We start from the raw sequence: 122,782 nt of genomic DNA on the forward strand, positions 1-122,782 counted from the left end.
ATAATTGCATTAATGTAGAACTCTCGGTAGCTTATTATTCAGAGGGTTGAAAATGAGAACTTATAAAGCTGGCATTGCTGCTATATATTCTTGTCATGGAAATGAGGCCACAGATGCTGACTGCAGGAAGAGAATTGAGCATGCTGTTTAGACAGAAATACAAAACAAAAAAAATCAAACAGCCTAATTGTAGGAGGTATGCAAGCACCTTCAGTTTTCTGGGACAACTGAGGTCTTGGCACTACCTAAGAAATGCTGGTTATGCAGGAAAATCTGACTTCAACTTAATACCAGTAATTTGATACAGATATATCCTATGCAGTGGTAAATCTTGAATTCTGTTAAACTATTGTATTCTGAACTGAGTACAATGTATTTGTTTTTTCTGCTATACAAGTTGTCTTTCAGGCGTCAAATACACTACAGTGCTAATAGAAGTCATCTGTGTTCCTCAAGAGGAACAAATGGCAGTCAAAGCAGAAAGGGACCAAGACAGCAAAGAAAGGTCAGGAATGAAATTAATCATGGCACTGCAGTAGCTGGTATATGTACTGCCATCCACTAGACCACCTGTGATATATGGCAATATGGGTGATTTCCTTTGGGGGGTGGCGGCAGGGATGGTAGAGAACCTCACACTCAGAGGAAGTGTTTAGTACAGTCACACTTACACGTTTTTAACTCTGACTCTTGGCATTTAAAATGTATGAATTCTCTCCTCTTCATATTAGTGTTCCTAAATGATATTTTGATAGCTGCAAATAACTGTCAAGGTAACTATTTATTTTGATTTTAGTTTGTTGTACTCTTTGTACAATTGTAACCTTGCCAGACAGGATTAAAAAATGAACCTCTTAAGTTTTTCATTTTTTCTTCATGCATCTTCATGCATCTTCAGATACCATGTTTAGCTTATCCTGTTCTAATGCTCTATAGAAATACGTATCATGCAGAAGTTTTAAAATCCTTTTCTCTATTTTTTATCTAAAGTAAATGAATGAAGGAAATTGTTCTTTTTGCAATGGTAGTGTTAACAGATGTGAAGTTATTCAGAAAATAGGAACTCTTGTATTATGGTCTGCTTATTTTTGAAGTTTGAGTACATGCTTCTGAACTTTAATTTTGAATTTTTGTTTACTCTTGAATTTTTGTGTGGGACTTTTTAACTTGAATTTTATTCTTCATTCAAATAGATACTGTTAGTATCAGCCTGTTACTTGTCTTTCCTTTTATTGGCATGATTATCTGGAATTCAAATGCTTTGTTAAACTGTCAAATATTGAAATGATGACAAGTTAGACAGCAGTTCCAAATCAGACATGAAAAGTGTAACTTGTATTTGATAACTTTGTTAACGTTTGTCTGGTTTTTGCTTGATATCACCGTAGTGACTACTTGTCATAAGCTTATTTAAAAATTGTAGTTTTCAAAATAAAAGATGATGTAGATTGGTATACATTGCTTCATCCTTTGAATAATTGTAGTAATACCTCTACAAGCAATAAAATTATAAGAACTTGCAAGCAATTAGACAACCATCTTCCTGTGCATTCACTGAACGGCTTTCTAGATGGAGTAGGCCTAGTCATTTAGGAAACTAGAAGAACTCCGAAATGTCTGTAAGGTATACTTTCTTCTCCAGTTGTTCTATCTTGCAGCATTTCATATTAACACTAGTAGCAAGTGAGGCTACTGATGTATTTTTACAATTTTAAATTACCCTAAAGTGATGCAAGTCAGCAACAGCAAGGGTTTTTTTATGATGTTCTGGAATATTTTTTTTAAACATCCATAATATGAAATCAAATTCATGTTTGTGATTGTTCTACTGTGGTTAGAAAGAACTCTGTATTTTGTAGCATTTGTTGCAAGTACTGATCAGGTGTTCATACATGCATTTTTTTTTTATAAGAGTTTAATTAAATTGCAAAATTAACTATAGCCTAAAGTTACAGGGGTTAAATGGATCACTGATATTTTCAGATAAATATTCGCAGTACAGGAATCTTTCATTATCAATAATATACTAGAACAAATTTACATACAGGGCCTATGAAAACATTGTTTTTAATTGAACACTTCTACCAGGATCTTAAACAGGTACAGAATTTGAGAGGTGGTATTTAGAACTTCTTGCAGGGATTTCATGTGAATCAATGGTTGAAAACATCCCCTTAATTGACATAATGTGAAGTATTGCTAGAACTGTCTTGAACCAATGGTTTAAATACAGTAGAAATGTATATCAAAACAGAGAAATGGGAGGCAGAGGGAGGCAGCCCTCCCTCCCCCTGAAAACAATAAATGAAAGCAGAAATAGATACTGATGAGTACACATGAAAGGCAAGTAAAAGAACCTTAATTTTTTTTTTTTTAAAAAGTTAACTATAAAAGCAACATAGCAGGATTTACTGGAAATAGGAGTTAGTGGTTCTCTAATCAACTGTACCTATCAGTGATTTTTTTTTTTTAAAATCTGGTTATGTAACCCATTGCTGCATCATTTGATGTGTTTCTGCTTAGAGGAAGAATGTGACATTTTTGTATTTTTCATTTATTTTTCTTCACAATGAACTGAAATAAAATGCAGTGATCTCATTATGCTAGTATTCTTTTATAATGCAGGCATATTTTAGATGAGTAGTTCTTAAATTTTGTGCTGTAATATGAATTCTAGCATCTATATACTTAACCTGCAATGGTATAATTATTTACTTTCTTGTATTATGGCAAAGAGTTGTCAAAAAGATGGAGACTAGAGATGATTAAGAAAATAAACCTCTATTCTGTACAGAGGTTAGCTGGTGCAGTCTGTGTTTGTCTATGCATATGCTTTTTATGTGGATTTTACAGTCTTTTCCTATCTGTACCATGAGGTGTTTTTGTGTGGGTTTTTTTGAGCTAAAATGTGACAAGAAACTAGTTGTTGGACCTCTTTAAATATAGAAGATTGGCTTTTAATATTTCTTCTTTTGAAAATGAAGAATAGCAGCATACTTGTATGGTTTCTTCTGCAAGGAACAGCAACTACCTGTATTTATTTAAAGAGACGTTGATGACGGTAGGTAAGCAAGAACGTGGTTATCTTGAAATGACATTGTCTCTCATGTGCTTGCCAAGGATATAAACCTGCTACTTCTGTGTTTTTTTGCGAATATTGTAGCTGTCTATTTAGAGAAGTAATTGCTGCCAGGATCTCTTCCTAATCTTTCTTTCCTAGAAAGACTTATTCTCTGCTTCTTTGATAATTTTTCCTGATGAAAGAATTATGAATGAGGTCAACTTAATGCTGGGATGCAGGTGTCACAATTATACTTTGATGTTAAGTTGGATAGCTTTTCATCTGAAGTACCTAAGCAGTATACTGCTGAGAAAGTCTGTCTTGAGATCTTACCTGGAAATTCAGATGTGCTCTAGGGAGTTAGCTATCTAAATCTATGCAAAAGATGATTTGATTCAGACAGCTTATTCATTATTTTAAAATTTTGACCTAATTATGTATTCAAGTAGGAATACATTTAGCAGAACTAAAGGGAGAGGCCGAAAGTATTTGCAAAGGAAATGCCTGTTCCTTCAATTGTTTGGGCCTCTGTTTAACATTTGTGCAATGAATAATCCCATTGAAGTGGAAAGGCAGTAGCACAAAAAATACTCTTCCAAACTCACTTTATGTGGATAGGTATTGTGTAAGAGTCATTGGCAGGAGAAATAATATGTATCTGTTGCCTTTTGGTTGCAAGTCACTTAAAAGGAAAAAATAGCAAAAAAGGGGGACTTTGGTTCTTATGTGGTTAGCTCGATAGGTTGAAACACATGAGCTTAGGGGTAGTTTATTACATCATCCAAATTGCTTTTGCAACTTGAGAAGCATCTTGAATATCAGTAGCCTGAAGGAAATGTTGTATTTCCAGCCTTTCTCCCAAAGGGAGTTCCTGTCAAGAATAGTTTTAATTTTGATTGAAAATGATGATTAAAATTTGTTGAAGATTAAAGTATGTAATTAAAAAATAATAAAGCCATTTGCCAAATAGAATTTTGCTAATGGAGAGCAGCTGTTTGTTATCATTATGCTAAATTACAGTATCTGAGGCAACATTAGACATAGTGAAATAATTCACCTGTTGAAGTTGGAGCAGATCTGAATTTGACTTCATATGTCCTTGCTGGGTTTGATGTTAGCAGACTATGGACATATTCCTTTAAGACTGCAATTGGTTAAAACTCATAGTTCTCTCTTACATAAGGTATAGCATTAACACTAGAATTAATATAACTGTTGATGCATTAATACAAGCCTTTTACATTGCCATCGATCTCTGTTCTCTTGAAGGGAACATGTTCTTCAGGAAACTCTTGGCACAATTGGTGTTTCAGAGTACTTTGGAGGAATGGAACTATACAGCATCTAAATTAATCTTAAAGGGAATTTTACTATTTTCCTAAGGAATTCTACAAAATCAGAACTTTCTAGATAAGCAATTTATGGATTAAATTTAGCTTTTACCTGTGTCACAGTTAGGAGTCCAGAGTGGTAATCCAGTAGAGCAAGACTAGTATAGTCACATGAAGCTGAGAATACTGTTAAAAGGCACTTTTAGTGAAAATATGTCTAGAAGGTATTCTTAAAGCATGTTATTTTATGTAGATCATGACTAGGGAGTTAGACTTAAGAGATAAGTGATAGTGCTCTCCAGTAATCCAAAAGACTGAAAATGACTGTTCACGTTGATTGTACAGACCTGAAGACTGATTTTTATTTTATTTATTTTTTTAGATCTATGATAAAAGTAGATCTGGTTATTTAACAAACACTTTCATAAAATTAAAGATCCTGTTTCCATTTTTTTTGAATCTTTTCTGAATAGAAAGATAGGAACACTTTTCCTTATGACATGCTGTATGTGTTTTATGGACATAACACTGCTTTGTTTCTTCATTTTTTGGTTTTATTTTGTTGGTTAATGTCTTGAAACTGTTAGAGGTTGTACCATTCTTATGATTTTTATTTTCACTTAAGAAAACAAGGTTAATGGGATCAAATTGTTAATCTGCCTTACTCCCTCCAAGTTTTAAATTCACTCCAGTGAACTCCAAAGCTAGATGATTCAGTGATAGTGGCTTCCTACAAGTTTGATTAAAATCAGGGGCTGAGTATAGGAGAAACATGATTAGTGCTCTCACTAAAGGAAAAGGAAGCAGAACTCTGCTCTCATCTAGTCTGTTTAATGGTTGGTTAGCTTATAATCAGCAGCTGGTTCAGAGCTACACGTGCTATCTTTATCACTGCCAGCAAGAGGTTGACACACAAGGTCCAAATTTTTAGCAGTGTAGGCTTCATTTGTTCCATCGCGCATAGATTTCTTAGAGTTTCACATCCTAGGACTCTAGCTAGACTTTCAAATCTCAAAAGTCTAGCAACAGAGCCTTTAGCACCACAGCTAGTTTGAAAAATATATTTTTTAAAATATAAAAAATAAACTGATTAGCAGACATTAATCTGAGAAATAAATGCAAGCAGTCATTTTTAAATGCACTTCCACAGTAGGACTTCACAAGCTTCACGGAAATGTTTTGAATGATTGTGTTTTGCACAATGGAGGCATTGTTCCTAGATTGGCTGTCAGGGCTCTGTCCAACTCCCACTAAAGTCAATGCAAATTTTCACATAAATTCTGTGGGAGATAACTGATCCCCCACTGAGCAGCTAGAGGAGGATGCTTGCCTGGGAGCCCTTATCACATCTCTTTCCAGCTGCCTACAGGGGAAGGTTTTTTGCCGTGTTCTTTGTTGTCTTGCACTTAGTTTCTTTCCCCACCTCCCAAGGTAACTTAGTGTCTAGATATGCAATCAGTTGGGGACTGTGTGGATAAAACCTGTCTCAGCAGCCTTTTGCAACAGATATGGAATAAAAAATGTTGTTAAGGCCTATGGAGTTGGACAAAGGAAAGTAATCCATGAGAAAATGCTTGACAAAGTACCGTGATGATTTAGCAACTCAGAACCAGACAAATTGTTTAAGTTTTTTCAACCAAGAATACATAGAATGCAGGGTGTTACCCTCAGATGTGTGCTGGTGACCCACCAAGAGAGCCTAAGAATAAGTCCAGAGTGTTTATCTCATTTCCTTTTCATATCAATGGATTGACTGATGTTTTTGGACATCAAAACAGACTCTTTTTTTTGCAAGAATTGGAAAAAGAATAAATTTGACATCAACTGTTTGATTATTTGTTGTTTTGTCCCTCATAGGCATTGCAGAAGTATTTGTGAATAACTTACTGAGGTTTTTTCCCCATTTTTATGCCTTAGTTGTAGAGGCTTGAAAGGAGAAATTTATTTGAAAAATATAATAAAATCATGGTGGTGTGGATAATGTGTGATAGAACAATGTGATAATAGAATGTACATGCTAATAGCAGGTGGAGAGAAGTTTCATTTTCAGGTCTCTCATCCCCCCTCCCCCCCCAATTAGAATTTATTTCTTTTATAGTAGCTAAGCTAAAATTATGTTGTGTTGCATTGTGCTCTCAGTTAGAAAACTAATTATATTAAATCAAATTTAAAAGTATGTGTTTTTTTTTTTCTGTGCACCTGCCTTGCAGTGACATCTGCTGGAAAAAGCTGGAAGCCTTTATTGCAACTCCTACCTTCTACACTACTGTAATCAACTTAGAGTGCAAGTATCTGTCCTTTTCCCAAGCATATGTATACTTTCCTAAATGTGCTTAAGTCTAGTACCAGTGATAAAAATAATATTGAAATGCTTTATATTACCTGATTTTTTTAACTAAACTTAAAAAAAAAAAAAAAAAAAAGTTAGAATTGCAGGTATTTTTTTTATAGCTACAGTCATATATGTATTGTTGATGTGTTAGGGAATAATTACGAAGTAACAGTGATGCTACCTTACAACTTAACAATTTTAAATATCATACTGATCTGTATATTAAAGCTGGAACAGATTTTTTTTGTCAACTGAAGACTTTCTCCACTGATACAAATGTGTCTTTCATCTTACTTTTTAGAACAACCACATCAAAACATAGGCAAGAAAGAATGTTTTATTTCTATCAGTCTATTTGAGCAGTTTCAAAGGGCTGCAAATGCTTATTTCTTTTTTTATTCTGATTTTAAGGTCATATACAGCTTCCATTTTCTCTAAAATGCATTTTGATGGTATTTTCCTTTTGGGAACAAATTCTTACCTACATTTTGTATCTATAGCTCATGCAGTGGCCTTAAATCAAGAGCAATAATTCTTTGTAATTAAAATATATAAGCATTCAAAGGTCTTTTAAAGATAACAAAGCACAGTACAAGGCGAGTCTTTATGGTATATGATAGTACTTATATCAAGATAACACTGAAAAGACATGAAAAGGAGGGAGAAATCTAAAAGTGATGTAGAAAAGAAACTGTTCTTTACTTGTGGAGCATTTCTGAAGTGGTAGAGACAGTCTGAGACTTGAATGAAAAACCTCAAACTAAATGCTTAGCTCTTTTTAATTTATTAAATTTAGTTAGAAAACTAAACCAGTGCTGGTTATCTCTGAGGGACATCCAGAATATGTGAGGTGGAATTAAAAAAAAAAAAAATCCTATTTTACAAGCAGTTCATGATTAGATCATTTCTTAAATATAGTTTGTTCTGAAATTCTGATTCCAAAATTTTTTTGAGCACTTGAAATCTAGAGTTAAATATCTAAGTGTCTTTTTGGATTTGTTTTCATATAAAATTACACTAGATAAATAGGCTTGCAGTTATCTCAATAAAAAATCTCAGTAATTTAAGGAGTTATAAACACTTTACAATTTCCTTTCGTATATGTGGATATCACTTATTTTCTGCCTCTGCTCTTTCTTACTTTTTTTTAATCTTTTGCTTGTCTTGCATTTGTACTTCTGGGTCATTTACCTGGGTTTTTACTTGCTGTTGTTTAGCTAATGCTCTGTATTTTCTTAGGTTTTATATTTTACTTTGCCTTGTGTTCTGCTTTTTTGTCATACCATATCAGTATTTCTTATTAGGTCACTGGTGTTATCTGTCCCACAGTGAGAAAAATTCTTCTACTCAAAATTGGAATCAAATTTTCTTTCATTTTCTATGCTTTTTCCCCTCCTCAGTTTGAGATTCTGATCCTTTTTCTTTCTGTGGGTTTCTCTGGTTGCCTCTTTCAATCTTATTTGCAGATCATTATATGCTTTTCTGCTTTATATCAGTTTTTCAGTCTCCTGTTTTATGCACATGATGTGTATGAAAATGTTGTGAACTTTCATAGCTATTGCTGATTTTATGGAATGAAACACTATTGCATGTTGTTGTTTTAAATAAGTGGATACATGTTCTCTTATAGGCTATCACAGAAATCTTCCTTGTCTTGGTTTACTACTTGTGTGACTTTAGCGCTAGTATTAGTGACTACTGCTGTCAAAGATACCAGAGATGACTATGAGTCTCTGTAATTTACTTTTTTATAAAACTTCCTGTCATCTGAAAGTATATCGCTGGAGAAGTTTTCCCTGTGTGTGGATTATTAACAAATTGTTAATGTCTAATTGCTTCTAGGGCCATATTAAACAGGCACTTGTTTTCACACAAAACCATTATATATACATGTATGTAATAAAAATAATGTTCTACAAGATGTAACATCCAGGAAGGTGCTTAATGTTATGCCATTAAGTGGAATATATCTAGAAGACACCTTCCTACTCGGTTATTTTGTTTGTTACAGTGTTGCAATGGTCTGCTCTTCAAAATGTATGTGACAGATCTGGTAATGATAAATGTCTTACTTGACGGTTGTATGGCCAAATTAAAATTCATAAATTCCAGAAAGATTAAGCACCACTTAAAAAAAAAAGTTTTTAAAGAGGCATTAAGTTATCCTATATATATCTTTGTCTTGCAACTTTTCTCATTTTAGACTATTTGAGGCTATGCAGATTGGGCCTGCAGATTGATTTTCCTTAGGTTGGTGGGAAAAGTTCCAGTTTTGTAATACACAGGACAGGCAGCATCTCTGTCAAACAATTAGAGTAGAAACATAGTACATATAGAGTGATAGTATAAATTCAAAAATTTTAAATACTGCTGTTATATATTTAGTTAGCAAAGACTTTTCCCATTTGAAATTTTGCCCCTTTAAGTCAATCAAATGAGGGTTTAACAATTCCCAATTTTTCTGTCCAATAGTTTCACGTAATAAGTGGAGAATACAGCATCCAGCAGAACTATTTGAAACTATCACATAAGTTTTACATTTGAGAGACAGTGCATTTATCTATAAAGAAGGAAAAATGTAGATTCAAGAACCTGAATTTACATATGCTAAATTTAAAAGTATTGCTACTGTGAAGTCTTTTGTAAACCTGGCTGTTACCTATAGCCCTTCAAAATGGATATTGAACTTAACATAATTCAATATTTTATTCTTCCTTGGTAACTCTTCTAACCTATGTGAAATGTTTTTATCATAGAAAGCACAACCCAAAAAACGGCAGATGGGAATTGCTTGTATGTATGATTCAACAAGAGGGAATTATGAAATGGATCTGTTGGACAGACTTCCCTCTACAACATTAGGAAACCTGTATAATAAAATAAACATATAAAAGTGAATGTTCTTTAAACTCAACATTGAGTTCTTTGGAACTTTAAGAATGAAAGTAGTCTCAGGATAAATAAAACCATTTTAAGTGCCAATATTTCAGTGTGGACTAGCACAGTCTTCTTGGTCAAGGCTTTTTTTTCTGGCAGCTCAGCTGCTCGGTACCGCAAAAGAAAGTGTTTGTTGGTGGTGGGTTTTTTTTTAATTTTTTTTTTTTTGTATCAATGATTAATTGTAAATGACTTTACTAAAGCATGATATGGATATGATTAAGAATTGTGGTATTCCAGTAAATTGATACAGGTTATTTCCTTATAGTAACTAAAGTATGAAATTAAGCTCTAGGTTAAATGTCTCTAAGGGTTAGGAAATTGATGGCAGAAAAATTGAAAACATGTTAAAGGGTAAAGAAGAGAGAAAAGACATTTTATTGTGAGGAAGTAGTCACTAGCTGCTTAGTTTTGCATGTTAAAATGATATTTAATAGATCATTTAGATGAAAAATCAGTAAGCTAGCATGATCCATCACACTTTAGGCTCATGAGAAGAGAGAGTGTCAGGAAGAAGAAAAAGAATATAAGAGTTTTGCTTTAAATCCTCAATGGATCCCTAAAATATGCAAGAAACAATTTCAGCCATGAAAATGCAAATCTGGAACAGTGAATTACTGAATGAGAGAAATGCTGTGTTAGATAGTCACACATAATGGTAGGCATTGTGCAGAGATGGAGACAGAGGACAAGTTACTGGTTTCTGTCCTCAGGTAACTCAGTGAAATGAAAGTGGTGTTACGAATGTTTAAAAAGAGAAGGTAAGTCTTATAAAAGAAATGAAAGTAGATGTTTTCAATAGTGTTAAGAGGTAACATTAAGAAGATACTTTGAACATGCCTACATTTATTCAAGCCTACCAAAGAGCTTTGCAGAGGCAAAACTAGATTTGGATTATTCAGTGGCTCAGTCAGAGCAACCACATGCTAGTCACATGATTTAGCCCCTTTATAAGAACTTCCCTTGAACTTCTTGAATGTTACACATGGCTCAAACCACAATTTGTTGTGCCTGGATTACTTGATAATCTAGACTTCTTTATTTATATCTACATATAAAAAAACTCCCCACCTTTCTTTTCTTGCTCTCGTTCTTAAAAAAAAAAAAAAAAAAATTTTAATTTTCTGTTTCCTCTTGAACTCCTCTGAAAGTCAGTCAAATGTGTAACAAAATGGAGGAAGATATAAGAAATTTTATACACAAGATACTGGAAAAAAATCTGTTTTACTTTCTCCCATGTTTATGGAGAATTCATGTTTTCTGTTCTGTAGGCAAAGTGTAGGCAAATCTAATTGTGGCCATAAGAGACAAAGTGGTTACTGTTGGTTGAAATACAACTAGTTAGGAACTGGGATCCTAAGGGTATGTTTACACTGAAGGGACTGCTTTGATTGCAGTGTAGTATAAACAAACTTAAGCTAGTTTTAATCTTAGATAAAATATGTATGAGTAGCAGGTTGGCCATGGCAGCACAAAGCAAAGCATTAATGTGCAAAATTAAACCCAGAAACAGCTCCGTGATGTGCTCAGATCATTCCATGTAGTGGAGACTCACATAAATTTCATCAGAAGAAATAAGACTTTTTTTTTGTCTCTGAAGTTGCAACTTGTTCTGAAAACTTTATTGTATATTATAGAAATTCAACTACTGTAGTTACCTAAACATCGTTCTGCTTCTACCAGTGCCAACTACATAAGTATTAGGTTGGCATAAAAAAGTCACTGATGCAACTTCCTTGACATGAAACTAAAATAAACGTGCTCTCTCTCTTCCAACTGCCTTTAATGTGGTGTCAGAGTACTATTTAGTCATTAATATATTTATCTGACATTACAAACCTCACCATCATAAAGCGTAATGTCTAACATGATTATTTCAGTGCAAAAGTTAAATAGAAAAGTACATCTGTACCATAGACTTCTCTTTAGCTAGGCAGGACCTTTTAATGTACGTGCTAGGGATCCATGTGGAAGTGGCAGCATTGTTTTTCATGTAATAGGGAGGAAAACTGTACACACATTGAAATTCTGCAGTTGGTTATGTCTTTTGCATCTATGGAGAGGCAATGTAAGTGCTGCTAAACAACTACAAATAACTAACATTGCTTCACAGAAAGAGCAGTCTTCTGAACTGACATTCATAAGGCTAGATTTGGAAAGAAATGCTGCAATAGTATTGATCTCTTGACTTGTCAATTTTCCAGTTCAAGACTTTGCTTAAAGCCACTAGTAAACAGGCTATCATTCTCATAACCATAGAACTTAAATATTTAAATGTTAGAATTATATAAAAGACAGGTTTTCTGACACTTCACATACAAAACAACACGTGGGGAATTTGAGTCACTGATGTTTGAGAAACATTTAAATGAAAAAGTAATAAATTTAAGGAAAGTGTTTTGTTCGTACTATTATATTTTAAGATGTCTGATTTGAAAAACTGTTGCTTTGCGTTTATTTAATGTGTAACAGTAATATAAAGTGATTGATGGTAATAGATCATTTTTGCAGGGGGGAAAACATGGTTTAACAAATGCTTTCTCAAAAATAAGTTATTTTACATGTCCCAGCTTCAAAGAAAGTCATAAAACATAATAGTTATTGAATGTTGGGCTGAGAATGATTGTTTTAATAAAATACGTATTGCCCATCTGTGTTTTAGAAATGGAAAGAGCCTGTTGTAGCCAAAGAGCTGAAAACCAAGAATGCTGGGCAAGATTCTTCAAACTTACATGGAGCAGTATTTAATCGGGGAAAATAGGCTTATAGCCTGAAAGTTACAGAAACTAGCTCTTTAACCTGTAACTGGACTGCTTGATCAGTGGAAAATGATTTCTGAGAAATGTCAAGATGTTCTTAAATAATAACTGTAAACTGTAGTTTGGGAAAGTACTTCAAAGTAGGTGTATTTTCCATAGGAAACTTATGCAAGGTGCATTTAAACACTTTGTAAATGGGGGTCATGGTTCAGGATGAAAAAAGTGTAGATGATTAGCTAATTAACATTTTTGGAGTTGGAAGCTAGATAAAGGCCTGTAAACAACTTATTAACCATAAGTGTAAGTACATTAAATTGTTGTCATTTGCAGTAGTATCTCTGAGACAGGTGGCAGGTTTATATACTACTTTGAACAATAGCTGATGATTCTTTTAAAAAGTTGGAGTTGTTTGCATGTTTATTCAAGTCAGCTGTATTTTTTAGTGAACTGACAAATGCTCATAACTTCATAGAACACTTAAGTTCATTTCAAATGTAAATCTAATGACATTCTTTGACCTCACGAAGGGTAGGATTTCATAAAGTGAGACTGTTGCTTTAATAAAAATTGTATCTACTCCCTAAGTGTTTTGCATGAGCATGTAGTGAATGCTCTTATGTTTAATATTGCAGTTTTGCCAGAGAAGTGATAACCAGGTGAACAACCAACAGTCTCAAGTGCTCGCTGGTGGTAAGTAAGAGAACAGTATCACAGTTGGTCACTTTAACTATGAGATTATTTTACCAAAGTCTAGCAACTTTTTATTTGCATTTTCATACTGAGTTTTGAGTTATGCGTTTGAAACACTCAGTTTTAGGTTTTTTTGACGAGATTAGAAAAAAATTGTATGAGAACTCTCTTGATAGGATTACATCTGAAGATCCAGTTTGGTTAATGATTCGTACTGCCACTGATACAGATAATTCTGGTAAAAAAAAAAAAATGTAGAATTCTGGTCCCTTCCAGATCATCTTTATATTCAGAAATTTTCAGAAATATTTTTAATTTAGATTATTGTTCGTCTGTATTTTCAAACTCCTTTGAAATTTTTTTCTTTAAACATTCATATGAGCAATATGAACAACAAGATTAATTTTGATTCTTCCGAGTAATCCTTTCTTGGTACTTTTTAGTCAAAGACTAAAACTGGGATTATAAATTTGTAGTAATATGTCTAAAAGCTCTGTTTTCATATCAGACTTGCCTTCTAAACATTTCAATATAATTTATGAACATGGGTAAGCTTAAAACATCAGAAATTATGAAGAATTCATTTTTTAAATTTTTATTTTCTCAGTACAAATTCAGCTGAAAGGAGCAGCAATTAGTTTATTTGCTGCTGAGTTTAAAGCTCTCACATTTTCAGGTAGCATACTATGTTTATCTTTCTGTTCATTGCTGTATCTCTTTTACACAACCTTTCAGAGCATTTCTGTAGACAGTTTGGTCCAGCTTTTATTCAGTCTTACATCCTGAATTAAGCTAATCTGTCAAAGCATAAAATGTTTTTGATATCCTGAATCTTATTTGTAAATTGATGCAGCCTGGCACATATTCATTATCACTCCTGAGGAGACAAAAAGTGACCTCTTTATTAAAGAGGCTGAATGTATTGCACATTATTTTTAGTTCTAGAAATATTCTTTATGGCCAAGTATTAGTTCAGGCTGATGCATAAAAGACTAGGTTTGGTGCTTAAATGAAGACAGGTGAGTATCTGTGAGTCAAACAGAATTGCGTTGTAAATACATATTTATATATTCTGTTAGCATTTCATCAGGTAATTTTCTCTAAGAAATGTCTAACTTCTGCAGAATACAACTTTGTTCCACTTGCAGAAAACAAGAGAGGTCACTTCCTAACCTGGCAATGAAAATTTTTTTTGTTTTTTGCTGACGAGTGTGTAATAATGGGTGCTAGTGCTGGCTGAAAGAAATCTGGTAAATAAAACACTGATACTAGCTGCTGTATTTTTGTGTGTTTATATACACACATGGTAAATAGAGGAGATTAAAACTCAGAGGATTGCAGCCTTAATTATACAGTTTTACAGTCGTAGAAGAGACAGCAAAGTATTCATTTTTATTCCTAAAGTCAGATAACTTCATAAATGTAAAAATAAAACAAAACACCAAAGCCTATTTTAATAAGTGACATTAAAGAAGCCTGTGCTTGAAACTGAAACTCTCGTTTTTGTCTTACTCTGTTTTAAGCGAAACAATGTACCTGTAGAGAATTCACAGACGTCTTAAATGTGCATTAGTGAGTAGAATTTGAAACTGCTTTTTAGATGACCCAACTGCTGAAGCAGACTAAAATTTGGCCACTTAGTTACTTGATGTATCTGATGATACTGTTGTATTGCCAAAGCACGTGGACTTCTTGATGCTCAGCAGTTTTTTTTCCTATCCTCTCTGATGTCTTGCCCTTAATCTTTCACCACTTGTACACCATGTGTGCTAGACAAAGCATCCATCAATGCTCTTAAGATAACAGTAAGGTCAGAACTCTGGAATTTTGGTATCTTCAGCTCTTCTCTAAAATAAAGATTTTGCAAATAAATGTGTACCAACAGTTCTCATTCAAATCTTTTCCAATGTTTTTGCGTAGCACACCATATTAAAATCATGCTGCTGTTATTAGTGACACATTAGTCACACACAGAGCAGTAATGAAAAGCAGTCCAGTCACTTGAATTTTGTATGCTGTCATAATTACAATTATATCCTTTGCATCATACAAGTAAAATTTGAATAAATAAGATCCTTACTGGGAAGGATATTATAGACAATCCCCATTCTTGTACTTCTTTCTCTGAGTGTTCTTCAAATGTCTCTTAATAGATCTGACGAAACTGGCAACACACTCACTTTTTCATTAGCAACAGATTGTGTTATTAAATTGTTTGAAAATTTAATAATACAGAGCATACATCTACTGTCCTTATTTAGTAACTATTGAGGGTAGTTCTCTATCTTCAAAAGCAATTCTATGTTTGAATGCCTGTCCATGTGCATCTCTGCTGTAAGTGCATGCTCAAGTATTTAAGACTGAATAACTTTTCCTTTATAGCTCTATTCCTTCTCATTCAATGCATGGAGGTAGAGTGATAATATTGCAGTTTTTCTACTGTCCAGTAGAGACAGATCACTCCATTGTTCAAATTTCTTAAATATTTTTAAATATTAAAAATATAGATTCTCAGGTATATGACGTTTATGACATCTCAGACATGGCTTAATTTTGGTTCTCTTCATCAATTTGGTATCTATTCTAGGATTATTCTACTACAAGATAATCTGACATGGAGTCTCCCTTTCTGATCCTCCTTTTGTCAGGAATGAGGTGGGTAACTGTATCTATGTTTGGAAGTTGAACTGAGGATTGCCTGTTATGATCAGAAATCTTACAAGAGCTCTTACAGTGTCATCCTGTTCCCCTCTGTATTTACAGGAAGTTTGAACCTGTTTATTCTTGGCAGGGCATTTTTACTGCCTTACTGGTAAAGGTGTCCATTTTCAGTGTGGCAACGCAGAACCAAAGCAATATGGCTGATGCTTAATGTTCCTGGTTCTCCAGAATCTCAAAGTCTAATGGTTTCCTGACAAGTATTTTACATAATGCCGAAGAGGTGACCATTCCTGGACTTAAACTGAGTGCCTGAGTTTGCATGTTAAAGTTCAAATTAATGATTTCTGGCTTCACTTCCTGTTTCTGAGCCATTTTGTTTTTTGTATCAGGGTAGCTTAGAAAAATTTTAATTTAATGATGGCCCAGCAAAACAACTAGGAAAGTACTTCTCTTGGGGAGCAAGAGGAGGCTTCATGAGGTTACTGTGAGTAGCAGCAGTTCATTTGGGCATTGGAGTTCATAGGAGACATGCTGGAAACTGTATTATATAATAATGTTTCTGCCTCAGGACTGTATTTGGACAGTCAGGCACCCTACACTCCAGAGGATGGGCTCAATCATTTTACCTCATTGAATAATGATTGAGGGGGTATGGTGTGATGCTCTGAAAAGGATCTCAAGATAGACTAGTTTGCCTGAGCTACCAAAAAGAACTATAGGACTATTTGTTCCTAGGCTATCTGGTATCCTTGAGTCCCTTTTGCTGTGTCCCTGGTTTTGCAGTTGGGAAGACTTGATGAATACTACTTCTGATCCCCTATGATTCTGATGGCTCAAGGTAAAAAAAGGAAGTGGTGCTAATGATATGATTTGCACTACATGACCAAAGCTATGTTGATATGAAGATTGTTCTTGACTGTTGGTGAGAAGTTCCAGTTTTGTGACCTTCTTGCTGGGCTTGCTGATGCAGAGTTCTGGGCTCAGTGCCACTCCTGCTATCCTGCTGTACCCCACAGAGTGCATGTCGGATGGATCTTTGATTCGTATGTCTGTCTTTTTGCTCAATCTTCATATTCCTGTGCCAAAACTTTCCTTATATTCTTGAAATCAAGAGGGCTTTGCATATTCTCAAAATCAGACCCTTCAGCTATTCCCTAGGGTTGATAGCTGAGAATCTCAAAAGCACAGCCACCTTTGTGCAGACACCATTGAACTTGATGACAGATTGCATCAAAACCTGTCATAAGACCATGAAATCCTCTGTAATCAGAATGGGCTCAAATAAAGCTAGGCTGCGTCAGTGACAATACCAAAGAGTGTGTGCATTGTTTGCATCTGAAGAAGAGCCTACTGGAGCTATATACGTGTTTTCATAAGGCATAATTGTTGCAGAGGTATACAGAAATACTGTTGTATTTGGCAAAGGAGTCTAGCAGTTTCTGTTTACATGGAGGACTCCAATACCATCTCAAATGATTTTGACAGTGGAGGAGGTTATTTCTTGGATGTCACAGTGTCTACGTACATTCCCTTAAAGATAGAAGTGAAACTTACTAGTAGCAGGAATCCTTGAAGATACGCATGTGTGTGTTCCACTTTTCATTTTCTTTTGGAGTCTTAGTCTTCCTCAGATCTTTTTGTTCCCAAATTTTGCTTTGGAGAGAGACCTGAGGTGGTGCATGGTTCACTTCACTGTAATATGCTCAACATGGGGAAATAATTTACTGAAGTGATTGGGCAGAGCATGTCTCTGAGAACCCCTGACTGGGGTACAGCTCTCTTTATGACTCAAGTTTTTTTGTTGACAGAGTAAGCTTTTTTGATATTCTTGGTTTGTGTTTTTGTGTTTCATTTTAATGTTGATCTAAAACCTCTGGGAAATATTTTTCTAAATGAAGCAGAAGATTTAGCATCAGTCATGTTTACATATTTTTTGGTGGACTTCATAACAAGGTAGGGAATTAAGTGAGAAATATATGAATATGTTTGTCAGAACAATAGCATGTTTTGCATAACTCTTTGCAATAAATACTATTTATATAATACTAAGGACAGAGACAGATTCTACAAAAAAGGATGTCATGCCAAAACAGTATCTAGGAAAGGTAAAGGAAATCTTTGCTACCACTCGTGCACTCAGAATTTTGTACTGCAGAGTGTGGAAGGCTAATACAGTATACTGCAGACACTGGAAGGCTAATGCAGTGCAGATACAGTGCCAAGTAATGCTTGTTTTGACTAAGTAATTTTGCAACATTTGACATCACATGTGATGCACGCTGGCAATATCTGGCATCCTTGCCATACTTAAAGGATACGAGGGTGATCGATGTACTGTATCTTCCTGCTCATTTCTGTAGTATTCCACTCAGTAGAACATACTGGAGCTTAGTAACAGCTACAGTTCTTTTCCTTACACATGACTTTCCTCATCTTTACATGATACCCAATAAACAAATTCACTGTACAGGGTTATGAGTTCTTTCAGTTCTTTCCAGTGTTCTCAGTAGCTTCATGGGGCTTGCCTAACAATCTGCATAGTGACGTCGTATATTGAACGAAGGGCCGAATTTGTATCAGTTTCCCCTGGATGTTTCTGGTGTTAAATTATAAACCAGAAATTTTTTAAAAATCACTTAAATCCCTCCAGGTTTTTGTCATGGTTTTCTATTGTTTGTTTTTCAGAACTCCAAAATATAAAAGGGAGTGAAGGGGCTATAACTTGTAAATATATTTGCTAGCCTTTAAGTTGATAATTCTTTTGTGCTTGTTAAAGTTAGTTTTTTTTAATTTTGTTTTGTATAGAACCACTGCACAGCTCAAAGTATTTGCTACCCTTTTTATTTGGATCTATCAGCTTTTATAAAAAATAATTTTGGCAGCTTTGAGAATACTGCTGCAGTTGTCTTTCACAGTTCTTCTGATAATATATGAGTAATTTTATATTGGAGTTATTTTGTTTTAAAGCAGAAATATTCAAAATATTGCCTTTTCAGTGTATATGCCATTAGAAATGAGTGTCATCTTAAAACAGAAATGTTCAGGCACATAACTTCCAAACTGATGATTTGAGTAACATATACAAGATAAGTAGCTAGAATTTTTCTGAACGTAAAAGCATGCCCAAAATAGGAAAACTGAAATAACATCCTGTTGATGAGCTGTCCCAAAAATCTTGTAAAAAATGCGTGTTAAATGGCATCTGGCATTAAAGAGAGATGAGGAAGGGTGAGAGGACTCAGTCTGGAATTGATTACTGAACTGGCAAAATGTAAATAGTCTTTTGAAGTATTTTATTCCACTCCTGGTTTGTAATTCCTCTAAATTTTTTTTTTCATGACTCAAAAATGACTATTTGCAAACCTGGGAAGTGTTGCACTCTTTGGCAGTTAGTACATATGGAATAGGTTCTCCAATACTAATACCTGATGCCAGTATTTTTCAGACTTGTCCACTTTCAGATTAAAAGGTCTGAATTGTTCAGCACTCATTTGTTTGCTCCCCCCCTTTTTTTGTATTCCTGTTATAGCAAGAATGTTTTGTTTTGTTTTACTCATATTACTATGACCTGGATGCCTGGTAGCACCAGTCCTGTTTTGATTGGCATTTATGCAATAAGGTATTTGGTTTGGCACACGTTTTTGCATATATTGGGAGAATTATTGCTGTATTTTTCTATATGACTATAGAAAGATAGTATTTTGGCGAAAGAGACTCATTGTATGTATCTGCTTGGTACACAGGATGAAATGTAGGGGGCAGATTCCCAGCTGAGAATCTGCATGTAGGAATCTTGATAATATACAGACAACTTTGCTGATACTTTTGAGTTCTCTTTGATCTGAATTCTTAGCTCATGAGATATCAACATTTATTTTTAATTTTCACATTAACTCTTATGTTTTAACTCATGGACTAACTCCCTGACAGCTTTAGACTGTCTGGACTTGCTATACGAGGAATGAAAAGAATAGCTTTATCATGGAGAGAATATCACTAGTACTGTCTCCTACTGCTTTTCCTGTTTCTTTTGGAATGGAGGACCTGCTTTAATGGCTTGTAGGAGGTTGATGGACCTCAGATATCTTTGGGAAATTAATAAGAAAACGTAGAGGAAAATATAGCCTGTCTTGGACACTGAGGAGAAAACTGTTTTGTTGTCTTATCAAAGTGATGCTTTCTCTTGTAAATTTGGATGCTGATATTGCTGTATTTGGTAGGTTTGTTCAAAGCAAGAGGAGGAACTGTATTTGTAATGTGAGTGAAAATAGACTAGTATAAAGTGCATTAAGCCTTTTTATTCCTTGACTAGAAAAGGAATTGGAGGTCATTCTGAGTCCTGTTAACTTTCTGCCTGTTTAGATACTGAAACATCACTTTGTAAGCATTCATGAAGTCTGCTTTGCTTACTGCTACTTTCTGGTGGAATCTCTGTTGGAATAAATAGTGTTGTCATTCATGCAGAAAGATAACTGCTGTAAACAGATGACTGATTTAGAAATTGGTTTGCTGTTTTTATTTAAGATGTATGGAGCTGGTTAAAATAAAACTATAAAGTTATTGGAAGTCATCAGGTGGTTATATTACAGATAACTTCTAAGTTTAATTTAGACATATTCTGCAAGTAGTGTAGACTGGGGGAAGTGCTTATATTCAGCTGCGATTCCTTTTAGAAATTTCATTCCTTTTAGAAATGAATCAGGGTGACAATTAAGAATCTTGGATATAGTTGCCTCCTATCTTTATAACTATAAAGAAAAGTATTATATGGTGCCAAATGTTAGCAAGAAGCTTGCCAAACTAATCAAGGTAAAATTACCAGTCTTACTGCAAACAAAGTTCTTAAAAACTGGGGCCTATGATTTTTGTTTAGGTAGATGTCTGAAGGCTTGTTTAAAGCTCCTCTGTGGACATGAATACGTGCAGCATGTATGTGTATATATGTGTGTGTGTGTGTATGTTAATGATGTAGAGCAAAATAGTTTAAAAGAATACTAAAGACTAACTTGTTTAAATAGAATTTTCAGTGGCAGAAGATGTAGAGAAGCTTTTAAGCCTTAAAAAAATATATATATATATATATACACATACAATCGTAGTGAATCAGAAGAGTGAAAAGAAACTCCAGCTACTATAATGAGGGGAGTGCTTACAGAGCACAATGCAGTGGATAGGCTAATCAGCCTGTGCAGATCATTCCACTAATTTAACTTTACTACTTCTAAATATAGGTCAGTTCATTAGTAGATATTTAAGGTATCTCTGCCTGACACTGTGTTGTGCTCAGCTGACATGCCAAGAGTAATGGATGAGTTGTGTTGGTCTATGAATATCTTATTCAAGAGCCCATTAACTTCCTGCTCTTTTTGGAATGAATTTCAAAGTAGCATTGTGCTTCTGTTCATAAAAAGAACTTTAAGACAGGTGGCACTTGAAATATACAAACCTGTAACCTGTTTCAGAAGAAAAATTTTAGTGAGTAAGTGTAAGGCTATTTATTGTGCTCTTTGTAAAAATTGGTTCCATTGAACAAAATTTCCCTATAAACCTGGGTGTGTGTGGGGAAAAAAACTCAGACTGGTGTTACACAGAAAATCAGCGTTCATACAAGTGAACTTAAGCTGCTGTGTCCAGTTCTGACTGTATTCTCAGTAAATGTGGGTGCTTCAGTGATGCAGTGCTTTTCAGGCAGACTATTCCATTTAATTTTACATTATAAAGGGGAAGCAAGATGTAATAGAATTTTTTACAATAAAACTTCATGATAATGAAGTTATCATGATTCATAATAAACTTCAATGAACTTGGACTTTTATGTTGAAGCCACATGTTTGCAAATGACTTCCTTGTTAATAGAAATTTAGCTTGTGAATACCTCCTTGGTGCCTAGCTTCTCTCCCCATTCCCTGCCAAACCTAGTGAAATTATTAGTTAGGTGGCTTTTGACAAAAGTTAGGGTAGATGGGAAGGAGTAAAAGAATAATGGTCCAGGTAGCTGTTTATCGTGAGTGTGCTGAAGTCCAGACTTGCTTATTTCCAAAAGAATATTGCTGTAAAAGATAAATTGCTGCACAAATCAAATGTGTATGTCCTATGTAAAGCCACTGTAATTAAATATTCTTAATTTTGTAAGTTAGATACAAGTATGTGCACCCAAACATGTATCTATATGAGCACACAGTTTTTTTAATTGAACTTACATTCAATTTGTGTGGCAATGCCACACAAAATGCTAGCACATACAAAATCCCATTCACTTTATGGAAGAATTGAGTTTTAATTTTTAGCATTTGTGGATTCAGTGGGCAGCGTTTCCACATCATGAGAGGAATTTACAGGTCCTGAATGGCCTGGACATAGATCTGCCTCTTACAGTCATGTCATCATCATCTTGGGTGCGCAAGAGGTTTTATGGGTTTTCTGTTTTTTTTTGTTTTGTTTTGTTTTTAAAACTCTTCTTGGTTTAAAAAGCCTTGAAAAAGCAACTCTTCATAGATGAGAAGTCACAGTAAAAGAAGCTTTAGCATTGTGTTTATTTAGAGAAAAATCAGATTGGTTTACTAAAATCAGTACCTTAAAAAAAATTTTTTTTGGAAACCTTCCTCAAAATAAATTCTTTAGAAATCAAAGGCAAGGCTGTATACATTAAAAAGATGTGTTACTATTTGCAAATCATATTCACATTAACAGTTGCTGCCCTGTTAAAATCAAAATTTATAATGAAGGGATGTTGCTCCTTTTTTGTCCATGAGAAAATAATTTCAGTATCAAATATGAACCACAACTTCAAATTATCTGGACTTGTTTCAAAAGATGTCACAGATAAACCTCAGCTACTGGCTAGCAACATTTTCAATGTTTCTTGTAGGTTCCCTTTTGAATGTTGCCTGTCAGGTGTAACTGTGGCTTTTATTCCTTCTGAGGAAGGCAGTCTGCAATTCCATATAGTTTCATACTCATTAATTGAAACAGGATTATGCTTTATTTTTGTTTTGAGAACAACTTGGTAGCCATTTCAGCTCTTGTTGGGATTAATGCTCTTTAACCATTGATTTCATACTGAACAGATGAACAATAGATTTGTCTAGGTAATGTCACTTAGATATGAGTGTGAACTAATACTCTATATCATCAGTTTGGGATATAAAACTGAAGGCTGTGGATCTAGGATTCCATTTAGATTGCTAGTAAAGATTAAAACTTCCATCTAGATCAACTTCTATCTTGACCTAAGCTTTGTTCTACAAATTATCTGCAGTATTATTTCTCAAGATAATTACATTTCCTACAACCGTTTTTCTTTAAAGATTATCCAAATGCATTAGCACACCTGTAAAACTAAATAAAATTAAGTTAAATATGCTGCAACTAATATACATTTCCCTACTTAACAAGATAAAGTACAGAAGACAATAGAAATGGAAAAATAGTGCATTCTGGCTCTAGATGAAAATGCTCTATTGAATGCTTTCCAGAACAACATGTACTTGGATCAGTATTAAAGAGAAGTATTGTGAATGTCTAAGCCAAATGACCTAGCATGTTGATGGTGCAGGGCATATTTCACAGTTATATAAATTTCTAAACTGTTTTTCAGTCCATAAAACAAGTAAATTAAAATTTAAGCTAAAAACAAAGGAAACCTGGCTTTAGTTTTTTGTTTTGTTTTCTGGAACTGACTCCAGTAGCTCAGTATAGTTACATTACTGTTGCAGAGAAGCACTCTAGTTCTTTAGGAATCAGGACTTTAGGGAATGAAATATGTGAAATGGTATTTTATTTTACATTAAAGAATCCCTGAAGGCTGCATTGTTACTCACCGTGCCTTTAGGTAAAAATGTCAATGAGCTCCCACTTCATTTCAGTACTTCAAGTTAAAGTAATATTTACCAATGAATAGTTTTTATTTTTTTCCCCTGCATTATAATGAATACAGTTATAGAAGAGCATTGCGAATGTTGGCAACAATGAAATATTTTTCAGACGTGAAAAAGCCTGTTGTGTCATTTCTGCTTTCATTTTCTTTATCTACATCTTCCGTACTGCTTTGCTTGTTTTCATTTTCTCTCTGTCGACTGCTAGTTTTGGTCTGTAATGATGCATACAGCAGTTTATTAAAGACTGTTCTAGTCTGTATGAATCTGTTAAGACTCTTGTGGTAAAAGTTAAGTACTTCTGTCACTAATAAAATAAGTTTTTTTAAATTTCATAGTTTTTTTTATAAAGGAGGTTTGTTAATAGGTGGACAATGTCAATTTCAGTAGGTTATCTTAAGCATTCATTTCATATTTTAATGCTACAGTTTTTATAGCACTATAAGTATACATAATTATCTGTAACCCGAAATGTTATTTGTGTATGTTGTCTCTTTCATAGATTCCAGGATGAAAAATGGATGAATGTAAGAGTTGGTGGCATCATTAAAGTCAGTTTGTAACTGTAAGTGATTTGAATATTTTTCTACAAAATACATATTCAAAATAAAAAATTTAATAACTTCTGGTTTTCTTTATCTCTGTATATTATATTTCTGTTAAACACCGAATTCTGTTTCTTGCCCCCAAACCTTGTAGTTCTTCTGTGTATGCATATTTTGTAGTGCTTTTTACAAAATAATGATATTGTGATAAAACACAAATATGATCTAAAATTTAAGGTCCTACAGTTTAGGGTCTTGTACAGTTGTATAGAAGACTTGCGGATTTATATGGCGGGTTCTTAAAGAAGTAACAATGCTAAAAGTAAAATTGAAACTTCAGATCTGCTTACAAACATAGGTCTGTATTAAAGCACTTTTTGTTAATAAACTGTTATATCTAATGTTTATGTTCAAAGGCGCACATTTCCATTATACACATCACAAAATCAGAGTCTGTTTTAGTAAACTGGTATTACTGTTGACAACTTTTTTTGGCTGCATCTTTAGACCAGACAGGTGTTCATTTATTGTCATATAGTAATTTTAGAATTTAATTGAAAGCAATGTAAATTTCATTTAGAAGTTTAGGACTTCATGGAGTTTTCTATTATATTTCAAGGCATAAGTACAGTCAAGCATTGGAGCACCTGCCCAAAGAGGCTGGATGTTTTTAAGAACTGATGGGATAAAGCCCTGAACAACCTGGTCTGATATTATAGTTGATCCTGTTTTGAGCAGCTGGTTGAACTAGAGATCTCCTGAGGGTCTCTTGCAACCTGCATTTTTCTATGATTCTATAAAACAAAAAGTATATACAGATAAATTTTCTGCTATCTGATTGTTTTATGCCTCTTTCTCTTTGGTTTGTCAGAGCTTGACAGATATGACCAGCTCTTTTTACAGGCTGATCTGTTACTTCTATCTAATAGTGAACTACATGGTTTTTCTTATATTGAAACTGTTGAACTTGATGAATAAGATTTAATTTGGTATTAAATTTGAAAGTGTAGTATGCTTATGCATATTGCATTTAGAATGATCAAAACATGTTTATAGTATCCTTCAAGTGACCCTTGTGTATTGTCACTTTTTCAGGTGAGGTTGTACAACAAATAAATAGGATGAAAGAGAATATAAATCAGGAATCTGATCTTACAATCCTCTTTAACTGCTAAAAGACACCCTCATCTTAAATACTCTGCACTACATTAATACAAAGAAAGTGCTGATGTTTTAAAGTAAGCAGTTAATACCAAATAGCATTTAGTTACCTTCCTGAGAAGGCTTCTTTCTCACCTTAAAAATAAATTGGCAAAATCCAAATGACTTAAGCTGAGAGAATGATTCACAACAGAATCACTGGAGTGTACCTCTTCTCTCTCCTATCCCTTTATTTCAGGGATATTATTAAAATAAAAATGAAAAGTTAATAGTTAGCTGTGCTTCAAAGAGCTGGTGGCTTGTAGAATTTGGAGTTACCTGGGAGTTCATTCACAGATACTCTGAGACCAAAATTAGAAAATACGATCTGGAGTTTCAGTTATTTGGTTCTTTGCAACTATATTTGCAAGGAAAAATAAAACCTGTGCTGCTTCAGCCTGTCTACTAAGGTATGCAGAGTTGCTACAGTTATAGACATGAGGAGGTGAAGAGGAGGACTGGAATTTGAGACTACCACAAGTCTTTTTATAGACTATCCCTCAAAATACTCAGGCACAGGAAAGGAAAAACAAAGCAGTGTGAGAGAGCTCCACAGAGGGTTTAGATGAAGTGTTGCAATGTACGAGCAGCATATGAAGAGTAGGAATATACAGATCTTGAACTCTGCCTGCCTGCAACCAAACTCTATTTATAATACACAGTTTGTAGTTTTTCCTAAATTCTTTATTAACCTGTTTGTGAAAGGTATATCCGTCAATTGCAATTGCAGTTTTAAGCGGTTGTTATTATGCCAATAGGCAAGGCTGACACTGTTACTGTAACGTAGTATAGTTCTGAAACAAGTCATTTTTGTGTGTGTGCTCAGATATGTGATAACAAATTGTGGTATGGGAGCCCAAAGCGACTGATGTGAACTGTGACTGAAATAAACTGCTTAATGAAAAACAATTCTTCCCTTTGAAATATGAAAAAATTCACAAACCTTTCCTCCCATTTGTGGTACATCTAGCTGTATTAATCTTTCATATCTTTTTTCCAAATACATTTTGCACAATATTTTGCTAGGAATAATATCTTTAACCATATTTGCATCTAAATCAGAATTTCAGTTTTAGAAGAATAATACTCTTAAAGAATAATGTCATTTTGAATAGACAAGACCAATATTGCCATAGGGAGAAGAAAATGTACAGGAATTTGTTTGGCATGAACTTAACATAAAACCAGAATTATTTTTTTTTTTGTGTGAAATATTTGTATCAGTACTTGTGCTAGCAGCTCTGTGTGTGTGCTTGTAGGTGATACATCATTCCAGTTCAGTAATGAATCCTTAAACTAGGTTGTCTTTCAAAAGACAGTTGTTGAGGACATATCACAAGTATTAGATGTTTTTACTTGGCTGTAGACGACTGTTTCCAGAGTATTTCACTTTCTGATTTTCTACAGGAGGCTCTTTCAGTGTAGGAACAGCGTCAGATGTAAATGCCCAGAAATGCTGTTGATAAAGCCACGTCTCAGGTGTCTGCATTTAAGTTTGGAAAATGTTGTCCCCAATAGGCAAATTCGTATTTTAATTAAGAGATTTTCAAATGGATTATTTTAATTCTTTTTTCCTCCTGATTTATTTTCAGGTATTATAAAGTATAGTTATATTTTCAGGTTAAAAAAAATTGCATCGTTTGAAAACAGTTCTTTCTGTGGTATAATGTTCAGCTGGCAAGGACTCTGTCCTTCCTTTTGCACTTAGTAGATTGTTTCCAAATTGGATGGTCTGTGACTAAATTGTATTATATGCCCTCTTTGAAGCAACAAGTTAGTTATGCAGATGTACGATGATTCTGATGGCAGTTTGTTTAAAAATGATAGCTCTTTCCCACAAGCTAGAATCGATTGTGAATGTGTTCTCCCAGAATAGTAATGGAACTATCCATGTCTTTCTAAGTGTTCTTTTTTATTTTTATTTTTAATTTCAATGTGGTGCCCCAGTAATAAATCCAGCTGTTGTACTCTCATCCCTGATATGCCATATTTAGCAAGGCAAAATTAGAGTGCATTAAAGTAAATCTTTCATAAAGATCATGTCATTAATTTGCAGTGAAAATGACTTAAAAGTACATCAGACTTTGCCCATTACTTCTGAACTTGGAGCCATTATTAGCAGGCTTGCAGAATTTGATGGTAAGTAGTGATAAAATTAATTCTGCTTAAACTAAAACAATTTTCAGATACTGTTTTTCCTTCCTTTCCTTTTGTTTTTGTTTTTTGGTTTGGAGTAAAGGAATGAATGATTCTAAATACTGAAAGCCAGAATCTTTTTTTTCTTATTGTCAAGCTTAATGATATTGCTTGAGAGGTTGCTTAAGAACTCATATTCTTACATCCTAGGTTATCATCATATTTGATTTTAACATTTTATGCCTCATATTATGTTACTTTAAACCAGCAAGTTCTTCACTTTAAAATGCTAGTAAGCTTTTGTAAATGAGAGTAATGTAGTCCAGAGGCTAGTTAAGTCAACTAGACTAACATGATGAAAGAAGAAGCAGCCTTTTTTCTTCATCAGCACTAGAGGATAATAAAATTGAGAAATTCTCACACATTCCCTTCCTACCCATTGTCTTTCAGCCTTAATCCCACTGTTTACCTCTTCTGTTAATTATCTGGAGCAACCTACCCTTTACTCAAGTGCAGCTCCTTATAACACTTTGTGCTATAACCATGTGGACCTGAGAAGAAATGGAAACAAACCCTTCAGCTTTTACTGTTCTGAAGAACACTATAAGTGCATTTTGAAATACGACCTCTTAATTGCTGTCTTGACATGCATGATTTTGTTTTTCTTTAATTTCAAATATCTAAGCATTGTTTTTGTTATTATTTTGTCACATTTCCTCATCTATATTGTCTCCTAATATTTTGCAGAGTAAAAATACAAACAAGAAATCTTTTATCTCCAGTGAAGTTTAGTCTTAACCTGGACTTTTGTGACTTCCAAAAGATTATAGTCTTTTATTTGTTATACGTTATCTGTCTTATTGAAACTCCTTTCTGGAATGTTTGACCTTTATGTGAATATTAAATACAAATAATATTTGTTACTCAAACTTGGGTTCTTCTAAATCTAAAGAGAAACAATGGCTTAGGCCAGAGGAGTAGCCATCAGACTTATGACTGAGCCAGATGATATTTTGGATTCACCAAAGCATGTGACATTATTCCACACAGTGCATTTTTAAAAAAGTCTGTAAGTTACAACGATATATGAATATTACATATATGTAGAGTCATTATATTATGACCATATATATAGCTATATATAACACTTTTCTATGTGTATTTCCGTATATATTTCTACATATCAGTCATTATGTATGCCTCATCATTCATTATATATAATTCATGATTATTATGTACAATAATCGTCAATTTTGCCCAAACCACATAATATTGAGTCAGATTGTCTTTTATAAAGTTCTGTGATGCATTTTTGTGTGGGATGCTGATATTTTCTAGCTTTTAAGAATATCTTGATTTTTCATCCTCTGAAGCCAAAGGAGGACTTGATATAGCTCCTATTCAATTCCAACTTAAAATGTTCATGATCCTATTTATAGTTCTTGCACCAGTGCTCTGACCCCGAAGAGTATTTCCTAGGCCCTTCTCCCCTTCTCATCTTTCCCCCAAACATGTCAGCTTTTAAGTGGGAAATACAAAGGCAAGACTTAAATGATAGTTTTTATTGGCCTACTTATTTACTCTTTTACACTACTGTGAATGTATGGTAGCAAATATGGATTTTATAATTGGTTTTGTATTAGCATGTTTAGGACACTTGCAGCTTGAATGAAACTATTCTTTGTCATCTTGTGTTTTAGTTGAAGTTATGTTATCTGGGATGAATTTCAGGAAAATATGTCTTTTCTTGGTATATGAAAAAGCATCTCTTAAGGCTTTGTTTAGATGTTACATGGCTTTTATTTCTAACCTCATGCGTGATTTCACAAACAAAAGTTTCATGGGAAACAAATTATTTCTATTAGTCCCCAAACTATATTAGGCTTTGTTTAGGACTTACTAAGCACAGAGGCTATGCTAGACAGTAGAAAGGCTCTTTTGTAATGGTGTATTTACAAGTTTTTAATAACAGTGAAAATAGGAGTTTGATATCTTGATTAAATCTCATTCTTTGGTCTACTGAGTCAATAAAAAAGGGTAGTTTTGCCTATATAACTTATACTATTTGTAAATTAATGTAAATAGTTTTAACACTGGAACAAATATTTTTACTGAACCAGCATTCATTTCTTCAGCTTCTTGTTAGAATTTTTTAGGCATTACAATTTTTTCCAAGTAAGGAACCTAAAAACATTGTAAGCTTCACATTCTTCAGTCTTATTTCTCGATGAAAGTACACTATATGTCATTTTGCATTTAATCCTGTCTTGCCTAGCAGTCTGATTTTTGACTGGTGTTGTGATCTGTTTTATGTAACTTATGGCAAGTTTACATATTTATCATGACTGTTAATACTAAATTCTATACTAGTGAAAGGTTTAGGAGTCCTTTACAAGGAAACACCCAGTACTATGTGGTCATCGTGACAGCGTATCATGGAATAGGAAAGGAGAAAAATAAAATCTATGTTTAGCAAAATATCTATCCATATTTTAATACTCAAATCTCTTGATAACAAATGATTGGAAGTGTATTTATGTTGATCTTAATTTAAGAGTTCATAAAATGAAAATCTGAAATCAGAGACTTGGGGCATGAATTATTACTTTTAAAACTGAAATCGAAGAGTAGCTAAATTCAAGCATGGATTTAGCAAGGAGCTAGTCATAAATCCCACTACTCTATCATCCCTGCCCTAATGTCATCACTCTGGTGTTTGTGCTTTTTTAAGTGACATGGGTGAGACAGGACAAACTCCTACTTTGTGTTGACCTTGCATCCCCTAACCTTCAAGCAAGTTCATTTCTAATGCTTTGCTTTCCTATAGCAAAAGATTTTGCTTCCCATGTGCAACATCTTTTGGGCTATATATCAATAAAGTCATTTGAAAAATGAGTAATCTAGAGTACCAGATTTAGGTTGGTCATGTAACACATCAATAAGAGGAAAGGACATGAAATCCAAGAATTTTAGCTTGCAGTCAGCCTGATGCAGCTGATGAACAGATTCCCTTACATTTACTCTCTTACACTATAGAATCTTCAAGTGTTGAGTATTTGAAAATAACTTGTTTTCACAGGAGGCTGATGTTAAAAAGAACCACTCAGTAATGGAGACCTAATTCCATATACCAAATGGTAGTTACTTATTGTTAAGGTCCTCTTTTTGTATGACAAAATAGGCTAGCAAAATCGGTGTCACTTGCAAGCAAATAGCCCAGTCTTTCCCAACAGCAGTTCCAGGAAATTTTGAAGATATATATGTATATATTTTTTGCATTTGTACTGTAATAAACCACTATAAACTATAATATGTTAGGGAGATACTATGATATGTTGACAGATGGATTAACATAATCAAATAGGCAAATGGTAGGCAAAGCAAGTAGATCTAAGTGGTGTGTTCATTCTACTCAACTCCAGTTTGCTTCTGTGGATTACTTTTACGGTCAAACAACCAAAGAGATTCTTTCAAAGGGCTATTCAGTGCACACAGGTCAGTTACCTTCTCTGAACACTTCTCCAGAGGAATCCTGCTGTTGATCATGAAGACAGATTATAAAGACAGGGAGATGACCTGTCTAATTTAGCCAGCCAGCGTAGATGTCTGCATAGTGTGACATAAAGCCTAAAATTATAAGCTGTAAAAAATTTCCTTTATATTCAGATTTGACTTTGATGAGCATGGGAAATGTAGAGTATATCAATCACAGAGACTAAACAATGAATTAAACTAAAAAATCGGTGTTCATGAAGACTAGCATTCATTTGTCTTTGAAGCATGTGAATAAGAGAGTGAGATTCACAACAACATTGTATTGAAAACTTTGTAAAAACAGTTTGTAGCAGTATTTTTAGTAATGGATGGTTTTGTTCTGGCAGTAAAAAACAAAAAAACCCCAAAACTTCTTCAACTATTTTGGCATTTCTATTTGACAAGCCACCTGAAGTTGTGGAGAAAAGAAAATACCATTCAATTTTGGATTTAATAATGCAAGAAGATGAATTAGAGAAAGCTTTGTTCCAAAAGGTAAACTAGATGATCCTTCTAGAAGTTCTTACTTACACTTGCTTTTTCCCCTGAGATATTTACTTATTAGATTTTGAACAGTTACTTCATGTGAGCTATGTATATGTTATTCTAACTGTCAGCTTAGAGGAAAATTTTATGATCAGCTATAAAACCTTGGAAAAAATAATGAAGAAAATAAGTAACCAGTTGCATACATACAACAGAAAACATAAAGCTCATGCTAGAGGAATTTTTTCAAAGTGAACAAAGCTGCCAGGAAAAGAAATGTTTGTGTGATACATTAGTCTGGTGGGTAATCTTATAACATAGATGACATCCAATAATTTTAATATGAAAGAGCATTTTTTCTAGTGAAACTAGATAGATACTTTTTGTGTGAAACCAAATGTGCTTTAGATTGCATAATAGGCAATTATTGCATATTGTGTTAAGCTACACAGAGTTTAGCAATCTTACGTTAACCAGGGCAGTTGAGCTTTGACATTTTATATTGCACTTTGCTCTTAACCTCCAGGGTATGTGAATTAAGGACAGATGCTTTGTTAATTTGGAGCCAGTGACCAAATTCAGGGCACTCGATTTATATCACCTCTATATGTGGGTGGCCCCCGATTTCATTGTCGGTGTTCTGTTCCTGCAAGCTGTAGTTTGCTATTTGTGTTGTCACTGTAGAAGAAATGATTCCAGTTGGCTGCTAGAAGTGCTTGTAAGACAAAGTCTTACATCATAGGATGTCCAAGATGTTGTTAATAGAATCTTTTTAGAAAATCTCACCATCTGCCACACAGTACTGTATGTTTGCTGTTTTTTCCAAATTTGAGCGTTGCCTAATTAGGATCATGGAACAAATTAAACAAAAGTTAAGGGGGCAAAAGCAACGGGACAGCTGAAAAGAATCACTGGCATTCCAATACTCTTTAAACAAACACAGACTGTGTTTCATGGTTAAACATGCACTGTACTTGTCTTGAGCCTCAGTTTTCTGTCTGTGGTATACAGCATTTAGCCAGAGGGTCATTTATTTTTTTGCCAAAACATTAAGAGAAATATGAAGAGTGTTCTATCGTAATGCCACTGAAAATGCAGCCTGACTCACACTGCAGCAGAGGATTACGAGCTCCAACATAAGCAGAAGATTGGAAATATGAATTTTTCTTTCCTCCTCTCCTATGTTTTTGAAAATTGGAATATTTCACTGTGAAAAGGTTTTAAGGGAATACTTGATAGATGGATGTCTTGAACGACAAGTAGCATTACATTAATGCTGCATATTTAATGCTAAAGAGCAGGTTTTGGGTTGTTTACTTGCTTGCTTGTTTGTTCTGATAACTTAATCTGAGTGTTCCTCTGTAAGGGGAAGGAAATTTGTTTCAGGTGAATCTAGAACCTTAGTGCTAAAGAGCAATGAGGCATGCTCTTTGTGGTGTGTAATCTTCATTTAGAACTGACGATATGGTTTTTATTGGCCAGTTTTCTGTTTCTTAGTCTATTTTTACTACTGGTGTATTTAATTATGGTTCTTTTGGTAGTACAGAAAGCTCTCTTACTTCTTTGAGTCAACCAATGCAAGGAGCCCTGGAGAGAGACACACATGAGTTAAGTTTGGCACCTGACATAATGAACCAAAAACTAAGCTAGATAGTCATCTTAGTTTCCCCTGACGTCAGTGGAGATAAATGGTACGCACCTCTAGCAAGTGCCTTTGAAGTCTAACTTGTCTGCTTGCTTCTCTCTAATGACTATAAAGGGAGTTTGGAGAACGTGGCTATTAAATTTAGGTGCCTAAACTTGTTACGAATATTTCCTTTTATTTACTCTTATGTAAAGAGACCAAGTTTATCATGTGTTTAATATACAATCTGCAAGAGCCCCAACAGCTGAAATCTGATGTCTAGTAGCTGTTACAGGACAGTAAGATAGAGATTAATGAGATTAATGTCAATATTGCTTCCTTCATTCATGACAGGCAATATGAAATTTTGATGTGGTTCATCTTGGCAGAATCTGTGTGACATCCAGCAAATGCTGTTACCTTTTCCTTTGTTTACCTGCTTTTTATCTTGCTCTTTTTTGTATATCTGTGTTGCTAATTTTTTTATCTTTGCAAAATGCCTGGCGTGCTGTGGCTCTGACCTCAGTAAAGGCTGTCAGCACTGTCACTATGAAAATAACTAATAAAAATTATATATGCATCTTTAGAGTGCTACTTCTTCCTAGGTTTTAGTCTAGCCTACCTCTTAGGATATGAAAAGGTTTGCTGGTCTCTTGATTGGAGGGACGGAATGTTATCCTAGGGTCAGATACTCAGCATAAGCAACTACTACACCCAGTCAGTACTGGATGTTAGTTATAGGAATTGTCACTCTCTCTTTTTAGTGTTTCAGGGGAAGTTGCATGTGAAACTCTTGACAAGTTAGATAAATTCATAGGAGCTTTTTTTGGAGAAGATAAGTACTTTTTGAATAATACAAATATGCTACTTTGAGGTGTGGGTTGAGAAATGCAGGCTGGTGTTTTGGGATGGTTATTTTTGCAGGTGGTAGAAAACTTCCATTCCTTTAATGAATCTTTCAGCTACTTACATATGAACATTTTGCATTCTGTACATGTGTATAACAGCTGTGTGTCACTGTGGCTTGGCATCTATATCGCTAGTGAAAAAGATCCACATTGATTTAGTGTATTTACTCTTAACATTTAAAAGAAAACTTAAATATATGTGTGTATTATTTGTATTTTGTATGTGGAGTACAAAGTGAAGCATGAAGAGGCTAGCTGGTGTGACTGAAGGTTCTGTGCCATGCAGTGAAATATGGTGTACCTATACCTTATCTATCTCCTTATGACAAACCATTAGCTCTGGCAAGAGCAACAATGTGCTGCATGGTTTTTAAAAACAAATTTGGACCAGCTCCTAACCTGATACAGTACTGTGCATTTTCCTGCTTAGATCCTGAGGAAAAATACGTCTCTGGCATCCCATCTCTTCCTGAATCTTTAAGCTGTTTAGTTCAGATGTGTCTGGTATATAGTTGTATGTAAATTCATCAAAGCATGTGTATGTGTAGTCAGTATGTATCCAATAAATGGACTGGGCAAGTGTTCTTGTTCTTTAATCAAACATTGTCTTGAACTGGTATTTTCTTAAACTTTTTAGAAGTAAAAAAGGCCTCCAATTAAGGAACTTTTATGAATTGCATGGCCAGCTGTCAAACAGCAGCGATCTGGACTGCCTTGTCAGCAGCACTCACTATTGAATAGGGAGGTTAGTACACAATACTATGTGCTCTATATTGTTTCCTGACATACAAGTTGCCTGCATGCCATGCAAGTCTAGATGAGGGAAGTTTGGCATGAGCAATTCTGCATGACAAATAGGGAAGCTGGGCATCTCAAACATGTTATAGTACTCAGAAACTAACCCCCTTAAAATTCGTAAGGGTAACTATTTTAGAGGGTAGACAGGCACGGAAAGGTAAAGTGTCTTACACTGTGGTCTCTGGAATTTTGTGGCAGAGACAAGATTAAAACACAATTTGTAGTTTGGGGTGAACAGTGTTTCCAGAAACTGCCTGGAGCTGGGGCGAAAAGTTAAGTTCAGTAGTAAAGTTGAGAATGTTTATAAACACCTTATAAATTGGAAAATATTTTCCTAATGTTTACATCAATTATTTTTATGTTTAGGTAGTTTTTAATGTTTAATTTATATTTAGTATAATGTTAAAAACTGAAAAAAGTTTTAAAACTGAAGTGATGAATTAGTATGAGGACCTTAAAAAAAAAATTAATGGTAAAATCAAATTTCGAAGGACAAACATTGACTCTTTATAGTCAGATAATTGGAATGCATGTTTTTAATGCGTAGTTAATGCATACTGAAACAGTATTATGCTAATATTAAGACACAGCAGCATAATTAAATATGTTTTTAGATTTTATCTTGTTTTAATACTTTCTTCTATCTCTGGGCTGTAGGAGTAATACCTGTAAATAATAGCAATTTATTGTTCAGAGTTTTTTGGCACTATTACTGATGTAATGAATGAAAAAATGATACAGAATGATTTTTATCTTTCTGTCACCATTAGTCTTGTTCCTCATTTTCAGCAACAGTAGGCATGTTCTTCATATTCATAGATCTTCTGGAACTATATTCTATTACAGTAATCTCTTTTACGTTAATCAGAAATAACAAAACTTCAAAGCTTGCACGTACAAGTGATTTAAGTTTTTATTTACTGGTGAAAAAAGACTTGTTGAATTTTCTTAGAACAGCACATACTTACTGTACCATCATTGAACTCCTGAGCTCTTTACTGAAGGCTAGACTATCTTTATGTTCCAACTCAGTATATGTTGCAATATAAGGCCAGGTTATTCTAGAGTGTTAAAAGAGATTTTTGAGAAGGGAGATGATGACATCCAGTGTGTGTGCACAGCTATAACCATTTCAGGTGGTGCATTTGACTTGTATAGTCTACTCTTGATAGTTTCATGCCTCTGAGCAGAGGGTAAGTGATATCTTATCTTCCTGAGCTTTTAGCTGTCAGTGACTGTAGATTAATTTAAGCACACTTGAAGTTTAGGGAGAAGGCTTCTTGCACAGTTCTGCATTTATGTAGACTCTCATTGTACCACTCTCATATAGGGACAGTTTATCTATACCTAAGTGGGGACTCCGCTTTGCAGGTTTGCAATGTCCAGACAAATTTAACAAGGAATGGGAAGAAGCTAATTATGGATTTGAGACTTTTTAGCAGAAAAGTAACAGTAATACATGATTCTTTTTTTCTATGCTGTATTTGTAAATAAAGTGGATTTGTCTTTCAGAACAATTTCAGGAAATGATTAAATTAAAAAATGTGACCAGTTTCAGTGCTCTATTTTCAGATCTTTGGATTTCTGATATGTATGGACACATGGCCATAGGAAATTCCTTTTGAGAGCAGAATGTTGGGGCACATTTCAGACTTTCTCTTTATTGGAATGAAGTTAAGAACAGTTTTGTATTTTCAGGATTTCTAACATTTTGGTCATATGTTGTCATATTCAATACAGTTGTGGTTATTTCTTTGTATGTGAGGTAAGAGAAGAGAGTTTAAAGCATTTAAAATTACATGTGACCGTTACCTGAATTTTATTTTCTGAATTTTTTGTCTTTCTACTTTCTGAAAGTTGATCTGCAGGATATTTCTGCAAAAAAAAGCCTAAATTTTTGTGGAGATGTGGTTTAGAAATGAAGTCTTTTACACATTTACTGTTTCGGTGCTTGAATTTGAATTGAATAATTTTCACCGAATCGTATTAACCTCTTTCTTCCTGGTTTGTTTTCCAGCCATAGACATCTGAGAATGGCTGAGCTTCTTTGTTGTTCCGTACTTTTTAACAAATAATAATCACCTCCAGGGTATTCCTCTAGGCATTTTTTCCTCAGTGTGTCTAGTGTCTACATGTTTTCTTTTCCACAGTTCTCTCACATAAAATTGTAACACAGTGAGTGTCTCCTTCTGTGTTCTGTCCTTGGCTATGTAAAGGACTGTGTGTGTTACTGGTTTCATTCAGTGAATATGAACAGTTACTACAAATTTTGTGGTTGGTAATGGTGAAGCTATGGTAATACTATGGTGAAAGTATGATATTACAAACTCTAAATAGCAGTGCAGTTAGCTAGCTAACTGCATATGTGTCAGTTTGAAGTCTGACCTTCTGAAAAATCAGGGCTCTACCAGAGCAGTAAAAGGAATGGCTTTACTTTATCGGTAGGTGGAACCCTATGAATATTTGAAGAGAGAAACTCCAGAAGGTCCTGTTGCCTGTGTTAACATGGTACTAAAATAATTGACACTTCACAATCTGTTTTTTTATTTGATTATGTGATCTCATTTCTCTTCAGAGTTTGAAAAAACAATTTATTGCACTAAGAAAATAAAGGAATACTCCTTCTATGTGTTATACTACATGTATGATTTAGAGTTTGAATTTCCTATTATGTTTATATCTTTTGTTCCAAACCTTAAAGACTAATACAGTTGTTATTTTGCATCTGATTATTTTCATTTAAGTGTTTTTAAGATTTTGAAGAGTGTGGGTCTTCTCAGTGTAGAAGTTATTTGGCTTAGGCACAGCCACTTCATAAATTGGGATCATAAACATTATTCCAAAAAAGACATACGTGCTGAAGTTTGAACTGCAGTACTCAATGAAGAATTAGGACAAATTGAATATATTTTCTTAGACAAAATGGAGGCTTTTAATCAAAATGTCATGATGTTTAACAAATGCTCCATTAATGGTAAATATATGGCAAGTCAATTAGAGGTGATTTACCAACTGTCCAGAAATAGGATTGTGTTTCTACTTGTGATGTTCAATTTTACTTGTATACTGTGTTTTTTAGTTTTGTTGCAGGGAATATTTGTTTCTTCTTTGTCTATTTAAATCTGAAAAATATACCCCAGGAGACATGTATTCATAAAACTATAGAACTGGATTTGTTTCGTATTTTTGCTAATCGACTTGTGTTTTGTAGGTGAAGTATATAATGACCTTGGCCAGAATGCAGAAATTAATGAGCTATATGTACAATGATATTTAGAATTGACAGTTATTTAATGAGGACTATGCTGTAATATAAACATTAAATCTTAAATTCACTGACTAATAGCAAATTTTATAATGATTTTTTTCCTGAACTTTCAAGTGTAATACAGGATAACTTATAACAGAATTGTTAAATAATTCTTCCAGAATAGTAACTGATGTATTAGCTTTTCTGTGAGTACTCTTTCCAGGTGAGCTATTGCAGTAAATTCGAATTGGATATAAATCTTAACATCTCTTTTCTTTTATGGCCCTACTCTCTCCTTTCTTTTTTCTCCTCTACTGTGGTGTTGCAGGCTAATCACACAGCACCCAGTACAAACACTGCTGTTTCAGATCATTTGTTATCTGCTCATTTTACCTCATTATCAAAACAAACAAACAAACAAACAAAAAAAGTAGAAGGGATGATTACGAAGATAAATCTACAGGTGGGAGCCCTGTAAATGAGGATACTAATTTCTGGAGTGCTGAAATTGCATTAGGTTTCTACTCCAAAACGTCAGGTATTCTGTGTTGATATTGCATCATGTAAGTCAACTGGAGGCAGTCCTTTGTGTACTACTATATAAGGAACAAAATTCAGGTGGCCCATTTTAGTTTCATTATTCATCCAGTTTGTTTTATTTAGGAAAAAAAATCTAGATAGTTAAAATATTTGTGGAAGTGGTTTCATCTTGCTTTAGTTACATGAGATGGAACTAGAAGAATTATTTACTGGCTTAGAATTGCTTTCTATTACAAGATTTTTCATGCTCTATTAGTGCAACCAGCAGTTTCATCTATACTTTGTGTGCGCATGAAGTTAGGAGACTTACTACCTTGACTCGTTGTTCTCTTCATCTCTAGTGATATTAGTATACCATCCCTGGGTAGTAGTCCATTCTTATTCTTGGTTTCTTCTCTATTAAAAGTAATTCCTATAAGCTTTCAGTGTTCTAAAATATCAGAATTTATTCCTTTTATAATAAGGTTATAATAATAGTGACATTAGAGCAAATTAGACAAGATGGAATTACAATATTCCAATTACTTATTATGGGTTATTTTTCTTTCTTTTTGCTTCATTTATTTCATATAATTCATATAATAAGATAAAATATTAATCTAATTACAAAAAAGTTTAATAATCGAAAAACATTTTTGAATTATTTCTGTTTTTACTTCTCTTGCAGAAAACTGCCCATGGATTTCTCATTGAACTCATAGGTAGCAAGTTTAGATTTTATCATCACAGCCTAATTGAATCCGTTCAAGTAGGATACCCATCAGTACATGGAACCTTTTGGCTGCTTTCTTCTGCTGTATAGTTATGTCTGAAGAATACAGTGCAGGTGAATTAATGGGGGAAAATGATCTTTTATGGAAAATGAAGTACAGGGGGAATGAGGTCGTTACCAATTTTAAGTCTCTCTTTTTCAGAGGAAGAGAAGTCTAGAATGAGCCATGAAGATGATATAGTTATAATATGATGGAGATCCTATATATCAGCACACAGATTATTTTGAACACAAATAATTGTACAAGTAGATGTTAGTGTCATCTACCGATAACTTATTCTATGTTCAGTTGCATACATGAATGCACTTTCATACCTGATGTTGTCTACATACCAATTGTAAAGACAAGGGTCTGTGAATTTGTTGTTAGCACAGATTGCTTATGCTGGCACCGTTGTGCCACATATTCCCTAACACAGCTGATCAGTTTTGCATGGATTATTAAAAGTGTGTACAACTGCAAGTGCCAGATTAAAGGAGGTGAGGATTTCTATTTAAATTTGTTCATTATTAAAATTTGCAAAAGGAAAGGAAGTATATCTATCTTACCTCTTTGGTATTTTAAATATCTTTATTTTCACTTGGTCATGGTGCCTTTTAGTACAGACTTAGCTATTTTCCCAATGGAGTATGCAATATGTATTTTGAGTGGGCTGGACATCTTGTTTGTGAGAGAATGAGTTAAAAATATTTCTAGACCTAGTATTACAGATACTATTTCCAGGTTTCAAACTGTTACAATTATAAAATGCATGAAAAAAAACTATGAACTATCTTAGACAACCATGTATTGTAGTAAGAATGTTTTCTCTTTGTTTTTTAGTCCTTCCATTTGCAATTATCCTCTTCAGAATTTGGATTGTTTCATGTTCTGTTATGTAAAAGCCATCTTTTGAAAAGTATTATTGCTTTGAACTGTTTTATCAAAGACTTGCATGAAGACCAAGCCAAACCAGGCCCTGTAATTTTGCCCAATACAGATATGGAATAGTTGGTGGCCTTTGCCAATAACCCATATGGAGGGAAAGAAGTGCAGTGGAAGTACAGATATAATATGTAAGCAGGTAAACAGAATTATGGCAGCAAGTGTTATGCTAATTCCGCAATTGTTTTGCTTCAGGTCATGGAAGTTCAGCTTTCCTAATTACCTAGTCATATACTATGCTTATTATGCCCTGATAGCTGCACTAACTTTGATTATTTTCTTGTTGTAGCAGAGACTGTAGTGAATGTCCTGCCTGTGTGTAAGTATAGAAAATAAAATTCTGTGCAGGAAAACTGCTTGAGGAATGTCAGCATTTCAGTTGTTTGTCTACTGGCTTGTACACATTATCACTCAATTTACAAGTTAATGCATCTGAGTAGGTGCCAGAAATAAATAGCATTTGAATTTTCAGCTCTGAGTTGTGAAACAACGGTCCCAATGGCTTCTTAACAAATAAGATCTCTGTTAAGTAGAACTTCTAATTTTTTGTTTATGTAAATCGTTTTGGTTTTATATTGCTGCTGTGATAGAATTGGAAGGAAATGGTAAACATAATGATTGAGATGTGACAAATCTTGGCTAATACTTTTGTGTGTCTGTTTTGTGAGACATGATCTCATAACCTGTATTATCTTGCTTTGTTTTGCTCTCATATATATTTTTCAACTTCAAATGCTATAAAATGTTTTTAATTCGTAGTATTAAAAAAACCCACAAACCCTAAAACAAACAAAATGGTCACCCATCATTTGATGATTTTGAAGTTGTTCATAATCAATAGAAGTACCTGGCTATAAAAAGCTATGCATTTTTCATCAAGAGTAATTATTAAAAAAACCCCACAAAACATAGAAAGTATCTAGTCAGTGCTAGTTGACTTGGGCACTGCAGACTATTTTCTCAAATATGACTTTTTAAAGCTGATCTCCATTCCCAGCATTTCCTAATCCACAAGTTTAAATCAGAAAGCTGTAGTAAATTAGAGAAGTTTGTTCAGTCTCCATGGTGTTTAACACCTCCACCCTGAGATGTGAGGAAGGTGCTGTGTCTTACCTGAAACTGGACTGACACTTACCTAGTCATAGGCCACATGCCAGACTTCACTCCAGATCACTGTTTTAAATTTATAAAACAGTTTATCCTTTATGTAACCTATCTGTCACTCACTGAGAAAACTGTAGTCTGTCTATTTCATAACTGGTCTTTTCACTGAGAGTTTTTTTTTTTAAGAGAAGAAACAACAGCTAAGTTTAAAAAGTCAGAATGCCTAAATACTGTAAATTGTGTGCAACTGAAAATGTAATTGATTTCTCCACTAAATCTTTTCATGGTGTCGTGGAGAGCAACCATAGAACTAGTGGTAAAATGGTTTTTTTGTTAAAATATTTTTGTATATATGATTGGTCAGTAAGAAGCCTTTTCCCCGGTATATTTTATGCTGCAGCTCTCAGCAGAAAGTGTTGCATGTGAGAAGTAAGAGCTCAACCTCTCAGGTCCGTACAACTAATCTGTGGATTTACCAGGCATTCAAAACCTGAATTTTCGCAGGCAGTCCCTCAGATCTCTGAATCTGAGTCATAAACAATACCATTGTTTTCCACTTGTTGCATTCTTGCCTGGTGATGTGTGTTAGAGTTGGTATTATTCAGTAAGGCTTTGAGTAATGGTTCAGAGTTTGTTCATTGTAGCAGATGTTGTTCTGCAGTTTGTCCTTAGTCATTTTATTAAGTAGAATTCTCTAATATTCTGACTGAACTGTGTTGTCAGTAAATTTGGAAGAACTTTGTAACAACCTATGGAGATCTTAGCACTGAATTACTTAAGTAGTGGGCCTACTATCTTCCTCTTTAAACATTATTTCACAGTTTTTTACTGTCTTGAAGGTAGTTTTGCATTTCATTTAATAATGTTTTTCTGTAGTTTTATATTGTGGTCTCAGAATGCAAGGCTTAACCAGAAGATGAGAAAAAGTTATTAGATGCGTTTGCGCCATTTGAAACTTTGTTTTTTGCCACTGAACAGCTGCTATGTTTGCCTAAAAGCTGAATTTCTTGTGACCTTAATTTACAATGAGCAAACTTTAATTCTGAGTATCTATGAGCTAGATTTCATCAGAAGTCTTTTGTCCTTGGGGGGGCGGGGGGAAGACTTAAGCACAAAAAATACTTACAGCTCTTATTTACAGGTTGATTTAGGCAGAATGTAAGTATTATTTCTACTGTGTGTAACAGTATACATATTCTTAAGTTTTACTTGAAGTATCCAAGATTTTTTAACATATATGGGCCCCCTATTTCCATAATAGTTATAATTTCATGTTGGTAGAGCTATATATAGTTTGAAATCTAGCTATGAATATTTCCTGTACATTTTCATCCTAAATAGCAGGGATTTTTCATATTGCAGTTGTTATTTTTTATTTTAAATGGTAATTTCAAATTCTTTATAGCAACTACATAACTCTCCCAAAGATTAATTATTGTGTGAGAAGTCTTTGAAAAGGTAGGCCTGAAGTCTTCTCTTGAATCTGAATATTCCTCTATCCAGGTATATCTAAAACTTTGCAATTCTGACTAGGAGTCAATGGATAGAAAGTGAACCCGTGTTTATTACAGGTTTCATTTTATCCTCCACATTATCCTGTTGCCATCTGTGATTTACCATTCACAGTAAAAAATTCTCAGGTGTCCAGTATCCAGCTTAAATGTCAGAGTAGGCAAAACTTTGGTCTCTACGTCAACCAAATCTGCCTCTCAAAAAGAAAACAGTAGCAACAGTTTTTAGCAGCAATGTAATGTAATTATGTTGTTAAACAGCATCAGAGTTTCCCCAGTGCAATCAACCTGATGAGCTTCTCTGAGAGGGAAGACTTTAAAAAAAAAAAAACCAAAAAAAACCTAAGATAAAACTATTTCCCCATCTCTCCACAACTTTTTAAGAAGTCATTGCAATTTTGAAAGGCAATTCAACCTTTAGCAGAGGGTAACAGCCATAAAATATTATTCAGTACTGTTTTGGTCTTCAGTTAATTATTTGATTCATGGGTTCAGTATTTACAATACTTTCTTTTTTTGTAGATGAACTGATGTACCAACTGCAGTCCCCAGATGAAGGTGTTCTAACTGCCGACAGAAACTTTGGATTTGTCTTTGTATCTCAGACCCCAGAGACCATCACTGTGGAGGAAATGGGAAACCTTTTTACATATCAGCTTTTAGCAATTTTTGATTTTAACAATATCAGGAAAAGGATATCTGTGAAGGGTGCAACAAGTAACTCCTCTCCCCCCACTATAAAGAAAAAATAAATAAAGGTAGTAACCCTAAATAAAGGTAGTAACTTCTTTTCATGCTTTAGGTTCCTGTGAGAGCTGGACAGAGAACAGCAACTTTGCTTCAGGGAGAATTCTGATGTTCTGAAATTTGACTTTTTACCTATTTAGAATGCCATCTAAATTTTCCAAAATTAGGTGCAACTTCTTTGAGGGGCTGAACTCCAGGGCATCCCAACAGCACGCATAGCATTCAGTGTCATGAGCTTTGATTGACTATAGAGAGTGAGGATTGAGCTGGAAGGAAACATATTGCTAAAAGCTTACATAGCTGCTGCTGTCATTTCATTTGTATTAATGTATTTAATGTGTTAGTCCATGTTAGTGCATCTCTGGTCTGCAGATACGGGTTGCAAAGATGCATTTCATTTGTGTGACCATTTTTGGTTCCAGAAACAACCTGGTTGTCCTCTAGTTATCTGTCTGTACCCCCTTTGCTAGGCAGAAAAATTAAGGGCTTTATTTTGAAGAAATATCTATTTTAAAGGAAAATTACTGTAGCAATTATGCAAGATAATTGATCTTCATAATGAAAAAAGCTTTTTTAATATGAAGAAGCACATAAGGCTTGATTAAATGACAAACCCTGGTCATTTCACAGAAGCCCACACAGCGACGAAAATAATGAAGTACTACATTTCAATTTCAGAAAGTAACCACTGTATTAGTTTAAAAAAAAAAAAAAAGTTTGGAGTTTGCTTTGGAAAATTTCTGTGGAAAGCATTTTAGAAAGTAAAAGCACCATTTCCAAGACAAAACAAAACTCGTAATTACAAAACACCTTTCCAGAATATCTCCAAGCTACATGCACATAAATACATAAATATGTATTAATACACATAAAACAGCTCCAATGCATAAATAAAATAGAATTTGCAAGCTGTTTTTTAGCAATAACACATGACAAAACATTATTTCAGAAATGAAGTCAATATCTGAAGGTGGCCACTTGTATGTGGGAAATATAATGAAAATGTTAAAGGTATTCTGCTCTCAGTTTGGGAGATTGCAGTGTCTTGAGATAGCTTATGGGTGTTTTACATTCCTTCAAATATGTAGGTGTAGTTTACTAATCCTACCATTAGGATTTTTTTAATTTATGAATTTAAAAGGGTAACTATATCTGTTTATGCATTATTGATGATGATTTACCTCTTAACTAGGGTGGAATAAAAGCTACACCAATAACTAAGTGGTGTCCCTTTGAGTTTTCACATTAATTTAAGATGATACCTTGAAATACTTCAATTATAGGTGAAGTTCCAACTTTTTAGACAATTCACATAAATAAGCATGAGCTGTGGGGGGGGGGGGAAATCCTTTTCATTTTATTCATTTTGGAGAAGTAAGCAGAAGAACAATATATATTTAATACATATTCATTAATACATGAAGATTTTACTCAGTTGGCACTTATGTCTCTCTTTCTAGAACTTTCGTTCTCGCATTCTTCCTCTGATCTTGAGCTTCAGAGCAAAAGACTATTTCAAAGGAGCAAAGGGCTGTGATTCAAGATAATTCATCTAATCTGTGTCACTAGACAGGAAAGAAGAGAACAGAAAAAGGAATAAAGGAGAAGTATGGAGGAAATATGTAAGGAAAGAAAATAAAGATGTTGACAGCAGTGGTTATGCAGAAACTAAGGATGGGTTGAGACTCAGTATTTGATTTGAAAGTAAATTAAGCTTAAGTTAAAGTCCAGTGTTTAGGTTTGAGACTTAAGAGGGCTAAGGTTCATATTAAGATTGCTTGCTAGAAATTACAGCCTAAAAAACTGAGAACCTTGTAAGACTATTTTTTATGAAACTTAGGAGAAACATAGAGAATGAGAAAATTGGATCTGTAAGCAGAGCTGGACTGGATGTCTCCAATTAAGGATTTGTAATATCATAACATCTTTTAAAAAATACACTTGAACCATTTCTACTGCCTACCATGGGTTTGGCCTGTTTCTGTTTAATGGCTATATTTTTACTGATATGTACAATAAATTCATAATTAGACCAAGGAGATCAAATGAACTTAATAAAATAACATTGTTTTAAATTCTAGTCTTTTGTTTTTCAGTTAGAAATCCCAATGATCAGATAAAGCTTTATTATAAAGGGGCAGATGCTATTTTATTTGAGCATCTTCATCTGTCCAATGAAGAATTAATGCCTTTGATACCCAGCTATCTTGATGTGAGTGCTTCTACTTGAGATATTAATTCAGAACCCTCTTTAAATATATGCGTTTGTACACAAGATAAATTAAAGTCTGTTCATGCTTCTCTAACTTTCAACAGAAAACACTTAGGTGCTCTGAATTGTCCATGGAGGCTACCTAAGTTTATTTCATAAAGATTCCTTCTTTGGACATCTAAATTAGATGCTTAAAATTACATGGTGTGAATATTCTTTTTAGCGTAAACATACACTTAAGTACTGCTATAAATGCAGGATGATTTCCTGAATGGGCTCGAATGTTTTCTTGCTCTAAAGAGAGCCAAATGTTCTAAATATTTTCTGCCCCCACAGCTGATTGGAGAGCTAAATAATAGGGATTTGAAGGTGTACTACTAATATTTGAAACAATTGAAATATTTAGTCCATAAGGTAATCCATATCTTAGAATTCATTGCTTGAAATCAGTGGAAGTCTGCGAATGTGAATGCAAATTACCCGGGTTTGTGTATGTATTAGAGAAGTATATTCTGCTTAGTTTCAGGGGTCTAACCTAATGTGAACTTAAAGGGAAACTGGATAAAATTCTGATTTCTTTTCTTTTTTTTAAAGAGTTTATGATCTTTAGACATGGACATTTATAATACAAACCATTCCATGATTTTTAAAGTATGCCAATGTCATTAATTATACATTATGATGGTTTAGTAATATTGGTTACAAACATAACTATTGTTTTCCTCTTTGTAATAGAGCTTTCTTGGCTTTCTCTTAATTTTTTCCAGAAGGGCAACATGTTTTATATGAAAGCAAAGATGGTATCATAAGCATCTGATCTTTTTTTAATATACAGTTGCTCATATGCTGAGACCTTGAGTTTACATACTTATTCAGTAAGTTTAACAAGGAATGTGTGTTTGTATGTGTGCATGGCCAGGGTACAGCTGCCATCTGGATAAGGAAACAATGCAGTGGTACAGCTGAAGCCACAGTGAATTGTGCAGCATGCATGCACTGAGTTAAAGGATAATGACTAGGAAGATTCATTTCTTTAACCCCTTTCTGTCAGCATGCACCTGTGTTCATAGACATATGCACATACATACACTCTCTCTGAATTTTTTTTTCCGAAGAAGTTCAGTTTTCCCTTTCTGTTTTGTTAATTCAACTTTTGACTTTTCATGTTTCTCTATTTTTTCCATTGTAATATCTTATAGTAGAATAGGGAATGGCCTAGCTGTATTGTTGTTAATAGTAAAAGCACACAACAGTTTTTGCTGACATGTTTTTAAGGTGGAAAAACATCCTTTGAAATGCCTTTACACTTTAACAGTAAAACTGCTCATGATCTTTTCAGTTGACTTTAAAGAAATTCAGTCACTGAAACGTTAAGATATGGACAATGAAGTATGTTTTGCTTAAATACCTTATATGCGGTTTAACACAGTAAATGTACAAGTTTTGAATCCCATTATATAACTCATTTCTTGAATATCAATATTAGTAGATATCTGCGGATTTTCAAGTCCTGTGGTCTTCCCTTGGACCTTCCTCAGTGCAGTCTAAATTGGCATGAGTCTTTGAAATATAAACATAAAGAATCATTTTTTTTCACCTTCAAGTGGTGAATCAGCATCACATCTGTTTCTTAAAATCTTTTGGAATTCTTACCTGCTGAAGTGTATGTACATATGTCTGTTTGTACTGGCCAGTATTTTCTTAGGTGTTAACTAAAGCTCAAAATGACCTCAGGGAATGTTGTAAGAACAAGGCATTGTTCATTATGCCATGAAGCAGTAACCTGGAACTGTTTTTATTGCAGGTTGTTTTATGTCTTTTCCAAATATTAAATTAATTTCTTGCAGTTCTCCTAATACTTATGAATTTAGGAATCAGGCTTGTGTTGATGGCTTAATGATGATGTCTAGGTTCAAGCTACTCTTTTTGACTTATATTCCAGTATTGATTTCCTGCCTTTCAAAGTTAACATTTCTCCTATGTGATAGTTACGATGCACATTAAGTTCTGGCTACAGTATTTAATTACTTAAAAGTGATTTTTTTGATTTAGATGTGGCAGTAAAGTAACATTAGAAACTGCCAAATTACTGTGAGGATTTTCATGTGTAGATGTAAATCTTCCAGGTCATTTCAATTTTCTTCTTCTTCAAATAAAAAGATTTAATCCTAGAAGAAAATAGGCCTGTAGTTTTAGCCCCAAATAGAAAAAACCTGAAGAGTTTAAATGTTCAGGCATGGTCTATAAGAATTTAAATTAAGAGATACCCAAGAATAGCTTTATCTTAGTGGCTTCCTAGCCAAGACATGTGAAATGGTGTCAGGAGAACAGAGTGTTATCATAGTTACTTTTATTGTTTAATATGTATATTTCTCATGCTCATGTGATAGGATTTTGCAGAAGAGGGTCTTTGGACCTTAGCCCTCGCATAAAAAAACTTGACTGAAGCTTCAGGAAGTAAATACTTCAGTCTAACTGGAGTGAGTGTCTTTCTGCAGAATATGAAGAGAAGAGGTATGCAGGTATGTTCTCAAAGAGATAGAAGGAAAATATCTTAAGAAAATGCATATTGTAGATTTACTAGTTTTGTATAGATTGCATATACTGTGGTTGTTTATATTCTCTTTTGTTTCTGATATTGTGTGATTATCAAGCCTAGTTAAAAATACATATATATAAATATTCTGGATGTCTTTGATTTAAGATATTAACATGAACCAGTAATATGATTCTGTTGTATTTTAACAGACTGACTTTAAATAAGAACGAATCTTAACTGTTTTACTGCTTTAAGTAGATGGAAAAAGTGCATGTTTTGAAGTGTCTTGAAGTCCCTGTGGGCCCAGGGTTTGCATAGTGCTTGTTTGCCAGTACAGTTCCGATTTCTCCACCCATGCACAAAAATTATGTTAAAAAGATGATATTGATGATGCAAAAACAGTTTCAAGAATTGGTCAGCCTTAACTGTCGTTGCGTAAGCAAGGTTTGAGTTCTACCTCTTTCTGAATACAATCTGTACTTGTCTACAATTTTTGTTTGTAGGATGCTCAAATTTTTAATTTTAAAGATTAAGGTAGTTCCAGGATTGAATCGTGTTTTTAATATATAATACTGCTACTTCTATGGCTGCACCTTACTACTTGCAAAAGAAGAAAGAAATGTAAGGAATGAATCAGGCAAATATAGAAACCATCTCTTGATCAAGCCTTATTTTTGGGTTAGTGTGAATATAAATTCCTTAATATAAGTGTTGATGAGATACTGTAATGATAAACCATAGGAAGCCCTGAAGAAGGAAATAGAATATTCTATTTTCAGAATAATTGTATCAGTGATCAATAAATAATGTACTTGCATATTCATTGCTTCACTGTCTGCATCCATTGCCATTTTCCATCCCACAGTGATTTAGGTGGGGTTCTTATCTTTGCATTTCAATCAGCTGGCTTTCTCCTTTTCTCAGAAAAGGTGATGGGGCTCATAGGCAAAATAGGCTGTCTGTCCCTTTTCGGTATGATGTTTGGGCCCACCTTAGCTATGAAGAAAACATTTGAGGGGAAGTGTAGCTCTCCCTGGACCCAGAGCTTGAGCAGTCACCCTGTGTTGTTGCCATAGCTGCTGTCTGGTCATGCTGTTCTACCAACCAGTCTAATTGTATGTGCAGTGAGGCAGGCTTACTGTGCTTGTGTGGATCAGTAGTGCAGCATGTGCATAGTAGACTCTGTGTGATGTGAGACATAATGCATAGATGCAGTTGTCTGCTGAGGCCACTTTCTACCTGTTTTAAAATGACAGTGGGCTCATTTGCTCTTTGGAGACTCAGTTTACATGGAGTGTAAGCATTCTAGTCAGTGCAGGTGATGACATCTGCAAAGTGGCAAGCATCAAGAACCACAAAAGTTCTTGGACACCATGACGTTCAGCTTTGCAATACCAAACAGTCCAACAGCCACTCAACAGCCCAACCATGTGTGCACAAAACACCTTTAACATGTTCTATTTCTAGCCAGATAGACAAGGCCTGGAAATAATCAGATTCCTGAAAAGTACTTAAGTGCCTTTACCCTGCATAGGAGCTGTAAGAGACTCATATACTTAGAGAGCAGACTCTTCAGATCTTATCGCTCTCAGAACTTAACTAATCTTTTTTGAGTGTCTGAATTTTTGAATGTTTTTAACTAAACTAAGTATTCTAGGCATTTCAGTCCTGCCTTAGTTTTATATGTAATATGCTATAAATCTAAAAATGGAAAATGTATCCTTACAAGTTACTCTTCTGTTTTTGTAATGTATGTGTGGTTGAACCACTATGTTATATCAAGATACAGAGTTTTGACTATGAAAATCAGTTGCATCAACTTTATTTGAAATAGTCGGGCAAGGAGATGCAAAATAAAGGGGGAAAATCCAGCATGAAAACTAATGGAGAATTAGGGCTTGAGAGAGAACAGTGTGAGAATGAGACAGGAAAAATATGAAATAAGTATAATGACTCATTGTTCTCTCTTGGAAATACGTCCAAGATAAGCCTATGGGAATAAAATGTGTATTATTATATCTTTTGTGTTGTGTATTATCAGATCCTTTGTCTAGATAATCTCCAGAGCTGCCTGCTAATGTATATGATAAGGTACCAAATAACATGATGCTGTTCAACAACTGGTGCATAGAAAAACTGAAAGTTGTTAAGGGTCAAGGCTACCATTGTATGTGTTAATCCATATGAATTCTACTGCTTGTCTGAAGTCATCATTAAATGTACCATTTGGGCTGACATGTGTGAACTTCACTTCCTCTTTGGAAGGGACAGCTTATGAAGGAAAAATGAAAAGGGGGAAAAAAAAAGATTGTCATTTGTACTAAATAGAAAAGAACTAAGTTAAGTTTAAAAAAAATTATAGTTTTCTGTCTAAGAGTTCTTGTGTAACTGAAACTAAAGAAATGGTTAGAATCATGGAGGGTGGGGAGTGCTGTCTTTGCCAACTTTCTGGTGAATGAATGGGCAACTGACTTCTGACACGTGTCTCACTAATTCCTTTCCCTACCTCACTCACTGAGATGATTTTAATAGTGTTTGTAACACTGCAGTAATTTCCACTGCAGTAGAGAGAGTTGCCATAGACTGTGGTTTTACCTCACTGAAAGATCTGTCTTAAACTTGTTATTAGTCGATGTACATCTCCTTTGGATGAGAACTTACTTAAATTAACTAACTTTTATCTCCTTCAAGCATGTGAAAATGTGAAAAATTAAGTAGATTCCCTCCTTTAGCTGCTAAAACTTCTGTACCATTTTTTTGTATCAAGACATATCCTACTGTGCATCTTCATACGCACAGCTCAGTTTTTATTTCCCTTTCAACATTTTGACTTTACTCTGGAGGTTGTTTTGGACTGTAGCGCACTTGTTACGTCTAGTCAGCTTATTTCACAAATGCGACCACCAGGTGGCCTTCAAAGAACAGAAGTCGGCCTTTCCCTGGGATTCACTTACCTCATTGCTCCGGGCCGCTTCCTCTGCTCAATTGCGTAGTAGTCAGATTGCTCTCAAATTAACCATACGGCATCGTTATGCATTGCAAATACACACTAAATGCAGTCTTTTCAACTAACAAAATTTTCTGCGAAAACTGAATATGGAAGAAAAAAATCCACCCTTGCCTCTGCTCACCAACATTTATTTGGGGGTTTCTTGACTACTGGTATTACTATAATTATTGCTGGTGCTGTTGACTACTGCTATTACTGTTGTTACTGCCTACTGTTGTACAAGCTTATTTGAATCAGTGACTGGTCTGCTATTTTAGAAGCAGATACAAATTTTTGGAGTAAAACATTAAGACCTGATCAGTGAAGCTCGGATGTACATTCTGTTGTGTCCATTTTTAGAATTTGAATATACTGAGACCATCTTTTAAATTAAGTCTATATTAATAATTAAGAAAGTTGAGAATTTCCTAAAATAAAATAGCAAAGATTAATAATGTATACCAATGTGTCTGTTATTCTAATACTAACTTATTGAAAGGGCAAAAAAGGAAAATAGTGGCTATCAGTTGCAGATATTCAAGATCTCTGTTCATGAGCTATGAGCACTCTCAAATGTGCTCTGCTGCTGTCATATTCTACCAACTAATTGTCTACGTAGTAGATTGACTAGGTTCAGCACTTAGTGTGACAAAACAGTCTCAAATTCTCAAATGTTGTTCCCTTATACCATAGGAATGACTCATTTAGAAAATAGTTAATAAAAAAACTGCCTATGCAAGTTCCATCTGTAATAGTGACCCATCCAAGGAGAGCTTCTAAACAACACTCTGACGTATACCTGTATCAGCATGACCTTGTAGAACAAGTCGCCAATAAGCGCTTCCTTCTTGCTGGGAGAAAGAGTTCCTATGTGACAGCTGGAATTAGTTTGTTATGAGTTTTGGAGCTTTGGCTGGGGGAAGAAAACCTGTCTGTCAGGCTCAGTAGGACATCAGAGCAAGCTTCTGCAGCTCAGTGGCTGTGCTGTTGTCCTTATTTCAATTTATACTTTTCTTCTTCTTCCAGTCTCCTTTTCTTCTGCTTATAGAGTATTGCAGTATATCCGTACAACAAACATCCTGGAAATGAGATTTACATTCAGTTTTAATATGTTTCTACAAAATAACTTTATCTCAATCACAAATATAAACTTATACAAAATTTCTGCAAAGCAAAATCAATACACCTCCAGGAAAATTAACCCTGATAGATAAAGGTTAATAAAGAGATTCCGGGCAAAAAATAATTCAGGACAAAAATAAAAATATCTTACAGTTTAAAGGTGAGCCAAATCTGTAGAGACACCTATTGGTGAAATCAGATAACCTAAAATCCTCTGGAAGAGATTATCATTTTACTGCGAGATTTAAAAATAATGATAGAAAATTTAGAGGTCAGAGGAGAGAGGATGACAGGCTTTAGGTATAGAATTAGCTCCCTTAGTTACAGAAACAAAGAACAAGAACAGTTCTAATTCCTCTACCCATTTCAGTCACTTTAAATGGTTTGATCTGTCTGTATAATGTTACAGCAAATCAGTTTAAAGAAAATGAATGCTATAAAAAATATTTTGCATATGTGCATTTTGAAAAAGGTCTCAAAGTATACTCTTCTGAAATGTGTTTCCTGTGTATGTATGTCTGTTTAAAATTAATGTAGTGTCTGGTAGAGTTTCTGGAAAAAGATTTCCCCCCTGTATTTATTTAAATTTTCTTTGCTTTTCTAATCCAAACACAAAGTATTTACTGGGTCAAACTGATCTTTTCTTGAAGATTGGAAAATCTTAATACTAAACTATTGCCCAGTTGCTGAAGTACAAATTCAAATCAGCTGCTATTGAATTCATAGTTTTTAAAGCATTCAAAATGATTTTCTTTCCTTTGTACTTGCAAACTGAAATTCTACAGTTTGCTTAAAAAAATTGCTTTCGTATTCTCATCTGAAAGAATTATTCTGTATACTTATAGAAATTGGATCTTAAGGAGTAATTTCTTTCTGTTCTTCTCTATTATCTCTAATTCATTTTCAGGTAGCCATGTTCCTTTCTTACCCTTTTTCTTTAAGAAAAGTTAAAACATCTGGGGGGAGGAGAGGGGAAGGTGAAGAACTTTCCAGTGGTCAGCTACTCTATGGAAAAGTGTAGGAGTCAAACCAGGGCTCATTCTGGGACAGGACTGTAGCTGGTCATTATGCCTTAGTGGTTAACAGACAGGCTGGTAAGCAGGTCGTTTTCATGTTTTGTTCTCTCCTCCCCACCCCAACTGTCTGTTCTTTTCCAGGAATGACTGGTTTCTTTGTTCTCTAGAACTACTTCATAGCTTAAACTCAGAAATTTTTTTTTAGCTTTGGATCTGTTTGGAAAAGAAATCACATTAGTAATTCTGTACAGCTTTTTAAATAAAATACTTTACTAAAGAGGGTCTCGTAATCAGAAATGCTTCTTATCTCTTCCTAATTAGAAGAATACCACTGATGTTATTAACTGCTTGTGTGAGAGAAGTATCACAAAACTGATGCCAATTAATAGAAAAATGCAACTAGGCAGATGTGTAGTACAACTATTTTTTTCTGAAAAAAGCTCTCTACTTGAGAGCACAACCTGACCTTAAAATCACTGCTACATCAAGTTAATATCATTAAACTACCTCCAGTGGATTTTCTAAATATCAGCATTTTATGGGAATGCCAAAACAACTTGCTTTGATTAGGAAGTCTGGTTCCTGTCATAAGAACAAACTTCTGTTACTTTTATGTAGTTCAGATTTGAACTCTTGAGCAAATATCAGTGTGTTTTTTTGACTTATTAATTTAATGGAGATTGAGGCTTCATTTATGAGAATGTATCTGCTTTAGAAGATACAAGTTAGTAGGTAGTAATAGTTAGTAGTTCTAGTCTGACCTGTTCTCCTGATTCCTCTTGAGTCTGCAAAGCGCGCTCTCCTCATTTCTGTTCATCTTTCCCCATATTGTTTTGCCGTATCCTGTGACTTGCAACACTTCTTAACTTCTCTCTCTTTCTCCTTTTCTTTTATATTTTAATGTAACAATTGTCACAGTAGATGGAATCCTATGATATATATGAAGATGCTGCAGAATTTGTGTTCCTTGTGACATTCTGTATGTGGTTAGCTGTTGTATTAAACATAATCTAAAAGAGAGAGCTGTCTCAGGGTATGGCTGAACATTATGTAGTGATATTTGCAGAAGTTAGCAATGGTACACCCTCAGAATTAGAAAGAAATACATGTTTTCTATCCTAAATGCTTATTGAGTTGATAGTTCACTTTATGAAGTCTTTTTTTGGTTTACTTTTAAATTCTCAGTGTCAGCTGGAAAGCTGAATGTTTTTCTAAAGTAGCCAATTTTAGGGAGCTGCTTTCTTTTTAGTACATAATGGTAAAATCAAATATTTTGCAAGAAAATGTATTTTATAATATTATTGTGTTGAGATTATACATGCATTTCTTATACACGTGTATGAGGAGGACTTATGATACTGAGTAGGAATGAGATTTTCTGCTAACTGCTTCAGTTGCTTAAAATTCCTTTTGAAATTGTTTGCTACAGAAGATAACCCACTCATTAAATGCACGGAATGGGCAATGTCATGTCTTTATAAAAACAGCTGACTTAAAACTTTTTTCTTTTTTTTAAGGCTCTTGAAGCTGATTGGGAGAAAGAATTCTTGGAAATTGCCTGCGTGTGCAAGACTGACTTGCTGTCAAGGCACTCCTTTACAAAAAGCATAAGTTAAGAAACATAAGAAGGCAGTCAAAGTGGCCATAGGAGATGGAACTGACGTCAGCATGATCAAAAGGAAGGGGAAACTTTCATTTTAAAATGTTAATAAAAATGCAAAGGTAGTTTATTAATGAATTGATATTTATAGGAGGCCCATTGCTTAGAAAAGTGTTTTTTTTTTTTTAAAAAAAAATTTAAGAGTTATTTAAACTTTTTTTGGAAAAAAAGTAAATCATATCAGCCATTACACTACTACTTGGCACTTGGAACTGTGGTAAAGAAGTAAAGTACTTCACATGAGGTGAACTTAAACTGGATCTGATCAAAAACCTTCCAATTCAGGATCCTGTCTTCAGCAGTGACCAAAAGTAGATGCCTAGGAAAGAGCAAAAGAAGAGAGCAACCATTCAGAGATGCTTGTGCTGCTTCCTTCAGCTCATGTGTGTCTCAGGAAGATGAGTGTTTCTTTTGTGTTTCCTAGTGCCTGATAGATTTTTTCTTCTGTGACTTTGCATGGTCACCTTTCAAATATATGGAAAACTGTAGCTTCCATGATATGCTCCAGCTGGTGTTTATTCTACTAAAATGCAATATTACTGTTACAGTTACAAATGTTTACATTAATCATTGACAATAGAACATACCTGAAGGACTTAAACAAGTTGTCTGTGTTTCACAAATGGGGAAGCTGATGGCTGTTAGTATCTAGCAATTGTTTCATGGACTATCAGTTACAGTAGAATAATAGGGGCTAAAGGGTATGAGGGAGACTCTTCCTCTGCCTGCTGTCATGGACTTCCTTTTCATTCAAGGCATTTACTAAATAATACAGAATCGAATCCTCTTAACTGCCATCCCAAAGGCTTACCTTTCACCCTGATTTAAGGAGAATTTTTGAATAATAGATGATGCATCTTCTGCTGTTAGCTGAAATACTTTCATTGCTTTATTTTGTTCATAGCTGGGTCTTTGATGGAATAAAGATTATGCAAGTCTGTTGCACAAAGGGTTAGTTATTTTACCTCGTCCGAGCTGAACTACCAAATGCAGGACCTGACAGCGTCCATGCTGTATTACCATCCTGATGAACAGGATGGCACCATTAGCCTCAGAACACAGTAGAGTGTCTTTGTTTGGGTCACTTAATTGCATGCAGGCATCTCAGTTAATCAGAATTAATGTTTCAAGAAAATAGAATTCTATGGTATCATGTTCAGATATCCTCCAAAATTTCCCAACTGACTGGTGTTCCTGTGAAGTTGAGGATACAGTGTGGCAGTATCAGAATGCTGCACAATATTAAGCACGGCAAATGCTGAATGCCTAAGTTAATATTAGTAACTGCTCTGTTTATTTTACTGTCAGATACTTGGAAGCTCCTTTATGCAGTACAATAGCTATGTAACATTATACAGGAAGCATATAAATTTCTAATTAATTGATGGGCAGCCATAAAATGATTTAATAAAATGACTTTATGATGAATAACAGCCTGAGCTGCTTGCTTACTTTATTTCATCATGCTGTGGCTAGCCTTGTCCTGTAATTTTTCAGAACCCTGTATTCCAATGGCGTATTGTTGAAGCAGGAAAAATAGCAGAATAGGACTCCACAAATTTTCTCCACTGGATTATTCTATAACAGCTATGTATAAAGTTAAGTTCTGTTTGTTTTTCCTAGTTCATCTGTTTTGGTGAGAATGGGGAAATAGTTCTCTAGAGACAAGAATGGAAAGGAGGAAAAGTTAAAGGGGATGTGGAAGCAGAAAGAGAACTGTGGGTTATTTAAAAATCATAACAAAAATTGTCTTACATGGGGAGCTTCTTAAGCTCCTCCAAATGGTGGAGTTGTGAGTGAGTCATGAAAGAAAGTGATAATGTGAGAATGTTCCCTCTTTCATAAACACTTTTGACTTCAATTTCACATTTGCTGTAGCCTAGGATGATGTTCTATGCTGACAGTAATTATACGTATTGTCTGAAATTGTGATAGTTTAATAAGCTGACATCTGTTTTTTTCAGCTCCTTAGCAGAAGTACATTTCCTCCCTGCTTGCAGGTGAACACGCAGGAGTGGGCATCAGTAGCCAGGAAGGAATGCAAACAGTCTTGGCCAGTGACTATTCATTTGCTCTGTTTGGATACCCGCAGATACTTGCTCTTGTTCATGGGCAGGTGGTTTTATCTCAATGTGCAAGTTCTTGTCTTATTTCTTCTACAAGAACTTTGCTTTCATACAGGTGCATTTCTGGTTTGGCTCCATCTTTGGCTTCTCTGCTCAGGTTAGTTTCTGACTGCTAAGTTTATGAACAAAACAGTGACTTGTACACTTAATATGCCTAACTGTTAAAATATTTATTTTTATTGGATTATTAAAAGTCAGAAAAATGAGCTAGGTCGTCCAGAAGTTTGAGTAAAGTTGTTTGGAAGTTGATCAAAATCATGTTACATTTTTTTCTGTTTTGAAAAAAATTGTATCTGACTGCAATTATTACACTTAATGATCCCCTTCTTTTTCCAAGATTCTTGAAACATATCATTATTTTGTATTTTGGGCTATCCTGCTATATACTTAGTAGAAGAAAAAAAGAGAACCATATGTTCTGCTTTAGTGGTAAATCCCAGGACTTGTCTGTGTGGTTTTAAGGAGTGTGTAGATAAGCCATGACAAAATAACTGATTCTAACTAAACTTCATCTGCCATAAAAGATGGCCAGTGAGCAATTATACTGAGGTAAAGAGCTCGCTTGAAATTTCATGTTTTTCATAAACACAACCTAGATGACCTATCCTTTAATGCTTCATCTGTGGGCCTTGTTCTTCAGGAAACATTAAGCTGGTGATTTAAGAGGCGGTGAAGGGGGAGACCAAGAGTGGAATCCTTGTATATTAAACATGTTTTAACATGTATAAAGAACATATATATTGTTAAGGGACTGAGAGTTTTATTGGAGACTATATTTAGAGCTGTTTAATCCAAGGAATCCCAAGTTTTACCTCCTGAGCATTTAAATCTGTTTTGTGAGACTAATGACTTAAAGACGTTTGACCTTTTATTTTTTTTTTACCAGCTTTCTATTGATGAGCTAAAAGAACCTCCCTATTTCCAAATTTCTTTACCTATAATTAATGAGATAATATATCCAAAAAATAAAATGTCATCTTTATTAATCCTATTTAATAGATTTAAATAAGGAAAAAATATATTTTTTATTTTTATGCAAATGTTTATGCTCTAATACCTAAGCAACAGGGGCTTTGATCAGTCCCTTGTAGATCCTTTGTTATTCACAATCTTCCATCTCTGTTTAGGAGGTATTACTAGACCTTAAAAATGGCCATAATGGTTGGACCAATGATCTTGTCTTGTCAGAACCCTATTTTCAAGTGTCCCACAGCAAATACCTATGGAAGAACATAAAAACAGAGCAAACGTAATGATACTTTCTCTTGCTGCTTTCCCAGCTTCCAACAACTTGCAGCTTAAAGACTTTCTCAAAGGTGGTGCTTTATGTTTAATAACTGTTAAAAGCTTTTTCTTCTATGGACTTGTCCAGCTGCTTGTTAAATACATGGGGAGTTTAACATTTGCAACATCCTGCAGCAAGGAGTTCTACAGCTTAATTTAGATTCCTTTCTCTGTTAAACATGCTATCTACTAGCTTTATTTCATGCCCGTTGGTTTTTATGTGTGAAAAGACAGTGAGCAGTGATCGTCTATTTATCATAGTTTTATAGACCTCTTTCCTACTTATTTCATTTACTAGTAGACTACAGTCTACTTAGTGACTGATAAGTCAGATGCTGATTAGACTCTCCTCCTGCAGAATACTGAAAAGAAAATATCATGTAGGAAATGAGTAGGTAGCATTGGTAATTAAATATCATGTAGGAAATGAGTAGGTAGCATTGGTAATTAAAGTGGGTTGATCTCATAGCAGGCAGAAGGAATGGAAGAAGAGAAATAAGTCTTCCCTGGATACCTTAAAGTGTATATTTTTTTCTGCCCAGATGTATCTCCTGAAACCAGAGAGGGGAACTGGTGAAAAATTCTAAACTGCAGCTGCAATACATATTCCAAAACTCATGCAGTGGTGACTTCAGAAAAGGAAATCATTCCTGATGCTGCTGGCATGGCTCCAGAAAAGAGAGAATCAAGAATTGTGTGTGAAAGCATTAATGACTGTGAGACTCTGTTACTGTTCTGAGCCTTGGGAAATAACCTTTAAATGTCTGCAGAAGGGTATGTTTTTTAGCAATCACAACAATTAAATGTAACATTTGATTATAATTTATAGAATTACACAGTATTGGAAAGCCTTTAGTGAACACTGGAGCAACCAGTATGGTTCACATTAATATTTTTGCTCTTTTGGCTCACCTTAATAAATGTAATACACAAAAGGTTTTTTTCTCAGAAGGTTAAAAAACATTTAAATTTTGTATCTATATGATTTGTTGCCAGGGTTAATTTTTTTTCCCAGAGTTTTGGTGCGATTCAGATTTGAAGAGATTTTCACAACTGTTTTGACTATCTGCCTTTTAGTTAAAGCTTTCATAATTTTCTTAATGATGCTTTGTGTGATATATAACAGGCAAATATTTGTTGAAAATGAAAGGACTTTAATTTCAGATTAAGATATAGATGTATACGTAGATTTTAGAAGAGATGCCATGGGTATTTTCCTAAATGACCAGAAGATGCAAGAGGTGGCATTTGTCTGTCATGGCTGTATGTTTAGCGGATCATCAGATAAACTGCCAGCATACAAGAAATCCTTCAATCTTGTTAGAAAGTTCTATAATGAGAAAACATTTAAACTGTGTTTATGCTCACATAATTGCCATGTACTTGTCATGCTCAGGTAATCAACAGCTTGTGAATTCTAACTTTCTAACTTCATATTTCCCAGAGCACAAACAAATGAATTTTATTATTTGCTTTATTTTCAGTTGAGCTGGCTTTGAGATCTCAGTAAGAGCATGTAATATGAGACACTCTGAAAGGTGGACTGTCTTAAAAACCTTACCCATGAAATACTTAGGACAAAGATAAAGGTTAGACTATCTGACCTTTACTATCTGATCTCTGAGCTGAGAACAGCATTCAGATTTCCTAATACCTAACCAAGTGTCACGCTAATACTTTGAGAACAAAAGCTACAAGATAAAAGAAGGCACGTTTCCTTAGGTAAGACAGACTGGCAGAAGTATATCACACTGGTCTTCTGTGCTTTGCTAATGTCCTTTTTGCTTCAAAGGTCCTAATTTTAAAAATCTTTAATAGATTTAAATAGAAGTTTAGAGACTGATATATATTTATATAAATAAAATATTATATATATATTAAATATAATTTGCTACAAAAGCGAAGTACACCAAGAAATGACCATTTCGAACATGGAGGTTTTAGTCTGGTTATAGAACATGCCGTTTTGTTCTTACAGTTTTCTTTCAAGTGAAAGCAGGTTTTTTTCTGGAGACAAATTAACACAACAGATCAGGACTATGTGGACTGCTGCTTCAAACTGTGTACATGATATTTTGGTGATATGGCAGTGGACACTTTCTGAATCCCAAGTAATTCTAGTATTGACTTTTGACTAGGAAAGCACTCTATGGAATATTATTGCTAAATTATACATTTTCCATTTCTGTTTTTTATAAAGTTCATATATATTTTTGTGTGTGTATATATATATGTATGTGTATATAAATACATATATATGAACAAATAACTGAATATGTTATCAAGCTGACTTTCACAGTTGTAAAGAAACCACTAGTTTTGAATTTCCTAAATAAATTCCAGTAGTTATTTTGGGTGTTCCCCCTGTAGCAATGACTCAATATCTTCATCTCTTCCAGGAGACAAAATTATATATGTGCTTTTAGAGTAGAAAATATTTAATGTATTTTAGGTTTCATGAGATGATAATGTTATTCTGGCTCCTTTGAAGGCATAGGCGAAGTGTTTTAAGTGCACTTTGTGTAGGCACTTTTGGCATAAGTGGGGCCAAAATTTACCATAGTCTCTGATTATAATAATTTGTATTTTCTTCCTTTTTTGTTACTTGCCTTTAATTATTTTTTTGAAATTAGCAAATATAAGATCAAAAGAAGCAAAAAGGTAAAAGGGCTCAGCATCTGTATCTTTCTTTCATATGCCTCTTATTACGGACTTTCAGGTTACCAACAGGACAGCAGAAAGCAGCTGGACAAATATAAACAGATTATGCTTTATTGGACCCAATGTTGCCATTAGAACAGTACCATAATTACTTAGTGGCATATGGTATCTCATTACTTTGGACTGTGTTATTTTGTTGGCACAATGGAATTTGATTATTCTTGATCTTTGATTAATGTGCTCCCTTCTGTCCTAGCCTAAATGCCTAGTAGATGGACTATATGCACAAGATGACAATTTCTGGAATGTAATCTTCTGGTGACGTGTATCTAAAAATTGTTTTCCTTTGCATGATGTGTGATGCTAAACACTGATGGTGGAGCAACTGGTTAGCAGTGATGTGGTGTCATCTCTCTGACACTTACTGATAGTGTTATTTATGGTTTTTCACTGATCTATTTTTAAATGGATTATTTTCATTCTGTTTTACAAAAATATAAATTCTCCTATAGCCATGGTGCCGTGCATCCAAGAGTGGTACATTGTGATGTTCTGTTTCCTCTGCTTCAGTCTGCTGGAAGAATAAAAGAGAGCTAATGTGGAGGAGATGGTTCTTAGTTTGGCTTTACTGCAACTTTTACAAAGAAGCAAGTATCCTATAAGGTAAAGCAGTATTTTGGGCAAAATTTTTCAGGTTGGCTTTTGAGTAGCTCTGTATTAGTCCTTATGTATTAGACAAACAGGAACTAAGGTAAGCTTCCAGAATTTTGACAAAATTCAGCCTCAAATTTGAAATACTTTTGAGCATTAAAACGTTTCTAGACTTTGAATTTGTGACCATCAGCAATTTCCTTTTGCATATTGTGATTATTTGCTGCTAGCAGGGACCTGGATACACTAACTTTGGGGACTTGTAGGATTAGTTTTTCTTCTTTGACTCAAGCTCAATGTGAGGGAGAGGGAAGGAGAGGAATGGCAGAGGGAGGACAGATCTAGTAGCAAGCTTGCAGTGTACTGTGACTATACTTGTGAGTTATAATTCCAACAATTATAAAATTGGAAACATATTTTTGATAGAGAAAGCTATGATGGATGTGTGTAGTCATTTTAAACCTTCAAAACTGGTGAACTGGTAAATTTCAAATGCTGGTGAACCATCAGTAAAGATTAGATCAGGATCCACTTCTACATGCTATATTCATTATTGGACAATGCAAGTTAAAAAGGCCTCTTAGAACAGAATTATATTTGCTTAATGTGGTACCTACCTTTTAAAGTCTCAAAATGTTTTATGAATGTTTATTCTTACAGCACTGTTTTGACATGAACTGCCTTTTATAGACAGAAGACGAGAAATCTGTAGAGATCAAGTGAGTTGTCAAAGGCGACTCAGAAAAAATTTGTGGCAAAAGCCAAGTAAAATTCCAGTCTCCCAACCTTCCATACTATAAATAAATGATAAAATCATTCTTCCTGATCTTTACAAATGTTCCAAGATACCATATGCTTCTTATATATTTTAGTACTTATTCCAGTCTCCTGTATGTTGGTACCAAGGATGGCATGTCCTGTACAATTAATTATGCGTATAGAATGCAATTTTTTTCATTGTTAAGAAAACCCTACGGAATTTATTTATTTTTTTTTGATAACATATGTGTAAAATTGTTTCACTGTTGCTTAGTATGATTTCTGTCTTCTGAGCTTTGGGTTCAGCTGGGGCTTTTGAAATACGCAGCAAATCTCATAAAAAACCTCTAGCAAAACTGATAATTGTTCAATTCTTTACCACAAAAATTTCAGGAAGTTCCTCAGAGAAAATGTATCAATGGCTGCTCTGTCTATGATCAGACTTGGCTGCAATATGTAATTTTTATTTTATTTTTAGCATTAACAATAAAATGGCATTGAAGAATGGTTTTGGAGATCATGTGTATTTAATTTGTATTGCTTTTATGCATTTATTTTGCAAACATACTTGGTTCTTGAGTTTCCCCACAAGTTCTGAGTTTTAGCCTTCTCAGTTTCTTAAATTTGTTTTATGGGAAATCATTCTCAAATAATTATCCTTTCTTCACAAAAACATGCAAAACAGTACAAAATCAGGCATGAGATATCTTTTGCATCTTGACTGATAAATTTACATTACTTTATAGAGGTTATAAAAGACACAACCATCCTGGAAATGAATGTATAGCATCTAGGGCTCTTTCTTAGAAGTATTAGCCTGTCCATTTAGAGGGATATATTTTGATCAAGTTTTAATTGAGGTTTCTCTCATATCAAAGTCATTACCATCTTGTCATTCTTCATACCTTTCTTAGTTCTAGATATGTTTTTGGGAGTGGGGGCAGAGAGGAGAAGGAGGAGCAGAAGCCAAAACTTCGTGTATTATCTAGCATTCAGGTGCATTGTGAATATATGCTGTGGCATAATGATGTTTTACATATTATTCTGTAATCCTTTACTAATTCCTGCAATTCCATTTTCTTTTTGGCTGTTACTGAAATTGAGCTGAAGTTTTCACAGAATGGCATATGTAAATTCAAGATCTCTTTCATGAGTGGTAATATCTGTCTACATTTATCAACATTGAATTTCATCTTCAATTTCATAGCCCAGTCATTCTTTAACATGATATTCTTTGCTGTTTATCACTTACGATCCAGAATAACACAACCAATAACTCCTGTCTCCTCACTCTTAATCCTTGTTTCTAAATTATTCATAAATCTGTTAAACAACACAGAAACATATTCCAATGGGATGCTGTTGTCAAAATTCCTTTTAGTGAAAACTATTTTCTTCCACTCTTTAAGTGTCAGACTGAGATGACCTTTCCATAGCAGCTCTTAGCAAGTTGTGTTGTGTTTTTTTTTTGGTTTTTTTTTTTTTTAAGCTCCTGAAAGAATGTTAGAAAATAGCTCTTTCAGTTGTAGCATTTTGAATCAGGTTCTCTATGTTGCTCAGGACAAAGTCAGGAATCAGTTACCTCTTCTAGGTTTCTCAGTTACCTATTCCATACAGCAACCATTTTTGGAATCTAAAATTTTAGTTTCAGCATTATATTCCAAGGAGACAGGTACTCCAAACTTTCTGTAATATACAGAACCAGTTCTTGAGCCTTGAGGTTATTTGTTTTTCCTACGTACTTTGAAGCTTAGTTTTATAGTATCCCCTCATTGTTCTTATATAAAGTTTCTGGTGTGCCTTTTGTGTCAATATCCTTTTTTAAAAATAGTTGTTTTATCTCCTCTCTTACTTTCCTTTTACATATCTACTTTTGGTCCTGTGTCTCTTTCTTTCTGTTATTTTAAAAGAAGACTTTATTTGTTCATACTACTCTTTGCTCTTTACCACTGCACTTTTGTCAACATCTTTTTTTCTGTTTTTTGAGAATGCAAAATAGTTACAACTTCAACCAAAGAGGATGTCTTCTTCTCTAAGCATGTCAGTATTCCTCAGGTTTATAGTTCAAAATCTTACCTTTGGTCTCTTTAATACCAAAAAAACCTTGTTTCTTTCCTGCATTTAGGTATATATCCCATTTTTGCTGTACAGATTTCCTGTAATCCAAAAAGTTTAGTTCCTCATGAATGTGATTTCCTCTCCCATACTGTTTTTTCAAACAAGATTTCTCTCCCTTTCATCCTTTATATAGGTGACATTGGGACCACTGTAGAGAATGCTTCCATCAAAATTGCTGTTTCATTTATTAACCTTATTTTATTTGCAGATAGTCTTAGATACCAGTTACTGGAATACTATCAATCATTTCTCCATCTGGGGTAGCATGGCTGTGTGTTTTGTGGTTTTAATTGCAAAGCACAGTAATGAGATTTTTGGTAGAGTCCCAAGCCACTTCCCTTTTGTAGGTGAGTACTTCTGTATTTCTTTTTTTTACCAAACATAATATATTCAGTGGTCATTTGTGTATTATGGCAAACAATAGAGAAAGAAGTTACAAATAAACACAGTGTCAACAATGCAGAAAACAGTTGTATGTTTGGAAGAGAACTGAATTGATTCTGGCTAAGTAGTATTAACTTTTCTTCTAGGTTTACAGAAACATCCCAGCTGTGTTGAAAATAATTGATAATAGACAGAGTTAAGTGACTTAATGTAATCAAATTTTAATTTTATAGTTTTCTTTCCTGCCATTATTAAAACTCGGGAGACTGGAAGAAACTCTATCCTTTTAGGGATCCATAAAACCCTCTGTATAATGAAGTCAGAATGATTTGTTGTAAGGATGCAGTGGATGCATGTATTCAAAGCCATCCTGTATTTATTACATCCCAGAAGTGTTTTAATAAAGTTAGATGATGGCTGAATAAATTTCACAGCATTTTTAGCAGCTAGATGTAAGCTACAAGGGAAAATTCTTTTTTCTAACATTGGTTGGACATTCTAAGCAACAGGGAACTCACTAATTTCAAAGAAGTTTGATTTGCCAGCAAAAACAGGCAGAACCAGCTAGAACTTGATGGTGTGAAGTGGTTGGAATTGACAAGAAAAATCTTCCAGAAGAATATCTATAATTATCCAAATTTAAGACAAAAATCTTTGTAAGTGAATTCCAGCCTTGTATTAGTTTTCTTCATTCATATTCAGACTTCTAACTTTTCTGCTCTAAAAGATGTGTCCCCTAGAACCTCCAATGAATAGAAACAACTTTGATAGTTCAAGTAGTCATACCTGAAAAGCTTTACCAGTTTCATGGTTGAATGATGTGGAAAGTTAGACAAAGCCAAATAAATTAATTAAAGTCAATCCATACATATAACAGTGCAAGCAGGTGCTTTCTCTTCTAAACAGTGCAGGTACTAATTTAAATTATTCGTAATTTGTATTATTTCAAACTTTAGACTTTACCCAGTTACCTTTATTTCATGAATGTGTTCTTGTACATCTAGAAAAAAATTTCAAAGCTTTTGTAATAGAAAAAACAGGTTAATCTAAAGTAAAAATGTAATTTAATGCATATCAGAAATGCAATCTACTAATTCTAATAAATATATTTTGTTTTCTTTTATTAACAGGAAATGTCTATAATTCTCTGAGCCAGGTAAATACTTGGCTGCTCATTCTCTTGACTACTGTGGCTTCAGTCATTCCTGTTACAATGCTTTGATTTTTGAAGGTAGACTTTAATCCAATCAGGTATGACTTAACTTTATGGCATTAGAGTTCCTCCTTGTTACTGCATGTTCCACAACAGAATAACTGAAATTTTTCAAAAAAATATAACTTTATTTCTTCTGGGGAAAATATACCATTCTTCCAAAACATCATCATCATCATTTGCCCTTTGTTATGTGCAGACAATGAAAGATGATATCCAAATTATAAATTGTGGTAAAAAATCTTCAGAAGTATCTTCGTATTTTTGTATTACTAGTACATTAAAAATGAAACCAATGTCATCTAATCCAGAAGAACTCAAATGAGAGTTGGTATAAGTACTATTATCAAAATACAGTTAGGAACTTTCATTGTTAAAAAGGAATAATGTGATGTCAACTTTTGACATTAAATTATAATCTTTGTTTTTTAATTTGGTTAAATCTTGCATGATACTATGTAATGTAAATACATCCATGCTAACTCTAAAGAAACTGGACTAGTATTAGAAGTAGTGTTAAGTGCATTAGTATGGGTGGCCATGCAGGCTAGTGTACCCTACTACTTAGGGGTTTTGAGACATATGCAGCAGTTAGTTATGAGATACTTGAAGCACCTTTGTGACAGATTTTGCCAGTCTGAGGTGGGTTGTTTGATTTATCTGTGAATTGAGCATATGAATGGCTCTATTTTTCAGACTAGTCTATTAAGAGACTGATAGTGGTGTCAGACAATTTCAGGACCAAATGGATGAAATATTTGCAAGAAAATTTGATTTGATTTTTATATCTTTTGCAGCCTTTAAGACATCTTTTTTAGGTGTAACACTAACTGTAGATACACCTCTTGTCACAGCTATCTCTGGACTATGAGGTTTTTGGCATGCCTTCTAGAAATACATCAGTCTTAATGTATGCTTTTTCTCAGTTTATCAAAATATGATGTTTCTATGACCATTGGTCTCACAGTATTTTTGCTTTGGCATTCAATGTTATTGAACTGTTATTGTGAAAATTGTGAATTTAAGGATTTTTTTGGTCTGTTTTGCTTTGGCTGTTTTCTTGGGTGGCTAAAGGTTTGAACTTCTGTTTTTAACTTACAAAAGCCATGCAGAAATAACTAAGTTATAAAGTTATCTGTAGCTTATGTCACTAAAATTTCACATTTGAAGGGAAGTCTTCCCCCTCAATACCCCACACCAAGGTATGGAGGCTGCAAAGGGCTAGAAGGAAACAAACAAGCTCACGATCTATCTATGCTTTTTCTCATCAAGAGGACTCTGAGAAACTTATAACATCTGGAAGGAATATGTGCAGCAGTAATTCACTTTTTTCATCTGGGTTGTTGAGGACCAGGCATAATAGTGCTGGTTGGACTGATAATTTACAGAAGCGAGCAGCAGAGACTGAGCAGTTTTAATAGTAATAGAAATATGAAACTTTGAGTCAAGCAGAAAAAACCCTCCACTACTTATTTTGTAAAATTATTGCTATATCTTCACACTGTTTGCTGCTTTGGCAGCACTGAGTGATACACTACTGTTTGCAAAAGCATGCATTGAGGTTACCAACCATCTGCATTTTGAGGCATCTTCAGCAGTATTGTGAACATGAAGGTTTTTCCAGAGGAAGTCAACTGTTCTCAAAATATACTGTATTTCCAAGGACAAGATTTGTAGGTACAGGTGATATCTTATTATTAAGTCAAATAGTGTAGCTGCAAAGTGAATTTTGGTGTAAACAAGCTCTTCCTCAGGACTTGGGTTTTATGCTGTAAGCTGTTCTTTTTTTTGCCCCAAACTGTCAGGTCATCTAAGAGATTACCTTCGAATGCAGACTTTGTCCTGCCTCTGTCCTTAGCACATCATGGCTCAGATAAAGTACCCTCCAATATTTATGATCTTTTCAGTTGTTTTTAATTGTTTGCAAACAATTAAAATATTTTGGAAGCAAAAAATGCTGTCTAATATACAACAGGCTTTTTTAAATTTGCATTCATTCCAATTTATCTTCCTTAATCCTAGTTTTCATTATTTGAAATTGTCTTTCTTAAAATGAGTCTCTCTTCCTTGCTCTAAAGGTAGAAGCATTATAGAAGAGCAATTGGTAGAGGAATTCCCTTGTCATGCACAGGTGGTTTTTTGCCTTGTCATGTCCAAAGCCTACCTAGAAAAAGGTACAAAGAGGCCTGTTGGAGTACAGGATTTGGATTCTGTTTCCTGGTCTCTCACTTCTCCAGAAAATAGTTTTCTTAATTTTCTGGAGGAAGAAGAATTGTCCTTCAGCTTGATTCAAGGAGACTTGTTTCTGGGATAAGTAAGCAGGAAGTAGTAATTGCACTGTTTTGGTAGGTAGAGTTAGAAATGAAACGGCCATCTTACAAACAGGAGGAGAAAATTTCATACTGTAATCCATGTTTCTTTAAAATAATTATGTTAAGTGTTCCCTACGCAAAATAGAAAGAATGTCTCCATAACAGTATGTGAAAGATTAACAAGTTAATGTAAAGTGCTTTTAAAATGTAGCATTCTGTACTAGTAGTAGTAGTAGTGTAGTTTAAAATGCAAATTTCAAATCTATTTTCTGTGAATTCTCAGAGGAAACTTCTTGGCCTTTAAACCTTGTAGAGTGTAAATCCCTGTACATGCTTATGCTGCAACAGTTTGGTGCATCTATTTGGAACAACATTCATTTTAGACCTGGTCTCATAGTGACCTGACATAAAGGATGTTGTGCAAACTTTTTCTAATACATGGTGTATTCTTTGTCTCATCTGTCTTTTTGGGTCTAATATGTCAGTATGTGCAATTTAACAAAAGCTAATTGTTGGGAACGGGTTGTGATAATGGACTAGAATCGGTCTATGCACTATTTATAGATCTCTGTATAGTTACTTTGTATTTTTAAATAAATTCTCAATGGTACTACATATTGTCTGTTGCAATGTAAGCATAATGAAGTAACTTACATCCATTATAATGTAGTTTTAAGGAGTCATGAGAAATTTTAAAAATTCACCTTGACAATTACTATAGTTTTCTTCATATACTTGTATCAGGAACTAGTCAGTACAATAGAATCACAGAATAATTGAGGTTGAAAGGGGCCTGTAGGAGTCACCTGGTCCCTCACTCAAAGTGCAGGCAGCTGGATCAAGTTGCCCAGGGCTCTGTCCTGGCAAGTTCTGAATATCTCCAAGAATGGAGATTCCACAATCTCTCTGAGCAACCTGTTCTGATTTTTGACTACCCTTGTGTAAAATTTTTACCTTGTAATTTCTCTTGTAGTTTGTATCTGTTGCCTCTTGTCCTATCACTGTGCATGTCCAATAGTCTGATTTATTCTCTTCTGTACCCTCTCGTTAGGTGGTTGTAGTCAGTAACAAGATTCCCCACTTAACCTTCTCTTCTCAAGACTGAACAGAACCAATTCTCTCAGCCTCTCCTAGTCAACCCTGTGCTTGAACCCTGTAATTCTGGGGCCTTCTCTGGACTTGTTCCAGTATGACAACGTTTTTCTTGTATCGGGGAGCCCAAAACTGGGCATGATACTTGTATTGCAGCCTCACAGTAGTGGGATATAGAGGAATAAAGAAGGCAGTCACTTTCCATTGACCTGATGACTACAGGCTTGCTAATTCAGCCCAGTGTGTGGCTGGCCTTCTTCATCGCAAGGGCACACTGCTGACTTAGGTTCAACTTGTCCACAAGAACTGCCAGGTCCTTTTCTGCAAAGCTGTCTTCTAGCCACTCGATGCCCAGATGTACTGTTGCATGAGGTTATTCCAACCCAGATGCAAGATATTGAATGACCTTTTTGAATGTCATGAGGTTTCTGTCAGCCCATTTCTCCGCCTATCAAGTTCCATCTGAATAGCAACCCTGCCTTGTTTATTAACTGCTGTCCTCAATTTGGTATTGTAACTACTCATGCCAGCCTTTTAATAAATATTTTGATACTGGAAATATCTGTCCTGGAGTATGGACTCATGTTATATGCAATTAAATTTCACTTTTACTAATGGAAAATTTGCACTTTTACTGTTGCAAAAATATAATTTTATAATGGAACTAATTGCAACAGTCATAACTTTATCAGTAATAAGGAGCATATCATGAATAACTGATGAATAATTTCTGTGATTACTTTGGTTTTATGGGGGATAAAGCTATAGCTCCCTTGGTGTTTATTAGAATAGCTGGTTAATGATAGTACAGAATTCAGAGCAGTGGTAGTGAAATAGAATGATGTTTTTTCCACTTTCACCTTAATGAATGTCTTTGGTCTGCTCTAATGGTTTTATTGCAAAATTTGCAAATGTAAGCTTCAGCCTGAGTGTCCAACATCATGGAAATATGTAACAATCTCTGATCTGATTAAAAAGAACAAAGCTCCAAAAATGTCCCTCTTCACACTACTTTCTTATATGGCACAATGTCTATGTACAAAAGTACAAATACTCCTGATTTTGACAGTTACATGTCTTGTTACATTCTTCCTACTCTAGAAATCTAATGATATCTGGAAATATTTTGGTATTGCTTTTGGTATTGTGTACCTGGCTTTTTTGTTATTTTCTCTGGCAGTTTATTAAATAAAGTAAAACAAAGCCTGCTTTTAACTTAAGGTAGGAAAACCCACGTGATAGTCATTAGTGTGATGAAAGTTTGTAATTAATACATCATGGTAGTATATGCCTCCATGACTTCAGTTGATGTTAAGAGTAAACAGTGATTTACAGGCTGTAAAAATTGGGCAAGTTACTAGCTATGTTGCAGCAAAGAGTTTTTATGTGGAAATAGGTGGTGGAGGGGTTGCTCCTATTGTTTGACTTGTGTCTCAAAAATTGGGCAAGAGGAGTCCAGTAAAAGAGCAGATACTTCTGACGTATGAAAAGGTTATTTCTTTGCGCATGCAATCTTGCCACTTAAGATCTTCAGTAGTCTGAGTAAACCATGGTTAGAAATGAAGCAACTACACTGGATGTGGGACTTGAAAATCAAGATAACTTTTCTGTAAACTTTCACTCTATTTGTTTATAATCTTCCCTGTGGCTGAAGCCAGGCCACTTCTGTGACTTGGCAGAGTGTTTAGGCTCTAAATTTTCAATTCCTCAGGCATTACCTGATGTAAAGGCTTTGTAATCAGAGTCATCTTACAATTAAAGGGATATTGCTGGATTTTCCTATCCCTGTGTAGCATATATTTTTGGACATAAAAATATATAGATGTGCTCTGGATTAACCAAGTAGCTTGTTTAAATAATGTTTTTGTACTTACAGGGCAACTGGATCAGCATCAAGGGCACAGAAGAGTGTTCTTTCCCCTACAGTCGCTGGGATGGCTGGCCTACTATGTTGTGTCACTTATTGCTCAGTGCCCTTGTTTCACAGTGTTCGTGTTAGGACATTACAGCCAGCAACTGAACAGTGATATTTAATACTTTCTCAACTTTATGAAGCCAGCAGACTGCAAAAGGTACAGCATGTAAATGTGTATCTGATATATATGAATGCCAATCGTGTCATATTAGTATAGTCTTGTTTTTTAACAGAAGGTGTCTGAAAATAAATTCAGATGTTACCTACAGGTCAGTATTGATACAATAAAAACATTGCAACAAGAATTGAAATTTAAAAGTCAATTCCTGTATTTTCTACCTGCATTTGTATGCACATTCATATGGTTGTGTTTTGCCTGACAGTAAGTTTCGTGTTTTAGGAAAAGAAGTCTGTTTTTCTTTTCCATGAATGCATTTGTCATCTTTGTTCTTCTGTGTTGAATGCACAGCTGGCATCCCAATACTGATGTATTTGTATTGCAAACTTTTTAGGTTTCCACTTCTCTTATTTTAGAAATACGTGCAAGAATCAATTTCCTTGTACAAGCTACCTGAACACTGAGTGCTGCCCCTGGACTTGGTTCTATTTGGCCTGCACCATCTATGCCTCTGTAAAATTCATATGAAATACGGCGTTTCTGATTTGGTAGGTTGGTGATTTTGGTTTGTTTTTTTGGATTTTGTGTGTCTGTTTTTAAATCCACATTGTATTCATTTTCTACAGGTGTAAATGATCCTGCAAGCAGCAGGGTAGCAGAGTATTAAGGTCATAATCTAGTATTAAGACTTTAGAGCATTTTAGCACTAAAATCTGACTGTTACCTTCTTTTACCTTCAAAAGCTCTAGATATGTACAATATTAATTCTGTTAGGCATAAAAAAAAGGAGTCAAATGCTCAGTTAGACAGAACTCTGTGCTTACACCTCTGAAGGCATTTATGTTTCTGATTTAGAGGCAGTCATAAATTTAAGAATCTGTAGTCATGAGCAGAAATATGAAATGTGACCCGTTATTCTTGGACTAAACCAGAACCTCCTAATACTAAACCTGTTTTGTTAGCAGTTATCTGTCAGGCCCAGAATCTAGCCCTGCATCTCAACACTCAATTTTCTCATCATTTAATTTTTCAATTTTTTAAAAATCAGATTGTTATTTTACTAACATTATTGTCCTTTTACAGATGTAAAATAAAGTCTTGTCGCAAGTTGTACTAGCAGTGTTAGAGTATTAGAATTAAGGACTACTTGACTTGAAGTCTTAGATATGTCTCTTTGGACCTTTCTCAGGACAAGGAGACAGATTTCTTGGATGTGATAGAGTTCCACATAGCAAAAGACAGGTTTCCATTACAGAGATGTTATTCATCTAGCACTTTATTTCTAATATACTTAAAAATAATAACAATAATCTAAATATCTTGGTTGATAATATTATGACCACAGTTTTCAGAAAAAAAAGGATGAAGTCAGCTCATTTAAAAGTGCAGAACTGTGTACTCAGAGAATGAGATGAAGGTTTTATCATTAGGGAGCTCAATTAAAAAGAAAAAAAAAACAGTTCTACTTTTCATAGAGGTCGTTCTTATGATTTCTGCAGGCTTTTAGCCCTGAAACTTATTCAGGTGGCATGATGTGCAATGGAACAAGTGAAATAAATTGCAAAACTGACATCAAAAGAAAAATTAATATGAATATAGGAAAATTCTGCTCCATTTTTCACTATCAGTTAATACACAGGCTATGTTTAAGCAAAGTCCATGAAGTAGCATAAAGATGAAATTTCAGAGAAAAGCCTAAGCCTCAAAGGCTATGTAGATAGAAAGTAGTGTTGTAGGAACTTTGTGTCGTGGAGGGTTTTGTGACTAAAACAGGATGAATAAATTTTGTGGTATTCTTTAAGCATTTGTAAGAGCTTGTTTGTTTACCTAAAGCCCAGCTGGACGAGGTGCTTATTGTATTTCAACTCCTAATGAGGACAAGATGAGGTCATGAATCTCTCTGATAAATATGAATTTATACATGTGTGTTATGGAGCACTACCAGTGTGCAGAGCCTTTTGTCATGACTAATGAAATTGTCAGCTAAATGAATTAAGAGGCACAGTCATATACAGAAAAAAAATTTTGAAGGATGTCCCTTCTCAGCCTTTCTTTATCACTCCCATCTTCTTGCTGTCCTTTCAGTTTCATATGGAGTCTTTCAATATCCATAAATAGGAATGCTAACAGATGCAGTGATCTAGATTTTTTTTTTAAAGAAAAAAGAATCACAATCTCTTCCCCCCAAACTATCTATGATAAACAAGGATTTAGTTTACATGATGATGAACAATTTATAGCTCCTGGGCTGCTCTTTTGCACTGCTCTTTGAGACAAATTCATCTGTACCTGATTTTATGAACATATAGAGATCTGAATTCTAACGTGATCAGAGTCTACTTGCTACAGTAATAGTGATGTAGGCTGCCGTAAGACTTGTGTGTATTGTCACAGAAGATCATTTTAAGGTATATTTGCCTGAAATAACGATTTTGACATTATTCTGTCTCCATGATGCTACTTACTGATTCATGATCGTGATTCTGACATGAGTCTATCTCCATGACGTCAGTATGGACAGGATGAGAGCATATGCATCTGATTCCCAGATGCCACACTATCTTGTGAGGAATGCATCTGGTGTACGTTAAAACAACCATTTGGACATTGTAATAGTTATATCTGGGAAAAAATCTTGTACATAATAAGCCCAAGATTAGGAATCTTCTACAGTGATGTAATGCTATCATCTTACATCCTTTCTTAAATTGATTATTTACTCCTTGGCTGAAGCTAGACGTCTAGAATAAGTGTTGAAATATCCACATACTTTTTTTTTTCTGTATTAGTTGGATATCACTGAGATATTGCGCTAATCTTCCTTGCACTGTGCACTGAATTGTCCAATATTTCTTAACTGCAAATGCATCACTACATATTTCCAAGCAATGCTTTTTGTAATTAAACTCTGTTTTAAGTTTACTTTACTTTGCTTACATTATCTGGTTAGGCAATCCTTGTCTGGAACATAATAAAATAATCTAAACTACTGTTCTTTTAAACGTAAGCCAAACAATATTTAATATACCATTGTTTCCTTAGGGATATCCTTAAAAAAAATTCGATGAAAAAGTTGAGAAAACATGAAGAGGAATCAATAGAATAGGGAAATCATCTTGTCATAAAGGAGTGCTTGGGTAGTATATTTCATTCAAAATACTTAGAGAATAGCAAAGACTTAAATAAAATGTAAATACTACAAGATTGTTTATTGCAGGATGCCTTTAAGGCAAAAGTTTAACTTGAATCATGCAAAGAAAATTGCTGAAGTGCTGCGCATGTTCTTAAAAATCAAACGAGCTAGACCTTTACCAGATTGTGATATTAAGGGCATAGACTTTCATGTGTGTCTATACACACAGGCATGTGCATGCACGTATTTGTACATATACACACATTTGTGTGTGCATGTAACTTTTTTATTCAGTCTAATGTAGACATAGATAAACTAGATCAACTGAGCAAACATACTGCTGACACTGTAACAGCAGCATTTCTACTATAATCAGTGACAGACCTTTGAAAGGCAGAGTAAATATACAAACAGTTTGCCTGTGCTGAGGCCCGGTGCTACAGATATACACCACTATTTTTTCCTTACCCTCGTTTTCATTTGGCCTTCTTGTATCTTCTCAAGGAGAGACTACCGTTTCCTGAATTCCTAAAAAGTTGTTAGTATATTTGGTGAACTACTACAGGCAAATAACAAAAAATAAGTGCTTACCAGCTAAGCAAAAAATAACACAGGGTTTTACAAATGAAGAAAACTGCAAAACTGAAATCTTTCGTGTAGACAATAAACTGTCTCAAATGTCTTCATCGAGCTGTAGTAAAAATAACATGGCATTCTCTTGCTTGTAGTAGTTCTAGAATTTTGCTGTGGTTTTTTAGATGCTCATTTGTCTCTTAGTCAAAATTTTTGCAAATGAAATAAAGCAAAAAAAAAATTACATTTCCCCATTTGTTTCTTCTTGCAGTTCAATGAGGATGATAAATAGAATGGGTCATTTCTGCTTTAACCGCTATTTGATTGTACAAAGCTATTGCGTTTTCTTTCACAACTCAATTCTAGCAAAGAAATGCTAAACAGCTGGTATTTTTTATAGATTTTAAGGCAAATTGCAAAAAACTGAGCTTTGAAAAGTACTGGAGTGGGGTATGTGTATGTGTGTAGTATTATACAATTTTTTGTCCTAACCTAAGCTGACAGAGTCCCTTCAGCGTATGAGAGGACATAAGGATATGGTTTAGGTTGCTGCTAACTGTATCCAGACTGGGAAGAGCTGTGGAAAATTTTAATTTTCTGGAGGAGGTTTAACTTGGATGCCCCAAATGCTTGCTGCAAAGGGACTTTAAACATTTAAGTGTCTAACAGATGAATTGCTTCAGAAAAGACGACATTCTGTAAATGATTAGAATGAAGCCATGATCTATGATCTGTGTGGAGTGAAATAATAAAACTAGTGATGTTACTACTAGGAGAATGAATGGAAATATAGAAGGTGAAATCTACTAAAAACAAAGTCCAAGTTCAACAATATATTGAATATGTGGCAGGTCTACTACATTTGAGAGAGCTATCTAGAGAAGATTTTAAAATAAAAGAATTGTACAAATGATTTTCAGGGGTTTACAATTATCTATCTTTTCTTTCCTGAGGGACATAAGATGTGCATGTACAGCAAAGATACATAACTAATGAATTTAATTTTCCCTTTGTCTTCTGCAAAAAAGAGCATGATCATCACTCTTCTTGTATACATATATTTGCTCATAGTCTTTCAAGGTTTTAAGCTTGCTTTAGTGCATGATGCACCATTATTCAAAACTTTACATTACTGGAACGTCCCAGCAGCATGAAATTCAGAAACATTACTGTGACTTTGCTCATGGCACATAAAATACATAATTGAGTAATTTACGTACTTCATATGCATCCTGTTTAAAATGATAAAGGAAATCTGAATTCTGGAGATGCAGTGGTAGCTGAATTTAAAGTTTCCTATGATTATTCTTTCTGCTGTGCAAATGCTGAATGAGAAATGGATATTAATGTTTGTATTTTAGGGAGGGTAGGTTTTCTGTGTATTCTCTAGAGCATTTGATTGTTGTGTGGGAGGCCTTACATTACAGTTCTGCAGGTCTTGGGCTGCAGACAGTGTCTGGGGACTCTCTGTGAGGCTGGGGCTGATGGTCATCTCTTCTGCAGAAGTGCTGCTGTTGCTGAGTTGTGTCGCCAGGTAGAGGAGTTACATGAGGAAGTAAGCAGGCTGTGTAGCATTCGAGAGGATGAGGGAGAGAGGATATTCTCACAGACCCTACAGCTTCAAGAGTGTCAACCTCCTATAGCAGTGGAGATGCAGGTGGGCTTTGTGCCATGTGGAACAGTAAGTTGCAACTCTGTAGATGAAGGCTGCAAATTGGTCACTTCTCATATGAAGAGTAAGGCTCTTGCTCCTCCTGAAACCTTGCAGTTGATGAACAGGTTCAGTGTCTTCCAAACTGACGAGGAGCTGGGCATGGCTTCAAGTGAAGCAGCTGAGCTGATGGACCTTGTGCCATGCAGGATCACCGAGAGGTGGCGAGTGATTGTCGTGGGTGACTCCCTACTGCAGGGGACAGAGGCACCCATCTGCCGATCTGACCTCTTGTCTAGGGATGTTTGTTGCCTGCCAGAGGCTCGAATCTGAGATGTCATGGAAAGACTGCCGAGGCCTGTCCACCTGTCTGACTATTACCCCCTGCTGCTCTTCCACGTTAGCACCAAGGATACTGCCACGTTAGCACCAAGGATACTGCCAAGGGCAACTTCAGAAGTATCAAATGGGATTTCAGAGCTCTGGGGACAGTGGTCGGGGTCTAGGGGCCCTGGTTGTTTTCTCCTCGATTCTGCTACTGAAGAGAAAGGATGGGAGAAGGAGTAGGTGGATACTCCAAATAAACAACTGGCTGTGCTGCTGGTGTCAGCAACAGGGTTTTCATTTCTACGACTGTGGGACCCTCTTTGAAGATCAAAAACTGATTGGGAGAGATGGGATCCACCTCACTAAATGGGGCACATGTGTCTTTGCCAACAGGCTGGCCAACCTGGTAAGGAGAGCTTTAAGCTAGGAACGATGCGGGAAGGGGAGAGTTATAGAGACCACACAGCAAAACAGGGCTCAAGTGGGGATACCTCCAGCAATTGCATGCAGCTAAGGAAGTACTTATAAGACAAGACTATGAGGAATCTCCTTGCACCCCTCCTGGGAAATCAGCATGCTTGAATACCTGTCTGAAATGCCTGTACACAAATGCATGCTGCATAAACAGGAAGAATTAGAGATCTGTGTGCAGTTGCAGGGCTACGGTCTCATTGCAATTAGACACGGTAGGATAGCTCTTGTGACTGGAATGCTGCCATGGATGGCTACATGCTCTTTAGGAAGGACAGGCCAGGAAGGTGAGGTGGAGGAGTTGCCCTTTATGTGAGAGAGCAACTGGAATGTGTGAAGCTCTGCCTAGGAGCGTATGATGAGCAGGTTGAGCGCTTATGGGGTAAGCATTAAAGGGCATACTAACATGGGTGACATTGTTGTGGGTGTTTGCTACAGGCCACCTGATTAAGAAGAGGAAGTAGATGAGACCTTCTACAGACAGATGGCAGTAGCCTCAGGATCACAGGCCCTGGTTCTCATGGGAGACTTTAACCATCCTGATATCTACTGAAGGAACAACACAGCAAGGCACAAGCAATCCAGGAGGTTCCTGGAGAGCATTGATGATAACTTCCTGACACAGGTTTTGGAGGAGCTGATGAGGGGAGGTGCACTGATGGACCTTGTATCTACAAAAAAGGAAGGTCTGGTTGGAGATGTGAAGGTTGGGGGCAGCTTTGGCTGCAGTGACCATGAGGTGGTGGAGTTCAGGATCCTGCGAGGAGGTAGCAGGGCAAAAAGGAGATCACAACTCTGGACTTGAGGAGAGCAAACTTTGGCCTCTTCAGGGACCTATTTGGAAGAATCCCATGGGATAGGGCCCTAGAAGGAAGAGGGGTCCAAGACAGCTGGTTAATACTCAAGGATTGCTTCCTCCAGGCTCAAGAGCAGTGCATCCCAATGAGCAGGAAGTCGAGCAAAGGGGGCAGGAAATGGATGAACAAGGAGCTCCTGGCAAAACTCAAACAGAAGAAGGAAGTGCACAGAAGATGAAGCAGGGACAGGCCACTTAGAAGCATTATAGGAGCGTTGTCAGTGTGTGCAGGGATGTGATTAGGAAGGCCAAGGCCCATTTAGAGTTGAATCTGTTAAGGGATGCCAAGGACAGCAAGAAGGGCTTCTTTAAAGACATCAGCTATAGAAGGAAGACTAAGGACAATATGGGCCCACTACCAAATGGGGCAGGGGCCCTGCTGACGAACAATACAGAGAAGGCAGAGATACTGAATGCTTTCTTTGTTTCAGTCTTTACTGCTAAGACCAGCCCTCAGGAATCCGAGACCCTAGAGACCACAAAAGAAGTCTGGAGGAAGGAGGACTTTCCCTTGTTTGAGGAGGATCAGGTTACAATCATTCAGGAAAACCTGACATAAACAAGTCCATGGGCCCTGCTGGGATACACCCATGAGTGCTGAGAGAGCTGGAGGTTGTTATTGTTAGGCCACACTCAATCATCTTTGAAAGGACGTGGAGAAGGAGAGGTACCTGAGGACTAGAAGAAGGCTAATGTCACTCCAGTCTTCAAAAAGGGCAAGGAGGATGACACAGGGAACTACACCTTGGAAAAGTGATAGAAGAGCTCATCCTAGATGCCATCTCTAAGCATGTGAAGGATAAGGTGATCAGGAGTAGTCAGCATGGATTCACAAAGGGGAAGGTCGTGCTTAACCAATCTGATAGCCTTCTACGATGGGATGACTAGCTGGGTAGATGAGGGAAGAGCAGTGGATGTTGTCTACTTTGCTTCAGTAAGGCTTTTGACACTGTCTCCCACAACCTCATAGGCAAGCTCAGGAAGCGCGGGATGGATGAACAGACAGGTGGATTGAGAACTGGCTTGAAAGGCAGAGCTCAGAAGGTTGTGCTCAGTGGCGCAAGGTCTAGTTGAAGGCTTGTAGCTAGATATGTCCCCCAGGGTCAGGACTGGGTCCAGTATAGTTCAGTTTAGTCATCAGTGACCTGGATGAAGGGACAGAGTGCACCCCCAGCAAGTTTGCTAATGATACAAAACTGGGAGGAGGGGCTGATACACCGGAGGGCTGTGCTGCCATTCAGAGGGACCTTGACAGGCTGAAGAGAAGGGCAGAGAGGAACCTCATGAAATTCAACAAAGGTAAATGTAGAGTCCCTCACCTAGGGAGGAGTAACCCCATGCAGCAGTACAGGCTGGTGACTGACCTGCTGGAAAGGAGGAGAAGGACCTGGGGGTCCTGGTGAACTGGAAGTTGACCATGAGCCAGCAATGTGCCCTTATGGCCAAGAAGGCCAAATGTGTCCTAGGTTGCATTAGGAAGAGCACTGCCAGGTTGAAGGAGGTAATTCTCCCCCTCTCCTCAGCGCTGGTGAGGCCACATCTGGAGTACTGTGTCCAGTTCTGGGCTCCCCAATGCAAGAGAGACGTGGAGCTACTGGAGCGAGTCCAGCGAGGGGCCACTAAGATGATTGAGGGACTGAAGCATCTCTCATATGAGGAAGGGCTGAGAGAGCTCAGCCTGTTCAGCCTTGAGAAAAGAAGGCTAAGAGATCTTATCCATGTGCAGAAGTATCTGAAGGGAGGGCCAGACTCTCTTCAGTGGTGCCCAGCAATAGGACGAGAGGCAACGGGCACAAACCGTAACACAGGAAGTTCTGTCTGAACATGAGGAAAAACTTCTTTACCCTGAAGGTGGCTGAGCACTGGAACAGGTTGCCCAGAGAGATTATGGAGTCTCCTTCCCTGGAGATACTCAAAAGCTGTCTGGACACAATCCTTGGCAGTGTGCTCTAGGCAACTCTGCTTGAGCAGGGACGTTGGACTAGATGATCTGCAGAGGTACCTTCCAACCTCAACCATTCTGTGATTATACTACACACTTTTTTTTCTCTGCTCCTGGATTTGTTCAGATAAAATGCTAGTTAGAGCTGAAAGATATTAGAGCTGTCCTGACTATGAAAGTTTAATGTGTAAATAGTCCTGTAAAGCAGAGCAGATTGAATTGCAGTAGTTACATTTGCATTTATAAATCTCTAGGAAAAACAAGAGGTTATGTCTGGTACAGAGTGTAAGCATTGAGCCAAAGGAGCCAACTATTCCTGTGTGCCCAGAAGCCTTGTAGGACCTCAGTCTAAGCCTTGATGTGCTGAACTATTTCAGATTATGAAAGTCCCAGGATGTCCAAGATCCTGCTGCAGAAACAAAAACTTGGGAATCTGGAGGACCTCAGGGCTTCTGGGTTCATTCCTGAGGAGCCAGGAGCCCAGATCCTAGAAAGAGGTGGTGTGAGGCTGGGGCTAGGGGCAGGTGCTTGACCTTGTGAGAAGGGGCGCATGATTCTCAGGCTCACAGACCCCCCTAGCCAAGCCTGCTGGTGTTGTCATACTGCTACTTCTGTAGTAAACAGCTGGGAATCTTTTTCCCTTCAGTAGTCTGCACTAAATGTTTTGGAGCTGTGGGCTGAAGATCTTGAGGAGTCTTAGGTGCAGAAAGCTCATCCCAGCTTTTCTGATCTTAGTTCTGCAGCAGGATCAGATGTCCTGAAATCTGAGCCATGAGGCAAGGAGTATGGGGGAGAACTGCTCCACAAGTGTGACTCATTAAAATGTGAAGATTCCTAATTCTAGCGTAGTCTTCATGTCAGGGAACTGTGGCTCATGTCAATTGCCAGGAAATCAAGCTGATTTCTGGTAGGAGCCTGTTCAGATAGCCAACCTTACTTAAATGTCTGTCAAAACATTGGTTGTTGATTGTGTGTGTAATCTTTTGACAAAAAGCCTTTTCTCTTTTTTTTTTTTTGAAAATTCTTTATTAGTATTTCTCTCTTCTAGTATCCTGAAAGTCATCAGTTTTACTAAAGAAAAGTAACTGCACACTAAGTGCAGTGCAATGTATTAATTTTTATGATATGAATCTTTTAGAAATGCATGTAGTTCAGCGTACTTTTGTGGAGAACATATGGGATAAAAATATTTTATTTGTGGTTTCCTCCTATTTTCTGTAGTTCATGTTGCAATGGTATATATTGGCCTATAATATACTAATAGGTTTAGCAGTTTATAATAGTTTTAAGTTCAATACCTTTCAAAAATTCTTGTATTTCCATACTGTTCTTGTAAGTGACTTTCACAGCCCTTACTAGTAAAAATTTTCTATCATCATACTTTTCTTCTCTAGTGTTTTAATTCATTGGTTGGTTGTTACTGGAAGTGTTTAAACTTCTGGTATACATTGCCCCTTCTTTCAGCTTGGGAGAAGTTCTCAGAGTTTCTGCTTGTGTGTTCTTCTAATATTCAAATTGTGCTTCCAACAGTGAAACGTGGTTGTACTAAGACCCTTTGTTCAAATGGACTTAATGTGTAAATATGCTGTCAGAGTATTTAGATGCCATCCTGTACATGTGGCTGTAATAGAAAAATGTCTGTGCAAGTGTTGTCCAGATGCTCTGTGTGTATATGCTATTGGATATTCAGTAAAGATGTCTCTGAAAATGAAACTTCAAATCTTAGGGTAAATCATTCTCCTCTAGGACTTTATTCCTAGACAAGCATTCTACATTCCAGTGTCTTATTCCTGTTAGCTCATTCACTGACTGTAATCTATTTTATCTTACATTGTAATGCGTGATGTACCTTGGACTATCTGGTAAAAGGCCCTCAAAGGAAGGTTGAACTTGGAATAGGTATGATCTGCAAGTAATGACTGAGCAATATTCATAGGAGCTCATGAGGCTCCAGACTTCTGACAGTGCTGTGTTTTATTAGAAGAAGTCTATAATTAATCACAACCTTAACACATGAAAGTATGAAAGAGAGGGGTATCAGGGAAAGGAATAGCATTCAGTTTCAGATCCATTTTAGCTTGATTATGGCTTGTCTTTAGGATTAAAACATAATGTCCTTTGCGTTTGTTATCTGTGCACCAAAGCATGGTGCTGAAGAAACTTCTTTCCATTTGGAGAAGAATTGCAGCAGTGAGCTTTGAAAGGCCTAAAAGTTTAGGCTTAGAATGCAGGTGTTCAGATCACCACTTTATCAGGAGGGGAGAAGCATCAGCCTGAAAATATCTGCTTCAAAGGCTTAGTCTCCAGATATGAGTGTCTTATGTTAAACTCTGCCTATTTTCAGAAAAATTTTATGGAGATCTGGATCCTATGGATTTTAGAGCTGCCAGAACTTTTACTGCTTTTGCATATATTGAGATGATAAAAACATGACTTTTTATTCCCTAGTAAGTGGCTTTAGGAAAAATAATATTAACAGAAATACCATGTTTAGGTTTCCTTGCTGACAATGCAGTTTGTATTGCACAAACTTTTAGAATAATATTCTACTTTCAGGTGATGATAGTCATAGTTGCTCACAGGATGCTGGAAGTTGTGGGTCATGCATGAGATTCACTATTTTCAAATTTGGTATATAAATTAAAATATCCTTTTTCATATAAAACTTAAACTGAAAACTTAAAGGCCAGATGCTGGTCTGTAGTGCTGTCATAACATAAAAGAACGAAACTTGATACCATGGTCTAAGAAGGGAGCACAAATTGCAGGCTAGTGGTGAAAACCTGTTCATATATTGGGCAACCAGTTTGTAAAGTATTAGAATGTTATGGAAAAAAAAGTATAAAATTAAAATGAGAACCTATTTGACCATAGAAGAGTCTGTTATACAAATATTACCATGGGTTAAATACTCTGTTTTGTTTTGGTTTTTTTGTATAATTCCATTAATGAGATGGGGTAGAATAGGGTATAGGTTAAGCACTTGCAGAACCTATTTTTGCTTCTCCTTTGGATTGCTTGCATCAGAGGTATTCTGTACTTATTTCCTTCTTTCTTAGAGTAAGTGGACAAGGATTAGAGGGAGATTTTGCTTTAACTTACATGCTACCACGCAGCTGAGATAGCAAGTGGGTTGGGTATAGTAATTGTTGATAGTGATGAATTACGTCGTCTTCTCTAAGGTTGGGGAAGAACTATCAATTTGAGAAATGTATCTGATTCCTATTTTCTTCTGGAGCACAGTTGGTTGTGTATCTTCACAGAAATGTACCAAAAAGCTTCTATTTTCTGTAGCACTTAATATTTAAAGGTTTTCATTTTTAAATAAAACAAATCTTTTTGTTTTTATTATTTTAAGGGCCTGACTGTAAATGTATGGCTGAAAACATGCACACACATGCAGAATGAGATCCTGAGATTTTCCAGTGAACTCTTTATGACACTTTTCTTACTTTATAAAATTATAAATACTGGCAGTTGTTTCTTTAGTCTCAGTTAAAGTTCTTATAGTTGTTCCCAGCTTTGCTCTAATGCCATGTGTATATCTTTTGAGCAAAATCTGCTCTGTGCTAAATGGCTTTGTTTAGAGTGTTTCTAATAGAAATGTCCCTGCCACATGTATCTGCTTGGTCTGTGTATTCTCATGTAGAATGTTTTCTGGCATTGAACTGACAGTGTATGTTTAAGCAAACATGCTTAAGCTTTTGCATCTATGTTAGCAATTAATGTATAGCTTGTGGTATTTCCAGTTAATTATGGGAACAACCAAGTTTTAATGGCATGAACACTCTGTATACAAGCAGGCATTTGATACAGTTGCTAATGATATTTAAGAAAGATATTATTTACAGAAATAGAACTTTTGTGAAACAATATGGGTATGGTGAAACATTTATTTTTTTTTTCTTTTAAATATGGCTATTTTGGGGCTAAATATTGGGTCTACGTGAGGTCTGTGAGAGCCTTGCTGTTGAATTTGGCAGGAGTAGTACTTGGGTCAAACTGATCTTTTAAGGCATCTGCATGGTCCTCTGTGTGTATTACTTTCACAGGCAGCAATAAGTTTTGACTGCATTCTGGATTGTGTGTGTCTGTGTATATATATATGTATATATGTATGTATGTGTGCATTTTCTTACATGCATATGTGGGGATAAGGGAGAAGAGAGAGATGTTCCTTAGTCTGCTTCAGAATATTACTTCATCTTTTTATTAACAAAACACAGTTTATTCACACATGAGCCAGGAAAAACAAAGTGTCCTTTACTAATTGTGCTGTTTTGTTATTGGTTTTCCCACCTCATGTGTGAGTGGAATTGAGGTTGTCACCTCATTGTGGTCAGTTCCACACCTTTTTCGGGGTAAACAGCATGCAAACTTGTATAAGCAGTATCTGAGCCAAGGCCTTTTTATAAACCAAACTTTAATTTGTTATTGTTTTGGCATCCATGAATGTGTTTGTGAGACCATGTGGGCTGGCTGTGGAAGACACTATAAAAACTAACATTGGAATGTTCATCTGGAGATGTTCTGTGTTATTTATGAATACTTAGGGCCCAATCCTGCCACCTTCTCTCACGCAAACCATCCCACTGAGGTCAGCGAGTGATTCAGTTTCTTTAAGGATTACTTGTGTGCATAAAACTTTGTTGCATTTGATATATGGATGGAGTTTTAAACTCTGTAAGGGAAGTAGGTAATCCATATTCATTGACATTCATTGGAAGTTGGATGTTGAAATGCTCCCTGTGCCCTTGGAATTAAATAAAAGCCAAGTTAATATGAATTAGGAAAAAAAAGTCTTTGCATTTAGTTGTATCTTTTATTTTATACGCCTCCACTACAAGGACCTGTCTCTGGGAATTCCCAAAGAAACACAAAAATGAGAAGTGGGTTGCAGTCTTTCCTGCTGGTGTCGAGGCCTTAGCTGGGGGGAAAGGAGGGAGATTTTAAGTGCAATTGGAACATGAAGCTGGCAATAAAACAGAGTTCCCTGAGCAGTACAAAGGAGATGGAGCAGTAATTAATGATATAAAAACTGTATTTGGTTCAGATATTTTTTAAAGATAAGTTTATGATTTGATGTGAATGTTGTAAGTCATTTATTCTGATGATCTAAAGTTTCTTTTGGTATTTGTACCAAATTAGTTGAATTATCCATGGTATGAAATCATATAGCAGGCAGATGTAATTTGATACATTTCCGGTATCAAAACAGATACTTTGTATAACAGCCTGTAGACTTTTTAAATATTCCTTTTGAAGCGAAAGCAGAGCTAGCAAAGAATGGTTTCCCTCACTAATACAGACACCCAGCACAGTCCAAAGGAGGGAGTGAAAAAAAGCTGTGAATTAACGTAATCTGTCAGCTAAATGTTATCTTCAAATAAAAATTGGAGCAATCTGAGCTCTAGGAATGCTCTCCCTTTTTCTGGCATCCTCTTTACACCAGCAGCCCCAAAGAATTGGTTGTGACCCCTTTACCAAAAGGCTGAACTGTCTTATTTATGGTTCCAAGAGCCACAGGACAGTCGCAACTGGCTTTTAAATTAGTGTGTTTTTGTCATATTTTTTCTCTTTCTTAAACATCACTTTTTCTTTTTTTTAATAAAATGCACCATACATCCCCTTTTGAAGAACTGTAACTATTACAGGTATAAGAGAAAATTAGTTTTAGTAAATCCATTGAAACACATATGGTAATAAATTCCATCGACAGCATGATAAATGTGTCTTATATTTGGCATAGCTTTAACATACCACTTTTTATTATTTTTCCATGATACACTCTCACATAAGTAAAACTGTAACATAAGATTGTTTGCAAAGGGAAGTGTGAACTGATCACAACATGCAAACTGGATTTTCTTCAGCTTGGAGTGGAACCTATAATACTGTCTTTGAAGTTGCCGTGTTTATTTTGAGGCCTTGCTCTGGGGACAGTATGAGCTAGGTGAAAAACTATCACCCTTTCTAAACCTGCAGCCTCTGACAACTAAAGGTGCAAAATTTTCCCTGCTAGTTTTGAAATCCGGCTCCCCACATAGTATCACATTGCATTACTGGCCAAACCATCAAGACCAATCATCATTCAGTATAAGACACATTTTGAAACAATTCAGATTTGGAACTGATTTCAAAGCCATTTAGATTTATAGAAGGAACTCATTTAAAAAAAACACAACAAACTAGTTTAAATACTGGACCAATTATCTATGTACATAGGCTACATATTGAAATGGTTTAAAATTTGAATAAGTTCATCTCAAGCAGAATCAGTTTGGTAAAGATATCAAGCACATGTAAGTGCTTCATTGAACAAGGCATTTTCTTTGCCACGTGCTTGCTGCCTTGCCACTGATGTTTTATTCATAAGTCATCTGAAAACAGTTTTTCATATAATCCTGCCTCTTGCTTATGATATCACAGCATTCTACTGTGGAGGTAAAGAGTGAATGTAGTCCTCCATTTTTTCACATCTTGCACAATATGCTGTAGTGAAGAAATCCCACACATTTCTTTCCTGCTCTCTATGTATCCAAAAATGTTTTAAGTGCTCCCTTGTAGGAACAAAGATCTTTGGGCCCATCCCGGGGCAATTCCTGCTTAGCTGTTAACATCCTACATGAAAAAGAGAAACAACTTTTTCCTCGGATTTACACTTCTACAAGACCTCTCCAGGACTTGGATATCCAAGTGTCCAGAGAATCAAAAAACAATAAGCTAAACTTCGGTGTACAAAATTGGTATTCCTATGTGAGGTTTTCTTATGCATTTTTCTATAGTTCTTTGCTATGTATATGCAGGCTTAGAGTTGCCAGATAGAAAGGAGCTAAGAGAAATCAAATCCTCTCTGTTATATAGGAAAGTGTGAAACAGGATTATATGTTGTCACCACTGGTTTCCAGTGAAGCTCAGTTCCCAGTGTTTATCTCAAGAACCTCAGCTTCACATCCTGCACTGAGGGAGCTGGAACTATATCAGTGTGCTGTGTTACGAGTTTGGCCAGGGAGCAAGACAAGCTTAATATCTTGTTTTCAATGTTCTGATATCAAGGTTTCTCACATCATCTTAATGAGAGACCTCAGTCTGGTTCTGATGGAGCCAATTCTAGACAGTGACAGTATCACCTTTGTGCTAGTCCAAACCCTAACTCTGGTGGCAGGCTCAGCACAATGGTGCAAAGCAGTTGTTTTCTGTGACCTCTGCCTACTTGAAGGAGGATGGAAAGGGGTTGCTTTATATGTATCCTACCTGGTTATGCCCTCCACACACTTCTAGGAAATCATCTACCAATAACTTTTCCCTCTTTAAATCAGATTGACCCAGAAGAGAGAGGTTCCACCTCCTAGTACCTCACATACCTCAGCACCCTACCTTCCAAGTCCATCCCATCTATGGTCCTTTTCACTGGTGCTTGTAATACACTTTTATCTCATAAAATATCAGTGTTCAAATGGTTCACTAAGGCTTGAGGTTTTTTTCTCTATCTTGCCTTCTGGCAGCAAGTGCAACTAGTATTATGGAAGCATGTGAAAGCTAAGTAAGTGAGAAATCCCTATTTATGACAAAAAGTGGGGGTTCTGCCACTTTCAGACCTCTTGGACTAAAAGTTTTTTATGATTCTTACCTCCAAAATATAAATGATCAGGGTCTTTCATGTCTTTGTTTAGTGAGAGAAAATACAAAGAAGTGCCTAATGAGCATAACTGTGCAGAAGTAAGCCCTTAATTTGAATATGATCTGAATTAGGCAGGGTCTGGATATCTAAACTGAGATAATCTGAGATGATGAGTAAACTAGCCAACAAATAGTACAGTACAGGAAGAGTGAGCTCATGGCGCTGTTACTTCCTCAACAGCGTAGAAACCACAGAATAGGATTCAGTAATGATTACTAAAGAAGGAAAGGAGAGAACTAAAAACTCATACATGCTGGTATTTAGAGAGCTTTGATGTGGCATTTTCATTCCCTGATGTTTTCAAACCAGAATTTTATGGTCAGAAATAACTGAAGCGTATTATACAAGCCCGGGATTGTCTTTTCACTTTCTCTCTTCATTTGAGAATGAATAAAAGCAAACTGAGAAAAGTTGGTGGGCAGCAAGGTGTATTGAGGAGGATGAGCTGTACTTGGGTGTTAGCTGACAGTAAGTGGGGACTTTTCTTTTTTTCCCAAAGGAAAGTCATGTTAGCTTTGATGCTATCAGGAATAACAATATTGGAGTAATAGCTAGAAAAAATCCTTTAACTGTGTCACACCTGGGCTGAAGAACAAAGTAAAAATTCTAGAAAGCTAATAGTTGACTGATGCATCTGTATGCAAACAGTAACCTAAATGACTTAGCTTTCTTTATAAAAGCATAATTATAAGCAATATGGAGTATATTGACCTCGAGTCCTTCTAGAATTGCTTTTTTTAAAACATATCTGCTGCTGCAGTTAGTGCTCTGTCCTGTCCTTCCTACGTCTCTTGGAACACAGCACAAGACTTTGCCCTGTACTTATGAAAAAAGCAAGTTGTCTGATTTTTCATTGTTTAGCTTGGTGCAGTCTTTGTATTGACTTCAGTAAAGTTTGAATTGGATCAGATAGGCTTGAACTAAGGCCTTCATCCACAGCATAACTGTTTGGTTCAGTAGATTTCCTGCCTGATTTGTATCTTTGTAAGGAAATTATGATTATGACCCCACTCTTCAAATAGCCTTTAATAGGAAACATTTCCTATTTATGTATTTCCAACACCAAATTAAGTTTATGATGGGGATTAAGTGTGGTGCTTGCAACTGAAGGAGACCGGACCTCATGACTTAGATGGTGCCTTCCAGTTGCATATTGCTTTCTTACTAAGGGCAGTATTTTTCGCTTTTATTGTCAGAAGGAAATGAAGTTAAATGAATCACTTCTCATGTTTTCAGCCACAGTGAAGTTAAGAGGGAAAAAATTACAGCTGTGATAATGTTAGCAGTCAATATTGTTTCTCTTTGCAGAACCATAAACAAAATCGTGAAGCTAGTCTCTAAAAGGTCTCGATGACAGCTCTGGTAAATTTAAGCAATCTGACTACAGAGATGAATAGCATTTTCCTGTTATACATTCTATCTCTCTTTTAGTTTGTGAAGCTATTTTAATCTAATTAAGCTAGTGTCAAACTCTGATTTCCCTCGAATGGTCCTGGAGCCCTGAACAATGCTGATTTTTTTTTTTTTTTTTAAGACAAACTTCTCTTAAAACATTTGTTTTTAAGGTTTTTCCTTTTATTTGCCTGTAGACCAAAATAAATTATTCCCTCAAGAGTGTATGGTTATGACAATAAAGCAGATGGTACTCACAGAAGAAAAGCAATTTTTCCACTATTTCACAAAATATGTGTATATGGTGACTGTCTTGCCCTGGCTCAACTTGGGTTATTAGCAATTATCATTTTCTGCCAGTCTTTCATTTCGCTCTAGTGGGTGAAATTTCACTTAAGTGAAGTCGGTGGAAATTTTGCTATTAACTTCAGCAAGGACAAATTGTCAGTCACTGTGTATTAAGCTACACAATACTAATTGTAGCTATGGATTGTATAGGAATTCCCTGAACGCCTGCCTATCTTACCCTGCAGCAGTGACAATGGGCCCATGTACCCAGGGAGTCAAGAGAGCTGCACTTGGATGCACCTCACTCTAGCATTTAGATCATTGGATTTGTTTTATATTTGTTACTCTTTTAAGCTAAAGGGGTTTTCCCCCATGCCTAGGCTTAGTTTTAATTTGAACTTGAAAAGAAGGGGGAAAGAGTTTTAAAATAAACAAACAAAAAGGAAGGAAGAAAAGTTTTCCAATTGTTCTTCAGAGAAAATGAAGTAAGCAAAAGCTTTAAGTCGTTTAGTCTTTTGACTAAATAGAAAAAAGCACAATGCTTAACAGCTGGAAAATCTTCTCTTCCAAAAAAGGTATCTTCAAATTCCTACCTAGCTGCAGCAGCACTTTTGAAATGGTCAGTGGTGCTTTCCTTAATTCCCCAATAACTTGAAAAAAATAATAATGAAGCACCAGCTGCTACTATTAAAAAAAAAAAAAAAAAAAAAAAAAAAAAGCCCTGCCTAATAAATACATACTTTATTTTTATCCTAGTGTGGTCCATGTAGCTACAAAAAATTGACAAGTGAGAGAGCATTTTAGTGAAAGTTTTCTGGGCCACTTCCTACTCTCTGAATAAAGAACCATAAATTGAAAGACTTTTGAGCAATAGCTTATTAGGAAGGATAAATTATATAGAAATGCTAAAGAAACCCGTAACTATGAATACAGCTTATGTTTTAAACATATAACTTCCTTTTGAAAGTAAATGTGAGGTTTGCCCTATCTTCTAGTTCATGTAGAGTTTATATAACCATCAACTGGTTAGTTCAACAAGGGAATCTCAGTGCTGTAAATTCCTGGGATAGCTATGAGCAGATCTGTGCACTGTCTGCATCCTGTATAAGTGGGATGACAGTCAAGCATAGACATGTCAGCTGATCTACAGAATGAAAAATAAATAATTCAAATATTACAGCTGCAATAAGCACTTTATTTATGCCATGAGTCAACAGCTTTGGTATGCATTCTTTTCCCAGCAATTGTCCTCCATCAGACATTTAATTTTTAAACCACTGGTATAAATTGGAATGACGTTTGAAAGTATTGTTTCATTTAAAAGATTTATTTCTTTAAGATCTCCATTGCAGCTATAGTTTATTTTGTGAGGCTTCTATTAATTATCTAATTGATTTGGTTTGTTTATTTGTCTCAGGAGATTCTGGCTCTGTTTCTGTAATTTGTATACTGGTACCTGAGCCCTAGAATATGTGACATTTCGTGTGTATAGCTTTAGCACTGTTATTTGCATGCCTTCTTCTGAAGGTGTCGCTAACTAACTGCAGTGTTATCTATTTACATTTTATGAGTACAAAGCAGTAGTCCTAGCAGGTAATCATTTTGGCTGTTTTTTAAACTGGTCAGATAATAGCAGCTGGAAAAATTCCTCCTGCAAAGGTACGGTTGATACTGCTGATATTTACAGAGTAGAAATTTGTAACTGAAAACTTGGACTACTAGTATAATATGGTAGGTTGGCTCTCCCATGTGAGCCTTGTAGGAGATAATAAATATCATTTGATCTTTTTTGTGATTTTTATTTGTATTGGCCGGATTGTACCTGCTTTTAAAATTCAAACCATCCTGTAGAACTTAGCTTAATTGCAGCCTTTGAGCATTTCCTGGATGCAGAGATTTCTCTTGATCAGAACCCTTTAAGGCTTTCCCAAGGAGTCAGAGTGGGATTGTTCACAGGATGGTTGCAAACAGGGTGTTGTGTTAGGTCTGCTTCCGCTTGGCGGAACACCAACGTCCAGGACTCCTCCTGTCTGTTCTCACCTGCCTTAATGCTATGCAGCCAAGGGGAACTGAAGTCTGTAAGTGAATATTACCCTTCTGGGTTTAGTTCTACCTTGGATTTTTTTTTTTTTTTGACAAATTCTCAATCAATTGCCATAAATTTAAGTGTAAAAATACATTAAATCACCTCATACCTAGGGGCACATGGAGACTTTTTTAAAAGAAAATAATCTTAAAACAGTCTGTTCGTTCTGAGACTAGCCTCTTCTCTCTGATATCCATTTCACTGTACATGACAGCATTCATATCTGAAAAGAGAATTTTGTTTAACAAATCTGTGGAAATCTGAGGTATAGTAGAGGAAAACATCTACATGGCTGAACAAATCAGGGTTAGCATCCATTTGTTATTGGAGTTTCTGAGTTAAGGTCTGTGTCCTGTGGAACAGAAAAAGTTGCTCTAGTCATGTTTTGTTTAACTTCACTTTTTATCTTACTCATGTCTACCTTATCTTCTACATATGGCACCTCTTGTAGAGCTGACCACCCACTCCTATGCCCTAAACCAGCTGTTTAACCATGTTACATTGTCGAGATACGATTTTATACCTCCTTGAAGTGCTTACAGTTTGTAGTCTCAGATGCTCTTTAAAGTTCTTTTGAATTAAGCCGTATTGTAGACACAGTGCGCGATGGAATAAGTGAATGTAGAATATGCTTTACTATCTGTTTGATCTCTTTAGATGTTGAGAATGGGTGGTGGCATTGCTGGACTGACTGCAGCAGGAGCTGCCAAAGCAATGGGAGCTAATGTCAGAAGATTTGATACCGGATAGAGTAAGAAAATATGGCTTAGAATCTGGAACACTGATTAACATTTTATACAATATTCTGATCAAAGTTCTGGTCTCATTTGCACTGGAGGATGTTCTTTGAAAACAGTTTGCCCAGTTTCTCCAATATGTGTTGCAGGCAAAACAGTCTCGACTTGTTGAATTCTTAATTAATGTATTGCTAATTAACACAAACATCTAATCACTGATTTGGGTATTCAGAAAAAAAGAAAACATAAACAATTAAGCAAACAAATAAGTAAATGCCTTTCTTCCCCCTTTCCCAGGCTCTGCTTAAGCCAAACACCTATCCTCTCTCTTTCCTAGTCTCAACTTCTCTTGTTTTCACCACGGAATACACTCAGTCCATCCCAGGTTATTTGGTGAGGTTGGGGTTGCATGTATAACTGTTTCCATCTTCCGCTTCTCCATACCTCTTATTGTGCCTGTCCTGGTGTGAGTCACCTGCAGCTACAGTCCTTTGGAGGTGACCCTGTCACTGTCAGAAGGCAGTTTATGGTCCACTGCTCAGGTCACCCCTGCAGCCCCCTGCTTCCAAAACCGTGCGATTTATGCCCAACACTGTGCCTGTGTGTGAACTAATTGGGTGCTCTTGCACAAATTAGATGCTTGTGTGTGAACACAGTAAACCCTGCAATTTGTGTGCAGTACAGTATACAGTACAGTATAAAAATGTGATGTGAGCATTGTACACCAAATATTGTACTATGATTATAGAATTGTAGACTAGTTGAGGTTGGAGGGGACTCTGGAGATTGTCTACTCCAAACCCCTGCTCAGAGCAGGGTCAGCTAGAGCAGATTGCTCAGGACCTTGACCTGCTGGGTTTTGAATATCTCCACAAACTCTCTGGGCAACCTGTTCCAATGTTTGATCACTCTTGCAGTAATTTTTTTTTTTTTATTTTTAAATAGAATTTCTTGTATTTCAGTTTGTGCCTGTTGCCTCTTTTTCTGTCACTGGTCACCGCTGAGAAGAGCCTGGCTCGGTCTGCTTTGCATCCTCCCATCACATATTTATACACATTCATAAGATCCTATGAGCCTGCTTATCTCCAGGCTGAATTGTTAAACTTGTTTTGTTTGGTTTGTTAAATCTGCAATGGGGAAAAAAAACTCCAATTCTAATCACTAAGAGTGTGGTGGAGCCAATGAAAGAACGATCCATAATTGTGGATCTTGCAGCTTAGGTTGGATGTAATGTAGAAATGACTCATCCTGGACTACTTTACATTTGTAAGGGTTGTAGAGCTCATCAGCATTTCTTAGAAATAACTGAGTTGCAGAGAAAGTACAAATAATGTCAGTGTTGCTCTGAGAAACGAGAAACTAATAAATGTTATAGTAATAAGGACTTGACCATCTTTCCTTGAAGCCACTGCATTTCTGTCATGGAGTTCTTACTAGTGTGGTGGGGCAATAAAGCAGAGTCTTTTCTTTTCTAAGTAATGAAACCTCAGATTGGAATATTATCCAGACACCATTCCATGTTTGAAGGTTTTATGCATTGTGACATTTATAAGCATGGTAACATCATTTTTAGTACTGGTATCCATAAATGCCCTTAGATTCATCTCTCGAGCTTTATTAACAAGGCTTTTCAGTTGTCCAGTTCCTAAAATTTGAATCCAGAAAAAAAGAAGGAAAATCAATTTAGAGATTTGCTTGATTTCAGTATTTGTAAAAAACTGTGACTTGTCACTATTTTACTATATCAATGGTAGATTTTAATACAGAGAATTACTATTCTTAGATGAAGATTAAGATCAAATGTAGTCTGGAAAAGAAAAATCACACAGTGCATAATGGTAAGATGATATAACGGTGCAATTATTTGTCTGCTGCCAAAACGTGTACTGGGGTATTGACTAAACAATCACGTTTTATCAGTTTATATCTTTTTTCAGTACAATGCAGTCCTAAGTGGTGATACACCTAAAAAGATATCATGAGACTGTTTTTGAAATATAAAAAGATGTAACTAATCTTAAACTTTTATTTCATTATCTTTTTCCAAGTTAAATTTCTAACTCATTTCTTTAGCTACAATGTTCTCTTTCTTTTTAAATGAAAGATTAGTTCTCTGTAATGATCTGGCTCTAGCAGGTAAACTCTCAGACAGACAAGCATCATGAAACTGATGAAATCAAGAGTGTTCCTAAAGCTGCTGACCTGCACTGCTGCTGTCCTAAGACGGCCTAGCTTTGTCTCCTGATTTTTGGTGTGGTGTGAGGGTGATAGTCAGAACTATTTTAAATGAATAATGTTGATGCCTGGTTAACAGAGCTGATTAAGAATTTTTTATTTTTTCCATCTTCTCTTAGTGGAAAAAGGTAGGTTTCCCCTTTTACTGTGGGAGAAAGAAATATTTCTACTGATATTCTTCTGTTGAAAACTGAATGGAAATACTTAGAACTTATGTAGATGTTTTCACATTTAAATATTCCCCTTATAAAACCACATCTGAGTATGTTGTTCTGAGTCAGTTTGTATGTGCCTGAACTGCTCTAATACCTCATACAATCAGCAATTTGGATACTGCTTGCTTGTCTTCCCCAAGTGCTGGACTTTCTGCCTAGACTGGAAGGCCTATTTTGCACAATGTTTGTTATTGTAGTTGTGTGCAGAGAGGGCCTGTGCATATGCCATAGGGTCTCAAAGGTTTGTTCCATCTATTCATTTAAATACCCACCTTACATAGTGACAAAGTCATCGAAGTTGTGGTATTCCTGTAGTCTGAAAATACTGCAAATACTATTGTGGAAAAGGAAAAAAATCTGCTGGGCACCTGTCTTCCGTAGAAAATGCTATTCCCTGCCTTACTCTCATCAGTAATAATAAATGGGTTTTTTTCCTCCTCTTTCTAGTACTATGTCCTTTTCCCTTTGAAAGGAGCCATTATTTGAACCCGTTAAAAATGCAATCACTTCCATCAGGAACCATGCTCATACATTATAGTAGGGTGGAATTTTACAGGAACACTTGGGACTGGGGCATAAAGTAATAGCAGAATCCTTGCAGCCTTCACCTGTTTTCTTCCCAAGAGCAGAGGTGTACAGTGGCCTGTTCTGGAATGCCAGATGAACAGAACAGTTCAGCTAAAAGTGTTGCAATTTTACCTTATTGATCTTATTGACTTCTTCTGTGGCTGCCATACTTGACTATCAAGTCATGACTTACTCCTGGATGTGCATTGAAGCCAGCACCTGTGGCTCCACATGGGATGAACTGGCAGCTGCAATGTCCAGATGGCTAGCCTGGAATGATAAAATTGAAGGAAGAAACAATAATTTAGGGCAGTGTTCAAGATCAGAATTCAATATATGTTGTTTTCAGAGTATGGAGTTAGAATTTTTTTTTTTTTAATGGTGTGCATTCTTAATAATATGAAAGGATGTTAAAGAAACATGATCTTCATTCAGATACACTTGCAAAGAATGAAGGTATCTATATCTTCTTCCTTGGAATTGACTGGAGTGCAATTAACCCATGAAACACATTGTGCAATGTGATTCTTATCAGACGACCATGAGGTGTTTTCAAATTTGAAGTAGTTGACTTCTTATTCTGAAAAATAAGCACCATATGGTTTTGTAGCCAGTTTCCTGACTGGCCTCCCAGCTTGTTCAGTCTCTGGCTTCCTGACAAAATTGCTGACTTTCTCTGGTCATGCATCAGAGTAAGCTATTAGTTTTAAGCAGAACCCTTAGCTTGTAAAACAAAGCTTTGGTAAGCCATGTCTGCAGTAATATGCAAATTTGATTTACTACCATGTATAAAACAGGCATTAGATCTGTGGAGAACATGTGAAAAGTTTCCAAGATATAATACATGAAAGCTTTGAAAGCTATTTATTTTTCTTTCTCATCAGGGTGTGGTGAACATGGGTTACACAGACTTGCCAAGTAGAATGGCTACTCAAGCCAGTAGCATTTATTCCAATAACATCTTGATAATGAAGGTGAGTTTCAATGCCACTTAAATGTTTTCAATAAAATTGTCTAAAATGTGCTTTATGAAAGACACCAGTGTTTCTGTTAGTGAGTTTAGCCACTCCAAGGAAACGTATCATTCAGTGCCTTCAAGATAATGTAGTGAAGTGAATTTCTTACATGTTTAGAGCACTGAAATTGGACAAAAAGAGATTAATAAATATTTTTGTATTGTAAAATCAATGCTGTGCATGGAACTTGTAATTTTTGAAGAAGGATATATTACTGAGAATAGGTTCATCTGCTAAGTCACTGAACTGTGCTTTAGGAAATATGACTTAAAGAACCAGATAAAGTGTGTGGAGTCAAGTCAGTATGTACTGAACAAAGCTGCCATGACAAGTAGCAATAGGTAAGCTGTGTGTGGTACTCAGACTTCAATTAGTGCTAGCACTGCAAAGGTCAAATGGTTTCACAGTACTCTTACAACGTCCTTGTGTCAAGAGCAGGAAAGAAAGAGCACTGTCAGTTATAAAGACACAGTAGTTTCCTACTGAAGCTAGCAGGGGTTTGGCCTCAGAATGTGAAACAGATTTCAACTCTGATATGACATTGTGCAGGATATGGCCTGATAATCTCTGTTGTAGTAGTAACAGTCCTTGTACCTTCATACATCCTTTGGCCTCTCGCCCCGGGGAAGAGAAAAGGAACTGGATATGCAGTTAAATTGGGAGGCAGCCTTAAAATCTGTGAAAACTGAGATTACTTGTATGTTGACTGCAATTTTTCCATACGCAAGAAGTTTCTTTAGATAAACTGATTCTTTTTCGGTTATGTTTATCTTGGATGTAATAAAGAGGGAAGTATAATTTCAGTTGCCATGGTGAACTGAAGATTGACAAGAATCCGTATCTGCGCGCAGGTAGTGTTAAACCGAAGTACAGTCATGCTCAGTAATTAAATATTGGCAGACTGGAATTACTAGTTAGCTAAGAAAGTGTTTTGAAAGGAGAAACATACTCACATTCAGCTTTTAAGAGAAGTAGTTCAGGATTTCGATTTTCTTGTTTAATCTTTTTTCTTTCTTTTTTTCCCCTTTTCCTGTGATTCAAAATGTCAAGTATATGACATCTGAAATATACTGAGCCAAATTCTGTGCAGTAAGAACATAAACATGGTTTTCACAACTGATCTAATGCAATGATCAGTGCTGTTTTAGAGACCAAGATTATCACTGTAAGTATAAGGTAAAGATCAAATCCTATTCTATTTACTTATGTGAGTAATCCCACTAATTTCAGAAGGATTGATGAGTAACTGTGCCAGAACTTTGGATGAAGGGTCAGTCCATAAAATGATGAAAAACAAGATAATGTAAGATTCCATCATAATGATTGTTTTGTTCTATAACAGGACAGTAGGGTCTGATTTCCACGACTTTTACCAAAAGCAGCACCATCTTCTACTCCTGTTTAAACAAACAAAAAAAAAAAGTGCAAGAACTGGAAGGAGAGAAGGAAGTCACAGGCTCACCATTTAGGTAGACCATGACCACAGCTGGAATTTATACAAAAGGTACAAGCAAATTTATTTAATCTGTATTTATTATAATCAGTTTGGCATTTAAATGATGATCAATGCTAGAAATAATCATACAAAGATAAAGTTAGCTTCTGAAAGGGAGTGCACGCAGTGGCTTAACTCTAAAACATAGCAACCCAGGCAGTGGGTTGCTGATATATCATGTTGATTTCCAATTGAATGAAAGGCTAAAAATTCAATTTTTCAGGATTTTAAGTGAATCATTGTATACCTTTTGTTACCAAGAAAGTTGTTCTGATATTAATTATATGTGTAATAAATACCCAATATGATATAGGTTAGGGACCCAATCCCGGGCCAGTTAAAATTAATAGATAGACTATTCTCAAAAGCTTTTGGATCAGGGCCTGTATATACTGCATAACTCCAGATGTCATTATCTGTGTTGAAATTTGTATATGGAATGGAAAATCAATCAGACAGCAAGGTTTTGATTATGTTGAATAATATTTTTCTCATAAACAAGATCTCTATGCTCTTTATATTAACTATCTTTGAAAATAATGATGATAGAATGAAAGAAGAATAATTCTTAATACAAATGATAACAGAAGGGGAGAGATTTAGCATAGTTTTTCAAGGGTTCATGGCCTTCTAAGCTCTTGTCCAAGCTAAATATGTATAAATATCTATTGGTTCAAGGAAAGCAATGTTTTGGTGATACAGAAAGTTGGGAATGAAGAAAGAGAAGTCTGTTCCAGTTAGTGAACCATTCTATAACCTAGGTTTGCAGAGCAATTGAAAGACCTTCCTTATTCTTCTCACAGGGATATTGACTTTAGAATGTTCTGTCCAGATTACCATCCTTTTAATATCCTAGTTTGAAGATCTGTTTTTTTGATTAATGTTGGGCAATTTCTATGCAAGTTTTAATGTTTTGATAAAGACTTGCTAAAACGCTAGTCTCGCCAAAAATTACTCTCCCATGAGCTCTAAGAGCCAGATTCTGATATCCTTCCTACATTGGGTTTTGTCTTGATTGGAGAGATTCATATTGGTACATTGATTTGCTCAGAGTTTACTTGGATATATTTAATAAGACATTGTGCAAGTGATGACAAAATGTGTCTCTGAGTCAAATACCATATTATCTTGGATTAATGAAATGATCTAGTCTTTTCCTAAAGTGGGAAAAACATTTTCTTAAATCCCCAACACATATGGTCAAAGAGACTAGTACTGGGAGCAATAATAGTTTCTCCCAAGGAAGTATTGTTGAACTCTTTGTGTGGTCTGCATCTTTTAATAACGTTCAGATGCTACACTGTGGTCTGTATTCCTACTAAAGCAGTAAAGGTTGTGAGAAGTCACAGGGGAATTTATGACATACTTCATTTTGTTTTTTTCAATGAACTATTTCTCCATATTTGCCCAAGTGGAACATTTTTTATTTAAGAGAGTTTGCTGCCAGTCCTTTTATGCATCTGGAGGACCCTGGGGTTCCCATTTCATCCCCAGGTTGACAAAGATAATATAACTCCAGACAAGAATAGTTTTCTGGCAAAAACAAGGTATAAAAGATACGCATGTTAAGAATGTGCAGGGAATACCTTCTGCTGCCATGGGTGTCAAGTGACACAGCCTCATTGGAAGTAGGGCTTGGGTTCTAAGTCTGGTTTTAGTTTATGATTAATTCAAAAAAATTGCTTTTTTATTATCCTGAGTGTTTACTTTTCTTTATAGGCTTGGCAGGTGTTTTAGGACAGGGTTTTTTTCCTCCTAATGCTGCTTTTACTGAAATGGTGACCACATCTCATCTTGCTGGAATAGTTGCTTATCACACTGTCTGGGGAGTCATACCTACCTTCCATTTGCCTCCTGTGTCAGTAACAAATGCAGTTTCTGGTAAATGTACTCTCTGCTTCTTTCTTCTCTTGTGTGCTTCATTATGACAGACTTGGGTTCATTTTCATTAGGAGGGACTTTACAGACAAGGAGGTAGAGACAGAAAGAGGTTAATGACTTACCCAAACTGAATTATAAATAAGATTAGAATTTAGGAGTTCCTGCCTCAAAACTCTTACACCAGGCAATAAACAATTCTACTTTTCATCTTTACTTAGATCCATGATGCATATTCCTACACAGAAATCTTACTGGCAACCAAAGGATTGTATAATAATCATTTCTTTTAAGTATAGGGATGCCAAAATATGAACATTGGCTTTATGTCTATATCTATTGTCCCTATAATAAAAACGTGTATTTCTGTGAGAGCTATTAGGACCAGGGAAGAAAATGTCTAACAAAATTAATGAGAATAATGAGAAGACATGCTGAGAAAATGTCAGTGTCACCTCAGGTATGTGTTAGTCTGTTTTTGTTTCTACATCCTTTGCTTTGTTTTGATCTGTATAGGACCTGTTTATGTATGGTCTGGATACGGAAAAAGGAGAATGCAAATAGAAACAAGTTTAGTCTGTATTCCTATGATTAGGAGTGCAGAATTCCCCTTGCAAGTGAAGAGCTAGGTACAGCTAATGCAGTTCCAGCTGAGAACTGTGCTTTCACATTTAAAATATGCTTTGTACCTGCAATCCTTTGGCAAGGGTTGAATTTGTCAGAGTAATCTTTATCTTCTTCAGGGAGAGCAGTTCCATATTTCCCTATTAAACTGGGAAGTCAAGTACAAGATAGCTTCTTCATTATGGCAGAGACCATGTATTTTCAGGTGCAATAAAGCATTTAGTGCATTTTGTACTCCTATGCAAATAATATAAAAGTCATGTTGTGTCTATTTTATTGTACTTTCTTAGTTTGGCATAACCTGAAATTTCTGTTAACCTTGGTCACAGCTAAAATTGCTCTTATGATAGAGTATAAGGACCAGCTAAGAGTGGGGCCAGGTTTGTAAAGCCCTGTAAAAACACCCAGTTGAAGAAATCCCTTGCTCTCCTACATGGCAACCTAGTAAGAGGGACTGCACACAACATGAGCCAACTGATGGTGGTCAGATTTCAGCACATTCTGTAATTTTAGGGAAAGAGGTAAGAGGGGCTTTGTTTGTTTTGTTTTTTGTTTTCTTTGGAGGAGGAGGAGGGTTTTCCAATAAATGAAAAGAAGAGGGAAGGGGCACTGGATACTGTTGGGAACAAGCACGATGGGAACATATCAGAAGAAAAGAGGTTAAGAAGGACAAATATGGAAGGCATCTGAGGCAAAAAACTGTAAGGAATGAGCGATGAAATGGTTGAAAAAGCAGTGAATACAGGCCAAATGTTCCAGCTTTGAATGCTTATGCAACTGTTCCTACTAGCTTGACTGTGTGGCTAGGTTCTCCTTTCAGGTGTTCCACAAGAAAATCGGACAAGATTGAAAAAGGAAGAGTAGGAAAATGTATTATCTACCAAATGAAGCATCTCTTCCCCCTCAGCCCTAGGACTGAGGGCTAATAATCTGTGACTTTTCTTTTTCCCTAGGTCTTACTGCTGTTGAGGGGTGGATCTAACTGCTTTTAACGGGTGGATCTTATTTTCCTTCCTCTCTGCCTCAAACTCTGGCTTCACTAGCTACATTGGTGTCATCAGTCAGCACTGCATGTGAACAATGTTTTTTTTGCCCTCTACATCTTATAGGGAATATCTGTTTGTGCCTTCTATTCAACAGTTATACATGTACAGAAACGTATACTTGTGAGTTCTGTAAAGTGCCCCCTCCTTGCAAATTTGTGCATATTTTTGCGACACAGTCGGAAGCTGGGACAAAGAAGTACTCAGTGGAATAGAAATCCTGGAAGGTCTAGCCACACATCTGTCAGTCCATGAATGTGTTCTTCAGTTGATGATACTAGTAGGTGAAATTTTCCAAAGGTCATTAACGCAAAACTAAGAAACTAGGTTGTCTAGGTGCCTCATTGAGATGCTGTGTGCATTTGCCATGATATAGATGTACAAAACTGCATGTGGGAATGACAATTTGAGCATCCTTACTGAGTCAACTGTGAATTTCTCAGAGTAGAGCATTTTGCAGAGGAAATTTTTCCTGGGGCTTTCAGCTTTAAACTTCAGCCTTACAATGGAATAAGCATAAAAAGTTGCATTCTATTCCAAACAAAGCTGAATGCCAGTGGGCCTCAGTTTGGCTCTAGAAGCACTTTAATTCCAATTTAATTTTGTATAGGACTTTAGACAGAATAACTTGCTCTTTTAATACAAAATGCTTGTGTGCAGTTTTGTGTAAGGAATCTAAATGTTTTGATTGTAGAAGTCTGTAGTTACTATTCAAGACCTTTGCTCTGAAAAAGCATTGTCTAGGATATTTGACTTTTTTTTTTAATATAGAATACCTATTTAGGAAGTTCAGTATGTCTAATAATAGGTTTCTATGACCATAATAGGGCATCAAAATCGGTAACCTGATTTTTAAAGGTATTGTACTGCCAGGACAACCCCTGAAATTTTAAAGACTTCTTTATGTTCACCATGTTCAGGTGAAAAGTAATTATGGGCTTTTGGTCCATATGACTGAGTACTCAGGCGTGGAAAATTGAGGATTACAAAAGTAACTGTGTCAGCAACTTGATGTCCACAAGCAAACTTACAACAAAAATGTTTGAACAGATATGCACAATGGAGAGGGGTAAAGTAAAACCTGATTTGAAGGACTCATTGCAAATAACTGTGAAAACCCATTTTCATATTTGACTTTCATCACACCTTTGCACTGATACTACCACTCCACAGAAAGGTTTCCAGCTGGAAACTTCTGTTGTGCTGAGACATCTGTTTATCAGTCACATCAGTCAATTGGTTTGTGATGTCAGTTAGGAGCTCACAGGAACTTGCTTGTGGGTGAAAATGTAGCAGATCTCATGAGGAAGCTAGCCAGTTTCTTAGTGAGTTCTGAGGAGTAGCCTGTGGTCAACCAGTGACATGATAAAGGTGGAAGAGAGATACTAGAGACAAAATTTAAGTTGTTCAGTGACTAAAGGAAAAACCATCATGCTAGCATTTTCTAAAATACTCCCAAAGCCCATGTACAGGGATAAAGCCTACATGCATAGGTAAGAAAGACCACTTTAGATTTATTATGAACTGGGAAATGTCTCAAATAGACGGAGCTTGCAACAGGAGGATGGGCTCCATCTAATGGAAGATGAAAGCCTGTTGGCCCTTAAAAAGATTATATGGGAGTTCTTAAACTGAAGACCAGGAAAAGCCAATAAATTAGTTAACATATTATCTAGAATGAAATTCTATAACTCTGGGGAAAAAAAGGATAGACGTTGATAAACTTCATATAGGAAATAGCATAAGCAGTGAACACATTAAGTTCAATTTAAGCAGAACACAAAAAATTAAGCAATCATGCCATATACAGTACCATAACCTTGCCAGAAATTTAGGAAACAAGACAGATCAGGAAGGCCTGATTTGGAAAGAGAATAAGAAATCCATTTAAAAAGAGCACAAATCTTTAATGAAATTGAAAGTGCTAGTGCTAAAATGAAAATAAGATAAGGTTTGAAGCTGTATGAGAATTGAATTTGCAATTGGAATAAACTGAAGAGTATAAAATATGACAGTTATACCAGTTTGAACATAAAGTGATGTGCAGAGAAAAAGAACAAACAGGCGTTTTTACTTGGTCATTCTTACAAATTAAAATTATTTTCCCCAAGAAGTGGTTTCTTAATTACACAGAGAATGTTGAATATGTTCAAATGACCTACAGATCCTCCAGAATATAATTATCTCTACCTCCTCCCTGGAGCAGTATTTGTAGGAGGATATTGTACATATCTCTTGCTGGTGGACATAACATATCTTTTGTCAGTGGGCTTAATATCTTTTGCCCATGGATGTAACATTTAACAGCTTAGTCAACATTCAGGTTTCCTTCAGTAGTTAAGTTAGTAATCCAAAGCTAGCAGGATGGTCTTGACTAGCAAAACTAGTGATACCAGCAAGCAAATGGCCTGATTCCGGCTGTAATATTAATGCTATAAGCACTGAGGAATGAGTGGTATTTACAGAATCAGGCCCTCCAGCAAAACCGTTCACTTATATGGGCAAATATTTGCTATCCCTCTTCATTAGATCATGGAATCGCTTATCCCTCAGGCCAGAGAAATTTTATAGGCTTTTTGTATTCCACTGTCCTTATTTGAGCATATTTCTTTGTGGCTGTGCTATGTTTCATTTGAGAAAAGACAAGAGTAAACAGCTTTGCATTTTGAATACCATAATATTCAGTCTGTTGCTAGAAGGCAGCAACTCATTCATCAAGGAGCTTAGTTCATTTGCACGAGTACTGATCTGTTTAGTGTGCAAGTACCTCAGGAGAGAGACTATGTCTATTTTTATTTTCTCTTTTTAACTCACTTTCAGATATATAAATATTGTTCAAAACTTATTAAATCTGAACTATTTCTTGTTAGAGGTAGAATCTAACTGGCAATTATCCTTAACAAAGAGAGAGAAAGGAAGTATTTTAGGGAAGAAAACTATCTGATAGTAATCAGAACTGAAATGGTTCTCTTACCTGCCCTTAAGGCTTCCTACATCCTAGAAAAGTGTTCAGCACCAAAATCTGGAAGAAATGAGGTGTCAGATTTCATTAATTCTTTAAAGTGCTTTAAATGAAACCATCACTGCAGAGAAATCTGATAAATGTCCTGGAACTTATCAGAAGGTCACACGGCAGTCAATAGACATAGTAACAAAGCTTATTTTCCAAAAGGTTGTTTCACAATAGTTTTACATTTGAACCCCATTCTTTGAAATGATATTAAATTAACATACTAAAATAGCTCATATGTGTGTCAAAAGAACTGAGTAATACATTTCCCTCTAGCTATAGTATGATCAATAAAATCTTATATGTAATAAATGCCTCAGAGGGTGGCAGGGCCCAGGCTGAATGGGAAACAGTAGCAGATGTTTTCAGTTTATATTCTACATACAAATAAAGAACACCTTCCCATCCTTACACTTAGATTTTGACCGGATTCATTGTGAGGACCAGGTTAATAATTAAATAAACACTAGGTCAAAATTGTGCTGCATAAGGTCATTGCAGCTAATAGTTTTGCCAGTTGTCTTACAAATGAGTACTTGAATACGTGTGTTCTGGGAAGCTGTTATGTTGCTTCTTGTTTGTTTATTTTCCACAAGCTATAATATAAGCCACATCAGTGTAGTCATATGGCTATTCTATTTAACTCCAAAGCTCCTCAAGACACAATATCTATAAAACTGCTCCATCTCAGTGTCATTAATATTATATAACAGCTCTGCTTCTGTTAGACTTAAGTCTGTGGACTTAGACTTCTGAAAAGTGCATGAATATTTCTTGAAGATATCAGCTAACATGTGATCTTCAATGGCCTTTCTGGATGTTTCAGGGATGTTGTAAAATGGCTATATTTGTCTGTTAGTTATGATGCATGCATCATGGATTTTTGTGACTACATTATTTTGGATGATACTTTCAATTCATTCAGCGATGCAGATTAAAAGAAAATTTATTATTTAAAATAAAGTCACCATATGCTTTTCAAATATAAGAAAGAAGACTGCATGTTTACTAAATCATGTAAGTCATGTAAGTATTTCAGAGCATCGTTTATATGAAAACATTAAAAAATCAAAATACGAGAGAATCAAATCTTTATATTTAGCTAGTAAAATATACCTCTCCCATCCACAAAGAATCTAATGGCTAAAATGGTTTTAAATTTGTCTAGCGCAGGGCTAATCTAGCAAAGGTGTAGTATCTTTAAGCTTGAACTAATGCAATAAGTATTTTTCTCTTGGGACAGAGTATTAAGAACTAATTCTGAAAACAATAGAGAATAAAGCATTGTGGCATTGTAGACTAATACTGGAAAACAATATGTCAGTGTTTATGATAATCGAAAATATGTATTCCAATATATATCAGTGAATTCTGGAACTGAGTAGTTGAGATGCTTCATAAGTTTCGTGGTTGCTTGGTGGATCGGTCTCAAAGAAATGTAGAAACCAGAAAATGGGAAAGGGAGAACGTGGGGAAGTTTCATTATCAGATAAAGATACTCACTTGTACTAATAAATAAACAGGAAATCTTCCTTATCTTTAAAGATAAGCTAACACTTCTCAGTCTTCTTGGAGATCCTATAAACCTTTCAATACCTTTATATTCCTTTATAGGGAATAAAGCTTGAAGCACAACTATGCTTCACGTTTCCTTTTTGGTTGTTTTTCCAGATGATGTATTTGGGCTCAAGTCTTTGCTGTGTAGGTATGCTGGCAGGGTTCTCTAGTCAGAACATTTCTAGGCTTGGAAATGCCCTTGGTGTGATTGGGGTTGCTGGAGGTTTAGCATCAACACTGGAACACTGAAAACCTCACTAGAAGTGCTTGCACAGATGTCTACAGCCATGGCTCCAGGTCGCCCAAGGGTAGGTATTTCTTATGAGCTATATGTGCTCAGTTCGTGGCATCTTCTTTAAGGGTTATTAATTTACTTCTTATGGGAGGATAGGAAAATATATTATGAAAGCAGATGAATTCCTAAAGGTGTCACCCTTAACTAAGGGGAGAGTATAAGCTGGGGTGACAGATACGTTAATTGGTCATAAATATCTTAAGTTTGGTCAATTCACATGTTCTGAAATGAAAAATTGGTGTTATTTCAAAAGCACTAAAATGGTTAGACATTTTTGGAACTTTCCAGTTATTTTTCTCAGTTGAAACAATTTTATTGTAATGAATCCACCAATTATCTCAGCTGATCTTGAATTTGAATTTATTAGTTTGTGGAGAAAGAAATATTTGAAAGTTTTCATTCAGTTCTAATGTTGATCATCTAAGGCAGGTTTTGTTTCTGGCACTAAGGAGGCTGATAGAAATTCTTAAAGGTATGTGTTCCAACACACATATGTGATTGAAACTTTGTAAGATAGAAGGGGAGAAGGCATTACTTTTTTGCCAGTTTGTCACTTCAATTGTGGCATTGTCTTCTAATGCCTCCAGAGACATTTTGCCTGCCTTGGTTCCCTATAGGCAAAACGTGTTCGAAAACTGTGATGGGTGCATTCGCACAACTCTCTCCAATACATAAGAAACTATGGCTTCAAAAGCACTATTCTGGCTCTGTTTCTTACAAGCTGTCATCCCAAAATGTTCTAGCAATGTATTTTTGGAAAAGACTTAAATTAGGTTAAAATATGCTATAACTGTTATATTTCTATTTTATTGTGCAAAAAGGAAAACAACATTAAAAACTAAATGTCCTTTCTTGCTTAACCATCTGTTTATGCTTTGAGTATGAAATACAATATAATATTTTATCTTGGATCTAAACCATCTCATTTTGTAGGTCTTACCATTGTGAAACAAAGTGAAATCTCTGATCTTCTTCAGCTTGTAGCTGCATTTCACAGTCTGGTTGGCTTGGCAGGAGTTCTTACGTGTATTGCTGAGTACATGACTGAATATCCGCACCTTGATGTTTGCCCTTCTGCATGTGTTCTCAAAACTGTGGTGTATCTGGGGACTTATATTGGGGCTGTAACTTTCAGTGGTTCTTTACTGGCTTATGGAGAACTACAGGGTGCTCTTTACTTTGCTCTGTCGTATGCATTTTAAGATGAAGCTTCCTAAAGTCCCTTTTTGGTTTTGGGTCCCAAAAATGCAGTTGAATTCTAGGAGGATGTGCAGGCTGATTCTCTTGGTTCCTACAAAAAAAAAAAAAAAAAAAGAAAAAAAGAAAAAAAAAAAAAGAAAAAGTAGCCTTATGCAACTTAGTTTAACAAACTTAGCAGGACTGGTAACCAAGGAAGAGGTTAGTGACTTTAGTTTTGGTGTTGATTGGGAGAGATGTTGACGTTAGTCTTCAAGGTTGTTTTTGCTGGATTTGCTAGAGAGAGATGTTTGACTAGAAGTCTGACTTGCACTTTGGACATAGAGCCTTTGGACTAAGATTCTTATGTGAACAAAGAGTGGCTAGAGAAATTGTAGTAAGAGACCTCCTAGGTCCCTATGCATTGATTATTTCCTACTGTGTTAATAGACAGCTACTAAAGCTTCATGCTCCACATAATTACTGCTCCCTATTTGCTACTGCAATGTACTCATATATCATGAGAAACTGCATTTGTTTTACCCCAACTGATAAAGATGAAGCAGAAGAAATCATGGAGTACTTGGAACTGGAGTGCTTCTGTTTCTGAAAACTCCTTCAAAATAAAATTCCTTCATAGTTTTCTTGGATCTGCAAAGGGCGGATCTGTGTTACGGCTCAATTAATCCTCTTGGGACCAATATCTTCAGTATTTTGTTTCTGTATCTGTAGCTTGTCTTAATTTCCAGTGCTTTAGCAGTAAAAATGTTTTAGTAGTAAAGTCAATACAGTGTTAGAGCAGCCATGCCTGCTTCCAGATATACTGAACTCAGCAGCATTTCCTCTGTCTGGCTCCGACTACTTGAATGTTGGTTCGTTGATAGCATCCTTGGGTCGTATGATACCTTTTATGTTGGATCCAAGCTACAACACTGGTTTAGTGAGCCTTTTTGGTGTTACAGGTCTCTCCTCAATTATGGTGAGAATATCAAGAGAGCACTTCTTGAACCTCTGCATTGCAAATACAAGTAATGTAAGGTTCTTGCACGCACATTCAGCACTTGCTGAATACTAGCCACAATGGAGTCTTGCATATTAGCTGAAAAATTTGGCATAAATTATGAGGAATCAACAAAGCACTCTGCAGAATGTTTATCTAGCCCTATAGAAATTCCATAACAAGTCTGCAAGACCCTGCAGGATCCCACAAACCACACTGCAGAGATCCAAAACTTTTTAGCCAGCAGCAGTGCTGTAAAATAAGCCATGGATGTTTATCTAGTGATATGTATATGTAATCCTAGGCATTGCTGTAACTATGGGCTAGTTTTGGAAAGAAATAAGAGAGAGTAAGGGTCTCATCCTGAAAAATAACAAATGATTTCAGCTCCTCTTATGTCTGTAATAAGCTTTTACTAAAACTTCTAAAGGTGTATCTGCTCACATGACCAAACCCAAAATGCATAAATAATATAATGGGTAATCATCTTCTGCTAACTGGCTACTTTAATTTTTGTTTCCTTTTGTTTTAGCTCTTACTTAATATTTTAGGAATTATATCATTTCTTGAAATATGAATTTCATTTTTCTTTCCATTTTACGGTGTTTATTAAATTGCAGGAATTGATGTTGATTGATCAGCTACTCTGGCTGGGCCTCGTGTGCAGAAGGATTTCTTCTTTACAACAATCTGGTGACAATTGTGGGTGCCTTGACTGGTTCCGCTGGAGCTATCCTGTCATACATTGTATGGAGTAAGATAGAAACATCACTAGTTTGGCCCCTTTTGTGTGAAATGAGTCTAAAGCATCTACTTTGGAAACTTTTGATAATAAGATGCTGCAGGAAACTGGATGACTAGTTTGGCTCCCAATTAGAATTTTGCTCATAATGGTAATAAATAATGAAAAGTTAGCGCAACTGGATGAATGTCTGCTGGGTTTCTAGGAACAGAATTTGGCAAATGAACTGCTTAAATGCCAAGAGTAGCTAAAATCTCAGAATGTCTGAGCTGCCCAATGCAGAGTTGTGTAGAGATGACTTAGCCAACTTGAGGATTGAAAGCAATGTATGTTTGCTAGGACTGCACTTCCCCATTTTACCCTACGCTTTAGTAGCTCCTTTACCCTTAGCTCAAGCACTTCCACATGGCTCTTCACTGTACAGTGTAAACACACTAAAATTCAGTTTCTGCTGGTCACAAATGTGGCAGAGTGGGCATTGACTGGCATTCAGGTGGGCACAGAGATTAAGCTGCTGTCCTTGAGAGAGCTGATTCTTTCAGGTCAGGATGATGGTCATATGGTAGGGGAGAGCTTGCACAGCTTTACCTGAGTAGAGCCACTCTGTATGTAGACAGTTCCTAGTACACTAAATCTGGCATTTGAACTTTTCAAAAAACAACTAGAAAAAGAAGCAAGCAGCATTGTGATTTCCCTGCAAATCCAGAAATGTAAGTGAATGTTTTTTAAAAAAAGACTAAACAGTCTTCACTGAAATATCTCGCCCAGCAGCTAACTTTGAGTAAATGTGCTGTTCCATAACAAGCAAGAGGGGAGATGTTATTTAAACAAAGAACATCTTTGTTTCACTAGCAAAAAATGTTAAAGTATTCTGGGGAGGAGAGGAAGAATTGTTTAAAAATGGCTGAAAAACAAGGTTTTCTGAAAGACGTGTCTGAAAATCCGTGTTAAATTGTGTCATTTTTTATGCCAAGTGGGATGCTGAAGCTTTCCAAAAAGAAAGCAATAGAATATTGAACTGTTGAACCATTGCTGTATCAGCTTCAGAGCTTGTTAAAGTAAACTTTAATGAGCTGAAGAATAATGCAGTCTGCCTTCCCAAACAAACTACATGGGAATTTACAGCAAATAAGCTATTTATTTTGGGATTCTTTTAATGGAATCAGGACTGTTGTTTTGACCAATATGCTTATTTAATACATTCACATTTAGGCCATGAACAGATCTTTGCCAAATATCATTTTGGGTGGATATGGTACATAATCTACAGCTAGAGGGAAACCTATGGAAATTGTTGGAACTCACACTGAAATTGGATTAGACCAAGCTCTTGAAATGATAAAGGAGGCTAATTCTATCATCATTATCTTGACTGAGAGTTCAGATATTTGTTGTTTATTTACTCCATAGTAGGCTTTTCAGGCTACCTTGGATCTTGCATAACATTCAGCATAGTTCACTTTTCACCATCACTTCAATCATATGTAACTATTGTTTCCACTTCCTCTGAGTCTATGCAATTCACTATTAAATTTATAGTTGTTGCACAGATATTAAAATTGTTAAATAGCTCCTCCTCTCCTCATTTAATGTTAGCACGCATTTTCCTCTGGGCTTTGCCCATGACTACAGCTCTATGCAGTTATTAGTCAACTTCATGCCTAATCATATCTGTTCCTATGGATATGCTTCTTGAAAGCTGGAGCATCCTGGGCTTTCCAGCAGAATAGGATTTCTCTTTACATTGGAATCTGTTTTGAAAACCTAAGCCTGCTGAGTCAATTACATGCAAACTACCTGAGTGTATGCTATGAAAGCATTGCCCAACTTCACCTTGCCAATTTTACTTTTGCTCTCTTTCTTTGCAACTAACTTTTATCCTTGATTTTAAGTGTCTCAGGGCAGAGATTTTGCTTTCATGTCCGTTGCATACCTGTGACAATTATTATTATTGTAGTGAAGTAGCAATTTTGTGCTAGGCTTTATACAAACATGCAAGAAAAAGACTAAAAATCTTGCAATAGGGAAATTAAAAATATAATATAAGCTAAAAATGAGGTTATGACAAATATTTGAATACAAAATGCAAGAACTGTATGTGTTTTTTCTTCTGACATGTTTGCAATTAAACCTTTTGTTCAGATGTACTCAGAAAGTATACCATTTTTGTGATTTGCTATAGTGAATGCAAAATGCCAACTTGTCACCAGTGAATCCATTTGGTAGCATCCTGGATGCATGTGGCATTAGTGAGAATTGAATGTTTCCCAATATAGTGAATTACAACCATAATTAATGTTATAGATCTAATGAAAAACCTTGGTTAACTAGAAATATCACACTTCATAATGTAGCATACATGTTGGCAGTATTACGATCCTCAGCCTGTTTTGTAATGATATAACATAGAGGGAAAAGGTTTCAACATGAGCCTAGGCCTAGGTAGACACCAATTTTAATTTCATCAGTTTTATGCCATTTGTCATTTTCCTGGAATTTTGAGGATTTACACTTGCTGTATGTTCCTGCTACAATGGAAGTCAGACCTGCTTGTTATGACTGTTAGGTCCTAAAGAATAAGTGCCTCACTTTAGATCTTCTATGAACTCTGCTGGGAGTTTTTCTTCTCATCTGAAAAAATAATGAAGGCCTTAAGGCTAAAACTGGGGATGGTGGAAATACAAAGTCCTTGGGCACAGAACTTAAATGGATTTTACAACTTTGAATGGTATTGTCTTATAGCAAAGAAGCAGGAGGTGAAGTTACTGAAGTTATTCATTGGGTTTCCCTTTTCTTGTTAAATCTCATACAAAAAAAGAAAAAAACAACCTCCCAAAAAAACTCTTGCTTTTCATGTCCTAAAAATGAGTGGCCCAACACTGTCAAGATTTATTCAGGCTAATCATCTGTTGAGTCTGATAAGATATTTCACTAAGAATGGCAAGTCTTGGCCAGTATTCAATTACAATTTGCAACAATAACAAAAAAGTTTCAGTGTCATGATGTATTAGGTGATTTTAAGTTCTGTAGGATAGCTATATGTATAAAACATTTACTGTGATCAGGAAACATTCCGTTTTCACACATCTCAGATCTGCAGGCCAGCAGAGCCAGTGAGTTGAAATGTGCCAGTTAGTCAATCTTCTTTCATTATAATAGTCCACAAAAAGTTACTGTATTTTATGAAGGTGTGTGAACAAAAGACCATTCCAAATATGCAGGAGAAAATCCTTAAATAAAATAGTTGTTGTATACTGCATTGCCTGAAGCTACTGATCATTTGTCATTTAGCCAGCTGGTCTGTTTTGCAGCTCAGCTGGAACCTGAATATGGGCCTAGATCTTCTCTCCCCTAAGTTACAGGAGTTAGAAGCACTGTATATACCTATAATTATAATCAAGCAAATTTCTCCAGCTGACCCAAGAATACAGTTGGCTTCTTTCAGATGCAGCTGCATGCAGCCCTTAGCCAAATGGATGGGTCATCGTGATGAGGGGCCTCTGAAAGGAGAGGGGATGATATGGAGAAAAAGCAAGAGAACTGCCAAAGTGCCTCCCCCAGTAAAACAGGCTATTGTAGAGAGAAACGTTAAGTGCTGTTGTTTTTGTATAGTCACATTAAAAAATCCAACACAAAACACTCAAAGTCCTAGAAATTTGCTATTGGTCACGATGTTTATGTACTCTTCCCCTGAAGATTAAAGAAATCATTTTTAATAGGATCAGAGGTTTTATTCGCAACAAAATTGAGAATTCTGAATAGAGCACTGCAGTGTTAAATATATGAAAAACATCAATGTTTGTGATGTTAATTATTTGTGGTTTTAATTTTCACTCACTTAGTTGTCTTTTTTGGATTTATTGCTGTGCAAGTCCTAAGTTTGTGAGCATGGCAAATCATTCATAATATATTCCACACTGTATGCATAAGGAAGGCCCTAACAGCTGTGATCATTTCTCCAGAGATGTATATGATCTGTAACATGTTCAGACTGAGGAAGAAGAACAAAAGTGGCTCTACACTGCCTCTAGGCCATTCTCCTCCTGCTGAGGCTGCCAACCATTAAACCAGGACCTCCAAAGGCCACTGTTGACAGGTGGGGAATTTGGTAGTTTCAGCAACACCCTTTCAGATCTTTGTACCCCCTTGCACTGGCCATATTTCCTTCAATTAAGAATTCTTCACTGCTTCATCATCTGTTTCAGAGCTGCTCTGCAACACTGGACCCAACTTAGAGGACAGGAATCAAACTATCTGATTTTGCTCTAAGCAAAAATAGAGATGATAGCTCAGAAAGGAAGGTTTATGAGGTAGAAATAGTACTGCGAGTTCTCATTTTTATTGTCTGTGAGAGACTCTATGTCAAATCTTTTCAGCTGACTATCTTAAAATGTTTCTGACTTGCTGTCCTGTAAACTCCATCTGGAAAGGCAAGATGATGTCTCTACTTTTCATAAACAGTGATTTGAAATAGGTGTAGCTTCATAGCTGTAAATGAGGCTAATCTGCTTGCACAGGTATATCTGATGTTGTAATTTTTTTGCCACTATACTTGCATTTTAGGAATTCTTAGAAGCTCAAGGAAGAACAGATATTTTTCTGTCTTCGACTGCTTTTATTTGGCCCTTTGCTCAAAGCAGGCCTGCAGTCTTCTTAAACTTCAAGACTCTTCTCTATGTAGCAGTATACTATAGTTCCTTTGGTTAATGCACCTCAGCCACTTGGAGGTCTCTTAGAACAAAACTGTAGTTATTTAGCATAAGAAAGGCATAAATAAAATTATTTAGTATGGCTTGACTACAAGACAAGGTGTTTTAACACTAAATGTTTTAACATCCTTGCCCTCTCCAGCTGTCAGTTTCAGGGGGGCCATAGCCAGCCCTGGGCAGAGATACTGTGTGCAGTGTGGTTCTCTAGGGAAACTGATGCCAGCCAGTACCTAAAACTTTTTCAGTTCACTTCAAACAAACAAACAAACAAAAAAAACCCTGCTCTAGACACAAAGATTTTAGGCTTTGGATTAAACTATCCTTTACAGCATAGTTTGCTCTCACATGCCCTCTATGTCATCTGCCTGCAGCAGATGAATTTTGTTGGTTTCTTAAGTGATGGACAAGATTCTTAAGTTGATAAATCAGAGAAACATGTTTGTTCCTGGAGTGCTATGTAGTGCTTTAGGTGGAATGAGGTGCTGCTTTTGCATAACCATAACATTTCTGAAGGTTTAGGTTGGGGCCGTTGTGCAGCCAAAGCCCAATATCCCATTGCTGACATGGTAAAAATGCTTAATGAACAAAGAAAAAAATCAGCTACGTTGTAATAATACTCCTGATCCTCAGCTAGCAGTACCTGCCATGTGTGCTTTCATCAATATATAACTGAATCTAATTTCAACAGAGGGAAGGCAAATTACCCCAGCTAAGGAGCTGACCTGCTATGTTATGTTATTTAAATACGCTAGTCACAGAAAATGTAGTAGTTTCATTTAAAAAAAAAGAAGTAAACAGTGTGTTAAATAATTTCACGAAGGAACTTCTGAGGTAATTTTTGAAGGATAGAGGACAATGTAAAGAAGTTCTTTACTTCAGCTTCTGCCCTCCTGCCCTCTCCCTCCTGCCCTCTCCCTCCTGCCCTCTCCCTCCTGCCCTCTCCCTCCTGCCCTCTCCCTCCTGCCCTCTCCCTCCTGCCCTCTCCCTCCTGCCCTCTCCCTCCTGCCCTCTCATTATAATAATCTGTTAGATGCTGTTCCTCAGGATGTACTTTTAGGCATATTTCTTTGGTTCTCTTTCTGCATCTGGTACACAAATACTGCTTTGGAACCAGACTGCTTTTACACTGGTTTTTTTTTCAGTTCACAGTTGAACATCACCACCACCGCCTTCTTTTTCTTGTTTTCTATGTTTGGTATTCACCCTATAGCAGGCCATATGCCAGGGCAACTGAATGTGTTGCTGGTTGAAGCTGGTGTACTTTATGATGTTGTATTAGAAAAATGGACAACATAAATGAAGATTTTCCAGGTAAGGCTTAAAACATTAACAGCTTGTCTTGTAGTCAGGTCACACTAAATAATTAAATTTATGTCTTTTCTTACGGTGAACGATTAGAATTTTGTTTTAACTGGCATTTTGGTACTTTATATTTTGGCTAGAGTGGTTGAATTAACATTCAGTATTAATTTCAATGAATTAGTTATTAAGTAATTATTAAAGAATTAAAAAACCCTAAGAATCAAACAATGTATGTTTTGCATAGATGATAATGGTAATAGCTACTGAGTTTTGCTTGGTGTACATAAACTAGACCTTTTTCATCAAATATACACCAGTGTTTTGTTATCAATAAAGCTAATATGGTCTGGATTCATATAATATTCTGAAATGTCAGACAAAGGCACGTACACTCTTTGTTCCACAGCAGTTAGTAGGAATTATGCTACTGATTTTAATGGAAACAGAGTTTTTTAATGAACTGAGAAAATCATTCCAGTAACCTCCAAAGGCTATCTATTTTTTTTTATCCATGTTGATGGATATCAAAAGTCATTTTTTCTTTCCCCAACCATCATAAGGTAATTCCTTATGGCTGTTTCCTGTAACTTTTTTCTATATGAGGATAGTTGAAGAATGGTCTTGAACTGTTATGTCAGAATGTGTAAGTTGTAGAGCAAATCCATTAAATGACTATGCAACCAGGTATTAGGACCAGATGGCATTCACCCAGAAATTTTAAAGGAATTCAAATATGAAACTGCTGAAATGTTATCAGGTGTTTGTTCTCCTGAATAAAAAAGCTTCAGAGGAATTGAAGCTAGAATGTGATGCTGATTTACTAAGGACTCTAGGGGACTCAGCAAAACTACAGACCATTAAGTTTGGCTTTACTGGGCAAACTGAAAAAGAAACAAAAAAAGAGAGAAATTGGTAGGCATGTGGATAAGTATGTTTGGTGGAGGAGTCACTGGTGCTTTTGCAGAAGTTGCGTATCACAGATCCATTAAGAGTTACTTGAAGGATTCAGTGAGCATGAGGATAAGGGAGATCTAGTTGATACACTGATGCTACACCTCCAAACTAAGCCGTGTGTCATCAGAAGGGTTGCACTAGAAATACACCAACCATTCATGAGCACTGTGGTGGCCAGAGCTTTTAGAAATTATTTGTAAATTTTAGAACAGTGTTCTACCATCTTAACCCAAGATGTGGAATCTCTAGACCTACAATGGCCTGTGTGCAAGTGGATTGCTTCTCACATGCAGAGTGACGGAACTGAGGCACTGAACAGAACTGTAGAATTAGACTGTAAATGAATGGTGTTGAAATAAACTACATGTTATAATATTATGGAAGTCATACTCAGATTCCACATATGCGCTCTATTTAGCGACCTCACATGGGCCTTGCGTAAGATTGCCTGTTAAATCTTAGGAGTATTTATTTTCATGGAATCTTATGCAGAGAATGCACAAAAATATTATAATAGCTTTCATTAGCACATATAACTGCCAAGATTTGATTCTAGGTTTGAACACGAACAGATGGACCTAATTTTTTCATTTAGATGAAACAACAAACTGTCATCATTTATTGTACGCTTGATTAATGTACTTTGGTGTTGCCTTGATAAAAGAAAAGCCACTGCTTCAAGTTATAAATAATACATTTTGCAATATATTTCCTTTTTGTTTCAGATATGGACTTGGCTCTGGTCATTGTTGTAAATGACACAGTGAGCTCAGCAGCACAGGAAGATTCCAGTTCTGTTGTCACTGGCATGCCAGTGCTGGAACTCTGCGAAGCAGAACAGGTACTTAAAAAACAGTGACAGAATTCAGTTCAGTATTAATCATGGATTGTGTACCTGTCTCACAAAAGTGCCACCACATAGAAAGATGAACTAGAAGTGTCTTTTCTAAATCAGCACCTCCTATGCCGAATGGATATACATAGGCACATGTTTAACTAAACATGGGCACTGCCTATACAGATGGGCAGAACTTTGCAGAGTCCTGGGGAAAGAAAGCCTGGCTGTTTCTGTAGGACCTTCCATATGAACAGCTGCAGCATTGCACATTGTCCTGTTGCCTTTAATCTGCTGCATTAGCTTTCATGGACTTCGAAAGATTCAAGATTGGACTGTATCTTAATGGGTTTTATTTTTCAGTGGATTTTCCTTTTAAAATATAAAATGAGCAAAACAGTTTAGGCTTATATGAGAGATTTTTCTGCATTTAGCAGTTTGGCAGTATGGTTTTGTTGGCAAATCTCCTAGCAGCCAATCCAGGCATTGGGTTTAAACCAGATTAAGAATACAGTATTCAGGAAAAAAGGAAGCTTTTGGTAATATAATCATTTCTATGTTATGGTTTTTGCCAACACAGCTGTGACAGACAAGAATGTGACTGTTTTTATACTCTTAACTGACATGGGTCTGCAGATTGAAGCCAGTACTCTGGGGCACGCTTAGACTCGTGTGGTGTTAAGAGAGAAAGTGATGCAATCCAGTTGCTACAAGGAGTAGACTGAGGTACTTCACATGAGGTTTTTGCAAATGGAAGTATATCAGTTTGCTTCTTTGTCTGCTGTAAACAGAAGAAACTGACACCGCAGCAATGATTTTGCTCAAAGGAAGCATGTGAACAGAGCTAGATAAAATGTTTCAGTTGAACAGCGGAATTACTGGAAAATGCAGGTTCAGGTCAACTGGATTTTATATTGAATTTGGCAAACTATTTAGTCAGGAAACAGAAGCCCCCAAGATAATTTCTGAAAGAAATAAAACATTTTAGATATTTTTGAAATGCAGTATTTTTATTTACCATTAACAACATTTGAAATTAATTTTGTAGTTTCAGCTTGAGCAAACTGTTTTGCTGCACCTCAAAATATTGTTCTGGTGGTAGGAAAGACACTGTGAATACTTCTGTTTTTATTTTATTTTTTTAAATAAAAAAGAGCTCAGTTCATTAGCATCTGTCTCCAATGCAAATGATATAGAGATTCAGAAATTGTTGCACTAAAGCAGATCTTCAGGCTGTGAAGGTTGCGTTCAAGAAAGGTAAAAGGTCTCAGTGATTATGAGAGATACACTTCAAAATGGAGTGAATCCTAGGAATGTTTTTTACAATCCTGTTTCTAATGAATTGAATAAAAGTAAGTTTTCCATATGGAAATCACCTTTTTTAACTCATTATGATGAAAACCTCAAGAGTGCTAAAGTACATTACTACCACGACTTGTAGACATTAGCAGATATAGACATGAAACATGACTAGACATTATATACAATCAGTGTGATAGCATGTGTGTCGGAGATGGTACTGAGACACACACAGATGTTAAGATTAAAAAGAAAAATCTTAAAACACAGCCAAGAAATGAAAGGAGTATAGGAATTGCATGTTATTTACCTCACAGATGACTTGTTTTGTTAGATTAAGTTATATAATATTCCAGATCACATACACAAAAACTTATTCTCACAGAGTGAAGGTCAGGTCTTTTTTCAGTTTGGTAGGATAGTAGGTGTATTATAAAGCTTAGTTACATTAATAACTTTATATGCTATTATTTGTAATATAATGATACTAAAATATAGTAAATACTAGCATGAAATCAGGAATTTTTAAACTATTAAAATACTATTAATCAAAAAACAAAACATCTGAGAAACAGTATAAAACTAATTTGCTGGTTTTGTTCTTCAGTCAGTAAACAAAAGAGCAAAGCAAGCATCACTTTGCATCATATACAACATGAATTTTCAATCAAGGGTCATACATGTGCACATTCACTATGGGTGTTCATGCATGCAATCACTTGAGGCAAATGCATTTATCTTAATATCAGTGATGGTGCACTCTTGCTACGTTCTCTTGTTCACTGCTAAGCAAATGGGAGAGGATGGTCCACACCATTCCATGCAGGTGAGTCAGAATTTCTCTGCAGTTCAATGTTCTTTTATTATTAAACTCTTCTTTGCAATTTTACCCTTTAGTTGTTTTGGTATAACCTATTTTTTCCCTTTGGTTTCTTGGCATGCCCTGCTTGTAGTAAGCTGTAAGCAGCCTCATGGACTTTTATTCTCTTGTGGGTGGATGTGCTTATCTTTCTGCCTGCAGGGGAATACCCTTTTAACCCCTGTCTGAAGCCACAGTAATAAACACTTTTGCTAGGCCCAGACCGCTTCCCAACAGATTCAGGGCACAATGTCAGTGGTCCCTAGAACAGATTCATGTATGTGCCATTGTGCTGGAGTCTTGCACTGTTTGAAATGTGTGCCAGATGTTTTGTCTACCACACCATGGCATGTTACATCCATGAGCTATACAGCTAGGCCCTTCTCACGAATGCAAGATTCTGGCCTGAGTTCTGGATCTGGGTTCAGCTGAGTTAGAACTGAAGTAAAATCCCTGTCATCCTGTCGTTTTGTCAGCATTGCTTAGAGTCATACCTAGTGCGCGTGAACATACTGAAGAATCATTTGAAGAAGAAAGGAAGATTACCTTTCTGAAACTGGAGGTTCTTTGACATGTGTATGCACTTTCACAAGCTGTTTGTATTTCTCTGTACTTTAGATTCATGCTAGGAAAAACTGAGAATCTAGAAATAAGAGGAACTGTATTGGTGCACTAAGCCTTTTTGAAAGACCATGTATTGTACACAGAGGGGAACATGCTTTCCTATAGTGGTAGGGCCAAAAAAGCTGACTCAAGCCAGACCGTGAGTGCACTTGAGGACAACACATCTCAAAGACCTGTCGGGTAGTTGAGACTAGTATTCCTTTAAAATTTATGATATTGCAAGCTGTAACAACTGTGCTGATTGGTACAGACTTCACAAACTAAGTCTGCTTGGTATATTTGTATGGGGGATAAGAGATTAGTGTTCTTGTTGTGTTCCTCAGAATTGCCTGGTCTTTACCAGGGAATGATTCAATCAAAGGCATGAATTAATTGAACTTGCAGATACATATGTTCAAGGTATAGACTGCAGATGAACAGAAGACACTCAGAGAAAAACTGCAGAGTTTTCAACAAAGGTGCTGTCATTCATTCCCCGTATTTGTCTGCTGAGTCCAATGCTTGATGTTTGGGGAACTGTAATACTGGTGGTGCTGCTTCAAAATTTCATGATTAATAAGATCAAGTATCTTCTCCTGCAATTTTTTGACCACGTCTCAAGAAAAGGTTGTAACTATTTAAATTACATAAAAATACTCTAGAGCAATTACTATCAGAACTGTTCAAATAATAATACTCAGCCTTCAGATTTCATGCTATGTTCAACTGGTTTACAGGCACAGATTTATATACACAGAGATGTGTCACTCAGAGGCAGAAATTAATTTTATAGGTGAGAAAAGTGAAGCACATAGATTCATAGGTAGAGCAGGACTCAAACTCAGGTATAATGGTGTGCAGTGTTCTCTTCTGTTCAGTCTTCTGTGGTACATTTCTAAACATTCTATTGCAACACAAGTGGCCTGAAAAGTTAGCAGTAAAATCATGGCTGGAGTATGTTAATTTGAATGTGGTGGTAGCACCACAATTGCTAAAGTTAGACAAAGATTTCAATTTTCACTGACGTAAAAATATTTTGTCTGTTTTGCATTACAGAAGTGGTTCCCTGTTCTTGCTGTGGGGCTCTAGAACTATTTGAATTTTCTCTGATAGATACTGGTAAAGAAACCATGCTCTTAGCTATGAGTGTTTTTAAAGTGTCATGTGAAACATTACTACTTTCAGAATCTTACAGCATCTGATTTCTCTTCAGAACCCATTTTTAAAAGGTGGTAATATGCTATCCCTCACAACAAGTGAGCAGGAAGAATGTTTTAAAATTTTTCATATAAACACTTACATTGAATGTTGGCATCACTAAATGTCACCAATCAAAATCAGCATTATCACTAATGACAAAGTTTGACAGCATTGGAATTGTATTGAAATAATGCATCTCAAGACAAGGGATAACAGTTTAGGGATTACGCTGACACAGTGACTTTGCCACTGTCATTCAGTGCCTTAATGGTAACCTCAGCAGATCAAAGTGTCTTATTGCCACATAATCTTATCTTAGTGATGAAAGTTTTCCTGTTTTAACATTGCTGCGGTCACTATTAAAGTTTTGTGTGTCAAAACAAGGTAGAAGAATTCAGCTGATGCACTGCTTTTCAGAATATGTTGAGTCACAGAAGCTAATGATGCTCGAGGGTGTAGTAACTACATTATGGTACGTGACGGGAAACTCATAGGAAGCTTTTTTCCCCTTAACTTGTTTTGGTACTTTCAAAGATTAGGACAGATGGAGTAGATTTTCACATAACATTACGTTTTATACAAGTATGCTAAAACCTTCATCTGCTAAGATAGATAAATGCTTTTTAAAGCATTCAAACAAAAACTTGAGCATAAATACTGAAATGCAGTGTCAGAGGAAAGCATGAATGGATTAATATGTTACTCTGCAATTGGGGCTGAAAAAGTCTATGTGAAAAATCAAAACCAAGACAGACTCAAACTGAAAAGATCTGCAAGAAGCAGTGGCAAAGGATTTAAATCAGGTGAGATTACAAGTGCTTTGAAAGGCTTCTGCTGTAGATTCCAAGTTGTCGTCTCATTTCAAGCCCAGCGTATCTTTACCCCATGCACTGACATGACCTTTTATTCAACCTAGGCTTGGATGACTTTTGTGCTACCTTCCAGGAAAGGAATTATTTTTTGCAGCTCTTTCTCTTATTCATTCTCAGAAGAGGATTAAATCCTCCCTCTGACCAAGCACACAGGCATGCTAAAGGGAAGCCACTTTACACTCCTGGCCAAACAAAGAACAAAAATACCCACAATAAGCAAAAGCAGATGGCTTCAGTGGCAGGAAATGAATGAGCCAGACTGC

At 35.8% G+C, this 122,782-nt stretch overlaps 1 pseudogene; it reads left to right on the forward strand.

The window, feature by feature from the left end:
* The first annotated feature begins 27,429 nt into the window (after positions 1 to 27,429).
* On the forward strand, positions 27,430 to 117,710 carry LOC112981411 (NAD(P) transhydrogenase, mitochondrial-like; annotated as a pseudogene).
* Positions 117,711 to 122,782: the final 5,072 nt, after the last annotated feature.

This window comes from Dromaius novaehollandiae, chromosome 10, assembly GCF_036370855.1.
Source record: "Dromaius novaehollandiae isolate bDroNov1 chromosome 10, bDroNov1.hap1, whole genome shotgun sequence".
NCBI lineage: Eukaryota > Metazoa > Chordata > Aves > Casuariiformes > Dromaiidae > Dromaius > Dromaius novaehollandiae.